A 127200-nucleotide genomic window follows, 5' to 3' on the forward strand; every position below is an offset into this window, starting at 1 on the left:
AAGTAAAGAATTTATGAATATTTAACTCTTAAGTTGCTTCTTCCTCCCTCCCCAGCATGTCATTCAGATTGTATATAAGAAAACTGAGGCTGACAGATGTCAATTTCCTTGCACACAATAACACAAAAATATCTAAGTAGAGAGTAAAAACTATTGGTTTATTGGATCCTGGTTTCTAATTACAGGTTTTCTGATTGAGTTGCTTGTCTTGAAAGAAGAAGATTAAAGGAACTAAATGGTCCTGTAGACATTCTCTTTCCTTTACTAAGATATTGTTAAAATGAGTTGGTTCCCTAAAATATAGTCCACTTCCTGCATTGGAGGTCTGTTTCACTTGAAGGTTCTCGGTGCCTGTAATTCAGATTAGTGTCTTTTAAGTGCTGTAGGGTGAAGTTACCTTCAGAACTCCTGTTTTATGTAGTAATTAAAAATGTGAACATTTTTTTGCTCCTGGGACTTAAAAAAAACCTATTTGTTTTTTACAAAAACATTTAGGCAGAATTAAATTGATGCTGCTCCATTTACTTGTAAGATCATACTTATTTTTAATTTGGAAACATTTAGGTTTATATCCAGGCATAGGCTATGTAATATTAAATGTGCAAAATATTTTTTACTCCTGAATGTGATGTTTTAGAAAAAGAAACTTTCTCTAAACCATTGTTTTCCTTTCAGGTTCTCTAACGGGTACAGTATTTATGTGTGTAATACCTAAACATGAAAGAGGCATTTGTAAGTTTGGCTTGCTGGTTCAGAAGAGGCTTACTTTCCTCAGTAGCAAATAGGCCATGTGGAGGTACTTTACTGGTGGGTGGGGATGGTTTATTTTATTACCATGTGGAGTGCTGTGTGAGGATGAGCACAGGTGAGGCAAAGGGCCAAAACTTCAAATACTCTTCCTTAAATCTAGATGAGAACACACAATGGTAGTTGAATGACAGGTCATTGAATCAAGGTAAGCCTTTTCTTTTGCTCCTCAGTGAGGAAGCATGGAGGATGTAGAAGTCCTTTCTTGGGTTCAAGATCATGATGAAATTGGTCAGAAGTAGGGTGTTAAATAGTTGCTCCTGATTTGTGTAAGAACTTCTGCAGCTCTGACAGTTTAAAGATTTCTGGGAGACTTAATAAGTAATGAAATAACAGAATTGTCTGTCTCCATCTTTCCCTCAGTAAACATTATTTCCCAGCCCTTGCTATGCCTGTGACTTGATGTGGGAGGTACATGAGGCACCTTCCACTGCATGTAGTGTTGATGAGTGAAGGGGAATCTGCTAGTTAGTACCTCAGACTGTGACATGGTACGTTAGACCTACTCTCACCAGTCAGCTCCTCCTGAATTGTTATTAACAAGGAAAAGGATTATGGAGGCAAAAAATAAAAGAGGAATAGAAGAGAAAGGAGGAAGGGTGTTTGATTTCCGTCACTATCTACTTTTAAAACCTTCAGCCTTTGTTTTCCTTTTTGTCAGCAGGCCTCACAGATTTAGAGCATTTGCCCCACTTCAGTCAAAGCTTTGAGCTGTATGCTTGGCACAGCTTGAGGGGAGCTTGACAGCCAGCAGCTGAGGAGTCGGATGTGAGCCCAGCTACTGCAGCTGGGAAGATGGCTCCAGATTCAGCATCTGGGTCATTTCATCTGCCAAACATGCTCCATCTATGGTCTTCCTTGCTGCTGATGTGGCTGGGGAGAAGATGGGAGCACGGCAAACCCTACTAGAGGGAGATGAAAGCAGAATCTTAACTGGACTGGAGGAGGATGCTCTGCATGAGTGGTGTATGGAGTATAAAGTGTAAGAGGTGGCAGTAAGGTTTGATCTGAAGAGGAACTGTGTAGAAGTTGAAAGTCAGCTTTGCTCTAACAAATGAAGTATTTCCTATTAATGGCACTGAGCACAAGAATACTTGTATGTGGGTCAGTAGTAACAGTTGCCTGTTTATTGAGTGCAGATGTCCTAAAGTTCTGAACCTGCATCTGTGTTTGCAAATCATTGATTTTTTCCAGTATATTATTGTAGATTAATTTTCTTAGAAGATAGATACCAACTTGCAATATGGATTTGAATCTGGAATGGAAAATGCAGTTTATTGCTTCCTCCTTCCTTCTTCATGGAGACTTACAGAATATCTCCTTGGTAGGAATTTAGTTGGGAAAACAGGATTGCCAAAGAATTTTAATGTATTTCAGTTGTCTGTTGATGAAATCTAGCCCCTGGAAATGAGTAGCTACCTTGGAGTGAATGGTCCAGCTCTGTCCAGATGGGAGTTTTGTGAACCTATGCTTTGTTTTACACAGCAGGAAGGAAGGGTTGAGTGAGCGACTGCATAAAACAACTTGTTTCTTCTGTCCTACACAAGTTGTATTTTCCCCCCAAGACTTCTGACCAAAGGGTTTTGAAGTGACAATGTAAACGTCCCTCTAAACCCAATTGTTATATAAACGGCAGGCTATTGACAAGGCAGGAGTTAGTACAACATCTAGCATGGGCTCTTCAGAGTCATGAGATCCAGTGCTACAAGCCCAGTGCTCCAGCAGTGAATCAGGCTTCTGAAAAGCATCATAGTGACTTCAAAATGAGATTCAGACTTTTGGTTTTGTTTTGTTAATGCCATATTTGGTGGTTCTTCTCCTAATGTTTGTTCTGTGGTTAAGGCTTTTATCACACTTTCAGGTATTTCTGAAACCTTTGAGGCTTGTCAATCTCTTTTGTAGATCCTCTTACTATAAATTAAAGAAGGTTTATCAGGCTGGAGAAGAAAACAAGAAAAAAACAAGAAACTTTCTAAGTGTAGCAAAATGTGATTGGTAAAATCTGTACTTATTAGAAAGAGAAAGGCATCTGAAAAAGATGTGTTTCCAGATTGCCTCCCCAAAAGAGGAAGAATATCAACCATGAGGACATGAAACGTGCTGTTTCTGCTGATACTGACTTATTTTACTTCATGAAAAATTCTTTTCCTTGCCAAGAGATAGAACTTCTGTGAAAGTACAGATGCTTGCTGTTCTCTAGTGAATTCTTTTTGAAAGCATCCAGTGTGTAGCATCACGGGATACAAAATGTTTTCCATATCTCAGAGTATTGCTCTTCAAGCCTGTGTCCATTTTAATATATATATATATGATGGTTATTGCAAATGTTCAGACTATGAACTTTTAAGTTATTAACACATAATTGCCAAAGATTGGTGCATGTTTGTTATTCTTATATCTAGAGAAAGCCATTTTACAGTACCAAGTGGCTGCTTTTGTAGTTTGTAGTTCCCAACTTTCCCTGAAAATTTACTGCTGACAGTTTTGAAGTTAATTTTTTCAAGAGAGGCAAGAGTCTTCTTGTGCCTGTAGCTACAGTGCTATATTCTTATTTTTCTAACTAGTACCACAGCAGTGACCCATATCTCAGGTTTTTTATTCACTACACTTATGCAACTTCATAAGCAATTATAAAACTGTCCTGAATGATGCCTATTTCCCTGTGCTTTCTGGAAGAGCTGAGACCAGGAGCAAAAGCAGATGCTGTGATTATTTTCAGAGCTAGATCTTTTCATGTTATATCTTCCTTCAGCAGCTTTTCCTATTGTTCACAGCCAAAGGGAAGTGCTTCTGCTGAATTCTGTTAGAGAGGGGTTAAGTAGAGGCGCAACCTGGTAATTTTAAAGATGATTTGTAGAATGACCTGTCTTGAATTTTATGATCTTCTCGAAAGTTCACATGAAAACTGGAATCCCTTTTTATGTACCATTTGCTATCCAGTATACTTTTGCATTTATAAATGCAGTGCTACGCAGAGTCCTAAGTTAAATGTGTATGATCACAGAACAGTATGTAATGAGGTCTGGGGTTGTTACTGATAATATATTAATCAGATTTAGGTTTGTGTGCCCATGGAGCAGATTTACACTTGTTCACTCTTCTATTCCCTTAGAGGTTTTCTATTTGGTTTTCTGTAAATTGCAAATAACTTGCAGCAGTGCATTCTTTGCAGAGAAACCAGCACCATAAAGCTCTAATGCTGGCTGGATGTTTTGGTTGCTTCTGGGGTAGGAATAATACAAAGCACTAAACCTAGTTATTAAAGGAGCTGTTTCTTTTGTCATGTGGTGGCATGAGGCATCAAAATGAGGCATAAGGCCAAGTTTTGTTTCCAGCCTTGGGTCAGATGCTGTAAGTTGGCCAGGGCATAGGAGGATATTTTAGCACAAGGCTTTTTCTTGGCGGGCACTAAGGAACTTGTCGCTTACTTTGGCTGTTTCATGCTGCCAGATAACAGGATTTTTTCCTAGCCTGTTCACTGCTGCTTTGCTTGGTGCATCTCAGTCCTGCCTGGTAACAACTTATTCTATTCTGGTCCTGTTTCTCTGCCAGCAACCACTTCTAGGGTGGTTTTCTGTAAATGGACAAACCCTTACAGTACTCACTAGTTAAAGAATGCAAAATTTTTGTCATTAGTAACCTAAAGCCCCCATTTGGAGTCTTGGCTTCAGGAACAAAAATCTTGTGGATTAACCACTTTCACCAGTGAGAAGCTTTCTGATGAGCCGTGGGAAGAAGCGTATGCTTGGTGGTAGGTCTGCAGTAAACAGCTGGAATTTACATGTGGTGAATTTAGCACCAAATAAAATTCATCTTTTTTTTTTTTTTCTTAATTATCCTTGCATACTCAAATAGATCTATTAAACATTTGTGCAACAGGAATTGATAAAACCACACATTTACAATATGTGGGTTTTGATTACAGACTGAGATTTCCCTGCTCTGGTGGTAGCAGGGCCTGCATACTTAACATAATGGTCTATGATCTGATGAAGGAACCACTCTAATCACTGACTCCTCAGCATGCAGTGATGCCCTGAGCTGGATTGGAGTACTGCAGCCACTGGAAGCCCTCACTTCAATTCTGAATCTTAACTACTTCGCGTTAACTTGAGACACGCTGGTTTGAATCCAGCAAAGCTGGCAAGCGTAAGTAGGTATAAGATACACAGCGTTTATATTTCACAGGCCTTTTTAGCTGTAGGTTTTCCTCTATAAAGAGGTTGTAAAAGGTAAAATGTTTCTGACAACTGCTTGAAGTCCTTATTTCTCTGAAGACTACAAGAGGGCTAGTGGGTTCCTTACAGCTGATGTAGCAATTTGTCTTTGCAATTTAGGCTGAGATTTCTAAAAGCCTTTGTTTCAGTTGGAAGCCTGGTGATGTTTTGCAGGATGTCTAATCAGGTGAGGTATCTCATCTTCCAGTGATTTCTTTTCGGCACTAAAATGCCTCTCAAGTAGTATTAATGGAAGAGTGTGATTTTGGAGGTCCTAGTTTTATTAAATCTTGAACTTCATTTGCCAAAGAGTGGGAAATGTTAGAAGAGAACTGGTGTGGATTTTAATGACAACTTCTCCCACCCCCCATTCAGTTCCTGAGAGCATGCGAAAGCAAGCACCAGTTTTCAGCCTTTCCCTCTTATGTTTGCTGTTTATCTACTTGAACAGAATCAGTTGCAAGACAAAACTTTGCTCATGCTGCTGATTAGTAATTTCAGACAGTAGCAATCAGACTATGCTTCTGTCAGGAAAAAAGTACTGCCTCCTGATTCTTCACACTCCTGCTTCACTTTCGTTTGAGCCAAAGGGTTATCACAACTGTTTGTAGATTGATTTCTGGGTGCTATCATGACATTAGTGTCAAAGAACCAGCAGTGAAAGTTGGGCACCCAAATAATGTGTTATGTGCCTGAAAAACTTGTTTGAGTCGTCTAAGGAATGAGTGTGGGTGAAGTGGGCTACAGGGAAATACTTCATTGAAAGAGCTGATTTGAATGAGGCTGTGGATTCTAAACCCATTCAGGGTGCTTTTAGGAGACCAGCAGTGTCTGTGAAGAGTGAGATCTATGATAAGCATTTTAATAGCTTGCTTTATAGAGTAGGAGACAGAAGATACTTGGTGAAATTAATTTCTTCAGTATTAGATGAGGTTTTTAAAGTGGTAAATTTTTATTTTAAAAAGGAGAGAGAATATGGGAGGGGGAGGGAAAGATGCTGTTAATTTCACATAAGTGGTTTTCCTGATACAATCTTTTTTATTTCTTTAAACAAAAGCATCAATTGGAACTAAGGAAGAAGCCTTTCTTAAAGACTTGGCATTTTATTTTTGGCTAGGACTGAAAGCTATTGTTGCCTAACTTGATGCTAAACTGGCAAATCTATGAACTGAAGCCAGTATTGTTACTTGGATCTAAATTTGTAAGGACATTTGGTTGTCTTAGAATAAAAGATGAGCATATAAGTTTACCTCAAGGGCAGAGTCATCCTCTAAAGATTATTTGCATAGGCTTAGAGCTGAAAATGTTGCTTAGCCTATTGACATGTGACGTTTAAAGTAGCAAGTTGATGGAAGGGAAGAATAATAGCAAATGGTGATGAATATGTCAAATGATCATACAGTAGGCACAATCTTCACCCAAAGGCTGTTTTTTGGCAAAAGGCAGAGCTTTTCTACGATAGCAGCTAACATTACAAGGAGGGAAGTTTCCAATAAGGGCTGTGATTCTTGAAAAATGGCTTTTATTATGTTTTTAGGGAATGAACAGTTTGAGTGTCAGATAAGACTGGGCTTAACTATGGCTAGTATCAGTTTGACTTAGAATGTCATTTTAATTCCTGTTATGCGTAGTGCAAGCCCACAGGCACCTAGCTCAAATTACAACTTATTTATATTGAAATTGGGAATTAAAATCTAAAAAGCAATCTAAATGGATAAATCAGTCTAAACAAAAGCAGTGCCCTTACAGCAGGTTATTCAGATTTAAGTATAGCAGTTTGCTAATGCTTGCTTGCCCACAAAGCTTGCTTTCTTTTAACTAATATTCCATGTATATTTTTGGCTACTGGTAGGGAAAGAGAGACACTTTTTCTGCCTTCTGCAGGGAAGGAAGTTTTTTTGGAGAAGCTGCTGCATCTGCTGAGGACTAGAGAGAGAAGTAACAAAGTTTGGTGTTGTACATGGCAGCTGGAAATCCAGCATGTGTTAGATACCTTTGAATAGAACTGATTTCAAGATAGGAGTTAGCAAGAATCCTTCAACCCCAATTAATGTATACTCTGAAGAACTTTGCAGGCTTTAGGCCATAGTCAAAATCTTCCTTGTAAAGTCTCAATTTTCAAACAGTGATTAAAACCACTCATTCTTAAATTTGTTGAGGGACTTTAGATTAAGGTGTTCTGCTTGTGAGTTGTTTCAGGACATTGTATGAAGAGTTTGAGCTAGCAGGTTTCAATGGGAAACAGTGGCATGTTTGGAAATACTGTTAGTGCCTATCTAATTTAGGATTGAGTGGAGAGGAAGAAGTTGCTGCCGGTGATGTTAGTCGTGACAAAACATTGCACATAAGAGTAAGATGGAAACATATTTCAAGGTAGCATAAACAGCAACTAGATATTAAGAATCTTGTCCATCTTAGGCTTTGAAACTTCATCTCAGTCAAGGGATATAGCCGCTGCCGTTTCTAGTGTGTGTTGTCTCTTCTGTTACCCAGCACTGCACTGTCACAGGCAGGTGCTGAGAACTAACTCTTATATAGCATTTTCTTTGTCAAGATCAGAGTCCATTTTTCTGTGGCTTATTCTCTGTGTCTTAAAAGAAGACACAGAGATGGTCCTACCTCGGCCTAATTGATATCCTGCAGGATTTTTCAGCCACTTAGCTGTAGGAAATTCATCCAAATTCAGACAGTTGCTCTCCAAGCATCTTGACCACCATTAAATTGTGGAGTATCTTATTCTATTTTGCTGGAGATTTTATATTGTTGTAGCTACCTTTCTCAGCAGTGAACAGGACAGACCAGTTCTTGGGTGAATTGCTCTTGTGGTTTGAGGCAGATGGAAATTTTACTCCTAGCTCTGCTGGTTCATGTGTATCCCAGACCAGGTAAGAAAGTGACTATTACCCCAGCCAAGCACATGTTGCTTCTGTGGCTCAGTGAAGTCGTTGCAGGAGGAGTGTGCCACCCAGAGAGAACACATCATTAAAAGCACATGGCCTAAGGGTATGAGTATCTGAAAGGATGGGGACCAGACTTTCAGGCCTTGCTTTGACCTGGCTGAAAGCTGGTGGTTAAGAGGTTCACTTCGCATATTTCTGGCAGACATGTCCCTTTTCCTGGGGCAGCAGATGCTTGTTTGCTTGCTTGCTTTCTAAAGCTGATCTGTGTATGTGTGAGGAGATTCACAGGATAAATTTAATACATTAATCCAGAGGCTCTCTCCCTAGCCTGTTATGTGGAAAAATGAATGTGCTGGAGCACACTGTCTAGTTTCATCTTGGAAGCATCGTTTTGGCTTTATCTCAGAACTTCTGTGTTTACAGCAGACCATTTCCCTATTAGAGCTGCTCTCCTTTTGGCTAACTTCTTAGCCCAGTAGTTTTGTTACTGACCTGAGTTAAGAAATGTGTTCATAGCTGACAGGCTTCTGGCTATTTGTGGAGACACTTCTTTCCCCCCTTCTTTCCTGCTTTGTATTAGGTCCTTATGCTGGAGAAGAGGCTTCCTGGCTTTTAGCCCCCTTGTGAATGCAAGGGAACAAACTGCAGTTGTGTTACTGGAGAGGTTAGTGGGCATTTCTTAGTCTCTGCAGTGTCCTTCATTTTCTGCTGGCTTGCTTTAGCCTAATTAGCCACCATGAAGATCAGTTGGAGCAGGAGGCCATCCGGAAATGGAATGGTTGCTTCAAAGCCTTGTGCACTGTAGCAGTTTCAAAGGAGTGCAGAAAACTGACGCTCCAGATTCTGCTGTCCTACAGCCTGGAGCAAGGATTGGGTCCTTAAGGTCCCACATTTGCTGCAAATTGACCTAACCACTGAGATATCACTTGTGCAACTAATTTACTGCCTTTTCTACTGGGTAGGACGAAGTGGAAGCTACAACAGAAGATAATTCTCTAGAGCTGGTGAGTCCCTATAAGCACAACTAGTGAATCTGTCATCACCTGCGGTGTAAAGAAGCCAAAGTTAGCCTGAAGCATTGTTCTTTTATGTAACAGAGGGGAAATGGCTCTGGTCCAGTTGGTCCAGAAGCCTGAGGAGCCAGACCATCCTGTGATGTTGGCCTGATTAGCTGTAAATAATCCGGGCTCAACTGCCCTGTTCTGTGTCTTTGCCCTTTGCTGTTTTCTCACTGAGGGGAGGGGGAAGGTTTTCTAGCTACAAGGCTAGGAGATCCTGTGTTTATGAATGGGACTACCTGTACTGTGAACTGGTTCTGGTGCATGCAAGGAATGAAGCATGGAGAGAGAGAGTGGGTTTATAAATGCTTGTACAGAAGCGTCTGGATAATTAACTATTAAGTAGGAGCATTTAAATCCTTAAAGACATTTTCTGTGGGAAATACAGGCACACAAGAGATGTGGTTTGATGCTGACTTCTACCTAAATTGCACATCAGGAATTGAGGTGTCATTTTGAGTCTGACCTGGAATAATTTATTCCATATCACAAGGATTTAAACCTAGTCTTCCTGCCAGGATAACACCATCATCACTAGGCCATTTTTACCAGCTCATCCGTTTCCACTGACAAGCTGGTGTGCTACAATTGAGGGCCCAGGTCAATTTGCTCTTTTGGTCCTGCAGGAACAAATGCCAGTTAGCAGTGGGGGGCAGGAGCGGACACCAGCCCGAGTCACAGAGGGTATTCCAGGATAGCATGGTCACTCTTTCAGGTGCTCTCATGGGAGCATCCTAAGCCTTGCATATTACCCTTTCCCACAGTTGCTGTATGTGAAAGGTCTTTGATCTATGAATGAGCCCAACACATGGTGCTTGCTCACTGTATGTTAACAGCAGAGATGTTATTTTTGGCTCTTGAATTCTTTTTCTCCTTGACTATTAGAGCTGAAAGACCTTTCGTCCTTAAGACAGGCAGCTGTTCACTACATAGTGTGTTTGGGACAACGTGCTACAGAATGCCGACACCTCTATTGGGAGCAATTTTTTTTTGCAAAATGGGTAAGTGGCTTTTTAAATTGCCATTAAAAAAATCTAAATAAAGTAGTCGTGTTTAAGTTTTAAAAAGAACTGGTATCTTTGGAACATTTAATTTAGAGAACTCACTGCAGTAATACTTGATTTAGAACAATTACTGCACTAAAGTACTTGCTTTTTTTCCTTTCAAAAACAAAACCAAACCCCAAACTGAAAACCAAACAGGTTTCCAGCAAAGGCTGGGGTAAATGACTGGAATGGAAATGTAGCCAAGTCTTGCAAAACTCCAGTATACAATTGCTGTTCTCTGAGGCCTCTTCTCCTGCCATCTGAGTGCATTCCCTTGTCTGGTCACTTGTTTTGCTTTTTTTTAACAGAATCACTAGTTGCTAGAAATAAATATTGCAAGAACTAATATGCTGGTTACATTCTTACAGCTGGGGTTGTATGCAGTGCATGCTGTTTTGAGAGGAAGCTGTTTTATAACATTTTTAATTATGATGTTTCTTATGCAACAGAGTTTAAGGATCAGGTGTAAACAATCTAATCACAAAGCTTCCCTGTGCTGTAACTCACCTATGTCGTTTCTTGTAGCTCAAGCTTGACTCCACTCTCACACCTAACAAGATTCAGGAGCTAGAATACAAAGTATGCTGATTCAATGTGCAGTTCATAATGTTTATTTTGCAGTGCTGCTCACAAACCATTGGAGGAATTTATCTATGGCTGCACTGGTTTTTTTTTTTAACTCTTTTTAGTAGGGGTCAGGCATCTGTGTCTGGTTTCAGAGCTGTGGAATTCCAGTCCCTGAACAAAACAGGAAAGGTGTCAGAAAGGTTGCTGGTAGCATTTGGGGCTTGAAAGACTCAAAAGCCTGCATTTTCAGTTTTGAAGCGTGCAGAGGAGCTGCTTACTATTGCAGGAATGTCTCACAGGCACCACTGGCAGTGGGGCAGACCATGCCAACTCTGGATCTGACACTGTGAAATGGGGCCCTCTGCAGCCAGTTCCAGTTCCCCGACTGCAAGATAATTTATGCAGCCAACTGTAGGCTCCTACCCCTTGTGTGGGAATGGAGTGCAGCCAGAAAGGAGGGAATCCATATTCCAAATCATCATCTTAGAACCGCTGCTGCGTTCACTAAGGCTTTAGTAGGAAACTGAAGATAGAGGAAGAGATCATCAGCCCTGGTACTTCCCACTTGGACCAAATCTACCTGAGAAGCATAAGGGAGCACTGAGTCTGCCCATTTCTTACTCCTGGTATGAAAATAAGAGACTTCTGCTCTTTTTAGGAAGAAAAAGTCATTTTCCAGGACGACCTTACTTCAGGTGAGCAAACAGCCAAACACACATTGCATTTCCTACAGGGGAACACTGATCCAAAAGTCTTCAGCTTTAGAAGTGACTGTGCCTTCCTGTCCTCACCTCTACCTTTGTGGGATGCCGGTGCAAGCCACTCTCATTTATGTTAAGCCAGGCAATTGACTTCAGTTTTATTACAAAGCTTTTATTAAAAAACAAATGCTCAGCACATTAACTCAAACTGGAATGACAAAAAAAAAAAAAAAAAGGTTGACAGTATTTTTGGCAAAGGCTGTGCCTTACTATTTTAAAAAATGGGTACATCAATGCTCATTTCAACAACTGGCATAAAATCCCACTAACAGGCTAACAAAAACATACAAATACAGAACGATTGAAGTAATAATTCAAGTGCTGGGCTTTTTACAAGGAGAAGGGGAATGGGTGAGAAGGAGAACTCACTGCAGTCAGATTTGCTGGATGTATTGCTTATGTTTACAAAGTAGATGATGCAAGACTAACATGTCTACTGACCAGCGGAGTGTTGTTACATTTATTTAGTTCTATAGGACACTGTATTATATAGACTGAGAAGAGGCCGCTATTTGTTACAAATAGTTTAACAAAAAGCCACCTTTTTTTTTTTTTATACAGTTTTTCCTCTGGCAGAAAAAAAAAACCCAAACAAAAAAGAAAACAAAAAAAAGAAAACCTCCTTTTATTTAAAAAGTATTTCAGATTTCTGACACTTGTTTAAAAGCTCATACCTAGTAAAATATACACCAAAGAAATTACAAACTAAAAGTTAAAATATAAAAGCATTCAAGTTTCTTAAAAAAAGCTAAAACCAAAATTGATCCTGTCGCACCATTAAATAAAAAGAAGGTTGAGTGTGTCATCCTGGTCCAGGCAAAATTCCATTCCTCGATGTGTTGTATGGGGCAGCTGTGGTCTACGTTACTGTTTTGGCTGAAGCAGGCAGACAGCCATGCTACTTTGTTTGCTGACTTGATTTGGACACAGATGAGATGGGGCTTAAGAGTGCAAGGCAGAGGTGGAGCAAAGACAAAAGCTGCTCTGCTGACCCAGGAGCTTATTTTGCTCTATTTATATCAGGGCTGGACCTCGTGATAGTGAAGGATTTTGGCAGTGATTGTCTTTATGATTCAGTGTCTCTAGCAGTGACATCAGGGTGAATGACATCCTAGACAGACTCCTTGGGGGTGGTCTGTGTGGATGAAGGACACACCTAGGGTTTAACAAGCTTCCATCTCCAGAAGGGGTCCTGGTGTCGCCGCCTTTGCTTTGCAAGTTGAGAAAGCATTTCTTTTCCCACCTACAGGGAAGCGGGGAGGGGGAGGAAGAGAGAGATAAAGAATATATGAAGTTTTTCTGTTTAAATCCTTCAAACCGGCTGTAACTCTGTGACACAACTGTATTAGTGGAATGTGCGTCTGCAATGGGAGAGTATTGCTACATGCTCTTGCTTGAAGTCTGAAAGAATATTTGTGTAATTGTAAATAGATATCCACACCAACTAGAAAGCTGGGGTTTAAGCTGTTTAGACATCCAGCATACTGCAGAATAAATTCCCTTTTGTAGTGGAGTTAATTTGTCTACAACATGTGACCCAGATATCTGTTACAAAACTAGACATCCTCAGGCCTTGCAGGCCTTGATACCACAGCGGTTGAGGTCAATTGAACTACTTCAGAGCTTCAGGCTCTGCTCCCTGAGGAAATGCTGTCTTCTGTAAGCAGCTGGTTAGAGGAATGTGGTGGGTGAGGCTTATGTGAGCACTGACCCTAACATGTGTCCCCACAACTGGGGAGGAGTCTTTCTGCTCTTCAGTGGGATAGGGAACATCTCCCAGTTGCGTAACAGCCACGGGTCTCTTACCTAGCAGTAAAGTTCACTAGCATCTTGGAAGGTTTTATGTTCTTACAGCATATGAAAAGGTCAACAGGGCAAGCCTAATAGGTATTGCTCATCCAGAGAGGAACAGTTCTTCATCACTAGGTCTGTGGATTACATCAGCTGACTTGCACAATTGCTAACTCAACCATCACCCCTGCCCTTCTGACCCAGACAACTGGGTTATAACAGGGACTCCACCCAAGGCTGTCTGATGAGTCAGGTGGCTTTCCACGGACAGACACATGCTCTCCAGTAATGGTCTCAGGATTATTGGTATCTCAAGAAATCTACGTTAACCTCTAGGCCTCCGTGTAGTACTCAGCTGCCAAACAAGTAGAAGGTTCAATGAGCAGAGCTTTTGCGAATGACCCAAACTAGCACAAGAATGTAGTCTAGTGGGGAAGGTGAGTGAATTTTCACCAGAAGAAACACAAAATGCTTTGTCGCACAAAGACACGCTGCCAGCACCCCGAATCACACAAGGCAAGACAGAACAAGTTTATGAAGAAATGGTTTAAACCACGAGTCAAACTTCTGTTAGACTAATAGACTGCGTGAGCTTGTAAGAGCCCCAAGCAGAATTAATCAGCAAATACTACAGCAGCAGTATTTAAACCAGCACCATTTATAACTGGGCACCCACCTCCCATCTGCGGCAGCTCCTGTGCAAGAGTGTAACCAGTGTACTGGTTGAGTACAGCTCCTGAATAAGAAGTTACACAGGCTAATCTACTCGAGGACAGAAAGTCTCCAAACTGATTCTGGACCCTTTGATTTTAGTGAGCACAAGCTGAGGCCCCAAAATCTTACTAAATAAGTTGACTCCTCATCAGAGGCCACCCACATGACTATTGTTTTAGTGGAAATCTAAGGACATTGAAGAGGTTTGGCTGCAGATTGAGTGGAAGGAACAAGTACAAATTCATATATATAGCTTTAATTTGAAGGACACTCTTCCCTCCCCCAAATGCCACCATCCCTGATACATAATGAATAATTTTCACCTGCTGCTGGTAGCCACAGAAAAACATTTAAAGCCACTGTGGCCTCTTAAACATCACAGCTGAAAGTCCACTGGCAAACCAGTGGTTTCAACAGAGGTGGTCTGTATTGACTAATTCAGTTCCTATTTCCTCATAAAACCGGCCCAAGTCCCAACTAAAAAAAGCCTTCTGAGCTTCCTGTCTTTTTTTTTTTTTTACTTTCCATAAAGTAGCACAGTGCTCCGTAACACGTGTGGATCAAAGAGCTGTGACGGGCTCTACCTTTCCAAGGAGCACGAAAGAGAGGCCAAGCAAACAGCAGAGGAACACTGGGGAGAGCACCCTGCAGCTTTATATTTATTCTGTGCCTTTTCATCCCAGATTTTCAAAGGTTTGGTCCAGGTTGCTCTTCCTGGGAAGGTTTTCCTCTCAGTCTTACATGAAAACATTCAGCTTCCTGTTGAGGAATGGCCTTGAGGCGCCAGGCCAGTAGTTCACAGCAGTCTGATACAAGCGATGTGATTCAGACCTACTCCCCATTAGCAGCCAGGAATGTCTACTTCACTGAAGGAAATGAAATGCTCTTCTGTTGAGATGGTTCCCTGCCTCCTCCCCCCTTCCCTTACCAGCAAGCTGTCTTTGAAGTCAGGAGGTTAAAACAACGACCGTGGCCTTGCTCTGGCCCTCAGCTTTTCAAGCAGCAGCCATCACTTGTTTCTCAATCCAAAGGCAGCTTTTGCAGCGCTTGCCTCCTTTCCGTAGCCCCTCTTGGTGCTTGATTATGCCTTCTCCAATAGAGCCTGCAGATACTACTGGAATTCTGTGAGGGGACAGGCACAGTGAAGCCCCAAATACTTTTATTTCTAAGTGAGTACTGCAGTACAGCAAATTACACAGTAGCTATACTGAAAACAGCATCTAGAACCCAGCCTTTCCCCAGCTGCACATTAAGGCTGCACACTGGAAATTGCTTCTACTGCTGATAAACCAAATAATACCTAAAAAATACGAATGATGATGGTGTTGCCTTACAGATATAAACCAGGTCAAATCGGGATTCTTTTCAAGAAACCACAGGCATGTGCTAAGGAGACTGAAGACTTCCCACATCTAAGGCTTCACTGGGGGGCTGTAGCTGAAGTCTGGCCAAGCAAGGCATGCCCTAGCAAAGCCCAATCCACAAGTGAAGTCGGCACAATCAAAGACTGCAATTACAGCTCCCTGGCTGTGGTTAGGCTTCAAAGAAAGTGCTGCAAGTCACATTTTACATATGTGAAGTCTTGAGCCTGAGCCACAATAGGAGGCACTGTCTGTGCCATTTGCAGTGTACATCTGACTGCAGGAGGAAAGGGGGGGGGGGGAAGCATACCTCGAGAAACAAATAAAATTCAATAATTCAGTGTAAAAAGAAAAGCTTTAGTACTGAAGTGATAAAACTGTATTTTGGGAATCACTACAGTAAAAAACAACCCTCCTAAGAAGTCTGGGCTCAACGGCTGAGGGCAAGAGCATCAAAGGGGGATAAGAAATCCTCCCCACATTTGGGAAGGAGATGGATTGAAGGGTGGGTCCACAAGGGCCTTGTACTCCTCCTCTAGTCTTTAACTCATCTGCCTTTTTCTAGAACAAGGGAGAGGATTATGCAGCTTCATCCAGGTCATGCTATTTGGAAGAAGTTATGGAAGAAAGTCAAGAGCATCTGGGTTGGTACAGTAGTAAGTACAGAGTAAAAGAGATAGATAATCCTTCACAGGAAGCAAGAGAAAGTAAAAAAAAGGCTACATATAGTAATGGCAGGTTTATGTATTTATTTTTTTTTAAAGTCAGTCTCCAAACCTGTTTTTTAATCCAGATACTTCAAACAAACGGCAAATTCAGGGACCCAGTAGCTGAAACTGTCATTTTCTTTTGAAGTCCATAACGAACATGTTCAACTTACTGCCAGGGTTTATCCAATATTCCAGAAACTTGGGTAGCAAAACCAGGTCATTATTTATCAGGAAAGTTCACACAGTTTGTGAAGCCCCTTTGTATTTTCTTTAGCAGCAGAGCTGGAGAGAGTTTCAGGTGCAAGCAGATAGATGCTGGCACTGCAGTCTGCTCCTCTTCCTGCCCAGCTGTGCCATGGTTTGTGGGGTTAGCCTAAACCAGATCCTTGAAATGTCCTGGGCAAACAAAAACAAACACTCCACAACCTTTGTTGCTTCTAAACAAAAAACTACCTCCCAACAAAACCCCAGTCATTTTAGTAATCCGATTTGCTGCAGGGTCCAGCAAGCTTTTAGAGCACATGGATGAGAGATGTACGGGAAACAGGAAAAAGCCCGAGCTGGATACCAGCAGGCAGCAGAAGAAACCTTTTAAGCTGCCTTTGTTGCCAAAGAAATTAGATGAAATTGTACCCTAACACTGTAACAGATACTGTCATATTGAACCCATGGCAGTAGTAAGTTTTTCTTGGTTTTCTTGGTTTCCCTCCCCTCCCTTGCTACTGTTAGCCTCAGCCCATTGCTAGTAACTGTGAATGGAGACTCAAGTAACACTATCCACTAGTGTTTTAGTAACTACCCCTGAAAATACCTCTCCATTGATACGTGGAGTTTAGAGTCCTAAATTATGACCTCTTAGTTTGGCCTAAGCTTGATGCCTTAAGTGAAGAGCAGGAATGCCCTCTCTTCCATAAGGCACAGACCTCTTCCAGTGCATGTTAGTGTCGGCATGGGAAACGCCCAGATCCCAGATATTTTGGGGCTCCTGCTTTGTGCAGCTGAAGTCAGTGGTGCCAAAGCAGGTGTGGCTCTTATCAAAGGCCCCCAGTGTAGGCAGCATGAAACTAGCAGCTCTATCACTGTGCTACAATCTTTAAAATGATCCCGCTGGGAGACCCAGGACGTGTTTTTCCTGTTGGGGTGGGAGGGGAGAGAGGTTCCATGTTTATAATAAAAAACGAATTACCTCTAGGCAGCCATGTCTAGCAGCTTCTTAAAGAGGAATAATATACTAAAAGTGATCTGCAAGGGTGGAAGAAACAGGCTTGTCCTCTTTTTGTATCCTCACAACATATAATAAATATTCAGAAGGCTATTTTAAAAAATATTTCTTTAATAGACTGAGAGCTGCTTACAAAGATGCATCAGTTTTAGGGGCACTGAAATTGCTAATTCAGTTTTCACCTGCTGCAACAGAAAAGACATGAGGCGGGGTAAAGTAGGAAGTGAAAATTCTTTCAAAAGAAAGAAATAACATAGGTGAAGTTTCCTTTGTAGATCATCTTTTCTGACACAGGTTAGTTAGAATTTATGCTGTACTTTGAAAGGCAATCTCAACATTTAAATCTTCTAATACATGGAATAATTTAAATAGTTGCTTTCATGCAACAAAGGTAATTCAGCTGTAGCCTAAATATCTTCTTGAGCTTCATCAGCTCTTCTACACACAGACATCACAGAGCAACACTACCCATGTAAGATGGCAGTACACGGGATCAGCTACAGAATTCAAACACATCAACTTCACTTTGATGCAATTAAGTCATCTCTACTGGTCTGAAATACATAAGCCTCCTGTTGGGTATCTCAAGAGACACACGTTTGGGAAGAAACTCAACTACTCATCAAAACATGGTCTCACCTAGTGTCAAGGGAAATGCACACACCATAGAACTGATTATTACACAGTATTTTGGCAATAATGTTTTACCTCATGCAATGTCAGGTATCCCCAAGATGATGGATAAGGAGTTCTCAAAATGAACAAGGTTAATTCTGATGCAACTAGTATTAATGAGGAAACTTATCTTACTTTTGCAAGGAGGAAGCAACTTCAGAAATTGTCTCTCTCTGCCCAGTTAAGCTGTCTTAGTTTTCTTACCCCCTGCTCCCGATCTACTGATACCTGTGGCAAGAACACTAATTCAGAGAGAAGGTCACTGGTACCATAGTTGCATGTAACCCTGCTCACACACAATGCCCCAGTGCCAATGGCATATTCTCTGCACAAATGCTTCCTACATTTGCTCCTAGTGCTGGAACTAACAGCAGAAAACTCATGTCCTGAAAGGTCAGACTAAAATCCTAACTGGCCGTCAGCCTCACATGTAATTCCCTAGGCAATGGTGCTTCAGCTGGCTCTGCTATGAGCCTCCTTACTTGTACAACTTTCCACGCTGCACATGTTCAAATCTGTTTATATGGTATAGTCTTAACAAGTGGGTAAAGGATTAAAGATTTGAAACAAGACTTGCGTGGAAGCTCTTAAAGTAGACGATTAAAGAACTGGACTGGTATGAGAAGGTTCACTCTATTAGCGGTGACTTTTGCATCACCAAATTTAGGCTTTTTGGTTCGGTTTTGTTGGTTTTGTCTTCAGGATGGCTGGTTTGCATTCATGTATATCAGAAGACCTCATCAATCCAATCATAATCTCTAAAAGAATCAAACAGAAACAACTCAGTGCTAGAGTTTGCTCAGCTTTGACAGAATTGCATTTAAATACAATTCTGTTGAATTAGAGGACGGATTTCACCAAGCTTAGTCTCCAGAAATAAATGGGAAAGACTTTGCCAGTGGGTGTCATAACAACTTGTTCTCTAGCTGTTCAGGAATGCAGTAGCATTTTCTCATATTGAAGCTTTTCATGTTAAATACACTGAAGAATGAAAATGCAATACAGACCTGAGATGAACGCTAAAAGGCCGAGGTTTTCTTCCAAGTGGGAATGAAGCCACATTTCAAAACCTTACTCTTTCTTTATGAAACAGTTTTTTTCAACAGAATTTTTTCTCATGACCTTAGAAGTCTTAATCTAGTGGTGAGTTTACTAAATCCACTAAAATACACCGTTCTCATCCATAGAAGAATGGTGCACCAGCCGTCAACTCCCTGTCCCCACCCTATCCCACAGGAAGAGTTGGAACAATAGTTGTCCCACTGTTCCTCCATTCTAGCCCAAGCCGCCTACTGCTAAACCCTCAGAAGTGACACTGTATGTTGTTTTTTTTATCACTTGTAGATGTATCTGCATTTGAACTCCATGAGGCATCTCTGACTTTGTGGCATCTTTGACAAAAGAAACAGGTCCTAGACATTCACCTGCTGAATTATCTACTTTTGCCCTTTGTCAGTGCCAGTTTAAAACATGAAATGCTAAAGGCCTGCTTCATAGCTGACTATGCTACACCCCTGCTTTGTAAATACTTAAACATTCTTGTTTCTCTAATCCTGTATTTGTGCTGATTGTCTAGTTGAAAGTGTTCTGCTGTTTTTCCATTTAGAAAACCTATGCTTTGCCCCTTCCTTGACTTACCCTTATCCCTCCTATAGTCTCTGATTGCACCCAAAATAGCTTTTATACCCTTCCTTCCTTCCTTCCTGCACTTCACCAGGGTCCTCCGCCAGGTTGGTAAGGGAAAAGGGAGAACTCGGTCTGCTCTGCCGCATCTCTCCCAGCAGGTGTCAGTGCCCCTCTGTACCTGCCACCCAAACAGTGCTTCACGTTTGCTCTTCTGACGTTTTTCCTGATGTCAGCCTGAAAAAGAGGTCTTCTATCTTTCATCGTGGCAAGATCAATCGGAATTAAGTTGCAGAAGAGGACCTGTCTGAGGGCTATATAACTTTTCTTTGGAAATTTCAATGCCTATCTGAAAAAGGCTGAAGTCAACTGAAGTATTAAATCTGAATGTTTCAATCCAGCAAATTCTCTGCTGTTCCTTCTGTCCGCCTTGACTACGCTGAAGACCACCGTGCATAGGCAAAACAGGGAATACAGAAACATGGGTCACACAGGAAACACAAGTTTTAAAGCAAATCAGGACATGTCTCTGCACCACCAGCACCACAAATTCTCTTTCTTACACACTAAATTCTGCACACATCCTTCAGGGGCTCTGCTTAAAGCTTCTGAGCAGTCAAGCGGTATGTAAAAAGCTGGAGTGTTTGTTTTGTTTTCAACTACTCCAGCAACATCAAGAGCACTGGACAAGCCACGTTAGAAAGCATGTGCCTCAGACAGCAAGGTACCACATCCTCTTTGCATCTCCTTTCTAGGATGCTGGCCAGAAACCCATAGTCAACCATGACCACAGTCATCAGATGGTTCTTTTCCACAGTATTCTGGCTGTAGATTGGTCCACTTGGCAGTCTGCTTTCACAGCTTCACTCCATTTTATTTCTAAGTAATAAGATATTCTAGTCATAAATTGCTTGTAACAACACCATCCAAAAATCACTTCTTCACCGAAATTTGACTCTAGTTTCCGTGTAGGATGTTTGAAATATTCTACAGACAATTCATTGTTTAAAGTTAAACAGTCTTAATCTGATCCTTTTAAGTACTTCTGGTGTAAATCAGTGTTAGTAAAAGTTTTCTCATTTTGAAAGCTTTGCTAATCTAAATGCCAGTTGTCATGGAATTTTGCAAGCCACAAATACACATCTCACAGGTTTTCAATTGTCCATTAAATGTCCATTAAGCTTCTCTATCACCCTTTTTAGCCCTTGAAGATACTCCAAAACACAATGTTAAATTATGTAGCTTGTGAGGACTTCCCAACTGCATCCTATCCTATGTCAGATGATGTGTCTTTTACAGTTACTGTATGTAGCAAGTCATAGGAAGTTAACTATTTCCATGTTGCAGAACAATTACAAGTTTTCATGCTAATGAAAACCCTTCTATTTCCTGCTGATTTAAAAATACTCATGGGATGCTAAAAAAAAATCAGCCTTTTTTCCCTTCCAAAAGTCAAACTGGATAGGAAATAAAATATCTTCACTTCTGACACAGAATTGCTCCCATTTGCAAGACTTCTAGAAGGCTGTGCTTAAAATAATAAGAAAACACCACCCTTCTGAAAGGTGTACAACAGATAATTTCTACATTGTCCTTAATCTTAGATTTTCTCACCTACCCTTCCCTCCAGGCTTCTCCCAAAGTAATTTTTAGCATTATCAGGTCTTACGCAACTCTTGGTTGATTTCAAAGGAGAGAATAAATACAACTTATTTTTGCAACAAATAAGTTACATCAAACATTGTGTTAGGCCATGTCAACTGAAAACAAGATCCTGCCTGGGGACAGTTACCCAACTCTCCAAAAATGGTGACATGCCTTGGAGTATCCCAGGATAATATAGCAAAGAATGGAGCACCAGGTCATGGTATTCCTAAAGCACCCTAATATTAAAATGTTTTACAAACTGGCCATTCGGCCAGCTAGAGGAGATTGTGGAACTCAGATAAATCTTATGGCAGTGAAGCCATAAGAAGTGAAGCTGCTGTGTACAACCCTGGGAAGAGGGGCAACTTAACGCTACCACCTTCACTTCATCACTGGTCAAATGATGGCCAAGCCAAAAAGCAGGTGAGAGGTTCACCTTAAGAATCAGTTATGTGCTGAAGTGTTCATGGACATAAAAAACAACAAAAAAGCCCCACACCCAAAACTTTCACAGTATCTTAAATCATTTCTGTTTGCATGTCTCTTCCGTTACTTTCCTCTGAACATCCCACCACACAACCCTCCCACTATTTCATCCTTCTCACTTACATCACCGTAATTACAGCCCTGGCTGATCTCCTTTGTGCTGATCTCGAGATTCTTTCTTTGGTCTTGCCACCTACTCATTTCTGATTATTCTCAGATAACAGAACGCTTGTCTCCTTCCCAGACCTCCCACCCTCCTTCCCCCTCTTCCTTGCACCATCTGTACAAGTAAGAAAGCTAGTGTTTTCCTGTCTTCAAGAGCTCTTTGCAGCACTCACTGAAAGGCATTCCCAAACTTATCATCTTCATCCAGTAAAGACTACAACAGCTCTGCTGTGGGCCTGGTAAGATATTATGCTTGTGGGCAAAACATTCTTTGGATTAGGCTTGGAAAGGGCAAGAGTCTTAACCTTCAGAAGTTTACTTTGAAGTCTGGCTGGCTGATTCAGGTTCCCTAAATCATTCTGTGCATTTACTTCTAGCTAGAGCAACATCTGTATGTCTCCAGTGGAGAATACTCACTTGGCACATGACATTTAGTGAGGCTGCCTACACGTGCATATATGGAGTCAACAGCACACTTCCCCTTCAGTGGAAGAAGATACCCACTGTTCTCATACTCTGTGTTACAAATCGCACAAGGACAGAGACAGGTATTACCAACAGTTTCCATACTGTTTCAGAGCTTAAGGGAGAGAAAGGAAGGAAGCGAGGGAGGGAGGGGTGTGAAGGTAAAAGGGAAAGAGAAAACCCATGTGCTCAGAACACGCATCCTCTACTACGGAAAATGCAAACAGAAGCTCCATCAAAAGGAGTTCATCCTTAGAATGTAAGGCATCCAAGAAACCAAATATCCCCTGGTTTTCAACTGCCATGTGAACCATAGTTGTATTCTGATCCCAATCAAACACTCGGCATCAATTCAGATGAAATTATGTGTGTTTTGCTTACTGGTACTATGTTGACATCAAAAGGGAAAATACAACAGTCATGGGCCTGGGTAACTAAACTGAAACATCAGTTATAAAACTCAAGGTACTTCTTAAATACCTATGGCAGTCACTGTAACAATACTTTACAGCTACATTTGTTGTGTAGGCTACAAAACCCAAATGCTGCAATCCCCATCTACAATCAGCATGACTCCGGCTTGCCTGAAAACCTTTTGCTTAGCAGGAAGAAAAAAAACAGAGCATGCATTTCACATTTTCATTTCAGCTTTAAAGAAAAAGCAAGGTCTTAAACCCAACCAAGTTTAGACTAACCAGCAAAATGGTGTAACTGCAGAAGATGCTTGAACCAAAGACTGACACTGACACACTGCACAGAACAAACTTAACTTGTCTTCTAGCTGAAAGTCCCAGCAGAGCAGAGGGGCCACAGGAGGCTGCTTTGCTGACCACCCCAAGTGCCAAACGCATCATGTAGCCAGACAAGGCAGAGGGGATAAAAGAGACCAATGCTGTTGGTGACTTTAGTAAAAGTGTTCCTTTTTTTCATGATTCCTGGAATTCTTAGGGGTGTTCCAAGAGCAGTCTGGGTTAATTAGACAGTGTGGAAGCAACTATTCTGTCAAATGAATGTCATTCCTACTAGGGAACATTATCACACCGAGAAGAAGAGAAGGACCAGCCTTCCAGCGCAAACACTATAAAATGAGGTTCACACTGCACTGTGTGCACTCACAAGCAGACTAGACGGTGTCACTGGATGTGTGTAATCACTAATCATTCCACTTTTGGTGCAGACGATATAATGTGATGAGAGAAAACACTCTGGAAATACAACAAGAACAAACCAACCTGCACACATGAAATACCACTGTACAGCTGAGGGCTAAATTCTTGCTGTAACTGAAATACAGTCCCACTTTCTTAGCAGATGTTTCGTTAGTACATAGGTGTACCCAGCCAGCCAGCATCTTGTAGGTGTCAGCACACAAAATGTACTTAAAGCCAGTGTCTAGCCTGCTCTTGCGAACTGTGACAGTCTGCTGGCTGGGAGGGTTTGCACTGTTTGATAAACCCATCCCTGTGCTTCCCAGGCAGACTTGCAGCACGTCAGTGAGGTATGGTCAATTTGACAATATGAAGGTTAAGAAGTGAAATGGTGAACACCTAATAGATAGCCGGTATAAAAACCATCAGTAGTCAAAGTAACAACAGCTTTGGGATATGATACTTCTGCAATTTTTGCTAAATTCATATTATTGCATAAAATTTATAAGAAAGCTTATTTCACAATTCAGTTTTATCATCAGGAAAGCTTTAGAGATGTTCTTACCATGCTTCAGATGTAGGCAGCTGTCATTCTGGGGCCTGTACCTGTAGAAGATTGTTTTCCTTTAACAAATTTCTGTTACAGAGTTTTTGCACATTCCAAATAAGTTTGTTTGCTACAGCATTACGTGGATTTTCTTTTGTGATTTTGGTTTTGTTGTTTGCTTGCTTTTATGGTTCTTATACCAGCCATTTTTCTTGGGGAAAACAGGGTGTTTCTTTGTATACGTTTTACAGGCAAAGAAGAGACCTCACTGATGCTTTTAGCCAGCCTATTAGGCAGCAGAGTACACAGAACTGTAAAATACAATGTTAGAAAAATACAGTGGCTACAAAAAGGTCAGTGTAGAGTTTCCAGTGTCCAATAATCCCACACAGTATTTGAGACATAGTTACGTCTAAGGATGATACAACACTGACTGAGGAGAAAAGCAAAGGTAAAGCAGGACAGTGATGCGCAAGTTCAGCCAAAGATGTTGATGCCATCAGGATGCTGCACAGAAAGGTGTAAGGGAAAGGAGACATGTATTGTGTGCATTTTCAAGAGCTTGCATTCAAAGTGAAGTATCTTAAAACATCCATCAGAAGCAAGTGTTAAGAGAAAAGCATGTAAATATTAGATAGTGCAAGCCTGGTTTCTGAAATATACCTGAGGTGAATGGTAAGTAAGAGCTGGCCATGGCCTACCTGATGCTGATTCCTGTAACTTTTCTCTCTTCCTCTTCTTTTTCTTTCCCTGAAAAATAGGAAATTTTACCATACTGTTACATGCATGTAACTTTCTTTTCTCGCTTCCTCACCTTATAAAATTGAAAAAAAAGCTATCTCCACATTCAGAAAGGGGTGAGGAAGAAAGAATAGTTGTTTTTGAGGTAGCTAAAACCTTTTCTAACCCACTTCCAAGTGTTTCAACGGTAACAAGCTTTGCTCTGAGCATCTATGGAGAAATACATGCGCCATACATGTTTTTATATCCACATGGAATTGCAATTTCCAGCAGTTTTTTCAACCAACGCTGGCAGCCGCAAGCATCTAAAAAGCTTCTCACGCTTAATAATCTGATGACACATGTCGATACCATAATTTATGGCTCTTACAAGCACTCTTCACACATTCAGATATGTACACTGTCATACATGGCAACAGCAGACAGGGTGTTGAAAGTACCTAGGACAACCATGATTGTCCCCGGAGTGCAAACCAGCCAACTAAAACTGCACTGATAATGTCCGTATCTTAACAACAGCCAAGTCGTGTGGGGCTGTGCCAGGAAAACACGGGTGTGCAACAGGCAAAGAGCAGACTGCTGTATAGCAGAGCACCCTTAATGTGACTGAGGTGCAGGACAGAAATGGACGTCTGGCAGCTGTCTTTCTCGGACACCACACTGGCACCAGTGTGCTAGCACAGGCTCATCACGCCAACCCACACACTCAAGCCTTCTCCTGCACCCCCATCTATGGAAAAGGCCAGAGCTCCCAGTTCACAGTGTCTTTCAGGAAACAAAAGGTCAGTTTAGACCCACAGTTTTAAACCTCAGTCATCTTGCATTGCCCTAATTACCACTTTGATATTCCTCCATGTGACTTCTCTTTATTGACCTGTGTTGTCATTCAAAGCTTTGGGTTTGCTTGGTTTTGTTTTATTAAAAAAAAAAAAAAAATAGAAAAAAAGTCTTATCCATTAATTTTTTTCAAAGAAGCCTTCAAGCTGCCAGGAGAGGATCTAACCAGTGAGTTTGGGCAAACCTGGGTGCAGTTGCTGTAAGTGGGACTGCAGCCCACTGTCCATCCTTCTGCTGCCCCCCAGCCAGAGGTTACTGCACTCAGCACAGCTGGCAGCTGCCAACACACATCCCAGTGTAGACCATGGCACACAGCAGCCACGCATGAGAAGGGCTACGGTGGAGGGACACACTGTTCCATTAGCTAGCTCTACAAGGCAACAGGATGGACAGCAGGTGATGTGAGAAACCACCTCAAACCACTGCAGTGCTCACAGAAGAACAGCAAGGGCTGTCCAAGCTAGGGCTCCAGTGAAGCTATGGCAGATGAATTTAAGCAGTCTCTAGTCTGCTCTGACAGTCTGTGCCTACCTGATTCTCAAGCTCCTGTCCTTATTTATCCTGAGGCTGGCAACAAGGCTGAGCAATGCCTTGTGAGCGAGCTCCCAAAGACAGGACCAAGACTAGAAGTTCGAAAGCAGATTTCAAGGGCTTTGGAAACTCACAGTTGTATGCTTTATCACTTAGGCACCAACACTTCTTTACAGAGAAAAGTGCATTAATGCAGATGTTAACATGGAAAATCATGGAAAGAAAACCATGTTTTATTCCCTACAGCAGGCTGCCAAAACATACCGAAAGCTTATCTGAGGTCTATCTATGAGATACCAGAAGCAGAGGAACAGAAGGAAAAGGCTGGGCTGAAAACTAGTTGTCAGCGTTTCCAAATGAGGAAGTTTCTGACAACTCCAACACACAGAGACATCACTACATCATGAAAACACTGTGATTCTCATGACTGTCACACAACTTTGCAGGACTTCTTTGGGCATCAGTAATCGAAACATAATAAAAATCACACAGATACTGTCCACAGTTGAATAGCAGTGCTTCACATTTTCTTGCGATTTCTGAAGTCCTGAATAACCAGGCACAACCAAAACAGAAGAAAGAAAACGAAGTAGCATATATTTTTTAATTGGAGTGTTTTGTGAAATTCAGCCACATAAAAGAGAAGAGTCACCCCTATGCCACTTTCAGCTCTCAAAATACTGCAGTAATATCAGTGCTGAATGAATGCAATTTCATTTTTTGACTGCTCAAGTTAGAAAAACTGAAGCAAAAAAAAAAAAAAGGAAAAAACCCAACAGATGACGTACTTGGAAATGTTTCAGTGATAAACCATGATCTATTATGATTACCACCTCACCACCACTGCAAGAATGATGCGCACTCCTACAGAGGCAGAGGAGGACTGCGAGAGGAAGGTAGTGAAATTCTCCATTGTAACACGTAGGACAGAAATATGTCAGAGCTATACTTCCACACAGGATGTAGGCTGGAAGCACATCAAAGAGAGCATCCGTACGTGCCACCTTACACACTCCTAATGTCTATCAAGGCATTTAAGAAACTGCAGTCCACCGCTTAGGCTGTATGGCAGTAAGCTGTGGCAACACGCCTCAGGTTCTCAGAGTCAACATGACCAAACATCACAGGACATTCTTGAAGGCTGATGTCCAGTAAGCGTGAGCAGACCAGGCTCCAAAGTGGTTTGATTTTCCAGCAAGTACATTCAAGACAGTTGAAATCCCATCCTTTTCAAGGAGTATATCATTAAGGCCCTATTTGTTCCCAGCTGTATTTCAAGACAGCTCTGTTGACGTGGTCTGGTTACTGGAAATAAACCCTACCTGCGTAAGGTCATGACAGCTCATCTACTAGAAAAGATGACTGTATAAAACAGGCAGAAACAAGCTGCTAGGGCTTGCAGTAGTGTCTGTGCTTACAAAACTGGGCATGGATGTCGGCAAGGCCAAGGCATCTGCGTAGTTCCTGTGTCAATGTCTTCTGTGCCAGTTTCTATGATTTCTATTGTCACTGTATTTAGGTACCTCAATTTTTAACATCCACAAGACATGACAGAAGTACTGAAAAACTACTGACCACCTAATACAGATGGAAAACTGACCCAGATATAGCATGTGCACTTCCGACCACAATAAATAATGCCACAGCTGATGGGGGGACAGAAAGGAGCCCAGATCTCAGGCTAGGATCAGTCTCTCAGGATTGTGGCTTCTGAGTTTCATAACTTAACATATGACTATACTGACAACTCATTGTAAGCACAACTGTGTAATTGTGCATTGCAAGCTGTGCAGCATGCTATTAACACTTGTTTGAGATTTAATTACAAAATAACAGTAATTGTAAGAAAACTTTCTAGCTTCACCAAACAGTATAAAAGCAGGATTCAGCACAAATTTATTTATACAGATTTTACGGGCTTTATTTCAGAGATGGACCATTCTGAACTACTTTCAGCTGAAGTTCAGCCTGCATTAACACCCCTGGACTTTTGGTTCTCTTGTAAAACAGAGATGCCTTTTTTGCTCAGGTCTAAGAAAGATTTCTGGATAGCAAGTGATCAAATAGAAAATTACAGAAAATTCATAGACGTACAGTAGAACCTAAGCTTTCAGACGGTGCTGACCATTGTCCTAGAAAAAAAAACCCACAACTTTCCATGTTTATTTTTCCCTTTCAAAAAAACATGACCTTCATAAGAAGCATCTCAACAACAACAGTAAAATCCCAAGTTTCCTGAATGCTTGAAATGCAAACACATGTAAGCCTTATGTTACATGTTTGTTCACCATCCCTACATCCAGAACTTTCTGCAAGTTAAAGAGAAAAAGAAGAAAGAAAAAAGTTATGTAAAGGAGGTTAATTTTTTCAACTTACATAGTTGTCTCTTGCAGACCAGCCTGGATAAAGCTGCATGTGTAGCTGCCTTTCTTTACGAGCTAGTTCATAATATTTCGCTTGTTCTTCACGGGAGAGAGCATGCCACTGCAAATAAAATAAACATAGCAGTAGACTAGGAAATAACTCATACCCAGGCAACAGACGACTTGAGCAAGTGTTTCTGTGACTTTGATTCAGTCCTTCCCTGCTGCAAAAATGAAATTCATTGGGAATTGCAAGCACCCCTGTTTATTAACCAAGTTTCAGGCATTTGTCAGCTCTGCAACTGCCAAGTGCCTTCAGCAAGACAAAATTAATTTATGGAAACAGGGCTCACCAAATAATATGCTCACAGAACCATGCTTTTCCAGAACTACTTAACAAAAAAAAACCCACAAAACCCCAAAAAACCACCCAACCAAAAAACCACCAACATACACACCCCCCTTTGCTCCTGACAAAACAGAAAGGTTTTGTGCTGCTTTTAAAGGGCAGCAAGCTCCCCACCATAGAAGCGTTTGCTGTCTTGTTTTTAAGCAGCAGCTACACATGGGTTTTCAATGCCAATGCAGAGGGCTTTCTAGGCATCAGCAGGCTCCTGTTTCAAAATACACCTCTAAGTATGGAGCTTCAAGGTACTTGCTTTTCGATTTCTTCTTGTTGTAATAGAGGGAAAGAAAATGGCAACTGCAAAAAGTTTGTAAGATACAGAAACCACAGAACTGGAGTTTTCCAAATTACACAAGTTCACCTCTGTAGCCAAGTAGGGATAAATTTCCTGCTATTATGTAACTCAAAAAACACCAAAACCAAAGCCCAAAACCTCCTCACAACCTGCACATTTGAAAAGACAGCAGCTACGTTAGTATTGAATCATTTTGTTCTTGTTGAAATACCTATCATAGACCTGAATCAGAAAGAGGAAAGACCTATTTAGAATGAGGTTCCACTGTGGCAGCATTCAACATGTCGTCTTGTTTGACTTTGACAACACGCATGGGAGGACAGGGGAGAAGAAGATGTTATAAAAAACCCCAAACCAAACCCAACCCAAAAACCAGACAGACGTGAAATCATTAAGACACTCACGCAAGAATAATTTACAGAATTAGGATTTCAAATCAGATCACATTTGTATGATTTAATATGTTGGTTTGTTACACATCAGAAGACGTGAACTAAAGACAAGTCTGTCTTGACTTGGCAAGTTCGATGTGTTACTGGAAGCACAGTGGTTCAGCCTATTTGCAACTCTCAAACTCCACATGTGCATTCCAAAACTGGAAGGCAGCAATATTAAATGCTGTCATAGAGCTCAGCATCATGCAAAGCATCAGCTCTTGAGAACAGAGGTTCCTTCTCTGGAGTGACACAGGGTATAGTAAATAGTGACCAGGATGACTGAACACAAAACATAATTAATCCCCAAGCAATTACAGTGGATAACTTGTGCATTGTTTGTACTATAGTAAAAGTGGAATTTTAGGTACTTTCACAGAGAACAGCACCTTGAAAGGAGTCCAAGCTGCAGAAAAAGCAGGAGCACTGGGGCTTGATTTGTTACCAAAATGGAGATAAACGATCCCTACTCAGACTGGTACAAAAGTTATCCCTTTTTGCATTTCTGGGACAGTCAAGGGCAAAGTGGGCATTACCTCTGCTGCTTTCCCTTGGAAGAAGAACACTGACAGTGCATATGTAGTCTGCAATTGTGGGTTGACCTGCATACCTTTCTTGGAGCACAGAAAGAACAAAACATGCCTACAATGCCACAGAAGCAAACGGTTCTCAGCGAGTCTCTGGGACATGTACTGGGATCATCAGTACTCAGCTGATGACTTTAGAGACATACAAAACTTGATTAGACAAGTCCCTGAGTGACCTGGTGTAACTGGACTTGCTTTGAGCAGCTGATGGACTAAACGACCTCCACAAGTCCTTCCCAACCTACATGACTTTACAATTGAACCACCTTATATTCATTTTTGAGTTCCATGTCCACTGGCATCCAGTGTTGGACTTTGAATGATCCCCTCATGCCCTGATGGACACCAGCCCCAGGGAGGACCCAGAAGGTGATCTGAATACTCCTTCCATGCGTGAATAAGGATATTTCATGTCTGAGGTGCTGACACCATAACATGAGTGGAACAGACACCAATTTGATGATGTTGCTAATGCTGCTTTTATTTTAGTTGCATGTTTTATCTTCTATAGCTAATTTGATAGTTGCACATTAGTTAGCACCTCAAGCAGAAAGTGAGCTATCGCACCCAACTAAAGGGAAACACACACAAATTAGCAGCACACGTGAGTACACACACCCCCTCCTGTACATACCCTTCTGCCAAGAATCTGGTTGATAGCTGCGCTTTCTTTCAGAGTACACTCTGCTACAACGTTCGCTCTCATTTCTTTCATGTACAACATGAAAGCATTCAGAGGTTTCTTAATATGAGGTCTTTTTGGCTCTTGTTCTTTTCTCTGTTCGTGCTGAGGCTTCCTAAAACGTGGTGGGGGAAAGGGAAAGGAGGGGAAAAAAAGCATCCATTTACCTTCAGCCTAGAAAACCCTAGTGGAAAATTACCAACCTGTGGTTACAGGAGCATTTAAGTAGTAAGAATGAGGATTTCAGTGGTCATGTACCATCTACTTTCGTATCTTTTCAGAGAACTGACTTAATTTAACACTCAGGAAGTATGTCAGGTTGTCATTCTCTGGCAAATAACATTTGAGCTGTGAATCCATTCCAAATTCATCGCTTGTCTCAATTCTCTTTTTGAAAGACTACCCATAGTACCCTAAAAGACCACTGCTACAGGCAGGAGGATAGTGCCTCGTCCACTTCTTTTTCCATCTTTTTGCCTCCAAGCACACTAAGCAAGTAGGCTGCTTTTTACTAGTGGAGGCTTTTTCCAGCAGAAATTTGTGAGTTCATACTCAAGCAACATTCACAGGTAGACAGGCCTGCGATTAGATCTGAATCAAGGTGATTGTTGCCAATAGCTAAAAAAGTGCTGAACTGAAATGGAAAATGGCTTCATGTCTCATTACTCTTCCCAAACAGTAGCCCATATCTTCTGCTTTAGTTACAGAAGATTTAAAATTCAAAGAGGTCATGAAAGGCACTTTTTTTTCCCTTATTATATACCTTTGACTCTTCTTCAGATAGAGTTAGTTCTTAAACATTATAGGTTAAGGGCTAGTGCAGAAAGGCAGACTCACACATGCATTAGCTCACTGTCGTTGTGCAGATGTTCTTGTTTTACTTGAGGTGTTACAATAGCTGGGTGAGGGATTCCAGTTGTGTGAGGGCCTGGAGGACCAGGAATCATGTGATGTGAAAACCTAAAAGAGAAAACAAAGGGAGGTCTGTAACCCTGCTGAAGACTGGCATCAAACACGTATGACAGCAGCAGGGTGCCCCAAGAATGCAAATGTTACGGAGCTTGCAATGGGAGATAATTCTTCAAGAGAGCATGAAAAATATTTGGCTAAGATTTGTGCATTGTAGCCCGTTTATTGAAGAAAAACAAGCAAACAAACAGATCAGTCTGATTGTAAAGAAGTTATTTTATTACCTTTCAGGCAAACAGTTTTAGCAATGCAAACATGAGGTTTAATGGATGTACTGTTGCGCTGACTAGCAATAAAAATACGCACTTCTTAACCAAAAGCTGTATTTCCACACCAAGATATAAACATTTTCAAAATATCCACCACCAGCCAAGGCAAAGGAGGGAACTGCCATGCAGAAACAAATAAAATGGAAGAGGAGCCTTTTCAAGAAGTCCCTGGTGGCTCTCTAACGAATCTCCTACTTTTCAAGGTAGTTAAGCCAAAAGGTTTTAACATCACTTCACCTAACTCACTATCCTTGCCTGAAATGCTTAAAATAACAATAAATCTTAAAAATACTGCATCCCCCCCTGCATCTGGGGGGATGGAAGGGAGACAATTTTGTCCTAAATAAAGCTTTGTACAAGAAGGAAAATGGAAAAGAAAACCAAAGTACCACTAACTCAGTCATCTCACCCAACTAATCCAGGTCATCCTCAAGGTTACCTGAGACAGATTTTGAAGGTGCTGAGCATTGCAAGGTCAAGTGCAGCAGAAAACCTGCATGCTTCATTTTGGTGGAAAGTACCATTAACATCAGAAGCAAGCTTGCACTACAAAGATTTGCTGAATGAGTGCAGGTTAAGGAATGGCATCCAGCCTCTCCTTTCCCCATTTCTTAGTCCCTTTGCCCTTTTCCTTCATGTCATCAAAATAAAGCAAACACAAAGCCCAGTAACCAAAGCAAGTCATTTTATCATGGAGAAAGAATTGGTTTTCTTCCCGATCACCCTGATAGGCACATGCTTATCATTCCCCTGTAAAGAAGTGAAGGAACAGAGATAAACCAAAGGAGCCCACACAAACAGAAGCAAGAGAACCCATCGCTTATCAAGTGGCTTGTCTTAAATCCCCGTGCAAGAGGATGTGTCTTCTACAAGTCACACACAAAAAAAACAACAACCCAAGAATGGTACATTGCAACCTTGTGTACACCAAGCACAGGATGTAGAAGCTGTCTTTAGAGTAAAAGCAAAAAGCAGAGGAGAGGAGGTCTGGAGTGTGTTGTGGCCAAGTCTCAGTTAGCATTGCTTGCTTGCACTTAGACACAAAGACACAGTGCCTGATTCACACACCAGTACAAACACACTGTGCTGGCATCCCCTGCCATTAGTGGCTTTGGGCTATGAAACACCCACTTGCGAGCAAGTTTCAACACGGAGCGATACCTAAATGATTCAAGACTAATTACCAACAACTTTGAAATTAGAACTACAGAACGCAGACTAGAGTGACAATCCACCTGGTTGCATACTTGTATGAGCAAAACTCAAGGATGCACGCTGTATGTTATATCTAGAAATGAACTAACGACTCATTTCAGATGAAACAGCTCAATTAATTGTTGACAATTCACTGGTGCTCCTAATTGCAGTACTTCAGAGACTGCCAAGAAAATGCTGAATGAGACCAGTGTGGGATCCAGGCAAACTGTATATACACAAAATAAGTTAAATAAAAAAATGTGCATAAAGTTTTAGCTGACTGAAAAGCAAGCAAAGGCAGACCAAGATGCAAGCAGAAGAGCAACTTGCCCTCTAATGCCAGCAGTTACTCCCCAGTCAGTCATTCACCTCCTACACCTACCTGGACATGGAAGGGTCGACTGAGAGTGAGGATGGATAGGGCTGCCTGAATCCACTCGAGATGGGATATACAGGCTGACCTTGCCTGAGGTCACAGAAGAAAGGAACCCATCAATCATATGATACGGTATTCAATAGTTACTCTAGCGTTACAAGCACTTGATGGGAACTCACTACCAGTCACAAATAAATAGTAATAGGTAAAACTTTCAAGAGTTCTGCTGTATTCAAAGATAACGAGTACTTGAATGCTTTGGACTTTCTCCCTTGCTTTTGAAAGATTGCCAATCCAGGCTGCCACTGGGGAGGAAAGCAAAACAACCAGTCTTCCTCTCCCAAAGCACAAGTGCACACACACCCCCGCATGCACACTCCTCTGTCTCTATCCCTCTCTCACCTAGTTTTAAAAGCACTGGAATTAGATTCGGTTAACTAGCTCTTAGGAAAGAGGTATCTTATTCCAAATAGTTCTACTGTAGATCAGTGCAAGAACACCAGACTGTGAATTACTAAGCTAATAAAACTGTTCAAAAGGTTTTCTAAGCCTTTGAAAACTTGGGACTCTCCCATTTGCATCTGCTATAGTGAAGTACAAGTGGGCAGCTTTTCTAAGAAAGTGGAAGTTTATTTGATTAGCAAAACCAAAACACAAAACCCAACCACAATCACCTAGAAGCCTACAGCAGCACAAGTCCATCTTAACTACTTCAAGAGCAAACTCTGCAATCCATGCTTATGTGAAATTCTTACCTTCTTTATTCTCCCATATATATGGAATATTTTGTCACCAGCCTGTCATTTGGACTCTCTAATTTTTATCATCATCACTGGATTTTGGTTACTTTCAGTTAGCAGTGGTTCAGGTCACAACTACAATTAACACCCTGAAGTAGCATGCTATGATAATGCAAACAAATACCAGTTCAGCCCAAATACCTGAAATAGCCCAGAAAGATCACTGCACACATCAATCCTACTCAATCAGTTACAAATTGACTGGCAGATCAGTTTTCAAAGGGGAAAAAAAGGGATATTGGTTCAGAATACAGGTTTCACATTTGGATTACATTACTGGAAATGAGCAGTGCTTAAAGGGAAGGGGAAAAAAAAAGGTAAAAGAAAATAGTGGAAGTCTCAGCAGTGCCACTGCACAGAAGGCAGCTGGAAGCTGTACAGCATAAGGGACGGTGGCTATGTCCCGCTGAACGTGTCTTATAACATCAGATCTTGTGTCTCCTTTTTCTTTTCCCTCTTCCATCCCCCCAGCCTCTGTATCAAGAAGCCATTCAGAAGAAATGACTGACCACATCTGGAAAATGCCTGCCAGGAACTGCCTGGTGGTGAAGGTGGAGACTGAGTTGAGCAGCAATGAATGGGGAGGACAGGGTGGGGGGGGATATTATTTTAAAAAACAGGGTCAGATACTTCCGTATTTTAGTTTGGTTTCTGATAATAATTTGCTGCAAAAAGGCATGCGGCACTTCCTGAAAGGTTTGCCAGCAATACAGCATTTCATCATCTTCTGCTCTCTACTTTCTGTGCTTGTCGTCACCTGGATCATGTTCCCCTCCCATAAACACATCAAAAAATAACACCACCCCCCCCCCCCGCATCGCTTGGGCACAGACAAGTCACGATACAGATTCAAAAGCACTGAAATTGTTGCAGAGTTTCCTTATTCCCTGCTTCGGCAGCATTGAAGGCAAGTACCTCTCTACCCCAAGCAGACGTGAAGCATCCTGGCAAATCAATTACTCTGAAAATACCATGTGTTTCCTCCTAAAGGAAAATGACACCCTGAGTGGCAGAGAGAGAACCCGAGAGTGCTAGTATTAGCAAGAGCAGCAAAATCTCCCAATGACAGAGGCTTCCCTCCATGTAGAAAGTGTAAAAAGCAGCAACTACAGAAGTTTGTTATCCATTTGGGTGGATTTCCCCCCTCACACACACTTCAAAGTTCTTTCTCACCTCCCCTCCCCTCAGTAATTGCAATTTTGTTTATTAAAAAAATCACATTTAATTCCTTGAGAAGTGTTTTCTGCTATCTTTCCAAATGCCAAGAGCCACAAATCTGAGCCATAAGAAATATATCGACTTCAAAGTGAAATCTACACACTTCAATTTCTGTACGTGTTCAAAACCCAGATTCAATTCATTTCAAAGATCATCATTTTTTGATCTTTTCAACTAAAATAACATAGTAATTTCTTACTGCAGCAACATTCTGATTTTGTAAAGGCTGCAACTGATTCAACAACAGGAAATGGTGTGAACATGAGCCTTTGTCTGAAAAGAAGCTAAAAGATCTTACCAGCCAAGAGGTGGTGTTATCTGTCCAACCCCCCCTGGTGACAAGGGATAGAAGGTAGGGAGATCAGGAGCTGGAGGATGCCTGGACATGCCTGTTAAAGAGCACAGAAGAATGAATGACTTTCCCCTCAGAATACTACATGTGAGCTTCAGTTCACAGCTAACACAGCCAAAGCTGTGATGGAATTAGGGCTCTGGATAAGAACTAACCACCTTCCTGGTTAGTGTTAAAAGCAAAAGGCTACCCGTGTCACCTTTAAAACAATAAATAACTTGCACACAATATTGCAGTTTAAAGTGAAATACTGGAAAAAACAAAGTGGAAGGAGGAAATAAATGTACAGGCCAGTACTGGTGCAAGTTTAGATCTCCTGAAAAGTGCGTTAGGCAATACTGTCCTGCCAATGGTTTCACCAAACCCAGCTGGATCCTGAAGACCTCTTCTAACACAGCATGAAACAAGAAGAAAATAAAGCGTTGTCAAAGAGGCAGCACAGCAGAGCTATCAGATTAGGTAAATTGCTACTTGTACATTTTCACGGGTTCCCTTATGGATTCACAGATTTTGGAAACTTGCTACCACGGAGGATCAGTGGTTAATTAAGAATCATTTTCAGGCCCATAATGGTCACACTTGATATGATTCATTTGGCTTCCAATTGTCACTCCAGCTCCAACTAAGCTCTTCATCAAGTTGACTCCTGTGGGCTCCAAGGTCAATCTGTTTTGCGTTGGTAGTATTTCACGGAAAAATAAGAGTCCCATCAGGAATGATCCATCGGCTCACATTCCCCAGAACACAGAGTCCTACAACTGCAAGAATCACCTCAAGATTAAAGCTAATCCTTGTCCCAAAAGGGTCTGTGGTCTCCATTCTTCACCTAAACCTTGTGCCCCCAGGAGACGTGGAATTACAGTTGCAGAGGCCAGAAAGACATCAGTTTATTTAAATGTGTTTGGGGAAGAGGGGGCTGAAGCAGAAGGAATTGTTAAGTCTACTTCACATGTTCAATCAGCTGCTTTAAAAGGGCATTAAATATTTATGTGGTGACACTCCAAAGGTCCAAGACTGAGTGTGTGCTACCTTGAGACTTGGTTTATAGATTGATGCTACCGATTTATTCCCCACCCCCAGTCTGTATTTAAATCTTCTGAATTTAATTACAAGATTTGAAGAACACCCTTCAGGACTGTGACCAGGAAAGGACGGGAAAAAATACTGGCAGTGTTACTGTCTCAAAATCGCTTAATTCCCAGACCTGGGACCACAACCTGGCTGAGGATCGGATTTCTGTCCAGCTGTCTTCTCAAAGGTGTTAAAAACCAGCTGGTGGCTGACAGGAGAGGGAACACTTTACGTATCCCTGGGTTTTTATGTGAGAGGGAATGCTCTTTCAGAGCAGTTTAAAGAAAACCAAAACACAACAAGAGCAAAGGTGAAAACCAAGCACAGCATCTCATCTCTAGTGACGGTTGATGCTCCTGGGAGTGCTAACATGACCTGGCCCCTGCCAGACCATGTTCTGCACAGGGAGCTGGGCTGTTCCTTCCCCCAAACCCACATTTCTGACCCAAGGAGACAATGTTGCTCTCTCTGCACTAACACACAGTGATTGTTGCTAGAATAAAACTTCTGGTCCCTTATGAGGGGCTACCCCCTACCTAATGCCCAGCAGGAACACATGCAGCTATTGAAAAGCCAATGCTCTCCAGAGCAAGTTCTTGTGCATGAGAGGGTTAAGGAAAACATAAAGGGAAGGGGGAGAAGGGGGAGAAAGAAGAAGGGGGAGAAAGAAGAAGGGGAAAGAAAGAAGTGACCACCTTCAGCAAGGCAGTGGCTGTGTGTCCATTCCAAAGTGCCTGAGGTGCAAGGAGCAGTGCTGCAGGCAGGGGGATTTTGGTGAGAGGAAGGCACCCTGGCATCAGGGCTAGGGCGCCAGGGCAGTGCCTCATTCCAGACCCACAGTGGGAGGTGAGGACAGAAACAATGGCTGGAGGTATTTGGCAGAGGACCCAAGGGAAATAAAAAAATCCTCTCTTTGCAGCAACTGGGGCCACTTCACTGGGGCTGCTCCCACACGCCAGCGGCGAAGAAGCGGGGAGTCTGGAAGGACCACACACATCAAGGAGACAGCCACAGCCACAACCAGAAGTCTCCATCCCACATTATCCATCCCTATCTTCACTAGACACTGAGCAAAGGAATCAAAAGCCCCTTCAGGAACACCAGAGGGACACAAGCTTGGCACCAGAGATACCCCTGACTGGCCCCAGGCAGAGCCCCTTGCCAGGCTTGGAGACCTTCAGGAGTGGGGATGTGAGTGGTGGCATGCACTGGGGCTGGGCAAGGGAGAGGGTGAGAAAGGGCAGAAGAGATGAAAACCATCAGAAAAAACAAACCAAGTGTTCAGTTTGGGCCTGCAGGACAGGAAGGACAAACGTAGGGGTAAAGGCAAAGAATATTGGTGCAGGGGGGCGAACCCATCATGCAGTAGGTGAAAACCCCTTGAGCTCATGAACTGCAGCAGTGGGGTGTGCCCCAGACACTGCAGCCAGCTTGGGCAAGAGGTGGAAATCCCTTTCTCTAATGTGCAGCACCCCTGGGATTTCAAGGAGTGAGCATGAATAGCCATCCTTCTCCTCGGCACTTACTTAAACAAAGGAGGAAGACAAATGAGGACAGGACATCTCCGTTTGCTTCTTCCAACTCTGAAAATTATATTACACATGTATTTACAGGCCAGGCTTTCCAGGCAGAGTAGGTTTTTTTTTCATTCTCCCTCCCTAAAAACCCCCAACAAACTAACCAACAAAAAGCAAAACACACGGACAGCCACAAGGCCATGGTATCTTCTGAATGTAGCCCATGTTATTATCTGCATAGCAAGGCCAAAATAAGAACCAGGGCATTCAGGGAAAGTCAGAACTAAAAAAAGCCTCTTTCCCTCAGTGATGGTGGCTGGAAACCACTCCAGAAAAATGGGACAACTGCGCATGTGGATGTGTGCCCAGGTAAAGCAGAGCTTCATGATCTTGTCAACTAGGTGTCACGCCATGTGGTGGGACATGCAAGTGCTGGAAGAGGCAGGGAGAGACACCCTCCAGGACCAGTCTTGCCACCAACAGACTTCACATCCATGCACAGATGTCCCAACTACAGTAAATGCCTCTGTAAACCCTCTGCTCCTTCTCCTTCCCTCTTGGCTACCAGCTCTCCTGCGTAAGCTTTTCCTCCTCAGGCTCTAACCCAAACCCCAGCTAAGACCCATGCCAACCAGGGTCAGTCAGTCCTCCCCTTGCACCTCCCCAACAACCATCATGTTCCCTTCCAAGCTCCTGCTTCCCAGTGCTAACAAGCACACCCTCCCCAGAAAACCCCTGGGCTCACCAGGGCAAGAGCTCTCAGCACAGGCTGGGCTTGGCACCTTGAAGGCTGCTTCCCCAGGGGCCTGAAGACCAACCTGGAGAGGGGCTGGTCTGACATGCCAAGTTGAGGATCTATGGATCTTTGTTTGGTGGTGAGGCACCGGAATGGGTTGCCCAAAGAAGCTGTAAATGCTCCACCCCTGGAGGTGTTCAAGGCCAGGCTGGACAGAGCCTTGGGTGACATGGTCTAGTGGGAGGTGTCCCTGCCCACAGCAGGGGGGGTTGAACTAGATGACCTTAAGGTCCTTTCCAACCCAAAACAATCTATGATTCTACGACTGACGTTTCTGCGTCTACACGCTGCAAGCCTTGGGCACCACAGAGGATGGTAAGGACTGGCTGCTGCTTGTTGAGATTTTTAAAGATTTTGATGAGTAAAGCAAGCCCGAATTATCACATTCAAGACAGCAAGATTTAAACAGCCAAGTTAAATATCAGCATCATGTCAGAATCACCATCTCTGAAAGCAGGCACACACACCTGGAACACTCCCTCTAAACTGCTACAATAAAAGCTCTATCAATCAGCAGCACGGGGGCACAGACCACTCTGCACCCCCACCACACTGGCATAGGACAGGCTCACCTTGTTTGGAGTTGACGTCAGAGGGGATGTGAGATGGGTGCGACCCTGGGGAAAAGTGCTCATCGCTGTAGGTGATAAGAGGGGTGAGAGGGTGAACCGCATGAGAAGGCTGTACCACTGGCACCTTGTTTGACTGCAAGAGAAGAAGGAAATTAAACTGTGTCAGCGAGGTTGGGCTTTCTGCATTAAAAAAAACATCCAAACAACCAGCAAACACTCCCAAAATGCAATTTTACATATCTGCATTACTGAAAGCAGAGGGAACAGATGGACAGAGATGACACTGGGGCTGCCAGATGGCAACCAGGTTTGCTGCTAGAATCAGCATCCTGGAACCACTGGCACCTGAGGAGGGATGAGGGCACTGAGGAAGTGTGTGGAGATGGGCAGGGGCCGGGAACAGGAGGAAAGGCATTTGGAAGAAAGGGAAATGGGGTGGGGGAAGCATTGGACAGAGAGCCATAGGGCGGGAGGAGCACCACACCGCACACCAAGGGCTGTGAAAGAAGGTTGGCAAAGCCAGCAGCAGTGCTGAAGAAACCCTTTGGTTGTGGGATCAGCCTTAAAAATACCCAAAGGTTTAAAGTGCAGGTTTGCCATATCTTCATCCTTAAGAGCAACATGAGCTTCATCATCTTCACTCCTCCTCTCCACTGCTTTTTGCACGGCCACAGCACGGCACAGCGGGAACAAGCCCCCACCATTGCCAAAGAGTATGATGGGTTTTTTCCCTTACAATTTTACAAACTCTGTTTGAAATCTCTTGGTCTGTTTATCACGTAACTGGAAAAACACCCTTAAAAGCCTGACTTCACACATAAGCAGCTGGCAGAGGCCTTAGGGCGGTCAGTTAGGGAGGAGACGCTCTGAACACCCAGGGACAGCTGGGAGGCCTCTCGCCACATCATGCCAAGGGGCAATCAAAGCACTACAAATGCCCAAGAGGGTCCCAAAATGGGTGCTGTAAAGAGATGTCCATTCAGGCCAATACGCACACTTCCCATCAGCATTTCCTGCATGACAGAGGGATACCACCCAAAATCACACTCTTTGATCAAAGCTGCAAGACAAGAGGACTTGTTTGTCCCCACAAAATGCTGCTGTATTAACACTACTTGAAACACAAGCTGTTCTTCCCATGGTGGAACAAGCCATGGCAATGGTGCCAACGTGTAACAGGAACTCCTCATTTGTACCCCAGCAGTCTAATCTGCCCCTAGCAAAATTAATTATGGCACAAAAAGGTGTTAATTAAAATCTAAAGGGGGGGGGGCAAAAAAAAGTTGTCCTTCAGACAGAAATGCTGATAAAACTCAGCAAGGACAGCCTGTCAAATATAAGGAATTAAGAAAACAAATCAAGAGCCCAATGAAATTCGTTTTCTTCGAGTTCACTACCGAAATCCCAGCATAAACAGATGTAAGGACAATACTCCCAAGTACAAACCTGGGATTTTTCTGGACTTCTGGAATCAGAAGGGTTACTAAATGGACAATTCAATTTATTGTTAAGGCCGGTAGGAGTAGAGGAAAGGGAGCAAATGGGAACCAATGCAGCATTTTCTGCTTGCCTTAGTTTCCAGAGCACCACCTTAAGGAACTTGCATTAGCAGGCAGTATCTTCTTAATGTCTGACCTATCCCTCCAGTCATATAGCTCAGAATCTGGTGCCATGAATTTTTGCTAAATTATGCTATCCTTGCTCTCCTCTTAATTTTACGGTTTTCAACACAGATTTGCTTTCCTGTGGGAAAGAGATAAGAACCTGAGGATTTTAATTTAAGCTTCAGCCTTGTCTTATATTTTGCAAGATGGAGAGAGAAAGCGGCGCTCGTAGGTGTTTTAAAGCCAACAAGCATTAGGTCCATTTTTGTGACCAAATAATAAAAGCAATATGAATTCTCAATAATATCTGTTAGTTGAGTTGTAAAGGGGATAGCTCAGATGGCTGTTCATCTTCCTTGTCTCTATAAATTCAACAAAAAACACATGCCAACAAATTTCATATGATTTACAAATCAGGCCTTAGTCTTTCACTACAAGGCTTGAGGGCCAGCCCACCATTCAGCAATTGCTTTATCAACAATAAACTATATATTAGGAATCAAGATCAAGCAATAGATGTATTTAGGTCACACACAGGCAGCTGCTAATCAGCATTAATTTCTCGGAATTTAGTAATTAACATTCTGTATTATGCTGGATGCAATTGTCATGCACGCCCCTGGTATCAGGGTTACTCGCTTTCAGACATCATCCGTTTGTACTTTGAGCGAGCCAATCCCCATGCCCCCTCGCTCGCCAGCATCCTGGAGATTTTATTTTCTTTTCTAATTCTCGGCACCTTATCCCCTAAGCCCACGGCAGCGGCTTTCAACGGGCGAAGGAACCGTGAGAAGTCAGGAGAAAAGCAAACCGCTTGTCAGCAGGCTTAAAATTAACATATAAACAGGGTGCATCTCCATTAAGAGCATTTGGGGGTCTGCAGAGCCAGAAATGGGGGGAAAATAGTAACAATAAATAATATTAATAATAACAACATCAATAACAACAATCATTATAATAATCTCTCCCCCACTGCCTGTCCCACACTGCTTTGGGAGGACCTATGGAGCTCCGGCAGCTAAATTCTGCTGGCCACCCAGGTCTGCCTCCAAACAGGGGCACAGGCTGAGCCTTTCCTTTCCCTGTGGTCCCACCAAGATGACCACAGGGATTGATGGGGAGAAAACACAAGGCAACATGTGCAGAATGAAACCAGGATGAGAAAGGCCTGGTGACATGTTTTGCAAATGCCCTACAGACTAAATCAGTTCTGTTATGTCACCTGCCCTACACATCAACCCAGGCAGGTTGTCTGGGCCCTCCTCCCAGAGAGGGTTCAGGGCAGGAGACCAAGAGCCTGTATGCAGACCTGGATACCCATCTCGTTGCCCTCCCACCCGGAGGCCAGGGTCAGGAGAGGAGCAGACTGACTCCACACATACCATCTGGTCCCATGGGTGCCTGTACCCTTCACCCTTGGGATATCTGGACTAGGAACAATGCTGAAGCTCCTTCTAGCACCTACTACTCACAACAGGCATTACTGCCCCAAAGGCTTTTCAGTGCTGCTCGACACAGACAAATCCTACCTCTCACTGAGGTACAAGAAAGTGCTGATTAGACTCCTACTGCAGCCCAGTGTCTTTGCCCATAGACTTCCTCCTCCCCCCACAAACATGCCATCCCTACTACGTATTTCCCTAATCCTCTGAAAATGGGGCATACACCTGCAGAAACACTTGAGCAACTGACAGAGACCTGAACCCAGCGATCACCAGTCTGGGTCAGCGTGATCTCCACGCAGGAGGAACTTGGTCCCCCATGCTTCGCTCAGCACCTGCTAACCGAGCCATCAACCACTACCACTCTCCCCGGCACACTGGTGACATTTACATTTAAGATAGGCATGGATTGCCAAGCACCTTTTCTCCTCCACACAACCTTAAAATCTTCTGAGAAACCCAATCGGTCTACATGCCTTCAACAAGACAATTACGTAATTAGCCATTGTCCTACATAAGATTCTTCAATATTTCGGTATAGAAATTATCCCCATCCACTGAAACATAGTATTTTGGTACCTAAGTAACTTCTAGAAACATACAGCCTAGCTCAAGATTTGCAATTTGGAAAAAATAAATAACTAAAAATGAAGACCTGCAGGTTACAAACCTGAAGACTTTCTGTTACACTATAAGGCACCTTGTCATGCACAACTCATAGTCTGTTATGACATTAAATGTTAATGACAAAGGCATCACCTGAGCCAGCTCAAAGGGACAATTGCTCACAAATGACCAAACCTTGGTGGCCTCCTTCTCAGAGGCTGCTGGCCCATGAGGGATCCAGTCCCACTGCACAGCCTATGGCAGCATAGAATCACAGAATGGTTTGAGTTGGAAAGGACCTTAAGATCATCTATTTCCAACCCTCCTGCCATGTGCAGGGACAAATCCTCTAGGAACTAACTTGCTCATGGGACCTCCCTTTAGCCCTCCTTGGGCACTTCTGTTTGGATGTTTGCTCATCAGTTTGGCCTTCACGGTCGGTATCTTTTGTTTGTCCCTAGCATGTGCTCAGATGGAGGTGAGGCAGCACAGGCAGGGAACAGTCCCCAGCAGGGACACCAATAGGGCAACCAGGCAGAGCTGGGCAAATACACATATGATAGAAACAGCAATTATTTGGCCAGTTAATGGTAGGATGCTATATCCCTAATGAAACGATGGTGAGCCAAGGGTAAGAGCTTGCAGGGAAGAGGACCCTGACAGAGCAATCGGCACTTCCAGCAGGCACTTCACCATGCACTGGACACTGCTTTAAAAGTATTGCTGTGTTACAACAGGGCAGAAAAAAACACCCAAGTTGGTACAAGAGCAAATGTTTCCATTGCAAACCACAGTCATGGTCTGCAAATGGTAAAGCTTGAACTGTACTCAGGCATTTGGTGCAGGGCAAGGATAGGGAGAAGAAATCCCCCAGCCATGGCATTGGCATAGCTGCTGCCGTGCGGTTGGGTAACCCCTGAAGTACTCTGCGTGGCAACGCTGTACCTGGATTTACAGAGCTACTCACCGTTTTAAACATGCGCCTCGGCTCTCACCTGAGGAGTACGCTTTGAGACAGTTCAAATTAATCTCTGGTGATTCGATGGCAAACCCCGGCATATTGGATTTGGCCTGAATTCAGGAAATTTTCCCTCATTTTTAAATGTTTCTGAAGAAAAACAAAACTACTACCAGCAAAACACAGAACTCAAACCCTCCTCCAAACACCAGCTAACGCGTCAGAGAAGGCCTGCACCTGTAAGGTATCCTATATGCAACAAGCGTGCAAAAACTATAAAAAGCCTGAGACAGCCATGGCAAAAATGCCTGTAGGTCAGAGCCGGGTGAGGCAGGCGGCTGGGAGCTCCCACTGGAGCTGGGGGACCATTTGTTCCAGCTGCTGCACAGAGAAAGATATTAAATTAACAGCCCTTCAAAGGACACGCATCTACAAAGGGGGCTCGCAGAGAACTGCAAGTGAACCTGTGCTTGAACACAAGACTCAAGCATCCCTGGGTCAACACCCAAAGAGGTGTTGGGTGGGTATTTGTCTTGTTTTTCCTCTTTTCTTTAAACACAAAGCTGCTTCTAGGAAGCCAAAAAAGGCTCCAGCCTGTCTACTTTTCCTCTCCTGTCAACATTGGGTACAGGCACTAGCAGATGGTCTTCTCAATTCAGATTAAAATAAGCCAATCAAAAAACAAAAAGGCAACAACCAAAACTTAAGAATGGAGAAATGCATGCATTCCCTTTTGTTCCTGAAAGAGGGGGTCATTTTGAAATAACATGGCTTCGAGTTTTTTGACAGCAAATGTTAAATTCAGGGGGAAAACACAAAAACACAGAGCTCCTCCAAAAAAACCCCAAACCATCCCACTAATGCTATAGCAGTACCGCAAAACAAAAGGACCAATGAGTTGTTGAAGGATTTGAGGATACCTTGCCCTGAAGGAACAAGAAAAATCCATCCTTATTTTAGCCTATTTAACTTCTAGTTTCTAGAGCCCCGAAGCCATCCTTAGGCAGACAGGTTTTAGCAAACCCAGAAGACAGCAGTTTTAGCTGTCTTCTCAAAATAGTGATAGCATTTTAATTGCTAAACTAACTCTGCATTTACCCCTTTACCCCTTTGCTGACCAGCTGTTGCAATAAAAATGCAAGACCAAGAGGAATGTAGTTTTGGAACAATGTCAAAATCAGGCTCTTGTCCAGGTTCATCATAAGCTTTAGCGCAGAGAGTAGAAGAGAAGGTACCAGTAAGGTGTTGTGGCCAGAACTAGTTACCAATAGATGAAACAAGCTCATCAACACCAGCAATAATTGCAATTATAATTTGCCACCTCCCTGAGAGCTATCATACAATCTCTTTCCATGGGCAACTTTGCAGAGATGCAGCAAGCTTGATATAGAGCGAGCTCAGTTTACCCCTCATCCCCAAACCATTTGTTTAGGGCAAATAGTTTCATGTCCAAAGCCAAGCTCCTTCCAGGCTCCTGATGTCAGAGATCACTTTATGCTTAATTTTTAAGACTTTCTCCAATCCTCAAGACAGTACAGTTGGGAAAATGAAACAGAAGGCATGAGGGTGGTGGATTTGTAACCTCTTAGCCTCACCTGAAGCTAAAAGTAGCAGGAATGGGGAAGCACGCCCATAGGAACACCCTGCTCACAGGAAACAGGGACTTAGGAATATTGTGATTTATGAAAGCCAAATAAAAAAGGCACAGCCTTTTCACCGTTCTTCACAACTCGGAAGTGGGAGGCCACTTATCTCACTGACCTTTTGTGCTTACAGTCAGCAGGGTGACACCCCAGGGAGTAAGGAAGCAAAGTGAAACACTGTGTTCACCCTGATGTGAAGCTTTATGACTTTAAAACTGCTAATACTTGTTCAGAGCAAAGCTAGAATCAAAATCGCACATTTCAGGGGATAAATGGATGGCTTCCCAAAGTCAGAAAAGAATCCTTCTGGTCCCTTTTAATCTTGCATAATGTACTTCAGAGCTTTGCCCCATAATTGAGTTGTATTTAGTGCTGGGAGCCAGGGAATGGGACAGCAAGAAAGTCTGTCATTGAATCCTTTCCCCCTTCCCCAGGACACATTGCATCAGGCAATACAGAGCTGCAGCATCCCAGGAGACCCCCAGGGGACAGAGAGAAGAAGCTGCCAGTGCACCAGCCCATGAAGGAGGTACCCAGGGTCCTTGCTAGCGCTTTCCAGGGTTACATGGGAGCAGAAAAAGTTTATGCCCCTTTTCCAGGTACCCAGACTGCCTTCCTTTTTGGGAAGCCCAGCAGCAGGTGGCTGTGGCTTCGATGTATGGAAAAGGCAGCTTCATGCTGATGGTGCTGTGACATGGTCCACGGCCACGTACATCAGCAGCAAAGAGGGTGTCACGGCTGGACAACACAGGCAGCGTACGAGGATAGGCAAGGACAGTCAGAGCAAACCCTTCTGCCTGAAGCCAGAAGGGTCATGTGCAATAAAAACTTCAGTACAACAGCCAGGAGAGCATTGTAAAGACAAGATTTGATAAAGCCTGGAATAAGCATCTGTCTTAGACAGATTACAATCAGTAAGCGGATTCAGGTTAATTGCAACGTTAGTGAAAAAGCACCATGCTAACGGCTTATCTACATTCCTTTACCAACTTTCTCCCCCCCCATCCCTTCAGTCTTGGAAATTAATATAGCACAACTGTGATGGGGATTTGCTGAAAAGTTGTAATAAGCATTTGAGTTCCCTCAAGACAACTTTAAAAACATGGGTGTTGAACCTGACAGAAACACACTTTATTTCAAGTGTTCATTAAGCACTGCCATTAAGTAAGTGATTAAAGCACACCCAGTATTAAAATAGCTTGATTAGAAATCCCCTGCTATCTCAATTTTCTTCTCTCCCGTGTCTTCTTAATTTGTTTGTTCTTGCCTGCTCAGGAAGGCTGTTGGGAGAGCTGGAGAGCTGGTGAACCACGAGGGGAGCCAGGCAGGTCTTGCAAGGCTCTGATCGGGGGAGGACAAGCCCATTTCTATTTATGTATTGCAAGTTCACATATACACAGATTATACTTAGTTTTGCACAGCCCATTGGTTTTAGATTGGCTGATATGGCGTTAAATCCCCAGCAAAGCCACATGCTCACAGGGAAAGCTTTCCCTGTTAAAATGTTTAATTTCACTCTCCAACCTCGGCAGCAGGTCCTTCCTTATGGCAATTAATTGCCAGCAAACACTCTGCAATTTGCCAGATGATGCTCATTTTAAGCTCTTGTTCCCCCATGGTGGTCTTTTTAACTTTGCTTACCCTGAACAGTTACTCCATCTTTTCCCTGACGTAAATACAGGCACCAAGAAGCCCGCACCCGTCAAGTGTCAACCTGCCACATCAAATCATACACTTGACCCCAGCGGTCACTAAGCACTCCCAAAACCTGGTAAATGGGACCACTGGCACTGGAAATACTCTGGGTGGAGACAGGCCCCACAGGCCACAGCTCCCCATCCTCTACCTTGTGCAGCATCCCTGCTTTTGCCTCGTGCATCCTTGCATGAGACAGAAGCTGGTCCTGTCATCCAAAAAGGCGTTTTCCACCATTGCTTCCTGACCAGCCCACAGTCCTTTTTGTACTTTATTGGTCAAGGGGAACACAGGCACCACAGTGTTTTAACAAGCCCAAACTCGAGCCTCTGAGTCACAGGTCTGGCTTATTAATTGCTTAGACGATAAGGACTGTTGCCCTACCAGTAGAGAAAGCCCATAGGACATCAGAGGAACTGATGCCCACAGCCTGGCCACTTGCCAGGGCAGGATCAACAGGGACGTTAGCGCCAGGGAGCCCCAGGGGTTTTGGATGGGGGGAAAGCTGCTGGAGCCCATTCCAGTGTCACTTCTTATGCCGTCTTCAGCTCTTCCCTGGGGACAAAGCTGCTCTGTTTTTTGTCACCACAGCTGTCTGCTGAGTTAAGACAAAGACACAAGCTTGTTTTGCTTGCCTTAAGGTTATCAGGATCCCTGCTCACAGCAACTTTGGCATCTGCTCTGGAGTACTCAGACCCATGAGCTAACCATGCCTCTCCCAGGCAAAGGGATGCACTCAATAGAATCATTGAATCATAGAATGGTTAGGGTTGGAAAGGACCATAAGATCACCTAGTTCCAACCCCCATGCCATGGGCAGGAGCACCCACTGAAATCAAGCATGAAAACTGCTCAGGCAAGTAAAATGCTGCATAAGCATACAAACTTTGTGTGAAAGCGGGCAGTCTGACAGCAGCCTCTGAATCCCAGCGTTCCTGTTCTGGGCAGACAACATGCGTCACAGGATGGGATGACTTTTCCTCATCGGCCTCCTCACATCCCACAGGATACCAACCCGGGCTTCTAGGGGGAGCTGAGGAAAACACCCGTCCTGCACCCTGGTGACAGGAAGATGCCTTTCGGCATTGTACACATAGTGGATCAAAAGTGCTTGAAATAGGACATCTCTTAAATATATTTACACAATGTCTATGTTACAGCCTGTTCAGCATCACATGCCATAACAAAGACCATCAGACCAAAGACTGAGAGATGGGTCACCTTCTCTTTGAGCATCAAGTTTTAAGTTGTACTGAATAGAAATATTCTTGGTTAAGAAAATGTGAGAGCATGATATGCATTGAGAAGACATCTTAGCTGTGTTCCATAGAAGGACAAAGGCTCAGATGCCTTTGCAAACACCTGACATACCTTTATGTGCCTAAAACCTGTTCACCATGCCCCATTTGTAACTTAGAGGTTGACCAGGCAGCAACTGCTTAATTCTAGCAAAACACAGATCAAGCTGCGCTGGTCACACGACTCAGTGTGACTGCCGTTTTTGGAAGTGCTCCTGCTTTGTCTGCCTTCTGAAAAATGGCACGGAGCCCCCACTGCTGGGATTTCAACCACTTCAGGGGAATTTCATGGCAGAAGTGCAGCAGACCTGCGCCCAGCTTGAAGCCCAACACTGACAGCTGGAGCTGTGTGTGAAGTGTTAAGGGTGGTGGAGGCAGGCAGATTCAGGTGGGATTGACGCAGGGATCACTCAGCATATGACGGGGTATGAAGGAAGAACCAGAGGGGCCACCTTCTCCAAATTTGAGGCTCCCAGGCTCCACTGACCCTGCATACACACTGGAAAATGTTTTCAAGAGACTTCCATGAGTCCAGCTAAACCATATTAACAGATTTATCCAATAACATGCAAATTCAGGCTTTAATGAAAGTCTTATGTCCCTGCTCTAAGTGATTTGGACTTTTCTGCTAATGGCATCTGCTAATGACTGAAGATTTAATGCATCAAGTCTTAGCATACATCAGTGCAAACAATATAATCATTTAGCAGAGGCAAAAAGTCATCTCATTAGACATCCATCATTGGATGTGGGCAAGATGGTCCAAAGGCTTAAAATAAAATATTCATTTTTAAACTAAAAAAAAAAAAAAAATGCCCCTAAAAACATACAAATGATTAGGTCAAAAGTAGCAGTCTGCCAAAGCTTCGCTAGGATTGAAAATGCAAACGGCAACGTTTATCTGGAGGTAAAACGCATTTGCAAGTACTTAATTTCTTCAGCACTGTTCCACAGAAGGCAAACCCAATTTTAACAGGAATTAAAGCAATAAGGCCCTCCAGAAACAGAACATCTCTTAGACAGGTTATTTGAACCATCAGTAGAAGGTCACAACAGGAATTATTTCTACCACACTGTGTAAGATGAATTCAGTACAAACAGAAGTGTTGTATGCTACTAACTTCACTTTATACATCAGCCTCATGGGTGTTCGGCATGTCGGTAAGACACAAAAACATGCTCTAAAATTACATTTACGTGTAGCTAAAAAAATAAAACTCAGAGCACACAGTTAAGGAAGAGCAAAGAATGGCTTGAGCAAAGCAATGGCTCAAAGGAGCAAGGCTGCAAACACTTTTTTGGGCCCAAACCATTGATGCCAACTGCTTCATTTGGCCTCTTGGTGTAAACAGGACCAATTAAGCCATGGCAAAATGCTGCTGGATGCTGAGCTGCTAACACATAATCCAAATGCTTCTTTAGTATTTTGTATTTTCTGTATTGTTTTAGTCTCATTTGCCAAAGAAGATAGAAAAAAGGGACTGATGCCTTCCAGCCATGGGCTGCTGATGGGAGATGAGTTAGGTCAGGGGACTACTGTAATAATAATGTAATAATCATGCAAGCTGCCAGACTATTCACAAGAAAAGCAGAAAAAGGAAGGGAAAAGGTGTTCCCAGAAAAGATGGAGCACCCCACCTTTGTGCCTGCTGTCTCCCAGGGCAGCTTACAAAACATTTCCTCACCTCCTCCCAAAAAAGCATACAGGGCAGCCTCATGGCAAGCCCTGCCTCCAGACAAAGAGAGAAGCCAATGAAGGACCCCTCAAGGGATGCTCCTGCATCAGCTCTGAGGCTAGATGAGCCTCCAAGGGCCGTTCATCCCTGTCTCAAAATGCACCCTACTGGCCCAGGAGTCCCTAGGACCCAAAATGTGTGTTTCTCAGTGTCAATGGCATTGGCTGTCCTCCAGCTTTGCTCTAGGCCCATTCACCGCTCATCCTCACCCCTGCCCCACCACCCTGTACTCACCCCTGGGAAGCTGCCTGGACCTCCCTGGCTGCACTTGGCTCATTTGACTGCGCAGCACCCTCGGGCTCCTCAAAACCAGGAACTTCCTTCAGTTTTCAGGCCTTACCCATGCAGGTGCACAGCCGTAGATTCACAGAATGGTTTGAGTTGGAAAGGACCTTAAGATCATCTAGTTCCAACCCCTTGACATGGACATCCTGGGCACTGACCTGAAGGCTTTCAGGTGGCTGCGGTGGCCCTAGCTTGGGCAGCCCATGAGATGGGGTAGTCATGGAGAAACATGGGGCTCACCTGCTCCCCCTTCCCACCCCACTCAGTTTGGTCTGTTACTACTAAGCTCTTTCCCTTAATTGGCCACAGGGCTTAAAACAAAGTTGCTGGTATGCACAACACACGTGATGCCTTTTAAATCCCGTGGAGGACATTTCTGCCTGCTGCTACTCACTTTTTAATTTATTTATTTTTTAATTCAAGAGCTGCCCTTTAAAATTTAAAAATCACTTTTAAAAGGAAAAAAACATACCCAGCCCAGAGGCTGGTGCAGCAGGCACCCACATCCCCATAAAAACCCTGGGCTGTGCTTTATAACATGGGCAGAAGTCTAAACATCATAAAAAAAAGAGAGCCTAAATTGCCAGATTGCCTGAGCCTCCAGTAAATCACCCTTCCAGATGGGCTCAAGGCTGCACACAGAGCCCCACTAGTAGCAACAGGTTGCCCCACAATTACATTTCAATCCTACTAAACTCAACAAACATTATATGAGAATTATGCTCAATTTCATTAGAGGCACTTCTGAAGTTTACCGTTGCCTCGTCATTACCAAGAGTTTGATTTTTCATGCAATTAGCTCTCCCCTGTGCAATTAACCCCCCCCATCAAAGTGTGGTGGAAGAAGAGGTGGACAATTTCTTACCATAACTGCATCCCTCCTCAGTACTTTTCACTGCAATGAAGACCACTCTCGGGAGAAATAACAGCTGCTGTTGAACTCCACAAAACACCACTAAACAATTTATCAGGCAAAAAATGAGCTCATGCCAGGAGAGCCTGGGGAAGCATCCAGCCCTTCTCCTGCCTCCAACAGGGTGGATGGTTGAGAGTGTCAGAAATGCCCAAATGCAATGCTAACCCCTTTGTTTTTTTGGGGTGGACGCATGAGGGATCTACATGAGACCTGCTCGCTGTACAGATGCTGACGCAGGGCAGTGAAAACTGGAACTGCTCCAATGCCCAGCATGGGCTCACACCGGGCCTGGCAACCTCAGCCAGCAATGCACCCACCCAGCAACCCCTCCAGCTGCCCCCACCAGCCAGGAACATGGTCAAGGTCTGCAACCCATACTAACGAAAATGATTTATCTGTTTATCTCCCTGGTCCCTCCATTCTCTCTCTTTCCCCTGCTCCAGGCACACTCCTTCCCCATCCCAAGCATGGTATTTCAGAGGTCAGGACCAGACCCTTCCCTCTCCCCTGTAGAAGGAGCAGTCTTTTTAGCTCGATGCTCTGGGATCTGAGGATCATCTGGAGGTTGGGCAGCAGACACATGTGCTCCTTCTGCATGCCTTCTGGATGCTATACACAGGCACATGTTCAGTTTGTTCAAGAGGTCCATTTCAGACCTTTAAACAAGAAATCAAATGTTGTTTTCTAAAAAAATAAATAAATACTAACTTTCGCCTTTCATGCAGTAAGTGCCCTTGCTGTGTAATATCACCTGCTGATGGAGATAAAGCCTGTCTAGGTCTTTCTTACTCCTATCCTATACCTGGAATAAGGATACCTTAACCTCATGTAAAAATAAAAATTACCTGAAATTTCAGGCTGTTAACATGCTTCCACCATCTCACAGGTGCTGGGTCACAGCCAAGATGCTATCCCCCTTGAAACACCAGCAGAAGTCCCCCCTGCCTTTCATATAGTTTCAGTGCCTGTGCCTGAAGACAAAAGGGGCAAAACCACCACGCCAAACAGCCAGGCTTAGGACAGTGAGCCCCCAGCTACATCCAGAGAGACAGGCCTGTGAGCCACAGGGTGAACCTCAACTTCAGGGGTGCAATCTCTCATGCCACCGAACAAGCACAGATGCAAAAATATGTCATCGAATGTGCGGAAGTAGGGACGGGATTTGCTCTTCTCAAACACAGAATCATAGAACAGTTAAGGTTGGAAAGGGCCTTAAGATCATCTAGTTCTGCTTACCCTCCTCAAACCTCCCTCTCCACACACAAGCTGCTCATGGGGGATAAGCAGCTCAAACTAAGTAACTAAATGCCAGTCTACCAAACAGTGGGAAAACAACATCATTTCACTGGAAGATACTGTGAGTAATTTCTCATATGCCCAGTATTTTAGAACTCACCATTGCACCAAACTAGGAGCTGAGAACCTGAGGAAAGCAGACCTTTCGGTGTAGCACAGAGATGGAGCAGAGCTTTTCTCAGCACAGAGCCCTCGCGCACCAAGTCAGAGGAAGGAAATGCTGCCTCCCCCACAGATTCTTCTTTTTTTTTCATTTTTATTTTTTAAAAAATCTCCTTTCCTCCTCAGAAAACCCAGACCAGGTGTTATGTGCTCTAACACCAAGCTAAGGCCAGGCTGCCTAATCTGTAGGTTCACTCGCTAGCAAGATAAAGGATTTCAGCGTGGTGCAGCAGCCTGGGCTGTGGGCTGGAGGAGGGCTGCCGGCAGCCGAGTGTCACTCCTGGAGGAATGCCTGACCTTTCCTGGTGCTTTGATCATGCTGGCTCGCAGTGTGAGATAACCAGCCCTTTGCAGAATCCGGAGGTAATAAAAAAAGCAGCTTGGAGGCCTCGTGTTTTTGCAGGGAAATACTTACCTGTGTTCCCAGAACACTGCCCAGTACCCACCACCACCCTCCCCAGATACCAACCACTTTGAAGCTGAACCTATCGCTGTCAACTAGGGGAATCACGTAAAAGCATTCATGTGAGAGTTTTCAGCCCTTGTTACGTTTCTCTTTATTGAGAATTGTACTGCTTTTACAGAAGATACATGTACAAGAGACTCAAAAAAGAGCAGAGCAACAGAAGTAAGGCCTCCAATTAGTACATGATTAAGCTGTAAGTAGGATAATAGGAGGAGAAATTTTGTATCTTACATAAACAAGATAGCAAAAGAGATAGATAAAAGCATAGAAGGGGAATAAAGCTTTATTCCCTGTTCCCCTGTGAACACTGAACCCATACAGAAAGGAGTGGATTTGCTGAGGGTTTTGTGTTTGTTTGTAATTATTTTAAAGGGGGGGTCGTGTGTGTCTTTCTCAGGACAGTTCGTGATGGGCAATTTAAACAAGCCAGTGTAGTACCAGGTTAATAAACCGTGAAACACCTGGGTTGAATGTGCTGAATCTGTAAGTCATAATTAGATCAGTCTTGAATACTTCCTTTAATGAGTCTATGCAAGCACCACATCCACCCAGCCTGATTTTGGTCACCTACCTAGAGAAGTTCACAGATCCCAAAACTAGGGTTATTGTTTGTTTTGCTGTGTTTGGGCAACTGTAGTACAGTCTCCACAGTTGGAGCTACTATTCCTTGGTGCTTTCTGCAGGTTGTACATGAGGTATGGGGCTCACTTTGCAGCACTCCTCCACTGCAAGCAGGCTGATGCCAAACCGAGCAGACCTGGATAAGTTACCCCTCTGGGGGGAAAAAAGTTGTGCTCAGCTATGCTGTCTTCCTCACGGGGTTAACTATGTAGATTTCAGATGCAAATTTTACTTTAGGGCAGGCTTTATGGTATTACGAGTCTCTTTTTCAGCCTTCTGAAATTTCATATGTATACATGCTAGAGCTCTCTCATCTCTGTTAATTGGGTTTTGTGGAATTTCGAGGCCCGGGGGCCAAGGGGGGAGGGCAGCTGATTAAAGTGCACTGTGCAGAAGTGGATGCAAAAGTGTTGTACAGTAACAGGAGGGAAACTGAATTCCTCTGAGCTACCTGCCTTCACGTGTGCACCCTGCCTGTCACTGTGGGGGAACCCTGTCTTTTGCCCTGGCCTTCCCTAGGGTGTGAGGATAGCTCCTGCCCCCTCTGATGGGCATCATGGAGGGGATGCTCACCTCCTCTTCTCTGGTTGTGCAAATTGATTTTAGAGATTTCAAGGCCAGTCTGCAGCTACATTTGCTTATTGCATGGTGCCTGTGTCCTTGTGGCAGAACCAAACAGGGCCGTTTCCCCACAGCCCTAACCCCAAAGCAGTGGCAACAGCGAGCAGGGGGAACGCACACTCTGACAACACTTCAGGACCATTAAGAAAGAATAAAAGGATGTTTAATCTCCTTTTATTTCATTTCATAACACATCATGTACATGTGTATCGGAATTTGTGAGGCTGCGATGCCTGAATTGATGAGGCAGGATTTGTGCATGTGCATGTGTGTGTGTTTGTTCCCACAATGACGGCACAGAAAATACCCATTCCTGCATTTGGCTGAGCTGTGTCTATCCACACACAAGGATCCAGTCCAGGAGCCTGCTTGCTGGAGCTAAATACAGATATTCACACACCCATTATAAATGCAGTCTAGCTTCATTTTTAACCCACAGGAGGGTGTGGAGGGAGAAGACATCAAAGCACGGACACAGGCTACCCTGGCATTCTGGGTGTGCAATTTTATCTTCCCCTCATTTCCCTCCTCTCCAAACCAGCTGCTACAACTATCATGATGCTTGCCCTCCAGCCAGTATGCTGGAAAACCGGCTTCCAAGGCAGTCATTAATCTCTCCCCATTACCCAGCTGGCACAGGATTTTGCTTAGATTGAAGGAGTGTCAGCTCCGTGCCCTCCAAAACACCAGTGGCAGCTCCTGAAGCCACGCATGCCAGGCAGCCACTGGCCCTGCTGCCTATGCCAGGCACAGCCTGGCGCTGCTCGTGATGCTGCAGCAGGAGGACCACTACATGTGCGACACACAAGTGAAACTCAAACACAGACGCTGAAGAGCACTGGAAGAGGGTGAATTATGTAAAAACTGCCTGTCAGCAGTGACGGGGAAAAGAAGCCCTATGCATCTTCCAGGGAAGGTGGCTCAGATCAGGGCTAAGTTTAGAGGCTGACTCCTTGCATAGCAATAGTTGCAGAGAGTAGGCCCTACATATGTAAGTTATGCAAGTGATGAAAATGCATTTATCCTTCAGCAAGAAAAGGCAGCTCAGCAATGTTACACTTTTCATTCAGCCATCAGGTTTCAACCCATCTGAGGTAACAGGACTGGAAATACACAGATAGGTACGTGGTATGATGAGCACAAGCAAAGGCTGCTCCAGTAAAGCTGAGCTGAAATGACAATGACACAGGTTTAGAGAGTAATGACATGCTCTGCTGGGAGTTTGTTAGGGAGATAAAGTAACAAGAAGTGTTTTGTGCCATTACCACCTGAAAAGCAGCCATTTTATCATCCCCCACTGTCCTAGCAGCACCATGAGCCTGTGTTCGACCATCTACATTGGGACAAAACCAACTTTTTCAGAGAATACTTTTTTGTGTGTTGATGGGGTTATTCATACAAACCTGTCATATCCTCTCAGTAATACCAATCATTCACTAGAGAACAGCAGCGCCCACTGAGAGCCCTATGTATACATACATAATGCCACATTTTATCTGTCAGTAGGACTGTAGGTTTCCCCAAGAAGAAGAAACACACAGACAAGTTTTTGATCTTCCTTAAAGTACCTCTTATCTCAGCTTTTGTTTGTTTTCTGTTTTTCGGGTATGGGGTAGCATCTGATGTGAATGCCACCCACTGCAAACTATCTAGTCAATGAAATAATCATCATAAAACACGGCTGGAACAAAAATGGCAGCACCTTCCTCTCCCCTGTTTCCCCCAGGCATAGGCCACATGCAGGACCCACTGCCAGCATGCACAGCTACAAGTATAATTTGCAGATCCCAAACTCAGAGGCGCTAAGTGCGGGTCTCTTATTATCTTGCAGCCAGTCACTCGTTAGGGAATTGCGGAGTCCTTCCCGATGGCTACCAGAAAGAGCAGCTCTTTCCATGCAGCCACAGAGCAGCCAGTGATGGTGTACTCCCCCAGGTGCTGGTGGGTGCAAACTCCAGCTTGGCCCAAGGGAAGCTGCCACCTGAGCTACAACTGAGTGAGCATCGACAGCAACAGCTCAGAACAGTTTGGTCCCATGTAACAAGCCTTAACCACAGCACACCGAGCCTTCCCCTGCTGCCCAAGTCTTCACCTTCTGGCCCGCTCATTGCTGCCTAGAGGGAGTGCCAGTCCACAGCTAGGTGCACAACAGGGTACCAAATCCTAACTTGAATGGGGGAAGTGGTCTGAAAGGGATTTATGTGAGGTTGAAGGTTACATCAACCTTTGCCCATGCTTACAGCTTAATACCTCTTAACTCCACAGCATGCTGGCCAATCACAGCCACACCTGAGCAGGGATGAGAGGTCTCCAAGTGACTTCGCTCCTAACCACCTTTTGGAGGGGAAAGAAAGGACACAAAGCCCAGCGGCCAGGCAGAAGGAGCTCTTAATTAGCAGGAAGCAGCAATCAGCTGCTATGCCGCCTGTTTTGCAGCAGCCGGCCAGGCGAGAGCATTGGCGCATGGGGCCACGTGAGCTCTCCATGTCTAGCACATCCTTCCTCACCAGGAAAGGACACAAACACCCAGGAAACCCAGCTGCGGGGTCTGCTGCCGAAATCCTGCAGGGCTGCTGCTGAAAAGTGCACTTAAAAATAGAGCCTGCGCTGATGCTATATTTAGCAGGAGGGTGCACACTTGCACACTTTCTGAACGGCTGTCGTCCCCTCCAGCAGCAGGGGCAAGGCCCTCAGAACAGTCCTGCATGCTAGCCCCACTGGCTGTGCCAGATCCCCGCATGAGTGTGCCTTGGGACAGCCACATTTTCTTATGGAAAGGTGAAAGCAGGCTGTAGGAGATCATTTGCAAGCCTGCTAAGTAGTGGTCCCTGCTCCAGAGTAGCCGAGTGGGAGGCAGGAGCTCAGCCCTTCTTGGGAGCTGCACCGCTCCCCTGTCCCATGAGTGGATGCTTCCTTCCCTGGACCTGGGTTTTTCTACCTGTGTAAGTGCAACAATGATCACTGGGTTCTTTATAAAGCACTTATGGACATGTTGCTTTATCCAGGAGCTGATAAAGCCAGGCATGGCTGTAGGAAGTAATACAGTAAGTGCTACTGAAAAACTGAACTACTGAAAACACAAAACCTCACGCTTAGCTTGTCAAGAGAAGCACCTGTCCAAACCCCTGACTAGCCACCTCCCAAGTAAAGAGCAAAACAAACTTCCACTGGCCAGATGCTTAGACTATGGGGGCAGACCTGGAACCAACGTGGCACAGGCACCGGGCTCTGCACCGGCAAGCCCAAAAGGGCAGGTTTGCACTTCCCACATTTTGTGCGGGGCTTCCTCTCCCTCAGAGGAAAGGCAAGGGGATGTGTAGCATAAGGAGAGGATGCTACTTGGTCCCTGCAGATGCTGCATGGAACAAAGTGGCACTTTACCCTGTTGACTTGCAGAGCTCCATGGTGTGGCAAGGCAAAGTGGGGGGCGTCCCCCCTCTGGCGCCCAGGAGGAGCCACTGAAAGCCGAGCTTCTAATCAAGACCATGGCTTCAATTAATTGAGTCCAATTCACCTGTGACATGAAGAGCCCCAATCCCATCAACAATAATGGAACTGCATCGGCTTACACCAGTAATGACTTCAAATCAGCAGCAGAATAAAGCTAATTCAATACTTCTTCAGGTCCAGCTGATGAGGCTGCTGTGGGAGAGCAGGAGGACAGCCTTCCGCCAGCTGCCCTCACACCTCTGCTGGAAGAGAGAGCAACACAAACAGCCAGGGCGTTGGGCTGGTTAGAAAAGCAGGAAATGTAAAAAATAAAACTAAGTTTCCAACAACAAGGCTAAGATTTACTTTTAACATTGAATCACTCTTGCAGGTGACCCTGTGCAAGCGCTCCCCATGATTACCGGCCAGGGCCAGGAGAAGTAAAGCCCTGCCACACAGCCGCAGGTTTCCAACCCACCGTGTGCTGCTGAGCCACTCTGCTGAGCCAGACCCACCTATCTGGGGCACTGGAGGCAGGAGCCCCATGCTCTGGGTAGCGCCCGCAGGAGCGTGGGAAGGAGCCCGTGGGAGACGGCTACACGCTGGCAGCCGGGGGGAAGAAAGCGGAGCGGCATGAAAGTTGCCCGACACAAGCAGACATGCAAATAAGCAGCTGCACCAGCAACCTCCTAATTGCCATGATGGCAGCCTCCTAATTGCAACGACGCCCGCCTCTCTCCCAGTGCAGGGGCTGGGGGGAAGCCAAGAGGAGCTGTAAGGAGCGAAACCCTCCCATTGGAGCAGAGGATGTGCCGCCGGGGCTGGTGCTGCCCCAGGATGGCCCGAGTGCCCCGGGGGGTGGGAATGGCACAACTTGGCCCCTAGCCGCCCCACACAGGCTGCTGCCTTGCGCACACAAATTTGTCTCTGCCTTCAGCCAAAAAAAACTAAGCCGCCACTCTTCTGAAGAGATGCGCATTATTCTAGAGCAGTCAAGTTATGACTGGTCTGATTTCCATAATACACGCTCTGCAAACATCTGCCTGTTATTTAAGGCTCAGTTCCACCGGGACAGAAGTTGAACAGGGCAGACCTTTGAGCGGCCCATCCACAGGGGGCTCCTTGCTGCTGGAGTGACCTCAGGGCAGAAACATGCCCAACAGGAGGTCAGGGTGGTCACTCCTTGCTCCTGCAGCTGCAACCGGCTTCACATTTCTGAGCCTTTCCCCATGTGCCGGTGATGCTCCCACGCCCATCACAGGCCGGGCTTTGCCCACCTCTCTACCACAAGTACCTGCTTACACCAATAAGCAGCTCTCAGAGACTGTGCCACCCACAGGATACCCACAGCCTGGGTATCTGGGCTACGTATCAGGGACATCTTACAAATCATTTGGTACATTCAGGTTGTCAAATCCTGTATCACGGGCATCTGACAAATCATTTGGCACATTCAGGTTGTCTGCCCTTTTTGTAAGCCAGCTGTTGAAACCCAAGTGTCCCAATTAGACAAAGTTAAATGCTGCTCTCAATAACAAGCATTGCTGGCAAGAAAGTTATCCTGGCGTTATTGGACTGCTCCCTCCCTACTAAGAGACCGCAAATTGGTGTTTACTTTAGAGGCCAAGTAGGCCAGCTTTGAGAATTCGCATCCACCCCACCATCCTGCAAGCTCCAGCTTCCCAAGGGATCCCCCGAGGCCACAGGATGGGTGCACCAGCCCCTCACCACACATGCCATGCCCTTGCTCTGCATTTAGCCCTTGCTTCATCCCAGCCTGACACAGCGCTTGGCTACTGGTTCAATTCCCTGCATGCTGTACTGAGAGGGCTGAAACAGCAGAGTCTGTGCTGCAGTGAGTTGACACAGGCTAAATCAATTAGCTTCTATTGCTAGGATGATCAGCTAGGCCAGATCAAAAAAGACAAAGGAAGAAAAGCCCCATGCTGAGAGGAACCAGGCCTAGTCAACACATTTATCTCCAATACTTTAAGCAACTTATTTGAAATGGGAAAGAGAGATGGCTGATGCTTCCCAAAGCTAGTAGGTGAAGGCTTGCTTTCCGAGGGCAGGAGGGGCAGAGCGGCCGGGCAGAGCACTGCAGCTCCCATTCACCTCTGATTCAAATCAATACATTTTGCAGCTTGATCTTAGCATGCTTCAGGAAGTACAGAAAACATCTCAGCATACCACATGTCTTGCATGCACCTCTTCTCTGGGCAGGATTTATTATTTTGAAGTAATCTTTGCTCTGAATTAGATGTCCCAAGGACTACTGGTCTTCTTCCCACTGACTTTTGCAAAACCACACCAGCCATCGGCATCTGTGTCCAGTTGTACAGACTGTGTACAGAAAAGATCTGGACGTGTTGGAAAGGGTCCAGAGGAGGGTCACAAAAATGGTCAGAGGGATGGAACACCTCTCCTATGAGGAAAGGCTGAAAGAGTTGGGGTTGTTTAGTCTGGAGAAGACTCTGGGGAGACCTTATTGCAGTCCTTCCATTCTTCAAACAGGCCAATAAGATGGGGAGTGACTTTTTAGCAGGGCCTGTTGTGACAGAATGAGGGATAATGGTTTTAAACTAAAAGAGGTGAGATTCAGGCTGGACATGAGGAAAAAATTCCTTACATGGGTAGTAACACACTGGCACAGGTTGCCCAGAGAGGTCATGGATGCATCATCCCTGGGGACATTCAAGGCCAAGCCAGATGTGGTTCTGGGCAACCTGATCAAGTTAATATGTCCCTGCTCATTGCAGGGAAGCTGGACTAGATGACCCTTGAAGGTCCCTTCCAACCCAAACCGTTCTATGATTCTATGATCAGTAAGCAGCACATCCCTCACCCAATGCTTTGAGTACCACGTCTGGGACCTGGTTTGGCCTCTGCAAAACATAAGATGTTTCTTTCAAGAGACTGACAACTACTGCTGACAAGACTCCACCTGCAGCTGGACTGGAGAAAACTAAAACTGTTAAAGGATGAAAGTGGCGCTGCATCAGTCAGCTGTATCTGGGTAGCCTCCAGCTCCAGCTCAGCTCCTCGTGCAGCCGCTCCTTACGAGAGGTATCCTGCCATGCTGCTCTTCACTTCAAAGAAGACAACCATAAGGAGAACTATTAAAGCAATTAAAAAAATATTATCTTTAAGATGCAATCTACACAGAGATGAATGGGAATAATTATCAAGCTGCAGATTTTTATGTTTTTGTGTGGGGTTTTTTTAAGGCGATAACTGGCTGAGCAGTTCTTCTGAGTAGAGGAAGGACTGTGTTACCTACTGGAACTTCTGCCTGACTGAGAGAACTGGAGACACCACTTTTTCACGCGGTGGCCCACATCTTCCATACCATATCTCATAGTAACATCTATACTCACTCACCCTTTTCCCATTCAGTTCATAAACCTATAAACACCTCTGTAGCAGCTCATGCAGCTGTTTACACAGAAAAGTGTCATTTCTGGTTTTTTTCAAAGCAGTGAAAGCAGCAATTTAGCAGCCTGAACTGAGAAAGCCAGCCCCAGGTTACCAGGCAGCTGTCTAAAATCATATCCTCAAATTCCCAGTGAAAAGCAAGACCTAACACCAATACTTTTGCCTTACTTGCATCTGCATATCTTGAATCCTTTATTCTTCCTCTTCTGCTCAGTTGTCCCACCTATGAAATTAATATTATAATGCACTGCAGATGGCAAACAGGCCCTTGAAACATCAGCTATTGGGCTGAAGTTGTGCATCAACTAGGCTTTCCCAAATCCTTTGAATATTAGTGCATTCCAGGTATTTTTGCACACAACATATAATCTTTGTCTATAAATCACTTGTGGTTGGATAAATTTGTTTTCTGCTGTTGAGTAGCTACTACCTGAAGCATTACCTGCTCCTGTCTGCCCCTCATGTGCCTATGGGCAGGTACCAGCATCAGCCATCCTGAGACAGGGATGCCAACAGATGCCTTGAGCTCCTCCCGATGGGACTTGAATGTGCACGCTGGCCCGTATTATAAACACCTTTAAAGATGCAACAGAAACAGCTCAAAGCCAACAGACCTCTTTCCAAAGAATCCTTTTTTTTTGGTTTCACTATACCCTGAGATGTCAGTCATGGAGAGGCACACAGAGGGGTTTTAGCTTTCATATCACAATTTTGGGGCATGGTGCTCTCTTCTTTACAGTTAAGGCTTAAGCCATGTACTTGACTCAATCAAGACAGTTAACTGGCATTAAAAATTTCATGAATCAGCTGCAAAAAAAGAGTGGAAAAAAATCTAATTAAAAAAAATCTATTAAAAAATTCCTTTGCAATTCAAATTTACTGGGAGGCAGAGGGAGGGGAGAAAATATCCCCAGAAGGAAACGGTTTTACTCTTTTGGAGATTACACATCTTTCACCAAATGCTTAAAAAGAAACCTCACTTCATATTTGTAATAATAAGGGATTATCAGAGTCCTTAATTTGCTGTTGAAGTTTGCAGTGAAGTTCCATACCTTGAGTGAGGTGCAGCCTAATCCCTGTGTGTGATTACACTTAGGAGTGAGAGGGAGGTATGTGAAAGGTGGGGAGAAGCAACTTTTATTGAAGACAGCGCTTCAGGCAGCCCCAGAGCAGAGTGGATCCAGTTTGAAAAGAATTGGCAACCCTAAAAGTTTTTGATAAGACAAGAATTCATTGATGTTGGCTCACACTAGGCCCACTTCAACTCTGCACTTGTCCTCTGCATTTCCTTGGCATATCTGTTCCTTTACTCTATCTGCTTTAGCATAACTTTATTTTTCTCTTTTATCTTTAGCTAACTGCACCCAGGGACTGGAGGGATTGATTTTTTGTTTTGACTTATTGTTTGAAGATCTGTAACTCAAAGCAGCTTCTTGCGCCTCTGATGTCTAAGCCTGAGCAGTATAAAAGGTAAAGCTCATCCTGTGTACCAAACTGAGCGGGGATACCATTTTATAATCAGTCATCTGTGTTTTATTTTGCCTTTTTGGGAGGAAAACTATTTTAAGACTTTATAGGCAATAATACTTTAAATAAATATTCTCATGGCAGATACTACACATGCCAGTTCTCTTTTTAAAGACAGTCAGCTATTGCTTACTACTCAGGGGAAGAAAAAAAAGGTTCCTAATTAAAGGAGGCCATTATACATCAGAAGATATTTTGAGCATCACGTCACGCTACCGACAGCCTGCTGCAGCCAAAATGTTACCATGCAAATCTAAAAATGTTCTTGCTCAGAGATGCACTACCACAAGGCTAGCCTAAATCCCCGCTGGGAGGGGAAGACAGGAGACACGAGATGCACTCCTCAGTGTAGTTTGTAAACAGACATCTCTCACTGCCGTGTTAATATCACCCTGTCCTGAGACATAGAGGGGTAGAGAAGGATATTTGTTTGCTTTCTCCGCCTTCTGAGCGGCAAACTCAGGAGATATCTCCTTTTCCTAGGCCATTCTCCCCTCCACCTCCTAAAAAAAATGCCACTAGGCTGTTTTAAAGAAGCTTCCCTGCAGGATGCAGCACCCAGGTTTCTCACCGCACATATATGTTTCTGTATGGTAGAAAGCTGATAGCCATGGCACACACCGACTTTGTTTACGATCGCCCATCTCCGCTATTCCCTGAAGTTGCCCAGCTTGCTGAAATATGGTTACATATGCAAACATTATCTCCCAATTGTAACCTCATTTTCTGCTCTGCTGGACAGCGTGACCAGCATTTGTCATCTCGCCGCCCCCGCCCGCCACATCATTCATGTGTCTATAATTGTCATCAAGATGTGGCATGTCAGCAGGACTCCTGCGTCCGCTGCTCCCCATCTCCACGCAGTCACTCAGGTAACAAACCCATAATCTCGCCCTGTTTTCATGATGGTTGAATTACACATAATTGTTTCTGCACAGTGATTGATTTCTGCCTGAATAGAGACCTCTGCCTTTTTTCAATGCGAGCGAGTGGCAGCCAAGTCTCTCCATCTAGGAGGAGGCAGCAGCCTTTGAAGAGATCAAAGCCAAGGCCGCGAGCAGTTGTGCGCCCTGGGAATATGGAAAGCCTTTATGCTCTCAACCCCATTTCCAACATCATGTTGGATTGCAGCTGCATTACATTCTGCCAGCATTCTTAATGCTTTTAGTATTGACTCTGACATCACCGATAGCTGTTTTAAAGTAACAAAAGCTGAAGGATGACTTATTTTCACAACTCTGTAATTGGAACATGCAAAGTTAGGGGAAGGGAGCATTTGTTTTTAATCTGAGATACAAAAGAAAGCACAGAAAATTATATAAGTTCCCAGAAATTAAAAACACGTTTTTCATATGGAAAGAACAGAGGGGGCATTTTTATAGCCTAGACCACACAAAATGAACTGATTATGCACATGCTTTTTCAAGCCTAAAGGCTGAAGTAAAAATACGATTGAGCAAGCGAGTCAAATTGGGAAAAAATATTGTGACTCACGGTAGGTTTAGTGACTTTTAGCACCTGATGCAAGGCAAAATAGTGCAGATGCCCAGGCTATTGCCTCCCCTCTGCAGCTCCTTGTAGCAAACTGACAGCCGTTCACTTACCCTAAACCAAACATACGACAAAGGAACACTAAATCCCCATTAGTTATCTACAAAGATAAATAATGCTCTAAAAATGTAAAATACAAAAAAGCTTCCTCTAAGACTCCCTTCTCCTTCAGTTATACAAACAACTCTTAGGCTGCCTTAAAACTACTCTTACCACAATATTGTTTTCAGGGGCATCAAATGCTCCCACGCTCCTCCTCTCTCCTCATCTGGCTTCGCTAGTGAAAAAAAAAGTAAATCTCTATCAAGAAAGACAGTCCTGAGCTTTGATTAAAAGTAATGCCTTGAAAAAATACTTCCAGGGAACTTTTAAAACTTATCAGTGGAAAGGAAGGGGATAAGGAGGTTGCAAAAAGGCGGGAGCCCGTGAGAGTGCAGTAGCAGAACCACTCCGTGCCCGTACGCTGACCAGTCTGAGCACCACTGCTACTTCAACAAGTATTTTTATTCATGCTAAAACCACTGAATAGGAGCTTTTAAGAGCAGTAATTTTGAAATATGGCAGCTGCCACTACAGCACAGGGAGTGGTGAGAAAGGAAAAATGTGCAAATAAAGCATAAGCTGTAAAGAATTAAACATTATGAGCACCCATGTATTAGCAATAAAAATAATTTCCTCTTAGCAGTATCATTTTTCTTCTGCTGTTTTAACATTCCTTTTTCCCTGTAGTCATTAAAAATCCAACTTAAAGACAACAGCAAAGGGATCTGCCTTCCTTCCCTATGGACCCAGAGCTTATGCCCCTGTCATTTCAAGGCTGGGAAAATGTCTCATTTTTACTTTGACTGTTCCTAAACACACACTAACCACACTGAGGCTGAAACTAGAGCCAAACACAGCAAGCTCTTCACCAAGAGCTTTTGTAAAAACTTATAGTTTTTTCAGTAGCATTAAGACTTCTGTGTTAATCCAAGATTTGGTGTTTCTCCCTCCTCCTCCCCCCTGCTCTTCTGCCATTCCCAGCAAATTTACTGCTTCTTCTGCACAGCCTTCTTTCTTAAATCAGGACTAATTCTTTGTGGCTCTGCTGTCCACTCTGATAACCAGAGGGATGCTCAAAAAGCAGCACTGAGGAAAGCAGCAAGATACAGAGAGCTGGAGCAATCACTGTAAACAGAGGTATTGGCTGCCATGTTGGCAGGGCAGCTAATTCGACTTCTGCCTATCCCACAAGGAGTCTCAAGTATCTGGAAATGAATGCCAGCCTCCAGAGACTGAGCAAGCAACATGCGTAGCATTGCAAAGGTCTCCAAAACACTCGCCAGCAGAGAAGTTACTTTTATATGATGCTGCAACCCTGCCTTTCAGTATCAAGCCATTACTGTGATGAAAAAGTATGTTTTACTGTAATTACTGCTTATTTTCCCTTCCAGGGACTCTTACGTTCATTTGCAGAGGATTCACTTGCTACTTGATACTTTTGCTTGAAAGCTTGCGACTTTTTTGCAGCTATTCACTGAAATTTAAGAGACACCATTTAGTCCAAAAGAGGCACGTGAAGGCTGTCAGCCAGGCTTTTATCCTGTGCAGCCCACCATATAGACTACATGGGCAGCTCTCCATGCCCAAGCAGAGGCACAACTTCACACAGCAATGTTTTGGTGACCATGACAGGGAGAGCTGGGGGACCTGACAATGAATCTTGCCAGTTCCTTAAATCCTGATCCCTTCAAAGTGACGACCTGCATGTCTGCAGCAAACTGAGTTTTAGGTTTGGCGGTGCTGCTGGAGAAGGTACAGCTGCCAGATGTGGCCACCATGTATAGGCTGCAGCTACAGAGCTGTGAAGAAAAGAGAAAACACCACGGATGACCCAGGAAACTCCAGGGAGGTGATGCACAAATAGAAAGCTGAGAGCTGTGCTCCAGTGAGCACAGCCTGGGCACACATTAATGTGGCAGGTATTTCAGGAGGCCCAGGAAGAAGTTGAAAGCCTCCAGCTTCAAACCAATCGGCACCTCATTGCAAACTGCCCACCAGAGGCTACTGAGGCACAGGGCACGGACATGACAAAGGCTCAGTGGACGCCCACCATGGGTGGAGAGGAAGACAGATGCTATTGCTACCACGATGCTGTCCCTGAGAAGCAGCTGAGCAAGGTCCTCCCAGCCCTGGTAAACAACAAAAGTCCTACCACTCTAGTGACATGGGGAGGCCACTGATAAGCCCTGGTCGGCTGTCCCCAGCCCATCTTGTGCAAGAGCAACAAAGAAACAGCAGCTTCTTGGGAGACAGAGCACACCATGCCTGTTATCTGTGTTTGCATTCAATTTTGAGGGATGGACGGAGACAAAAGTAGGGGGTGCAAATAATGATGCTCAGAACAAGCAGCCTGTTCCCTCTGCGGGGAAAGAGCAAACAGAAAACAGCAGGAGATAGGGGTGCTGCTGCGATGGCAGGGAGGCAAAATGAGGAAAGACAAGTCTGCTTTTTGACAAAAAGTTTTAAAGTTATTTTTCTTAAGCCCCTCCTCGCTTTTATTTGGAAACTTCAGTAGGATTGTTTGGTCGTTAACTGAAGGGCTGGGTATGAAACATCGACAGCCAACTTTCTTATCTGCACTGGTTTTAATCCTCTCATTCCCTCTCTCCATGCCCATCCCAGTTTTTACTTTCTCAGACTTCGTTTGTTTTCATGAAAAAACACAACAAAACAAAAACAACCCAAGAAGCAGATCTTTATAAGCAAGCTGTCTTTCAGGGAGGTTCCTGAAGCGAACACCTTCCTCTAAGTCTCTGAGCAAATTTTGCTTTTTTGGGTCCTCGTTTGCAGAAGCTTGCTCCCAGACTGTGTCTGCTTTTGGCAGCAGGGTGGGGGGGAGGCAGAAGACATGACCCCCCTCCTCCATGCCAGCATGGGCGCCAGGGATACCTCCTGGGAATCTGCTGGCAGGCACTGGCGCGCTGCAATTTCCACGGGTCACGTCCTCACCCTAGACTCTACGTTGGGCAATTATACACAGAATTTACCTATTTCATGCTTAATTGCACAGGCACAAACTTTTGCTCCACCCCCGAAACAGCTATAACCTACCAGCAGCACTTGCATTACTATAGGCATCACTCCCAGTCCAGGCTTAACCCCCTAGGCTCAAATCTCAGCCAGCCTCTTAACCAGCCATCCCCCTCCCTGGAGAGCACACTGAGCCCAGCAGGGGAGAGGGGATGCAGATCAGGCATGAAAGGCCAACATCAGCCCACGGCCGACTTGCAGAGCTACAGGCTTCTGGGCTGTGGAACGTTGCCTCCAGAAGGGAAATGCAAGACCCACTCATAGACTCTTCTGCTGACTCAACCTGAGAAAATGCTTTGTCCAGTATATGTTGGCCAGTAAGATTTATTTAATGGAGGAGGGCATTTTTTGTACAGTGTGCATGACTGCAGTGAGCATTAACTGAATGTATTTACTTGCAGTCCCGGAGACAGAGCTGGAAGACAAGCTCCACAAAACTCCTGTCTGAAATGTCCCTCTACCTAAACGTCTGCCTGTGCCCAGGACACAGGGGTTTCTGAACCAGCTTTGCCTAAACCACATTTCCCAACTGGGTATTTATTGTTCTGCCCCATTAGCCTGTAATATTCTCATTTACACACATATCCCTGCAAAGAAAGAGAACTTAAAAGTTTCAAAGAAAGAGGGAAAGCTTTCTGCACAAGTTGTTTTGGGAGGGCCCTTGAATTAAAAAGTTTCAAGCAAAACAGCATTTTGAGCAGCTCTCCTGGAGTCTCTTAATATTTCCTTATTACAAAGTATGAAGTCATCTTTTACAGGTCACCCAAATAAGAAGCTTAGTAGTTGCCAGTTAAAAAAAAAACAACCAAGCGTGTTTGCAATAGTGCTGTCAAACTGTCTGGGGAAAGCCTCATAAATCAGCATTTTTTTTGGCGGTTCTCCTATTCCGAGTTTTCCCTCTGAAGATTTAAATCTAAACCAGGATCTCTGCACTATTATCTTAGAAATATCCCCAAAATAACTGAAAAAGGGAAAAAAGTCTCAACAAAACCAGGAAAATCCTCATACGTAAGAGCTAAGCTTTTTAAAGTTTTATTTCTTTTTTCTCCTTTAAACCCGGCACAGCTTCGTTTCCTCCCTATACCAGGGGTATTTAAGACATAAGGTGTGAGAGAGAAGGTTTTGAGTAACAAATTTTCCAAATCCAACATGCTCAGCTCAAACTTATTTTTTAAGCTGAACTTCAGTTGTGTGCAGGAGGAAATCAGGCAGTGAAGAGCAGACGCAAACACAACCCAGCCTGCTCGTGTCAGAAGGCAGCGAGACAAAAAGCTTTAGGGGCATTCTTCAGGGTAAATTATTTTAATTGCCTGTGTTTTTCAAAATGCATTTTAGTACGTTCGATATACGGCTTATTTCCTCAATATTCTCAAAAGCTCTCACAGCGCCAGCTCCGTGAGCTCACTTTTCCTCTCTGTGTGGATCCCCAGGAGCCTGGAGGGGATGCTGCATGCTGCAGCCTGCCCCACCACCCCAGGCTCTCACACCTGACCGTCACCCACCTGCTCACTCCTGCCGTGCTCACAAAATACCTCCTCAAGAGGCTGAACCCGCATGTGTGTTTGCATATAGGAGGACCTGTACGTGAACTGTGGGACCATCTTTATTCTTCGCAGGGGCTAATTCATGTGCAGGTGTTGACGGGAGAAATCAGAGTTTCCCTCAATTTGGAGGGGTCTCTGCACTGTGTCAGGCCTGGCTATTCTCCTGCTTCACCTCAACTTTTCTGTTGACAACAGAAGAAAGAAGCGTTTCTTTAGTTTAAGAAACAGAAATGCTGCCAACCAGGTCATGAGGAGTGCCACACAGTGAAGCAAGCTACCACAAACCCCAAATTGAGGAGAGGGCATGGATGTGAGAAGGAAGTCACATCATAAAAATGAATCTGGGAAGCCGCTTGGTGGGAAGACGTGCTGTGGTGCCGGTTTTGTGGCACGGCTGTGTGGGATGTAACACGGGTCAGTGGTGGGAACCTTGCTCACCATGGGGGTACACGGGAGTTGCACGAAACTGCAATGAAAGCAGTATGGGACTGGGTGTAGGGGATAGAGCGCAACCAAAAACACAATTACCACTTGTAACTGCAGCTTCCTAAACCTGATACAGCACCAGTCAAACTTCAGAAACTAGAGACCCTAAACAGACACTGGATTGTGGTATTTTAACAAAACAAACACATTTGCATCGCTGGACACAATTTATCAGCATTTTAGCACATCGGCAGGGAAAAGGCCTTCTCCCCAAGTGCCGACTGCATTTGACAAGTGTTGACACCTTTAATCGTCACCTCCATATTGTACTTTTTTCATGCTACACAAAGCTTGCCAATGCAAGATTTGGGAGGGATAAAGAAAGATCAAGGCAGAAAGATATGCCAAGACTGTGGAGAGAAACAGACGGTCACAAAGATAAATCTCTGAGGCAGTTCTGAAATACAGAAAGAGGCAGAAAATTGATGAAATAGAGCCTTACAGCATAGCTAGGAGACCAGTTACTGAGACTGCCTCTGAGCAGCCAGTGTCACTAGGACCCTGACCCAGAAATACAGGTCCTACAGGGATAGCTTTTTAGAGCTCATCATCCTCCACCTGTGAGCCAACAAAATCCTCATGTTCCCTTTCCCTGTTTTTTGACAAATGTTTCCTGGTTTTGTACATGACGAATCAGACCATCTCCAGACTACCTTTCTTTGGATAACACCTGCACCCCCATCCAGAACTCTGCTCAAACCAGGTAAGGGGGAAGCTGAGCTACCATTGGTATCAGTATCACGCCTTTCAACTCTGTGAAACCTCACGCCCCATACTGACACCACAGGGTTTGTTGTAGCTCCCGTGAGTCACGGTTGCAGGCTTCTTAGAGCAGGGCCATCAAGCATGTGCAGTGCCTGGCACTATGCTGGATGCGCAGCAGCAGCCTGCTTCAACCTACTTTAAACCTTCCCTGCTCAGAAGGCAAGAGAAGGAAAAAACAGGGGTCTACAAACAAATTTCTTCTGTTCTTTGTGGAAGCAGCCTTAACTTGAGCTTCCTTCACCGACTGCACACGCATACAGCCCTGCTCATTCGAAGTGCCAGCACATTCAGAAGGTACTTTGTGGCAAACACGTGCATGCAATCACAGGCTCCCAAGGGACGTCTCCCTGTGCACTGGCCTGGGTGAAGCAGACCTGCCTGCTGACTTGTGCGGCGCTGTTTGAAGTGCAGGGCTAGAGCACTGAAAGCGCTTGGTTAGGCAGATGCTTTTGGGAATTAGCTGCTCTCCAGCTTGCCTAATAAGTCCTAACCAAAGTGATTCTCTGGTTTATGTGTTACAGCTGGTGACGACAGTACATAGTTTTTAAGTTAAACTGCCCATTTTATAAATATTCAATCAAAGCCTCGAAGCTTTACACTTGCAATTTTTGCTGACTAAGCTCATCTTATTGATTTTATGCCTCAACCTTACCTATACCCCCAGCCACCTAAAGCAAACAAACAAATGTCGAGTCGACCTTTCAGCTCTATAAAAATGTTCTTCTAGGGGAGAGATTTGGTATCTTTGAAGATCACAAAGATATTAGGTCCTTCATCTCAACCTGGAGCATCAGTAAGCAGTACCACTGCCAGAAGCCAGGGGTAGGCATGCCACTTCTCCTCTGGCAGTTCAGATCACTTTTCTTCCCCTTTGGGAGAACAGGCAATCCCTGGCTGATTAGCACAGTTGGCGTACATGTTAACTCCCTACTGCACTTTTAGCTGAATCCCAAAGATTCAATGAATATATTTTTATTTAAGTGCTCAATCACTTTCTTGCTGAGAGGACAGATTCCTTTGAAGTGGGAAACCCAAACTAAATAAACATATCCACAAGATCCAAGTCTCAAAATAGAAGCCGTTGGGTTGCTAGATTAAGTTATTCTGAATGCAATTTTCTTAAGTGAATCTAATACTTATGAAGGGCCGGAGTGATAGAGACACTAATCCCCAACTGCCTGGGCAGCAGCAGCACACCAAGCAGCTGCCCTGCCTTTTCCCTGGCGTCCTGCAAGAAGGGACCAAACCCAACAGCCAGATGAGAACAGTCTTCAGCCAAAACCAGCTTAGATATAAATGCTTGATAGCCGGGGTGGGGGTGGTTTGGGTTAAATGGGAGTGATTTACATACAACTGGAGCAGCACTGCAAGAGGACAACCTGACTCCTCCAAGATGAGGACATGCGTCCATCCATGTTGAGAGCAGCACAGGACATCACAGCAGTCCATTTGATGCAGACTTCAGGCTGTAAAATATTCTGTGTCTGTATTAAAGCAGACTCTTGCTCATCTGCCTTCTCCTGCCAGACACAGTATTTTACTACTAGCAAACAAAGCACATGCCTCTCTCTAATAGGACTTCAGAAATATTACAGCAGCAGTAAATGCTTTTGTGTGGGTTATTTCCTTCCCATATCAGGAGGAGTTTTCCCTAACTATAAACAGAAGTTAAGTACTCGGGAGGAGCCAGGCCTGGGGTACCCAGGCTTTACAATGCCTGCAGCAATGCAGCACTGCCAGTATCTGGAAAAAGTCTTTTCCTCTTTTGATGCCTGAACCTGTGAAGCTTTAGGCTTTCTTCTTGAGCCATATCCTCGCTGGCACTTGCAGTCAGTAACAAGCTATTCTTATTAACATTTTTTCTGGGCTGTGATTAAGCTGGAGAAGAGGTGGCACAGCACCAAAACAAGAGGAATGAAATTTTGCTTTTAAAACCACCTTAACATGTAAGCAGCAGCTCTGCCATTTACAGTTTATATTGAATTACCTCCTAGATATATAGAAAAAAGGAGATTTAGGACATAAACATACACACATATTGACATACAAAAGCACCAACACATCCTGATATGCAAAAGCTCCAACTTTGACAATTTGTAATGGGTGGGGGGGTTGATTATGCCTCCACTGGAGCCACACACACACAATTGCTGCATGTGTGTGGCTTCAGGATAACCTTCCCCACAGGCCCATTCACAATTTGGTTGATTTGCTAATTGTTTCACCCTGACAAGGAGAAGACAGCAAGAGCAGAAAGGCTGTTTTCTTCACCAGTACATCCCCAAAGACCACATGGACATTGGTAAGACTCTGCCTGGATGGTGCCATCTTATCAAAAGCAACCAGATCAAGCTTCAGACAAAGGCCAACTTATAGGCCCCATTTTCCAAATGGAGAATTAATTTCACTAAGGGGGAGAAAGAAGGCACCACCAAAACTTGGTCCGCGACCATTCATGGCTTGGGTTTGTGTTTCACAGAGACCTGGCTTGTACATTAGGCTGATCAGCTGTGACGCTTGAGCCAGAGCAGCTGACAGACGCATTTGCAGCAGTGAAGGTCCCTTCTGTTAGCACTACGCAGATTCCTCTTCTCCCCTGGTGCGACTCACTGAGCCCTCCAGCAAATAGGGCTGAAATTCCTCCCCATGCAAACCCAAATAAACTCTAACAAGTTCTGCTTCCATAGAGTCAGGAAGCTTTGTGCTCCTCTGCACCTGATTTGAAAGATTTAGGAACTAATCAGCATGGTTTAACTTCACAGAGAAGACGTGCTGTGCAGGGTGAAGTAGAAGAGCTTCAGTGCTGGCTGAGCAGCTTCGGCTTGTCGAGACCCTCGGCTGCCTGTATAACCCATTTCCTCAGGCACAGGTCTGGGGTTGCAGGGGGAAGAAAGAGACATGCAACAGGACCACAGCTGCCTACAGCCCTTCCTTGGAGCATCCTGCTCCGATGCCAACTTGGGAATTAGCGCAAAGCCTTCTGATGTGTGATTCGGCAGCAGGAGCTGAGCTCCAACATCTGTGCTACTAAGCCCACTTCATATTTGGCCAGGGAGCTTTCAGCTGACCACAGCTCCCAGCAATCACCTACAACTGCACAGTCATCAAAAGCGAACTCTCAGGAAAAGACAATATTATGAATAATCAGGTTCATGTCCTTCTGCAGCTCCCCTTGGGGTCCCAAAAATTCCCCACAAGCAAGTGAACCAGTCTGCTTTCAGAGGGACCGCAAGATACAGCAAGGGAAACAAAACCCTCTTACTGAGGCTCTGTAGCTACTCATTCCTGCTATTTCTACCCTCACCCCTCCTCCTATCCATATTATCTGCACAGTTTCTCCTGGGACTCTTCAAGACAGGAGCTATCTCCATACCCCTCCCCATGCAGAAGCACAGAAGGAATATCCAAAACTAGGGGGTCCTGCTGCTTATAAACATTGTTCCTTGCGTTCAAACTCTCTGAGCAGAATTCTCCATCATTTTCAAATGGATATGCTGTGGTTTGCAAGTGGCTGTAAGGTGTTTATAGATTGTATCCTCCAACCCACTTAACACTTCCAGCTGCTACAAAGAGACAGTTTAGCCGCAAAGAAACCCAGACCCCAACACCACAGAACAACAGACAAAAGGGAGGCTGCAGAAATCCTCTATCTATCTACCCGCAGGAAGTTTAATTCGTTGTGGAAGAGGGAGGAACAAAGACAAAATTATTTTCTGGATGAATTTAAGACACAGAGAAATGATTCTTCTTCAGTCACCTCCTTTGTACCCAGGTTCCCACCACACAGACAAGAAAGGTTTGCTACCCCAAAGGTAGTCTTGTGAACAAAAAAATCAGAAAACCCACACACGTTAGAAAACAAGCAGCTGCCTCTGTGTCCCATCTTCAGTACTCCCACAGTGCTGAGCAACCACCAAAAGATATCTCAAGCACACTGGATGCACATCTACCAGGTGTTGCTGTGGTTTCAGTACCATCACGTGCCACTTCTTCTGCAGCCACCCAAACCAACTGCTTTGCTTTCCTACCTACCCAGCTATCTGATAAGAATACAAACTGTGGTGCAAGGCTTGTACCTGAACTTGTAATTAACACTCTCTTGCTCCTACAAATACAACTTGTAAAATGCAAATTGGTTGCCAGTAAAATGATTTTTTTTTTTTTAAAGAGAAAGAAAGAAAAAAATAAAAATAAAAAAAAAAAAGGAGGAGGAGAATAGGGAAGATGAGACCACTCTAATAACAGCAGATTTTGGAAGATTTGAAATCCTCCTCATACACCCTTTCCCCTCCAAAAGCTGCACTGAAATTACATTTCAGTTTCCTGCTTTTACAGCTTATTAGACATATTGTGGCTGACTACAGACTTCTATTTTTAATTTTACAAAGCAACAATGCAAAGTGTTTGCCTTTTTTCTAATAAAAGATCTCTTTCTTCCTACATATGCTGATGAAAGTAAATTTTTTCCCATTCCAAGACAGTTTTGCTCTCTCTGCCATGGCATAGCGATCCAAGGCTGCCTCCGTCATAGATGGTCCCTGCCTTGGTCCCCCAAGGATGCATCCCCTGGGCAGTTTGCAAGCAGCAGGGTCTTTCCAAGGTGAAAAAAGGATTCAGCGCCCCAGGGCGGCTTTTTAATCCTGCCTAACACCTCCAGGCAACAGATGCATCAACAAGAAGCGGCTTTGTCATGTAAATGGCAGGGCACAGGTACACACAGCAGGGCTGCTCCATGCACAAATGGCCGGGGGCTGCCACCCCAGGGGACACATCCACCTCCAGCGCTTGCTGATCTCGGCTGCTCCTTGCCCCGGACATATCCTCCATGAGAGGACAGCAACAGCAAACCTGCGGAGCAGTGGTGGGGACCTCACGAAGGTGAACAGGCAGAACCATGCGGCACTGGAGCGATGGTTGGCCACGAGTGAGCGTGTCATCTTCTGGATGCAGCGTTTTGATCTCGCACGCATTAAGACCCAGCTGTCAGCTAGGAGACTAACGAAGATTATAGTTCAATTAAACAAAAAAATTATTTAATAACTCAAGCGTGTAGCCTTGTGGTTAAACTGAATGAACTCCAGGCTTATGTCAACATTGCAGCCCTGCAACAGCACTATTCTACCAAAATAGTGGTGCTGCTCGAACATGCAAGAGCAACACTGAACTAAATTAGCCCCTCAGATGTTCGGCAGGCAGCTTCACAATTAGAAAGCAGATGTGTTTTCCCCCTCCTCCCCTCCAACGTACACATGTAGGACAGTTCCTCAAGTACCTGAGCTGACAGCCTCCCGCAAGAAGCCAATATTGTGGGGTGTTGATGCCAAACCAGTGCAGAGCAGCAGCCCCACGGCATGCATACGCAGAGAAAATCCTCAGTGAAGAATTAAACTGGATTTTGTTGTTCAAAGCCTTGCACCAGTACTAGGGACTTTCTTAGGAAGGTAACGTGGGAAAGAGGGGTAAAAGAAGGTCTGAAGTTTCCCAGGCTTCTAAGGGGAAGGTTTGAGCCCTCAGCTTCAGTGCCCTCTCTTGAAGCTGCATGCTTTTCCCCACAGTACATCCAAACTGAAGTTTTCTGTACAGCAGCATTTACAATGACAAATACCAACAGACCGTGGTCATCATGCTTCACCCTAAATGGCTGTAGGCCTCTGAACTGTAATTTAAACTCAACCCACCCTGTCCCCCCCGTCCCCCGTCCCCCCCCCCCCAGGTACGAACAGCAACATACTGCATGAGGTTTTGCAAACCTTTCAAACACAAATGGTAACATATAAAGAGGACAGATCCGTGTGCTTCCCAGTGCCAAACTGCCCTGTCGTTCCAAATCCAAACATCCACTAATTTAACACACTTTGCTACTGTCAATTACCAATACAGATTAGGCCCCCTCTTTTTTGCTTTTGAAAAAGTCACAACCTGAAGAAAAATCAAGAACGCTGGATGAGCAAAATAATGCCAGTTGTTTGACAGAGACCGACAAGTGAAAATTTAAGAGCAAGTAACATAGAACACAGCTTTACCACAGGGAAGTAACAGCATACAACTTCCCATATCACAGCACATACAACTGCAGCGGGATTTTTCAGCAGGATGCCTGCAGCAGATTTGTTTCCTGCTCCTCTCTGGTTCTACTAATATAATTTCCACAGCTTGTTTTAACATTGCCTCCCCATCGCTCTATATGTATACCAAGAGGATTACAAAAATAACTGAGAATTGACTACTCAAAATTAAAACTACATTAAAACCCATTGAAGGTGCATCTACACCAATGGAAGCAGAGGGACCAGCCTGGAAGAATCAGTGCCTGCCATAATGTAAGGGAAAGCTGTAACTACTTCAGCACAGTTTATATTAATTCCTAAATGAGTGTTTCACAATTTGTGGCTGAAGATACAGAGAGTGTTTCAAAGCAATGCTGCCAGATACATAAAGCCCTCATGCAGAGCAACTGATGGCAGAAATAAATATCAATCAACAAAGAGCAATGCCACATCTGAAGGGAAAAAAAAAAAAAATCCAATCTTTTCATCTTATTGACAAGCAACTTCAGCAGTTCTGCTTCCAGCCCTCAATTTTCCCCAACAAACGAAGAGTTAAAGCCAGAAAATTCACATTTGTCCCAGTCACTACAAAGATGGCATTTACATCATTCCGCCATACACTATCCTACAGTTGTAAACCAGGGCTCCCCCCTCAAAGCCCCCAGCCCTGTTCAAAGGATGTCAGACACCACAGACGTTAATCTCAGCTTTTCCACTGCAATCATGACCAACACATCTAAGAGCTCTCAAACTCCAGGGGACGGAGGCTCTGAGGAGCAGAAGTGCAACCTTCACCATAACTGAAGCTACTCAAAAAAAACCCGGCATGAACACACACTGAAAGCTGAACAGGAGGAAACCCAGCTCGCCAAAACCGGTCTTTGGAAGAGATAACTCACTGTTCTGGGAATGGGTGGCGACAGAGATCCATTAGGCATGTATGGGTCGTTATTCATATTTGGCATCATGATATACCCAGAATAACCAGAGTATGATGGTCCCTTGCTGTATAAGCCACTGTCTGGATGCTTTCCTATGGAAGAGCAAACAATGATTACATTATTGCCCACATATGCATTTCTTGTAAGTTAGAGCACTTAAACAGGTATTGTGCATTCATAAAAATATTTTGCATGCAAATGTTTCTTTACTCATGGAAATTGCCTTTGACAGAGAGGGAAATGCAGAGATTTGTAATAACATTTTTTAAGAAGAGTTAATTCTTAAAGAAGCAAGTACTCTCAGTGAGGAGTTTATGCTTAAAATACGGAACAGCCTCAGAGTAACCGATTTATTTTGTAAGTCCCTGTTCAAATCCAGGCAGAAACATCAGCAATGACATTACATTTCTCAAGTAGCAGTTTCCCCCCATTTTATACAACCCTCTAAGATTTGTGGATTCAAAAGTATTGCCAGTATCGGTTTCCAGCATCACTGTTAGAAAAGGGAGGAACAGGGCAGTGATAACTAGATATAATCATTTCCTTCTCTTGCTGAGCCACTGCGTGCAGCAAACAATTCATTCTGGCCATGCTCACAGGCAACAATTAGAGGGCAGAGGCTGGCTTGGAAGGAGACCCTAACAATTTTGGGAGGTGGGGGTGGGCTGTTGAACACACATGGCATTACAGACAAGAGAGAAACCAAGTGAGGGCAGCTGTTTTGTAGGAAAATAAAGAATTTGAGTCCAGGTCCCGAAAAGAGGAGTGAACAGGTCTCCCACCTACATGACTGGTGACAGTGTTACTACTTGAAAGTGAGGTTTTAAGAGGATGCAAGGCTGAAAAGGAAATTATACCAAGCTGACCTCCTCCTCCTCACTGCAAAGATGCTGCGAACATGGGCATTACTGTTTTTAGGCTGTTTACAAACCAATTCAGATTATGGTTGCCACAGAGTCCCAGAAAGCACCAAGACTGAACTGTGCCTGTCTTTATATGGAATTTATGATCTGGTTTAGTTCATGATGATAAGCATTTCATTTTAAACATAATCTCCCATCTTTCACAGCACATGTTCTTTGTGCGTGTGTCCAGCTTCCTAAGTGATATACAGCGAACTCTGTCATTTCCTCTGTCCTCCTCAATCAAAATTAACCAGCTGGTATGTTAAAAAAAGCAAGAGGTCTGCTCATGCTTAGATTTGAAAGAGGAAATTTAAGTCACAGACTTTGGCTATGGAGAAAAAGCACTGAGTTTCTGAACACACAAAACTCAGCTGCACTGTATGAGTGAAGAGATAGATGTGTTTAAGCTGATATCCTAAAAATAGTTATTTCTTCAGCAAAGATCCATTTGGCCTACTTATCAGTTTCTAAACAACTGAAATACCATTTGGTCACTCAAGATAAACGTCCTGCACATTGATTTCCTTTTTAAATGTGCTTTGAAAGCACCCTGGCATCCCTCTCCCTCAAAGGGTACTAAATTTATGTTTCCCAAAAGAAACCCTGCTCCAGTTTGTGGACCATGTGGAGGCTTCACAGGGGGACTAGGAGGGACAATATTGCAAGACAGGACCATGCACTTCTCACCTTCCTCGGGGTGCTCTCTGCCTTTATCATGGTAGGAATCTGGCGCTTGATTCTGCCTGGAAACCTGACCGAAGGGAATCCACCATAAGAAAAGAGTGAGAAAAAGGAGAAAAGTCATTGTATGGATGCCCATCTATCTGCCACAGCGCTACAGCTTCTTGTAGAAGGAGAAAAAAAGAACAAGAGATAAGCATCTTTCTTTTCCGTCTTAAGTCGCCTGGAAGACAACTATACCAGAAACGTTTGTGTAAACGATCGTTTTATGGCAACGACAATAACTACGGAGCTTTGCAATGCGTTTCTAGCAGAAGCGCCCCTACATTTAACGAAAGAGGCTTATTTCTGGAAAGCATTTGTAGCTTTGGTGGCCAAAACACTATTGGTAAAAAGATACAAAAAATAATAATGAAAATCAGGTTGCCCTCATTACCAAATCTCTAGGGAAGAAAAAAAAAGAAGGAAAAAATAGCAAAAAAATAAACACGCACACAAAAAATTTAAAATCCTCGCAGGTTCCCCGCTCGCCCTAAAGTTGTTTTAGCGTCGGGTATTTCTTCCCAAACAGTTTTATGCAAATCCTTCAAAGAGTTTACGGCTACTGCTCCGACCCCGCGTATTTTACCGAGGAAATTTCATGGCTGCTTGAGGTTTCATACCACGGCACGTCGGGGGACTCGCGGGAACTTTCTCGTCCCGGGCCAAAGCGCGGAGGGGGCCGCCCCCACCTCCAGCCCAGCGGAGGAGTGCGGAGCCCGCTCCGCTTCCCCTTGGTAAAGGGAGTTCAGTCGGGATGAGGTTTTTCATTTAGGGGAAATTCGGAAAACAGGGGTTTCCCTGACGCCCCACCGAACCTCCCTCCCTCCCGGCGGCAGCGCCCGGACCCCAACAGTATCCCGTGCCCCCTTTGGCCGCTCCGAGCTGCCCCGCGGAGACTCCGCGGCCGCGCACCTCGTGCCCGTTGGCGCCGGGGGCGATCTCGGACTCATTGACGAGGGACGACTTGATGTCGGCCAGGTCGCCCTCCTCCTCCGGGTGGCTGATCTCAGCGAAGATCTTCTCCTTCTGGGGATCCCCCTCGTCCTTGAAGGGGATCATCTCGTCGGTGGCGCAGAGCTCCGGGTCCCCCCCACCGCCCCCTGCCCCCGGCAGCTGCGGCATCCTCACGGCAGCGCGGCGTCTGCTGCGGCCGCCGGCCCGCCGCGGGAAGGGGAGCGGGAGGAGCAGCGGGGGGAGGAGGAGGAGGAGGGAGGAGGAGAAGGAGGAGAGAGGAGAAGAAGGAGGAGAGAAGAAGGAAAAATCCCGTGAAGTCCTCGGGGTTGCTCTCGGCAGCTGGAGACCCCCGCCCGCCTGCGCGCCCCCTCGGGGCCGAGGTACCCCTACTACCGCACGGCCCCGGCCCCGCGGGGAGCCTGACCCCACCGCGCCGCACGGCCGGAATAGGTCGAAATGCTCCCGTTTGTATCCTGCCCGCCCCCAGGGACAGCGCCAGGACCCGCCTCCCAGGAGCCCAGTCCCCCCACTCATCCCCACCCCCGGGACCCGGGCTCACCCTGGGAGTGAGGGTACGTGGAGGGGAGCGCAGCCCTCCCGAGTTTCGCCTCTGAGTGAAGTTGCCGCCACCCGGGCGGGTTCGAGTTAAAATGGCTGGGGGGGACGGGCAGGGGGAGGGGGCGCCCCGGGGGACGGCGCTGCCCTCGGCGCGTACCCAGCGGGCCTTTGTCCACAGCTTCGCCCGCGGCAGCGGGCACGGCTGGGCTCGGCGGCACCGCGGGGAGCGGGGGCGAGGAAGCGGTCCCGGGAGGAAGGGAGGGCAACAATGAGGGAGGGATGGAGGGGGTGGCCGAGGATCCCCCTGCTTCCCTCCACGCCCCCGGGCAGGGAAAAAAGTTGCCGCCGCGGCGCCTCCGCGCCGCCGGCAGCCTCCGTGCTCAGGGCCCGGCGAGGAGATGGTACCGCTGCCGGTGCCGGCGGGCACGGCGCCCTACGGGGGGGCAGCGGTAGGGCGCGGGGCGGTGGCGGCGCAACTTCAGCATCGCTCACGCCCTCCCTCCGCCGTCGGGGAGGAGCGGGGACGGCGAGGATGAAAGGAGCCGCCGCCGTGACTGACAGCGCGCCCGGGGCGGGGGGGCCGGGCGGCGGAGAGTGGAGGGCGCCGGCGGCTCTTTGGGGAGCGGGTGTGGGACAGCCCGCGGGCAAACTGTGGTCGGGCTGCGCCGAGAAGCCTCCGTGTGTTTCTGTGTGTCTACATGTACTTGTGTGTGTGTGTGCCGAGCCGGCCACTGCCGCTCCCATCCCTCCCTCCCAGCCAGGAGCCCGCCGAGGCAGGCGGAGGCACTCGCTGTATCCCGCGGCAGACCTGCTTTTTTAGGGCTGCTTTGTTGAGACTTCCCCTTTGGAAGGGGTAAAAAGGGGGCCTGCTGTGGTCGCATGGAGCTGCTCAGGTGTGGGGAGCAGGGGCAGCGTGCGAGGATTTGCCCGAGCGCTTCCCGTGCCCGCTTGGGACGAAGGGCAGAATTAATACATCCCTACGGAGCCCAGCAAGTTCCCGGCAGAAAGGTGTACAGACCCCGAGCGGCAGCGAGGAAACGGCCCGGTATCAGACCAGTACATGGAGCCAGAGCAGTCACTGAGATTCACCCCTCCGCTCCGTCCCGCTCCTTCAGCAACCGCGCTGCCCCTTTAGCTGCCGGGCGGCACGGTATCATCCCGGTGCAGAGCACAAGTGCATTTAAATAAGATAAACAAAAAATAAAAAAGAAAAAAAAACGTTCAAACAAAAGCAGGCGCTGCGTTTGGGAAACTTCGGGATCCGCAACTTCTTTTATACTGCGAACACGATGCGCTCACATTCTGCAGGAAACAACTTCCCATGATTTTGGCATCGGAAAAGTGCGCTTCGTGCTGTGCACATGCCCCGCGAGGTTCCTGAACCTTTAAGCGTCGGAAGACGGAGCATCAGGAACATGTGGATGCTCGATCCGTTTCCAGCAGCTGCTGGGCTAGGGCGGGCGAACGGGGAGAACGCCCCCTCCCACCCCACTCCTGCCTCGGCACCAACCTCCACGGACGAGCAGTCACTATCCGGCTGAGAAACAAGACCCGCAAGACCCAGGGAAAGGGGAGAAGGGGGATGGACTCCTCATGTCGAAGAAGTGCGTAAAATAAATAATCGAGAAAGAAAGAAACTGGAAATGTAAACCCTGGGAAGGGGTTTAATCGTGCGGCACTCCGGGGTGCAGGGGAACCCTCTCTGCCCCGAAGTTGGCTGGAGAGAGGCGATCGGGAAGCGGTTGTTTGGTAAACGCAAGTCGGGGATGTGTGTGCGATAAGATGCCGCCGCATCCCTCCCGCCCCTTTCCTCTTTCCCGACTCTCGGCGGGCACCGGACAACCGGGCCAGTCCCAGGTGCCCCGGGCTGCTCCCTTCGGTCTCCCGTACTTCCCCAACCTGGGCGAGAGCCCGAGCGTGTCAGCTTCCCCTTCTCCCGGCGGGGCGGCCACGCCCGAGAGGGGCAGGAGTCCCCGCCGGAGGGGTCGGCATTGCGGCAGTCCCTCTGTTTCGTTACCGGGTCCCTCTGGAAAAGCAGCCTCCCCCCGCCCCTCCGCCATCCCGATGTCCCCCCCCCCTTCATGTGGGCTGGAGTTTTTCCAGAATCAGGTTTTGGTGGAAGGATTTTGAGGGCAGAAAAGGACGGGGAAAGGGGGGGGAGAGGGGGGGGGGGAGGTTGGGGGAGAGAGGAAGGGAGAAAGGGAGGGGGAGCGGACGGCGACGGGGCGGTGGGGGAGAAGGTGGAGATAGTAATGATTTATGACAAGAGGATAAACTCAGGAAACCTCAACTCCAATGCCAGATTTCACTGGAGACGACGCAAAGCTGTCTCTTAACTCGCAGTTCGTGGGGCTGAGGAGGGGGGCACGGCCGAGGAACGGGAGGAAAGGCCCCGGGTAAAGGCCCCGGGTAGTGGTGCCCACCCCACCCCGCGCCTAGCAGGATCGCGCTGCCTTCCCCGCTCCGCCAGGAGAGTTCCCACCGCCGTGCCCGCTGCCGTCCGGCTCCCGGCTGCACCCCCGTTCAGTACTTAAGCGGGGGTTATGTTGGGGGTTTAGATGCAGGTTTTTTCTTTCATTTTAGCGTGGTTTTGTATTTTCCTGTATTTTGTTTGGCTCATTTTGCACATTATTGCATTTTAGGTGTTTTGCTTTTTTTTTCCTCCCCCCCCCCCCCTTTTTTTAATCGTTTGAGCAGGTTTTGTGTTTTAGAGTCCGGTATTTTGGGGGGTTTGGGGGTTGGTTGTTTTGTTCTTGCGGGGCGGGAGCTTGGCGCACTCCCCGACGGCCAGCCCATCTCCGGGGCCGGGGGGCGAGCAGGGACAGGAGGGAAACCGGACGCTGTCCCCGGGGGTGGGGGGGGGAGGAGCAGCACCCCCGACCAGCGCAGCTGGACAACCCCCGGGGAGTCTCGGGGGAAATGACCGAGGAGAGCGAGGAACTGGGGTACCGGGTACCCCCCCGAGGGGGGTGCAATAAGCCGGGGGGGTAGGGACACCCTGGCGTGTGGAGCGCCGTCCGCCGCCGGCGGCCCCACTATAGGGACGGGAAGGGGGGGCGGGGCGGCGGCGCCTTTGATGTCCTGTCGGCGGCCCCTTTCATCCCTCCCCGGCCCCCCCTCCGGGCCCTTTGTGTGACTAAATTTGGCAGGAGGCTGGAGGCGCGCCAGGGCGCCCACGTGTGCGCCGAGCTCCCAGCTGAGCGGGCGAGGGATCTCTTCCGGGTAAGGAGACAGCGGGGGAGATCAAAGAGTTTGGGGAGCTGGAGCCGAAATGTGCAGTGGAAATAAAATAATAATACAAAAAAAAAAAAAAAGAAAAGAAAATCCTCCGGGCGGGCCGCGTGCCAGCCCGGAGGCACGGCGGAGCGGGGGGAGCGCTGCGCACATGGTGGGGAGGGACCGACCGGCGGGAAGGAGCTGGTTTTCTCCGGGAAGGGAAAAAATAGAATAAAAATAAAATATATTCTTGCAGTGGGGGAGGGGCCGCAGTTATTTTCTGCGGAAAAATAAAAGAAGACTTGACCAAAATCCCGAATCCTTTTGTTTAAAACCACCGGGCTGTGGAGCCAGCAGTGCCGCCCGACGGCGCGTCCCTGCGACCGGCCCGGTCGGGGCTGCGCGGCCCCTGGATAAACTCTCTTCTACCGATCGACACAGGAGCAGACAGCGGCCAAAAGCCCGTTTACACACGCCCAGTGGCCAGTGCCAGTTTGGAGGGAGCCTTTCTAAGCAAACTCTCCGCGGGTTTTCCTTCCCCGGGAGGAAATGTCGCGGGTGGCCCCCGAAGGGTGAGCGCGCTGGGGGCGGGCGCCCTTTGCGGCAGCCCCCGCTGTGCCCTGTGGCTTCCCGGCGGGAAGGCGTGCACCCCGCTGCTGAGGGGCTGTGAGGAGCATGGGGGAGAGAACTGGGGTGCGGGAGGGGAGCCCCGGAGGGGCCCACCAGCGCCCTGCGTGCCCTGCCTGCCCCGGGGCTGTGGGGATGGCCACCAACCTCTGTGCTTCCGCTGCTCTCTCAGGACTGCAAAGCACAAACAAGGACGCGGGATTTCAAAATCTCCCAAACCAAGCTTTTACAGTGCCTTTTCAAGGCAATGGGACTGCACTGTGTTCCCTGGGTCTGTGTTTGGCACCCTATTTGGATAACACACCTGATCGATGTGCAAATCTAATATATAGGCTGAACTCCCGAATTTCTTCTGAAGCAGATAAATTCCCCTCCATCAGGATGTGGGGTGAGCAGGCCCTGAGCAGGGATGCGACATTACCCCTGGGCTCTTCAGCCTTATCACTGTGGCCTCCTGCACATGTTGCTGCTGTTGCTGCACAGCACAGCTGGGAAGCCAGCCCTGGTCTGCCTTGGGATCCATGAATGTGTTTAAAAAACAGGGACCTGTGCCTTGCCTCTAAAACAAGGATAATATTTCTAAGCCTCCTTTTCACTCTGAGAAAAATGAGATGTTGCATGTAAGAGGTTCACCACTAGTTTAATGAATGCCTTAAGAAAGGCTGTAAATAACAGATCTGGATGGTTTTGGAGCAAGACCCAAAGCACCCTCACTGTTGTGTTGTATCAGGCAGATTGTCCCTTTAATAGTGCAGTCACTTTTCAGTGCTTTTGCAAATGCAGGTTCCAGATAGCTGGTGTGTCATTGGGTTTGGGTTCGGGTTTGGGTTCAGGTTTGGGTTGCAGACACTGGCCTACAGCCCCATAGCTTCTTATCATCATGGGTCGCCCTCTGTAGTCTCTAGATGCTGCTGGGGCTGTGGGGTTCTGAGTGATGAAACAGAGATGCCAGTCCCCGGGTGGGGGGGGGGGGGTGGGGTGGCTTAAGTAGGGGTGGTGTGGAGAGGATTCCTCACCATGTTCATCATCATTTCCCTCGCGGTGCCTAAAAGGGCTTCCATGGTTGGATGAAGCCAAGAAGATGCTGCTGAGTGAAAGGAACTGCTCCATATTTGCCACAGATTTGAGCTTTGAATGGAGGAAAAAAAAACAAAAAGGGAATGATGTGTACTGGTTTTGGAAACTCAGTTATTATAAGTCCTTATGAAATGCAGACTCATTTTTTAGAATTATAACAAAGTTCATCCTGGCTGTGTTTGTAGCAGCTATATCAAAGAGCATCTGCCCTTCTCGTTTAAAGCTACTTTGAAAGAGATCACATGTAATAGGTATTAGGATATTAAGAGTTTATATGTGCTTTTTGCTTTTTAATTTACACATCCAGCTTTCCAGTTCTGGGATGCCATTAATGTCCTTAGCTCAGAATTACTCTGTTTAAACAGCTAGGTTTTCTTAGCCCTTGCAGCAACACGGGCTTTATGAGATTTGAGTGGGTAAATCTCACCAGCACCTCTTTACTATAAGAGCTTTTGTTTAGAGGAAGGCATTGGTGGCTCAGATCTCACAAATATGTTAAATTATCTTACTTTGAGATTAAAATAGTTAGCAGTTCAGGGGCTGCTTTCTTCATTCTTTAAGCAGAGGATAAAATAGAGGGGAAGTGATATGGTTTATTCAAATAAATGATGGCGTGACGTAGCTTGCGAACTAACCCTTACAGGAGCAGTGCCATTGCAGGATTATTTCTGGTGACTCATCAGACCAGATAATCCACAGTGTGTGCATAAAAGGGGAGGCAGGACTCAAAGTCGGAACCAAACTCAGAAGGCTGCTCATGGGAAAATGCAAAATGTGAGGTTAATGTTGTATTAAAGGTGAGACCTGAAAAGACCACAGCAACGTGCTGCACCCCAGCAGGGATTTTTAGGCTGAGATTTTTGAAAGGGCTGAAGAGATGTTCAAAGGGTGTTGAGTGCTACATCCCCAAGGGAGCCTTTGAAAATCCAGACTCTAGTAGTTTTGTTGGTCACTATATTTAAGAGAGATTCTGGCTGAAGAAGTGTGTTTTAATTGCAGAGTAGCAGTTTTGGCCATTTACGTCAACATTTCCTACTTTCTTGGAGGGGGAAGTTCTGCTCCTGAATAAATAAATGTTATACATGTCTCAGAACAGATGAGATTTTCTTCATCCCTGAGAACCAGGATGCCGCACCTGGGCCACAGTGTCCATGGGCAGGTTTTCAAAGGCCCCTCCAACTGAGTCCTGCTTCTGCTCCTCTGTATTTGCATTCAGAAGTGCTGCTGTGTGTCTCCCACTGCAACTTCTTGGGTGCATGAGGGAAAGGATTTTGCCAGGGGTTTTGTGCATACATTGTTGGATGCCTTATGTTGAATATGTTTATTTCTATTGGTACTTGCTTGTACGTTGCAAATTAGCATCTGTAGCCCCAGCAGTATGAGAGGTGTTTTGTGGGGAAGTCATCCTTTTACGAAAGCCCTTCTCATGGCTATAGCTAAGCCTGTTGTGGAATTCAGCATAAAGCAATTGATAATATTCTGCTAAATATATAACAAACATGCAGAGCTGACTGCACCAGCGATTCCTCCTAGCTTTTAAAACGGTGGCCATTCCCTTTCTGTGCTCCCAACAAAATCAAAGCATCTTGTAATCCCCTGCTTGTTTTTAAGCAACAGTAGTCCTCTGTGCCCTGACAAATATTGCCAGCAGAAGCCTGGTAGCTCCAGACAAGGTCCTTTGAAAGAGGTGGGAGGAGAGGGAGGCTCCGCGGGCAGCTTTCCAGTGGCAGCTGTGCACTAGCGGCATGGGAGTGTGGGAGGTTTGTCCCTGGTTAGTAAGACAGTTCAGCAATGCAGTGAATGTGTGCTCCCAGAGCATGACTCCTATTTACTCTTTTTGAATTCCCTGACCTCTGTCTGTCCAAGTCTGTCTCCATATGCAGCTGGACGGGGAGGGGGAACCACAGCCGGGCTGTGTCAGGGATCTTACTCTACTCAGGGCAACGTGCGGCTGTCCCCAGGGGTAAGCGATTGGAGCAAGTAACGAGGTGGTGAATTTTCCTTCTTGCTGAGGAAGTTATTTGGGGGTGGGTCTGATTTTGAAGCACCATCTTTCGCTTCCCAGGAAAGTGACTGCCATTAATTTGCCTGACAGAGGTATTAAACAGTAACAGCTGAATGCCAGTCAAAGTAGTGTTTGCTAGGGAAGTGCCAGAAGAAGACCATTAGGTGTTTGAAGGAGTCCGGGGCATTGTTTGTAGCCTCATCATCTTCAGCATCGCCACTTCAGGATTTTGGATCTGGTAATGGTCCAGAAGTACACATCTTCACGGTGGTTAGGGGGCAGAGAGGCACAGCATATGGGGACAGCAGTTAGGGCTCTCCTTTTGACAAAAAGCACCACCAGTCTAAGTTGCAGCTGGCCACTTCACCTTCTGCTCTCTTCTCCTTTGCATCAGTCTCATGGGCTACTGTGTCCATGTCCTGTGAAAACGTACAGTTTTGGCTTGCAATTCAGAATTTCAGAATTCTCTTTGAGGCTAAGGGTAGAAAAGGGATGTAAGCAAAAGTCCTACAGGCATGGCAGGTTTGCCAAAGGAGAGTGACCACCATACACAAGGAGGTTTGGGTCAAATTCTGCAGACCCTGACTCATAATTATGCTGGAGCAGGGACCTAGAGATGAGACCCTGAACTGAAAAAGAGAGGGATGACATTAAGGACAGTGTGGGCTACAGGAGAAAAGTGTAAGTGAATGGTTGCACTTACTGTCACAGAATTCCCTGTGCGGTGCTGGCCTGAGTCTGTCAGACCACTTGTGGTCACTGCTGAGTTCAGCCAGACCAGTAGGTTCTCAATCCCCTGGGAATAAGCCCTGGAGGATGGTTTCTGCTTGGCTGGAGAAGGGTAATGAGAGATAGGGACTTGTTGAGACTGGCCAGGAGACTTGCAGAGGGTTGAAGCCAGACAGGGTTCAGATCATGGCTTTTGTTGCTCATCTGCCAGGTCAGGCCATTACACCATGATTGATCAGCCATCTGGCTTGTGCATCTTCACAGAAAGCTGTACTTTCTCTCCTGTTCCTGCCTTACTGCCTCTTCTGTGTTCTGCTGGCCAGAAGGAAGGAGTAGCATTTTGCATATCTGGGTGAACCTTCATCAGTAGAGCTGACCATCCTTGACCATGTAGCAAGGCTTTTCAACAAAACAAGAGACTCCAGCTAATAATGCTCTTTTGACTAAAAGAGTTTAATAACTTTTACTAATTTCAGTACCTTTTTAAACAATGTGTAATTAAAGTATGAAACTCCTTGCTGTATGATGTTATGGAGGCCCAGATGATGAATGGATTCGGAAAAGGATTAGGCAAACACATTTTGGCTATGAAATATGACTGGTTGGATACATCCTTTGGCTTAAAAAGTCCTTGAACCTTCAATTGCAGGCAGTTCTTTGGGACACAGGGAAGGTAATGAAGCAGAGGAGGGTAAAGTGGAAAGCTGAAAACTGCAGAAACTGACCAAATGTGTGCTGTGATGGAAAAGTCAGATGTCTGTAATTAAACCTAATGTAAAATGAGATTTAATATATCAATCAAGAGGATCACCTTTTCTTCCCCTTCAGAATTTGAATTTGCAGTGTGCCATCAGTCAGTGGCCTCAAATTATAACCAAGATTAATACCAGCTGATGTGTGCATGTTGCTACTATGTTAATAATGAAATAAAACTTTTCCTGTTTTATTTGTCTGTCCCTCAAGGAACTCAGTCTTTCAGATCTCTCTCACAGCCAAGACTACTTTTCATAACATTTATATATGTTTGCTGCCCATGAAGCGTCTAAATAGTGTTTCATTTAAAAAAAATGCTTTATACAAGAAAGATCAGAGTGTTGCATGGTATTTATATTTGTTTAAAGAGGGTACCATTAGCGTGCAGATGGGCTGTGGCTCAATATTATATATCAACAAAAGGCCATCCGTGAAGCACTCACCATGATAAAAATAATATTAGACAACTAGAAAAATCATCTGTGAATGGGATTTAATTGAATTTGTGAGATATTATTTCAACTTTCAGTAGATCTTTCTGTTTTCCCTTGAATGCAAGCAAACACCTTGTTGTGTTGAGCTCTCTTCTCTTCCTCTTACACACCCTGCATTTAGGCCTGATACAGGCATAGGATTCACCAGATTATTTTGCATTAGTAAAGTGCTATCTTTAGCGAGAGCAATTAAACCAGAGGGGCTGCAGGCCAAAGCACTAGAGCTGTATAAGTATAGCAGAAGCCGTAGATTAAGCTGTATATTAATTACTCAGTTCCCTACTTGGAGCTATGAATAGTGAATTCTTTAATTTTATGTTGCATTTTTAAGGTAGTTTCTGGTTCACTAAAGCCCGACACATCAGGAGGTTTTGTACATAGATACTGTAATGGTGGTGCTTTAGGAATTACTATGGATGTTTTGAAAAACAGACGCAGACTCCAGAGGTGGGTCCAGAGGAAGGGTGAAAAGCAGCTTTTGGGGGTGTTCAGGTCCATTGCTTTACGCAAGCTCTTGCACAGGGTTGTAATGAGCTGCTTTTACCTCATCTGCACCCCACCCTGTGCTGGTGGATTTGATGCTGTGGTTCTGGAGGAAGACCTAACTCAGGCAGGAAGATCTCTCCACCTGCTCTCTGCGCAGCCTCTTGCACATGGGATGCTCTCTGCATCTGCAGGTCTTTCCCCAGAGGAGCTTCTGCTTTGGAGGAAGACCCTATCTTTGAACTTATTTGAATTATCCTCATCTGGGGAAATTCATTATTCTTCAGCTCCTTCTCACCTCTCAGAAGCTCCCTCCTGTCCCCTCAGTCACACCTTTGCCTCCCTTGTTGTTGCTGCCCATCCTCCCTCTGCACTCCCTACAGCTGGGTAAGCCTGCAGCATCCCCTGGGAGCTGCTGCTAATTTCAAGCGTGGCCCAGGTGCAGATGCCTTGTACCCAACTCTAAAGCAGGGCAGGGGGTCCTATTGATGTTACTTTGTTCAGTTGATCTAGATCTTATAAAACACATGTGCTTTCAAAAGTCCTGAGACTGACCTGGGAAACAGATAGCACCTTGCAAGCCTTTTCAAAGGGAGCTCTCCTTGTCTGCTGTGTAATTTAGGTCCCTGCATTAACTATAACCTGGTGTGGAGCAATGCCTGCAACTGTCATGCTTGGGCCAGCATCTGCATGTCAGTTCAGCAGGGCTCTGTGTAAATGGAAGAGCCCCCACTTGAAATGTGAGAATCCTCAGGCCAGGCTAAGGACCTCTGCCTACTGTGGCTATCGTCTGCCCACAGGCAAGAGATCCTTTGCACCTTGTTCCTGTTGAAAGCACAGATACACGTTTATTATATGGTAGAAGAGGAAATAGCAGCAGCAACAATTTTCACTCTGATTCTGAAATCCATCCCTATGATAATGGAGGGATCAACATAACATAATTTAGTAAGCCATGCAATAGTTAACATTTCACTTCTCTGACACTTTGTTCTGCCAGGAGCCTAAATGTCAGCCATCACTTGGGTGACATGAATAAAGCATGGCTTGAGATTGACCCAAGTGCTCAGCTTCCTTCAAGATCCCTGTGTAGCTGGAGGATCCTGGAGAGAAACATGGGCCAGGAAAAAAATGCCCGTGCCCTGATAGGATTGTTGGAAGTGGTTTTGTGGGAAGATGAGCAAGGCTGATTGAGGACAGAGACCACACAGCACAGTGGCTTGGTAGAGATGCAGGAGAGGAGCCTGGCTGGTGGGCAGGCAACAGGGAAGCTACACACCATCTGGGCAATGGGAAAGTGAGGAGGCAGAAGCTTTCCTGCAGGTGGGAATGCTCAGGTGCAACTGGTGGCTAAACCAAGTGGTGCTGAAGAAGATGGATGAAAGATGCAGAAGAAATCCTTGAAAATTACTCCGTGGCCATCCCAGGGCTGGAAGTGCTAGCTAGGTGTTCAGCTCTGAAAGCAAAGCTTGTTAGAGGCTTACAGCAGCCTTTGGTCTGACCACAAGACGTGACAGCCTTCGCAGTTACCCTCCAGGGAGTCTTTCCCTCTGTGCTGGATGTATCAGCAGCGCAGGCCCTTTTGCCTGTGAAGTTATGTGCAACAGATGGATGGTCTGAAAATTGCCCCAAGGTAACTTACTGTCTCAGTTTTAATTTTATGAGATTCAGACATGAGGCCAACAAAGAAAAAGAAAATAGCATTGACCAAAGCCTAGAAGTATTTAGTGACAATTGTTCCTTGATAAAGGGGAGAAAACACGAACTCCTCATGGAGTCAAGGAAGCAGTTGCCAGAGCCACCATAGTGCTGCTGAACTTAGGGTGCTGTAGGAAGTCTTTTGAAGGAGACTGGTTGCTCATTCCTAATCTCTCAGTCTCCAGCACAAAGGACAATGAAAGAGTTTTCAGGCACATACTTTCAGCAGTCTTGGTAGCAGTTGCTTAAAATTAATCTTTGCTTGTGGTTTCAGAGACTTGCCTCTTGGAGCAGGCCCATGCTATCCTCTATATTTGTACTGTGAGGAATACCAGAGGACTCCAATCCCACTTAGAGTCTGATTAACACCTGTATGTGCATATATGTGTATGTGTGTGTATAGCATTTCTGTCCAGGCTGAGCAGCTCGGCATGAACATCTCTGCAGCCAAGGCAGTGACCAAGGCAGTGGCCAAGGCAGGGGCCAAGGCAGGCAGACTGAGGAGGATCTGGGATACTCCTCCTTGTGTTGGGTCAGCAGCACAGCTCCTTGCCTTGCTGCAAAAGAAACCTTGCTCTCCCCTTTTCTTTGCTCAGATGAAGCATACTAGGCATGCCTTTTTCTTGGCAGTTGTAATACTGCAGGTCCTTAACAGTCACAAATACTAGATAAATGTGTTATTTCAATTTGTAAGTGCTGCATAGGTCTTTGAGTAACTCATGTGGAGGGCGGTGGCAGCCCGGTGAGAGCCTGTCAGAGCAGCAGCACTTCAACCATACATCACAATGCAGTGTGTGGTACGACTTTGATTCTGAGGTTCGAAAATGTCTTTATTTCAGGTAGATGGCCAAGCTGGGAAGCTGTGAGGGATTTTTCTAAGGGGAATATTTCAGCCCTCTCCCTGGAAAGGTGGGAGGCTGGTGAACCAGGGCAGCCTCCCTGGTTACGTCCTTGCCCTCCCTGAGTTCAGTTCATGTAGCTGTGGGGCAATATATGTACTCTTAGCTGGGCTAGTTTGTTGGCTATACTTTTCCTTACCAATGGCAGGTTTTCTTCTGTGCAAGTTACTGTATATGAAAACAAGCTGTTGTGCTGGGCTCTACCATTAACTGTACATACTTAACCCAGGAAGGTTTCTGTAAACAGCCCACCATCCACTTAGTAATGGTGAGTAGGTCTGCGCATTAAGTCACATTGATGTAACAGGAAGGCTTTATCAGCAGGAATTTTTGGGAATACTGATTTATTTGATTTGGATAAAAACTATAAGGACAGCTCTCGAAGTTTGTAGGGCTTTAAATGCCTAAACCAAACAAAACTGTTAGAAGAACACAAACCCGCTCACTCAATTCTGCGAGCCCAGATCCTCCCTCAGAAACCCACCTCTGCTGGCTGCAGCCTACATAGATATTATATGCAGTGTGAGGAGCCTTTGCTGATGCTGTCCTGGGAAAGGCAGGGAAGGCTCTCCATAAAGCCGAAGGAGCCTTACAGCAAAAGCTGTACCCTGGAGCCCTTTGTCCTTCAAACTTCATGGCATCTGGCGCAAGCACCTCTGCCAGCTGTGATGGTTATAGAGCAGTGCATGCAGAAAAACTGCAGGCCATTAGGAAGACACCTGACAGTAAGTTGTCATGTATCAGGGATACTCAGTAATAGTTGCACCTGCGTGTTATTTAGTAAATAACCTGCATGCTGTTTAGTAAACTCAGTTTTGGGGTGGTGTTGGCCTTTTCCCTGACGCACAGGAGGATGTGTCCCACTTCTCTGCTGCTACCAAATTCTGAAATTGTTTGACATAAGAGTCAACAAAACATCCCATCCCATCATGTTTATGTGCCTTTTTGTGTGTTTTAATCTAAAAATACCTTTTTCAGCAAGATTCTGGAGCGAGATTTACTTTCAGCTTCTTTAATGCAATTTGGAGCCAGAAAGGAACAAAAAAGCCTCCAGAACCCAACTGAAACGGCGCCGCTGAACAAAGGGCTCTTGTTTGTAAGCTTCCATTTTAAAGTGTTGGTGCATATTCTACTGGAACAGTTTTTCATCTTTCACTTACGCAGTCCATTTTTTTAAATACTAACCTATTCAAGAGTCAAGTACTTCTTAGAGCCTTTTTGAACATCTTTTCAGTACTGCTTCTCTGTTTCCCAGAAGGCTGAACTTACTTCTCCCCCATGTATTGATCCTCTTAGATAACGTCTCCAACAGGAAAAATAAGAGAGTGTTTCAGTTTTCAGAAAAGCAGAGTTAAGAGACTGAGCTGAATCTGTCCTACAGTCTGTCAGCCACAGAGCCTTCACCACTTAATGATCCTCACCTCATGTTTCTGCCATTTGCAGCACAAGAACAGGACTTTGATTCAGAAAAAAAACCAGGAACAACAACAAAAAAATCTCACTCTGTTGCTCACCCCCCCCCCCCCCCCCCCAGTTTTCCTTTGAATCTAGACATGGTCTAGCCAGGAGAAATTTTTTTCTCTGCACTTCTACCTTAATAATTCCATCTACATCGCTTTGCCTTTCTCTGCCGCCAAAGCTAAGTGTTTGCTGAATTAAATAAACCATGCCATGTTGAAAGAGCTTGTGAATGCTGCTATTGTCACCAGAACCCTTTTGCTGATCTGACCCCAAATCCTAATGCCACCTCTGCACTTACTGGTGCAGTAGCAAGCGAACAAGAATCAATCACTGATGAGACTAAGAGAACCTCCGAAAAGTCATTGTATAAGATGGTTTTGTCACCATGCAGCAAAACTTCATGTATGTTTTATGTAGTTTGGAATCAGTACTGTCTGTTAGGAAAGGTGTGTTAAATTAGTAAGTGCTTCATAAATTAGCAACACATTGAAGAAAAGCTTTTTGTCCTATAGCTGAAATAAAAATAGTTGATTATTTCAGTTGCAAAGTAGGTATTAATACTGGATTTAATGAATTTCTAGCGTTTGCATAATGCAATAGGTTATGATGCAAAGAAATGGATCATTCCTATCTGCATTGTGCAGAGGAACTATAGGGCTAATGCAATATAAAGTCTCCAAGATGAAAAATTAGAGCCGTTTTTGACAAGATAGTTTCTTAAGACCTTAATAGGAGAAGTCTGAATTTTCAAAACAAAACCCTAACAATTAAAGTCCCCCATTTTTGCATGTCTTAAATGCCTATGTGCTGTTATGTATTCCAGAACCAAATACTACTGTAAAGTTCACACAAAATACTGCATCTGTTTTTTTTGTGTGAGGTCTAGGAACAAATGCATCTACCTGAGGCTCCAGTCAGTGTCAAACTACTCAAAAAGAACACGCTGCCTCAAATCCTCAGATCAAGTCAGAAGTTATTTCCTCTGGCACCCATTGTTTTTTCTCATTTTGGGTATGCTGAACAGAAGCAGCAGGAGAAAAGATGCTTTAGGGATTTATGGCAAGGAGCTGATGGCTAAGACCAGTATAGGAGTTCCAGAAGTGGTATTGGCTTAAGGGTTTCAGTTTCTCTTTTAACATTTGTATGAGACAGCACAATAGCCTTTTTAGGTAATGTTTTCCTTTTTGCTTTGTTTTTCTTCCTGACAATATAACACACAAAACCTCAGTGTGGTTCTATAGAGAGCTGCTGCATGACCTTGTGTTTCACCAATGTGCCTCTTAACCTGAGAACTATGGTCTCAGGCTTGTGGTTTGGGTGAGTCATGAGCAACCCATCACTTGGCAATAGGAGAAAAGCAGGTTTTGTTGACTTTTCCCAGTTTGGCCCTTGTTAAAGGAATACTTTCCACTGAATTACCTGTGGTCTAATGGAAGCACTCTATCTGTGACGCTGACCTTTGCTTCTTAGGCAGGGTCCCCTGCCTTTATTGATGCTTTAGTGTCAAAGGTTGGAAGATGCGTAGTTTCTCCAAAAATAGGCTTTTTCTACATGAGCTGTCTGGCTTATAGAAATTAGAGGAGTTATATTCTTCCTGCTTAAGGTATGAGGAGAGAAGTGTTATGGTTTGCAATGCTTTTAGGATTGTAAGCAGAAGCTCTGGGCCATCAGGGCTTACTCTGTTCAGGTTCTGCCGTCTAGGAGTATTGCAGGAGAGCTTTGATGGCAACACAAGAGCATGGCAGTGGAAAATCACTTCCTTCCTTGGCCAGGGAAGAGAGAGACCTATGGCTTTTGTAAAATCTCTTGTTCAAACAATGATGCCAGACTTGCTGCAGCAGTGACCGTCAGAGTCCAGGTTACCATTCGATCGTCAGCATGCAAGCAGAGGCTGTTACCAACCAAACCGATAATTCACATCCACTGGAATTCAGATTGCAGCTCCGAAATGACTCTTTAAAAGCTCTGGAATAATTATTTCACCTGGAGTTGGAATTTTTTCTCCGGGCTCAACTTACAGTTTATAAATATGTGAGATAGGAGATTGGTAATTCAGTTTATAGTTTGTATGAACCCTGAAGCTTATGTCAACGCTGTTATCTATTATAGAAATGCAAACATGCTCTTTGATGTGTTATTCTCAGTGACTTGGGAGGATAAAGATGGAATACTCTATGGGCATTTGTTGAAGAAATTAACAAATTGTAAGTCTACTAGAACCTAATAACATTTTCATTTATTTTTTCCCTCTTTTGCAATATCCTTGATTACAGTAACTTAAAAACAAGAGAAATATTGCATCTGTCTAGGTTTCTGGAGTAGAAGAGATCAAACTGGATTCCCTGATATGCTGAAACACCTTTTTTGAGTATGCTAAATGCTTATTATATTATAGTGCAAGGGAAATTTGGTGCCACATATCTGACTTATTCTGTTGGGCAGATTTTCTTGCTATAGGAGCACCTCCTGCTGGCTCTGCAGTGCGCTGCCCTTGGACTGCTCCTGTTTTCCAGACTAGGGAATAAAAAAAGAAGCCAAACAAGCTTTCTTGAGATAAAGCATGGGAGGGCATAGGATCAGCTCTGCTGCTGTGAATGGTGACAGGGATGTCTCTGGTGGCTGGCACCACCCAATCTGTTATGGAGGCATATTTCTATAGCCCCTAATGGAGTATTGGTACTCCACTAACTCACTTCAAGGGGTTGTAACACACTTGGTGACCCAGCTGAAGTCCACAGAATAACTGTCAGTAAAGGTCAACAATAGGAAGGTGAGGAATAGCAAGATGACATTGTGCTTGTCCTCGGCAGCATCAGCTAGTCCATGAAAAATCATTTTTTTTCCATCAAAAATGCCATTTTTATTTAAAAAAGAAATGGACGTCTAGTGGGTTTGTGACCATTTCAATGAATCTTATTTGAAAATGCAAAAGCAAGATATATGTCCTTTTTGATTACTGCCACAACAAGGAGCTTCAGTGTTTTGCTTCCAAGCAATTTTTTCTTGAAGATTTTTTTTTTATTTTTTTAGGAAGCAGTTAAAAAATCATTTTTAAAAATAAACCAACTCAAACTACAAATGCTATGTTAAAGGAGAGCTAAACAGAAGAAGCTATATCCAGACCAGAGTGATTTTTCCCTTGGAAAAATAGAACAATTGAAAATACTTGCTGTCATTCAGATGCACAAGAAAAATAAGTTCAGAATTTCAACCTTTCCCCCAGGATGAGAGCACTGCCAGCTCTGACATGTTCCCTTTGGTGATCAAAGCTCTTGGGATGGATAGAGATGACATAAAGAAAACGTGGTTTGTTCGTTTAAATGCAGTGGGTGGGGAGAATGAGAGAGCAGATTGTTGTAGGGAGTAGGACTCAAACAGAAAATGAGCTGTAAAGATCTGTTCATCAACACCTATTACTAGTAGTATGCATTAATACTGTAGCAGCATTTAAAGGCTCCTGTTATTTATTGTTATTCCAACCGTATATAAAGAGGCCGTTGAGACAAGCACAAGAAGACACAGACCTTGCCTCTATAGCAATTAAGCTTTTGTTTTTTCAAAGGGATGACCCGTGATTTATTACACAAACATTTTCTTCCTTATTGTCCTGTTTTAATATTTTGACACACCCTAATGAAAGCACAGCATGCCACTACAATGCCATGCTGTACTCTGTTGTCATGTATTTTATGGCTGTGTGTATCCTCTGGCGTGTTTCTGCAGTCTCCTCCCTTGGTTAATTGTCACCTGTGGCTGGATGGCTTCTCCTAGGGAGGATGCCACAAAGGTGATGGATGGGGTTCAGATGACACCCACCGCAAACATGCAGGTCAGCCCAGACAAATGCTTAGCCAGGACAGTGCCATAGTCCTATACCCTGTATGGCACACATTTTTCAGAAAGAAAAAGCAGGAAATAATTTAGGAATACTGTAGGAAATGGTTTAAAACTTCTTGGGAGGTATTTTGGTAAATCTTGCTGCTCGTAAAGCCAGACTCCTTTTATCTCAGAGGGACTGAAAGGTAGAAGAAAATTATGACTAATACATTTTTAAGAATTAGAAGAAACTACCTAACCCTGTATATTTGGAATACCAGAACATTACCATTTAAGTCTGTGATTTTCAAAAGAGCTTATGGGAGTGTGGTATGCACACCTACTCTTAGCCCCATTGAAATGCATATTAATTTGTTATCAACTTTCATGTGAGGGATCAAAACTCTTCAGCTCTCACTGAATTTCCCTGGGAGTTTGGTGACTGTTAACAAAAATCCTGGCTCAAACATCCTAGCTGTCACTCTCCTCTCAGGGTAATGGGGTGCCTTTTGCAAAAATCCCAGGCTGAACAGCCTGATAACTCCTAGCTTTTAGGGTGGAAGCCAGCACTGTGCATCCTACCTAAAAGCCAGCAGGAATCTCTCTTCCAGTGCAGAGGTGTTTGTCATTTTGGCCTTAGCTACATCCCTTAAGCCGGATGGAGCATGACCTGCCTGAAGCTTGTGAGATGTTTCCTTTATTTGCGGATCAAGGACAATCTACATCTGGGCAAGAGAAAGCAATGTTTGATATGGCTGTAGCAATTCTTTTCCATTAAGTAGTTACTCTTTGAAAGGTACCCAGAAATTTGCACTGACAAGAAGCAGGTCTTGTGAGCTTGACCAAGGGGTGAAGATGGCTGGGGCAGTCACAAACATATATTGCCATATATTCGTAGCCAATTTCTGTGCTACTGTCACACAGATGCCTTGCTTTTATAGAGATGAAATGTAACCTGTGTGTTGTTTCATGTGAAATTACTGCAATGAGGCCTGCACAATGGCTTTGTGAGTCAGCACAGAACATAATCAGCTGCGGTCAGCGGGATGCTGCTGCAGGGGCAGAAGTAGTCACTTGTGCAAATCTAATGATGAGACTATTGTGTGTGTGTGTGGTGTGCTTGCATGTCTGTATGTGGGAGTGCACACCCTGCCACATGCACACATGCATGCAGACAGGCAGCAGCTATGAGAACGACTGCTCATGGAAGAAACAAATCTGCTTTACACTAACAGCTCCTGATCTGTGCTTTATTTAGAAGAAATAATGTTTATATATCAAACAAATAAACTGGCCCTGCTTGCCAATGCTCTCAGAGCAATGGTAATTACATAGATTTTTGGTCAGTCCTGTCATATTTACTCAACTAAGTTGATTAACCTATGTAATGAGTACAGGACTCTGACCAATACTGACCCCACATCAAAGGCTGGTATTGCTGCTGTGTGCTGACCTGAATTTTAATTGTTCACTAGGTTTTGTAATTAAACCACAAATGTGCTAAAGAAGAGATTAAGCATTTTAGCTGGCAGCATATGCATTTCCCTAGGTGTGCCAATTGTGTACACTGTAAAACATCCAATGCCTGCCTCAATACACAAGTATCTAATGACATGCCACAGATATCTAAAGCCTCCTCTTCTTTATTTTCTTTTTTGCTTGATATCTTAAAATGGGCATCAAATGTAATTTATATGTTAGAACTTATCTATATACATTATTGTGTATCACCAAGGCTCTTGCATGAAGGTATACAAATCAATCAACAATGAATAAATTAGGACTTCAAGTGCCTGTGAAGTTCCTACAGGCTTACACACTTGGTCCTCAGAGTTCAAAAAAGCTACTGCAGACAGATGTGTTTTTCTTCTTCCGGATCACTGGTATGGTACATCTGTTGCTTCAGCCAGTGGCTATGCCAGACTCCAGAGAAAACATGTTGCTCCTTAACAAAAGACAACTATCAGAAATAAATGAGAACATTTGGAAAGCTACCCCTGCCTCATTTCTGTTTGAAAGACACTTCTCTTTTGGAAGCTTTTGCAAACATAAAAGAGAGGAACTACTCTGCCTCTCTCCACAAGATTCCTCCCTCTCTCATTTTGCTGGAGAAAAACACGTGTTTCAACATCTGAGTTTCCAGTGTGTGCTGCCTTCTACCTCATGCGTCTGCTCCTTTGGAGAGAAGTCCAGTGTCTCGGTTGGCACAGCTCCCTGCTTTGCTTCTGACCACACAGAGGAGGCGGAACTAGAACAAAGTGGGTTAATCCAGAGCTGGGTGGGTTGTGCTGGAAGGGAACAACTGGGAAGAAGGTCCATCTTTCATTCATAACATTTTGTTTGAAACATATGGGAGGAATTAGGAGCTACATTTTCATCTTGATGAGCTGGGACTTCGAAGCAGTTCTTGAGATTTATGCAAGGCCATCAATTTGGTCTGAGACTGTTCTTCTTTGGTGTGCTTGTACTTCTTCCATCTTCCTGTGATTTAGTCCTCCTGTGATCTACTAGTGATGGTTACTGACTCTGTGGATTTGACTGTGGGCAGAGAGCTTGGCTGGAGGAAAAGCAAAATCCAGACTTCTTCCCTACAGGAAGACTGTCATTCATAAAGACTATTGAGGGCAAGATGAGAAAATGTGGCAGGCTTTGGGTAGCAATCTCTGAGATATAGGCTATTTGTTTCACGCCTTTGGTAGCCAGAGTTCCTCTAACATGGCCGGTTTGCAGTTGTCTGTTGATACTTTTGAAAAAATTACTTTTGTCCCTGGCTGTGTAAGTTACTGAGATGGTGAGACAGTCCTAGTCTTATTTGTTTTGAATTAAAAATCCACCCTGTAGACTAAAGAGAACCCACCTGGCACTGAACAGTGTCCCGTAGACACTGGTCTTAATGTAACCTTCGCAATGTGTTCTCCCAGGACAACCTCTGCTTTGTTTTTCTTTCCTGTGTGCTGCCCAGGAATCCCAAAGGCATCTCTGGGGAGACTTTTCAATGGGAGAATTGTTTATTCAGCCACGTAGTTCGGTTCACCAACTGGATGTGTTTTTTCCTTTGTATAGTGCTCCAGTATGCCTTGATCCACTCTGAGAGCCTCAGAAGCCAAATGAGCATTGCTTGGGTGTGAACTTCTCTGCCTGTTTCCCAGATTGCTTTCAGGCACAGAACTTTGCAACATAATTTGGTTGTTCCTGCCATGAGAGTAATTTCTGCATGCTGGAGTTTTTAAGAATGCTGATTTATGTCATACTAGCATCAGCGTGCTGACATTGTTCCACCATTTTGCATTACTTATTCATCCATTTAAGCATGTGACCTGCATTGAAAAAATCAGAGATATTAAATGCTAACTGCTGGACTCTATGAGGAATGATGCTTTTGTTATCAGGCCTGAATACACACAGGAACCTTACTTCCTTGTTCAGAAGCACCCTTGCCTGTACAGAGAAAACCATACCTGAAGTCTGGCCGTCTTGAATGTATTGGCAAGGGCCGAGTGTTAAGTAAAATACCTGCTGGCTAAAGAAAATAATGTAACACTGCCCAAAGTACTGATATGGCCTATTATTTAAGAGTTCCTGCATGCACTTGTAAGAGCAGGTTTTAGATTGTAAGCCCTCCAAATTTTCTTCCTATGTCTTAGGACAAAAGCCCCTATAAGTGCATAGCAAAGCTTCCAGACAAAATACATAAATGTGCTAAAACCCAAAAAGTATTTGCTTGCCAGAAATCTCAAACTCTATGAAATAGGTTTTGACTCTAAAATTGAGACAATAGTATTCAAATAAAATTAAATGGGGTAACCCAAGATTGAAATTGTAATACCAGAATTAACAGGGAAAAAAAGTAATAAACAAATAACTAAAACATAATTTTGAGGTAAATATGTTAATGTAAAATAAGTTTGCATACTCATTTGAAAGATGTAATTTCAAGAGAGAATAACCAGTTTAAAATTAATATAATTTATTAACAATTAAAAATTATAACACAAGCGGAGGGAGGTTGGAGGTGAAGTATTGGGTTTCCTTTGATAGGTAGAGTAATTATGAAGTATGCTTTTGAAGTTCAAGAAGAGAGCCTTAGGACACAACATTTTTTAAAGTAAAAATTGGCTTGCACTCTGTTCAAGTGATTTATTTTGCACTAAGAAATGGGTGTGAGACATGATGTGATTTAAAATGTCATCCCTTCATGGAACTGCTTGAGGGTGACATCATTTTTTTTTTTCTTTTTTCTCTTTTTATTTATATATTTGGCTGCTTGTTTTCTGAAGTTTTCTATCTTAGGGAATCTACTGAAATTTTACAGAAATTAAAAGAAACCCAAATCAGAAATACTTTCACCCTCCCCCAAATAAAACTTTCCCCTGAAGTTGAGGAAGCTAAAAGCTAGGGTCTGGAGGGAGCCACTGGGAAGAAATACATATTTCAGTTGCATCTGTGTCATCCATGCTGCTTACCTGGTGGCTGACTTTGAGGAGTACCATTTGTACATGCCACCAAATAAACACATGTAGAAGTGTTGCTTGTCTTCAAAATCAGCACATGTCCCACACATCCCTGAACAGGGAGGACTACTCTTCACATGCTGTCTTGCAGGAACACTTCTTCTAGAAGCTGGGAATGACATTACAGTTTTTCTTATGAGCAACACATTATGCGTTTACTCTGTGGATGAAGCGCTTTACTCTGTGGATGAAGCACTCTATAGACAGATAGGAACGGCCTCACCCTTGCGGGCCTTTGTTGTCATGAAAGACTTCAGCCATCTTGATATCTGTTGGAGGGATGGTACAGCTTGGCACAAGCAATCCAGGAGGTTCCTCGATTGTGTGGAAGACAACTTCTTTCTGCAAGGAACAGAGGAGCCGACAAGGAGAGGTGCCCTGCTTGACCTCGTGCTCACCAACAGGGAAGGGCTCGTTGGAAATGTGATGCTCCAGGGCAACCTTGGATGCAGCCATCATGAGAGGGTCGAATTTGAGATCCTCAGGACAGTGAGAAGAGTGTGCAGCAAGCTCACTGCCCTGGACTTCAAGAGAGCAGACTTTGGCCTCTTCAGGAACCTGCTTCGGAAGGTTCCACGGGATACAGCCCTAGAGGGCAGGGGGACCCAAGACTGTTGGTTGATATTCAAGGATCACCTGCTGCAAGCTCAGGAGTTTTGCATCCCAACCAGAAGGAAGTGCAGCAGGAGGGCCAGGAGACCTCCTTGGATGGATAAGGAGCTCCTGAGAAAAATTCAAATGAAAAAAGAGGCTTATAAAAAGTAGAAGCAAGGACAGGCGGCCTGGGAAGAGTACAGGGATGTTGTCCGGGAAGCTAGGGACCAGGTTAGGAAAGCTAAGGCCCAGTTAGAATTAAACTTGTCTAGGGATGTGAAAGATAACAGGAAGGGATTCTACAGGTACACAGCAAATAAAAAAGACAGAATAGGGACAATGTGGGCCCTCTCTGAAAGCTATTGAGAGAACTGGCTACCTTGGATTTGGAGAAGGCTGAGGTTCTTAATGACTTCTTTGCCTCAGTCTTCACTGCCAAAGGCTCTGACCGCACCACCCAAGTCTTGGAAGGCAGACACAGGGACTGTGAGAATGAAGACCTTGGGCCCACTGTAAGAGAAGATCTTGTTCGAGACCATCTTAAGAACCTGAATGTACACAAGTCCATGGGACCTGATGAAATCCATCTGTGAGTCCTGAAGGAGCTGGCAAATGAAGTTGTGAAGCCACTGGCCATCATATTTAAAAACTCATGGCAGTCAGGTGAAGTTCCCGATGACTGGAAAAAGGGAAATGTAACCCCCATTTTCAAGAAGGGGAAAATGGATGACCTGGGGAATTACAGACCAGTCAGTCTCACCTCTGTGCCTGGCAAAATCTTGGAGCAGATTCTCCTGGAAGGCATGCTAAGGCACATGAAAATCAACAAGGTGCTTGGTGACAGCCAGCATGGCTTCACTAAGGGGAAATCCTGCCTGACCAATTTGGTGGCCTTCTATGATGGGGCTACGGAACTGATGGACAGGGGTAGAGCAGTTGATGTCATCTACCTGGACTTGTGCAAAGCGTTCGACACTGTCCCACATGACATCCTTGTCTCTAAATTGAAGAGACATCAATTTGATGGATGGACCACTCGGTGGATAAAGAACTGGCTGGATGGCTGCACACAAAGAGTTGTGGTCAATGGCTCAATGTCCAGCTGGAGACCAGTAACGAGTGGTGTCCCTCAGGGATCGGTGTTGGGTCTGGTCTTGTTTAATATCATTGTCAGTGACATGGACAGTAGGATTGAGCAAGTTTGCAGATGACACCAAGGTGGGTGGTTCAGTTGATACGCTGGAGGGAAGGAATGCCATCCAGAGGGACCTTGGCACGCTTGTGAGGTGGGCTGATGCCAACCTTATGAAGGCACAGCTACAGGTTGGGCAGGGAAGAGATTCAGAGCACCCCTGCCGAGAAGGACTTGGGGGTGTTGGTTGATGAGAAATTGAACATGAGCTGGCTTCAGTGTGCACTCGCAGCCCAGTAAGCCAACCGTATCCTGGGCTGCATCAAAAGGAGCATGACCAGCAGGTTGAAGGAGGTGATCCTGCCCCTCTACTCTGCTCTTGTGAGACCTCACCTGGAGTATTGTGTGCAGTTCTGGTGTTCTCAACATAAAAAGGGCATGGAACTGTTGAAACAAGTCCAGAGAAGGGCCACGAGGATGATCATGGGACTGGAGCACCTCCTGTATGAAGACAGGCTGAGAAAGTTGGGGCTGTTCGGCCTGGAGAAGAGAAGGCTGCGTGGAGACCTCATAGCAGCCTTCCAGTATCTGAAGGGGGGCTATAGAGATGCTGGACAGTCCCCTCTTCATTAGGGACTGTAGTGACAGAACAAGGGGTAATGGGTTAAAACTTAAACAGGGGAAGTTTAGATTGGATATAAGGAGGAAGTCCTTTGCTGTTAGGGAGGCACACTGGAATGGGTTGCCTACAGAAGTTGTGAATGCTCCATCCCTGGCGGTGTTCAAGGCCAGGTTGGACATGGTTTAGTGTGAGATGTCCCTGGCCATGGCAGGGGGGGTTGGAACTAGATGATCTTAAGCTGCTTTCCAACTCTAACTATTCTGTGATTCTATGATTCTATGTGATATATGTAGTAGCTAGTTAACATGATGAGTTTTGTGATCTGTTTGCTTGCAATGGGCTTTACTGGCTTTTGTGGCAATAGGCCCAGAAGACAGCAGTGATGCTATGGCCAAAATACACACTTGCTTACCTTTGCAGAGTCATGTCTTCTAAAGATTTCAGTTAACCTCAGTGGCATTTTCATATGCGTAGTGATTTTTATCATGAATCTCACAACTTTTGTTGGAAGGCCTAGCTGTTGGAGGGAAGAGATTTCTGTGAGATCTCATAGATTCAATTTCAGGGTGAATCTCATGATGTTTTATGTACTGCTAGCTGCATAGGTCTTGTGGCACAAGCATCTGGACACACAGTAGCTCGACTGGGCAGCTGTACCTTAGATCCACCTGTGGTTGCTACATATGAAAATTCTAGCCAAATTATATTAAAAAAAAAAAAAAGAAAAATGAAAGAAAACCACAAACTCCTCAAGTTTCTTGCAGATGTGCTTTGGAAAGCCGTAAGAAGTGATTGTTCTTCTCTCTGAGCTCCACCAGCAACAGAAAACAAGGGGAATCTATTTCACCATCAGCATGAATAAATTATAACCAAATACACATGGGGCACATATCTGTCACGTAAGAGAAGCCACTTTTTTTCCTTGTCACTCTTGAAATAAAATTGCCATCTAATCTAAAATACGTCAGTCTTGCGGAAAGTCTGTAAATTCTCTTTATACAAGGATCTGTAGCAAATTTTTTAGCCCAACTTGTTATAAAAACACAGAAGTTAAAAATAACTGTAGAGTCAGGGAGCGGAATCCAGCTCTAAATGGGTGGCCCAGTTTGCTCTCACATTCAAGTATTATAAACAGAAATCAACCCTTTTGTTTTTAGGCTGCTGCTGATAGCTTTTTCTCTTGCCATGGGGAAATGTTGACACTCCCCTATCATCTGACAACTCTCAACTATTTTTGTTTGCAAGAGGTGTGTGTCAACGAAATACCAGTATCATTTTGATGGCAAGCAGCACATCACTGTGAAGGTGTTTTTGTTGCAGGAGAGAGAGTAGCATTTTTTGTTGCAGAAGATTGGAAAGATTTCTGCCGGAGCTTTTCAAGGAGCTCACTACACTTTTATTCAGGGCCTTCCACAGGACTTACTGTTGCTCTGGCCAGTGGACAGAATTGCTGCTGGGAGATGGATTAACTCCTGGTCCCACTTTGACAGGCATGAGGGCTGCATGAATTACACAGCCTAGTGTTTTGGGTGGAGCAGTTCTGGAAGATTCATCCCAGCTGTGTCTCACACCAGGTGGCAAAACAAACTGTAAAGGGCTGAGGGGTTGCAGACTCTGATTTTTTGTGTTGTGCTATGGATGGGGGCTGCAGTTTTTAATTGCTGCTCTCCTTGTTGTGCGAAGTTGAGGCTTTGAAGGACGAGGGGTAAGAGGTATCTAAGTTGGTGTAAGTCTGCTATGACTGGAAGCATTTAGATATAAGGAAGAAGTTATTTACTATGAGGGTGGTGAGGCACTGGAAGGGGTTGCCCAAGGAAGTTGTGAACATCCCTGGCAGTGTTCAAGGCCGGGTTGGACAGAGCCTTGGGCAGCATGGTCTAGTGCAAGGCATCACTGCTCATGGCAGGGCGGTTGGAACTATGCGATCTTAAGGTCCTTTCCAACCCTAAATGTTCTATGATTCTAAATGCTTGGTCAAAGGACTGAGGCAAGCTCATCACATTTTCTGACTTGTGCTAATCCTCAGCCTTTCTAGAGCCTGTGCTGTTTTACTTTGCAGGCCTTGTGTATGTGTATTTAATATGGCACAGGGACATCTATATATCTGTGAAATTCGAGCATAATATTTATTGATCTCAAAGGGTTTTTCTTGAGATAATTTTTTCTTTTGTTTTTAACTGTTTAACTGTAAGCCTTTAGAGATTGGGTTCTTGTCTTTCGTGTCTGTTTGGTGGCAGGCAGAGATGTTGTTGGAGACAGACTGTAGAAAGTGCTTTAAAATCACTGTATGTGAGGGCTAAAGAATGAAAAGGCATTCTTTTTTTTTAGTCATTTAAAATGTTGTCAGTCCAAGGAAAGCTGTGGTCATGTTCTCCATTACTAACTCATGTTTTAATGTGTGCCCTTATGAGATCAACAATATATGCTGTTTTCCTAAAGCTGATACTCCTTATAATTTACACTCCTCTGATGCAATCTGAGGGGTAAAGCCAGAGTATGTATCTGTTGCCCAAGATACATTTGATGCTATTGTACCCTATGGTGTTCTACTGCTGAATGAGCTCTTTCATAGATGCTTGGAAAGCTGTTGTGAAGCTGGGAAACACACGGCTAATCCATAAAAACTTATATATGTAAATCAGTGTGCAAATGACACCTACTAACTGGAAATTGCTACAGGTAAGAGATCTGGCAGCTGAATCACAAAGTGTTATTCATAGGAAATACTTACACCAACTTAATAGCCTAGAAATGGTTTTACCCCTCAAACAACCTTCAGAAGTATCAACTAATTTGAAAGAGTGGCTGCTGTTAAAATAATAATGAATCTAGTCTTGTCCTTTTTTTTTCCTTGGTATCCTCAAGGCTTTCTGTGGTGCCACCTCACATGAGGTTGGGGAGCCTCTATGTTGGCATTGCTGTTACCCTTCACTTGTGAGTCCCCTGCTTTGGTGGGGCTGGGTACCCACACCACCTGTGTGGTCAGTAACTACATTTCCCTGGTGTTGAGGGTGCTGCTCTGTTTTCCCTGCTGTGAGGGTTTAAAAGAACTTTCTTACTACTCATAAACTGGTGAGACTGCTGTGTGTGGCTGAGGGCTTGCAATAGGAGAGCCTTAAATACTGTTACTATACCTGATGCTGTAACAATGTCAGCTGCTTAGCAAAAAATATCCCGGAAAGATCTCTAGTCATTCCCCAGGGGGGCGTGGGCCTATTAAAGTGAATGACTAAGAACCTGCTATGTTGCTGGCATAAGCCATTTACATATATAGCTAATGAGAATTTATTTGTTTTAATTTCAGTGAAGCTTCTGCTGCCTCACAAGCTTGGTGTCTTGCTTTGCAGTTCAGGGACCTCTGGCCTTGCAGTGCAAAGGAGTTTCTTCTTTCTGTTCAAGCTAAAAGGATGCTCTAGAAATTAGGGTGGTGATCCAGAACATGGCAGGTTTATGTTCACTACTTTGCTCCCTCACTGACTGCCAGTGTGATACAGGCTTAGCCTTCCTGTACCTCATCTCATCTGTTGAAAAATAGACATAGTGAGATCACACCTTCTTAGGCTAAAAACTCCATTATAACTTTTTGACTTCATTATTTGTTGAAGGATACTGTCGAATCTTAAAGAAGAAAATAACCCATATTGTAACTGTCAAAAGTAGGACAACTCCATGTATGCGCAGCCCAGCTGCTGAGCTGTTGGCTCAGCTTCTCTCTAAGAGAACTGCAAAGCCACATGGTGTCTCTGGGTACTGGATTTTGTACTTGGACCTCTGTATTAAAACTCATACAGAGTGACAGCTCCCTATTGGATATACATCTGAAGAGCCGCAAGAGTGCAAGTCATTCCAGCAAGGGTCTGGTATAAATTACGCTCAGTAAATTGGCTCCAGATAAGTCTATTTTGGACTGTGGAACATGAACTTCTGTGGTGTACTAAAGCCTCCTGTTTCTTGCCCTGTATCCTTGCAGGGAGCTACCATTGCAGTCATAGAAATACAGATCTAGAGGCTGGCAGGATTTGGATGGCAAAATCTTGCTAGATCACATTTTGCACAAAGACAGCTATTAGCCTCCTGGGCATATGATTTAACAACTGGGAGACATGCAGTGGGGTCTAAGAGCTGTATCAGATGCTTCATTTAGGTGTAGCAAGTTGTCTTGAAGTGGCAGCATGCATCTTGATTTTGATATATGCAGCCTGAGATTATGGAAGAGGTAGATACGATATAGTTGTTTAAACCTCAAAACACGTTTTAAATAATTGATTTCCATGCATCTAAAGTAAAGATCAGTTATTCGAAACACATTTATATTTGCAAAAAACCTCAGTATGACAAAATAAATACTTGTAAATAATTTAAAACATATTTGGAAAACACATTTGGAGGCTTTTAATGTTGCAAAATATGTCTCTAACAGTGGTAAACCCTCAATAAAGATGATTTAATAATTCTTTGTATATTTAATACATAAGTGTGCTGTTTGTTGAAAAAATACTTAGAAGTTTGGCAATGGGGGGATGAGTTCATAAAGCCAGCTTCTAAGTTTAGACCTGTTTTGTGAAAGGCATGCACGGAAGTATATGAGAAGAAACTGGTCTTTATATTAAGAATCCCTAATTATTGATTCAGTGCAGGTGTAAAGCAGTGCTTCTTAATCTGATAAAGCTGTGTCGGGGAGGTTCAGTCTTGACAATAAGTATTTCTTTGCAGAGGGTGGTCAGAAACTGCAACAGGTTTCCTAGAGATGTGGGTGATACCCCAAGCCTGTTGGTGTTTAAGGACCTTTTGGACAATGCTTGTAATAATGTGCTTGAGCTTTTGGTCAGCTCTGATGTGGTCAGGCAGTTGGATGATTCTTGTCCCTTCCAGCTGGACTGTTCTAGATCAGGTGAGCAATGTTTGGTGAGGCTTTCCAGGCCATTAAGACCAAGAAGTGCAAAGTAAATTTTAAAATGGATGGAGGCATCTAAAGGAGAATTTTTCTAAACTGAGGTTTTGATTGGTCACTCTATAACCCAGTAATGTTCTGCACCTCTGCAGAAAGCTGAGGTATACTTTCGGGGCTATATCAGTGTGTAAAAGGTAGAAAGAAATACTGCTAAGCTTGGTTATCCATTGGAGGAAGGACTGGGACACCTCTTAGGAGAAGAAATGAATGCGGAGCTTCTCCAGCTCTACCCTTCCCAGAAGTTGGGCAGCTACCCAAGTCCCTATGACTACTTCTGTTCTCTACCCTGGCAGCAGTGTATGCCGTGATCCCGCTGTCAGGGAGTTTTAGTTCCATACCTGTATTTTACCTCCTGATGCAAACAATGGGTGAGTTGTAGCTCTTGCTTTATGAAAAGAGGCAGGCTGGCTGCCCTTCCTTGGGCAGAGTTTCTGCTGATTTCACTGGGTGCTTCCTTGGAACAAGGACAGCAGAGCATGCACCAAAAGACTACTTAGAGACTAAACATTTGGTGTCACTTCAGTCTCACTTGTAATGTGATTAAGCTGCCTGCCTGTAAAATGCTCCCTTCCTGTAGTAAAACAGCTGTTACTCAAAATCCAGTTCTGATATTGAGGTTCCCTTCCTATAGTGAGATCAATCACGATGAAGGTAAATATAGATGGGCATAGTAGTTTTGCAAGATAGATTTTGAGCTGGTTTTGATTGTATGCCTGTTATATACTATCATAATACAGTTGGCTTCCTTGAAAATAGTTGCTGGTTGCAGTGATTTGAAGGCTTTGTCTACATGAAGTATGTTTAACTGAATTAAGGTGTGAATGCAAATCACATTACCTTTTCTTAGGCACTGGAATGGGTTCCCCACAGAAGTTGTGAATGCCCCATCACTGGAGGTGTTCAAGGCCAGGTTGGATGGAGTCTTGGGTGACATGGTTTAGTGCAAGGTATCCTTGCCCATGGCATGAGGGTTGGAACTAGATGATCTTAAGGTCCTTTCCAACCCTAACTATTCTATGATTCTATGATTCTTCAAGTCTCTATGGGAGTAGTCTTGCACTGAGTACCTTCAGAGTTTGGACTAATCCACATCAAAAGTTAATTAGCATCTTAATCTGTTCTGTGCAACTTTCTCCATGGTCAGCAGGCTAAATCAATATTGGTCCCAATACCTGTAAGCTCACAAATTGCCTGCCTCTCTTTATTCATTCCCATCATATAGCAGTGTGATTATATATTCAGTGTTTCTGAAATATTCTCAGCTTGGAATTCCCCAGTTAGAAGTCAAATGCTTCATGTTGTGCTTGCTCTCTGTCTCAGTGTGATGAAGGTGCCTGAATACATGTGAACCTCCTTGGTCTCTACAGTGAAAAAGTTGAGGTTAGCATCATCTTCCATACTATCAAATACTATTTTGCGTGCTTTTATGGAAAGGGTAATGCAACACAGAATGCTGTACATGGGTTCTTCCAGCTCTGAATTAGTCTCTTTTATCTGTCTCTGACCACAACAGATGTTGGCAGCGTTTCTATTCCATATCCTTAAGTCAGACAGAGAATATAAGTTCTGCTTAGAGAAGCTGTAAGCGAAAAAATTAACCCTTTCAGGAGGCTTTTCCCTATGTTTTTGGTTTTTATTTTTTTAGCTCTTAATATAAAGGAAAAAAGTCAAATGTCCAAAATGACAATCTTTGAGGCATTCCCCGGTATAAGTTTCATAGGAGTGGACATTGATATCTGCACTTCCAGTCAACTTCCTTCTTACTGGGGACACAGGTTAAAAAGATCATTGTGAATACTTCTAATATGCAGTTAGCAAAGGAATTTGCATGGAATGGCAGCAGTGCTGTAAATGGCTTGTGAGTATAAGCTTCAGCATAGACTCCATAGATAGTACTGGCCATCTTCGGAAAAATCGTCCCTCTTGCCCTTAAACTGTTCATTTTATTGCACTGACCATGGCATGGAACATTATTTTGAATATTTGAAGAGAAGCAGCCTATTTTTCCCTATAGGTATAATTAACAAGAACTTCACATATCTAGATTCTTTTCAGGATAACCTTGGACTGTTTGTTTTCATCTTCAAACTCGGGCAAAAGCAAGCAAGAAAAGCAAAGCCATGACTATAATTGTGCAGATATTTTATTCCTATGTTTTACTTAAAAGCTTATCTGAAAGTCATAATAAAGAAAACACTAAATATATCTATGCTGCAATATTTGACAAGTGCCCATTATATCTCCCGTAGCCCTTGCAGTCTCTTCACTGCTGTTGTCTTTTAAGATGAGCAGCTATTGGAAAGATCCTGGCAATGGCAGAACCAAGCCAGCATTCTTACCATTCTCCTGCTGCACTCGTACCTCTAACAGAGCCCTGTACAGCCTGATGTGTAGCTAGTTAGATGCCTTCAAGGGTGGGGGCTGTAAGGATCTAATTTTACTGACTGACATGGACTGCAGAAGCATACAGAGCTTGCTCATATCCTTTGTGGAGTTGGAAGCGGAGCAACCTTTTTTCTTTTTTCCCTTTTTTTTCCTACCACACAGAGACGCCATCACATGTGTTCAGAGGCTGATGAGCTGAGAAGGTCTGGGAGCCACATGTGACCAGAAGAACAAGCATCAGCGTAGAGTAGAGTTTCAGTGGGAGATGACTTTTGGGAAAGTTCCCACAGAAATGCCATTGTAGCATTTCTGTCCTTCTTGGGCCTGATTCAATTTATTCTGAGGCTACTTTACATCTCCCTAGCACCACAAAAATACCTTAAAGCATGCATGAAACACACTTGCAATCTCATCAGGGCACTCTGGCATTGCAGGGAATGTGCCCAAGGGCTGCTTGTGTCAAGGTAGATCTGTCCTAATGCTTTTATTCATACAGTAGCTTCTGCTGAGTCAGTGCTTGCCTGACAGCCAGGAAAAGGAAGGGCTTGTTTTCATTAGGGGACATCAATGCTATCTGGTGGCTGCAGAGCGCTGGGGCACAGAGTGTGCTGGGGGTGGGGGTCACAGAAGGCTTTCTGGAATGTCAAAGCAGGAGCGCATTAGTGTGATGAGCAATGCCGTTGGAAAGATACTTTCAATAATATAACACAGTGGTTTATCCTTAAGGCTTAATCTCTCAAGTGTAAAAAGTAGGGGTTGATCCCTCCTCTCCTGTGAGAATGGAAGCAAAAGGCCTTGGCATGTCTGCACAAGCAGGCAACTCTCCATCCGGTTTGCTTGTGAAAGTATGGGCATCACCTTCTCTGAGGGGAGACCCGCATGTCCCCTAGCCTGAGTCAGCCTCCAAAGTAGTTGTCTTTTCAGAGAAGGGAGCTACAAAATAGGTTGGAGGAAAAGATTGTATTTTCCCCAAGTTATAGGCTTTTGATATCTCAGTTTATTCAGCTTATAATGGACTTTTTTGGGTACACAGGGTATAGGGAGAGACAGGTGGTGGTGGGGCAGCCGTGGGGCAGGTGGGAAGGGGGAGTCTTGCTTTCAGAATCTATTAGTCTTGGTCATCATGTTTGGTGCAGAAGATAAGGCTGTGGAAGCCAGTGTGTTCCTGTTGCTGGAAATGTAAACCTACAGCAGCAGCCTGCTGGTTTTAGGCAGAAGGAGGCAAGATAAGTGAGGGCACCCCTCAGTCCTCCTTCCTAAAGCTAAGAAGATGTAGTGAAGTTTAGAGCTGAGAGGCCCTATCTCTAAAGGAACTGTCCTGACCTCTGGCTTAGGATATATATCTGATCCTACAGATATCTCAGCTGATATTGAAGAATTTTATATAAGGCTTATAATTTGGGCAAAGCTGCAAGCAAAGCATTTAAGAGGCTCCGGTCTCTGCTTCTGAATTTCTTCCTGATTTATATCAGACTGTGCAGTAGACACCAGCACCACCTTCCTGGGTTCCAGTCTCCTATATTGCCAGGGTACTATTAAGGGCCTCTAGCCAGCATGCTGCTGTGTGCATGATGAGGATCCATCCTTTCTCAGCCAAAGAAAGGAAGAGATTTGAGACTAGGGGAGTGATCTACCTGCCTTTAAGTAAGTGGGACTTGCAGTGACCTTCTGCAGTTCTGTGCATCTGGCCCTTTATTTGATTTTCCTCTAAGCACCCACAAATGAAATGTTTCATACTGAAGGCATGTTTTGTGCCCAGTGAAATGGCTTGCTTTCACTGATGTGAGAAAAGAAATGAGAACTTCAGAAGGGCTGCAGTCAGGACCCTCCCCTGTCCTCCCTATTTTGTTGCCAACCTGAAAAATCAGTTATTACTGTAGTCCAACTTCAGGCATAATGTCAACATGTAGGGGACAAATCATGAAATGTCTTGCTGTATGGGGGTTTTGGAGCTTCTAACTGAAAGGCTTTTCTTGGGAATTGATATCATATGCTTAGTGTGTGATTTAAACAGCAACATATCCTGCAATTGCTCTAAGATAATATTAACTTATTTTAAAGCATGCCAGGCCGGTTGGTAAATGTTGTCTAATAACTGATACTCAGAAGGCTGCTTAGTTGCTTGTGGTAATGTGGTCTTCCTCTTTGCAAGATTATTGGTCTTTTAAGTGGTATCCAACAACTTTCCTCAAAAGAGTGGAATACTAGATTCAGCCAAGAAATGCTTTGAAATGATACTTAACCTAAGGCTGCCAGTGTTATGGAACATGAAGGGATAATATTTTTCCTCTTCAAGTTCACATGCATGTGATTAATTGCAGTATTTATCCATAGCTAAGTACTGTATAAAGCTCTATCTATTAATCTTTGTTGCAGTTCAGCAAGTGAAATATTTTTAGATGTTACAAATGGTCTCTGCTCAGTGTTAATTTCTCTATTTCATTAATACGTACTTCTGCATATATATAAAATTATAATATACTGGAATTCTAATATTTTTTTTAATGCTAGATAAATATCTATTGATATTGATATCATTGAGGAATTCATGGGAATTTATATTCCATTGAGGCATATGGAAAAAAAATTGAAGATGAGCCAAATGGCACAACTGAGAGCAATACTGGTGACTTCCCATAGTCTAATCTATGCATTTGTGGGATAGTTTTCCTAAGAGGATTCCTAAAAACATCCTAAGTAATTTCTTCCTTCATAGGGGTATCAGAGGCCCTTGCCCCCTGCTTTGTTTACGCTGCAGTGTGGGTCAGACATGCTAGACTTGGCTCTTAAGAAAATGGGTTGACTTCTGGAAGTGCTGGACCCACAGCTTAGGATACTTTAAAAAGGTCTAAGAATAACACTTAAAGATAGCCAATTTATTCCTTTACACCTTTCCTACTTGGAAGGTTCTTTCTTGTCTCTGTGTTAATGCATTCCTATCAGTTGCTCAGTTCAGTGTAAGCCAGGAGTTGGCACAATTCCTCCAAGTACACTTTTTATTATCTTTGTATGAATGAGAGCCATTCCATTTTTGTGAAGTAGGCTATTGCGTCTGGTGAACATGGTACTGTGGGTGCTCTGCCCCACTGGCTGTGAGGGAGTGTGCACGAATGGTCAGAGGTCTGTTAACCTGAAAAAAAAATAAGGCTGGCCTATTGTCCAGCAGCTAGAGACTGAGACTTGAAAAATGCCCATCCAAATCAGGTTAAGTTCCTTGAGCACTAGTAAATTGCTGGAAGAATATTAGGCTCAAGCCACTGGGTACTTGGTTTATTTTGGGCCTAAAGAGTTCTGTTAACACTGGTGCATGTTCACGTGAGTCATCAAGTCATATTGCAACCACAGATTGTATTACTTCAGCTAAAAAGGCTGTGGGTAAAATACACAAGCTCAGATTTTCTTTTCTCTAGCTTTGTTCTGCTGCCTCTTTCCTGAAACAATTTACATATGAAATAGTCCAAAGGTTAAACTGTTACTAACCCCTGATGGCAACTAACAGTTTCATGAACCGGCTACTAGGATCCTTAAAGAAAATACCTGCACTTGTTTAGCCGGAGCAGGTTTTTTTTGTTTTCATCATGATCCTCATGGCACTTTGAGTAGTGTTTCAGTTTGGGCTATTAATTTCTTGCTCTTTTGCATAGTGTTCCTTTCTTGATGCATGTTTTCATTCTGGAATATGACTAAAAAAGGAATATGTTTTTACTTCAGTCAATGACCATTCTTGCAGGCAAATGTAGCTTTTTCTGATATTTGACTCTCAAGGAGTGTTCAGCGGCACAGTCTAGAGCATTCCTGAGTACTGTCCAGCTTTGGCTTAATTTGGCCACCTGAATCTGTGGACTGAAATTCTACTTGACCATGGCCATCTTCTTTCCTTTTATCTCATATCTTGAATGTCACCTCCATCTTCTTGGAGAAAACAGGGTTGGAGAAGAATAGCAGCTCCCCTCTCCTATTTCACTGCCATCTGATGTTCTAGCTACAGATGGTGGCTGACTAATGGTGAACATCCTGTTCCCTTCTGCTGCAGGAAGTCCATATAGAAGAGATAAGAGCAGAGATGCAATGGGAGCAGGCTGGGCTTCCCACTGGGGCTGTCTGCCTCCTCACTCTTGAAGCTTCAAGTGTCAGCACTGTGTTGAGCTCCCAGAAACTGGACATGGCACAAGAGATTGCCATGTCGCTCCTGATGCTTCTTGGGTACTTATAATGGTGATACACCTGACTGACACTTTTTCTTTTGTTCTTTTAACTAAGCACTTCCAGTTTTTTGAGGTTGGCCACTTTAGTCCATGGTTTGAGTTTTTTATGGCTTTACTTGGAGAAAAATATACCCCTGGTGGCTATATCTCTGCTCAAATGTGACTCTTCTACTGAGCAAGTGTTAATAAAAATGAAATAGATCTTCAGAGCAACACAATCCTCCAGTTTGACGAAATCCCTGCAGATTTCAACTCCTGGTACTCCTGTGTCTTGCTTGAGTGGATGGAGTAGAGCACTCTGAATCATTAAGTTCAGTTGCAGCAAACCCACCAGCTTTTGCCTGAGAAGATACTACCGCCTGAGCTGTACAGAAAGCCTGAGCTTGAGGCAGGAAAGCTCTAAACTCTCCAAATCCCCAGTTTAATATAGTCCTGCAGTTTTTATAAGAACTCTGAGCAGAACCTGAATTTTCCTGGGCTGAATGTGCTGAACTACTCTTCACTCTTCCTACTTCTGGAAACTTGTGTCTGTCCAGTTTCAGAAATACTTATCCTCAAAAGTGATAGAGCCTTAATACATAGGTCACTTCAGAAAAGGTATACAAAGATAATCTTCACCCCAACATGAGGGAGTTACTAGTTAATGCCATTCAATGAATAGGAAAATATACTAAATTTGGAGGATGTAAGGTATTTCTCTGTCTTAATGCTCCATGAATTCCAGTGTTTGGCATAGTAACCTTCATATGATAAATTACACTCATAGCTTATTTTTACTTGCTTCACTTCTGCCATTACATCAATAAACTCCTCATAACTTGAAATCTTCAGAAAACAATTTGGGTGTCCAGCTAAGAAATTTTCTTCTTTCTCCTACCTGCCTTTCTAAGTACTAAAAATGCCTGATGTAAAAAAAAAAAAAAAAAGATATTTAGAGATAAACTGAAACTACATCTAGGAAGCTATATGTTGCAAAAATGTAGATCTAAAAATAGGGTATTTCTACTATTAGTGATAGATATTCCAGGCCTCCCAAATGATTACACGAGAACTCCTTAGGGCTAGAAAGGAGCAAGATGATGGATGTTAAAGTAGTGCCTATTTTAGGCATTTTTTGAAAATTAGTGGCTATTTTTTTTTCCAATCTGGGAGCTACACAGCAGGATTAATGGTAACTAATGCAGTGTAGGTTTAGACAAAAAGTATTCCCAGCAAGTAATTTTAAATCTTATCAACATTATCTGATATTGTAAGTAAATGGGAATACATGATGATATGACCTGATTTGTTGGCGTGAGTATGGGATACTAACTTTAAAGTAGCATATAATTTAAAATGTAAAAGTTTTCCAGTGGCCATCCTAAAGTATTCCATATGTACTACATTTCACAATGTTTTTCACTGTGCATTTTACATGTGCTGTCTCTTTGGCAAAGTTTATCAACAGTTAGATATTTTACGAGAATCTGGCTGTATATACATTACTGTTGGTGATCCTTCCATTATTAGTTTTACTCAAGTTCACAGGGGAAGCATTGTTTCTATGCCTTGGGAAAAAGTTGTAAATCTTATAATAGAGTTACTTTATAAAACAGCTGCAAATAGTTTTTCTCCAACCCTCTTTTTTTTTTCTCCTGCTTTTTGACACTTTCTGCAAAGATTTTCAACTTTTGAAAATGGAAATGTCATAATCCTATAATATCCAGAAGCTCAGAAGTTAAGTTTGGAAATCTTAACTTCAGTTAAGCCCTTTCCTTTCCTGACAAAGATGTGAAAATAGAGGAAAAACAATTAAAGAAATATCCTAGGCAAAAATTTGCAAATCAAGATTGTTGAGAAAAGAATGCCACTTCTCATTTAGGAAATACATCTATTAAAACAAACAAGCAGTGGACTAATTATAGTTGTGGGGCAGCTATTCTGTCAGTGTTGCAAAAATGAGGATAATGGTCCACACTCAGGGGAGAGAAGGGAGCAGAGACAGAAGGTGCTCAGTTGTGAGTCAGGCGAATAATGATACTTCAGCATGTCTAATTGTCTAATGCTGCAGTGTGTATAAACTAGGGCATGCTGTATATTTTACAAATTAAAAGCAGCTCAAGGCTGTCTTCTTTTTGTATGAGCTCTGCTCTGCTGCAGAGGAATTGGCTTTGGGAGTTGTTTCCTGTGTTGCTCACTGCTTGGCTCTAGCAATATGGAAGTGGAAATGTCATTCAGTCAGTTTTGAAAGATGCAGTTGCATCAGCACTATGTTACTGTGAAAGACTTTTCCTATAATTTTGTCTTTGAATGATCTCCAACAGTCCCTCTGCTTTGCCTTCAGAGATTTAAGTTGGCAAGTGCTCAGTGTTGCTTTGAGTAGTGTCTTTGGATGTGAACTGAAGGTCTTCCTTGTGACCTTCCAAGTTGGCGTGCAGAGCGCTGTGCATGGGATACACTAAGGGGAAATAGAGTGGTGAGGCTTTGCATCATCTGGCTGCAGGCATCGGAAGTGCTTTGATTAGGAGCTTAATCTCCCTGTAGTGAGTGCAGAGACGGGCTCCTCGGAGGAGGGACTCGGAATACATAGACAGAAACCTACCTCTTTCAAAGTTTTTTGAGTTTTGGCATTGCAGTATCTGTAACATCCCTCCTGAAAATACTAAGACCTGGAAAACCTCCTTTTAGTGAAACTCCTGAAAGATATGGGACCTTTGAGAACTAATGGAAACTAATGAAGTTTATATATAAGTAATATATATATATTTATATATACCAAAAAAAAAGTCAAATAGCAAAAAAAAAAAGGTATCTTGGTAACTTCTGTTTTCCTTATGCCACAGCATGCTGCCTTCCAAGCTCACCAAGCTATATTACAAATGGAAGGTGGCCAGCTCTGTTCCTTGGTTGCCTTTGTGGATACTTACCCCTAGTAAGCATCACCGTCTGCCTCTTTCTCCACACAACCTTTGAACCTATCTTTTAATTTGAATTCAGTTCCAGGATTTTGGTAATGTTTAACTATCTTGTTAAAGATCTTAATTTAATCCGTATATTGTCTTTCAGTAGTAGTAAAAGCTGGCTAATAAGGAAGAAGTTAAACTGGACTAATTTTTCTGTGGTGGGAAGGGCTCGAGGCTTGCATCCCATCAGTGTTTTCCTAGACTGGGTCATTTAGAGTCCAGCTCCGTTTCAGGCTTTTCCTAGCACAGGGTGCTGTCAGCTGCTCATGTGGAATGCTAGTGAGTCTCCTGCATCTAGAGGACTGAAAGCATTTTGGCTCCAGCCTTAGCAAATGTTACTGATTGGTTTTTTTTCTTTTTTTTCTTTAGTAGATTAAACCTGTGCAAATATTAAGGTAACAGGATACTTGATGTGAAAGGAAATGAGTCAGTACAGGATCCACCTATGGCATACAAATAAAAGAAGCAAGCAGGTGGTTCTTTTCTGGCAGCATCTTTTTAATTGGTGCTGAAGCATAGGAACAGTGTTTTCACAGAGGCAGTATGTGAAACGGTTGATATGTTTTCTCATCTTAGGTGAGGATGAGAAAATACCAGGTAAGGAATTTCATCTCTCAATACTGAAAGCCAAGTTCTGGTTTTAGTTAAACCTAAAAAATTAAGCTGCTCTCCATGTATCACTGTAAAAAAGTCTACCTTGAAGAGATAGGAACAGGCTTTATAGAGAGATTTACAAAATCTTTATGCTTGGACAAGGATTAAACCCCTGCCTCTTTTCCCCCTGCAACAGAGCAGGGTTTATCTGTAACATTTATCTTTATGGTGTCAGGCTCTTTTCGGTGCTGTTTGGAACTGGGGAGTGAATGGGGAAAATGCTGAAACATGTGAGAGGGCCTGAACCCAAAGGGTTTCCTGATTCAGGCTGAAGGCTCACCAGATGGAGGTTATTAAGCAATCAAATTGGAGAGTGTTTATCAGAGGTAACCAGACTTCTGAACTGCTTTAAGTTACACTGTCAGGAGTTAAAGGTCACAGGTCAGATCCTTCGTCAGGTTTCCCTGCAATAAGCTTTCGAAGGTGAGAGCCAGCACTTTGCAAACTGCCAACATAAACATCTCCTTTCATATAATGCTGGCAAATGTCTGCATATGCAGATATATGCATATGTCTCTAATTACCCACACTTCTTTCAGGCTCAGAGTAAAAAGAAAGCCACAAAACCATATCTTTAAACACTCCGATATAAAAACATGGATCTCGGCATACCCAAACTCTGTAGAGTTTGAAAACCTTATCCCAATTTGGATTTTGTCTATAACACACATCTCTACTGTAGCCACAAGATCAGTATGCTCATGCCTTTTAGTAGTTATGCAAGAAAATACCCAGAGACAGATTTGTGTAATTAAAATCCTGATTACTGAGGGAATCAGCATGTGATGAGGCAAGAAATGGTGGCTAATATCTGATGGTATCTTGCAAAAAAAGAGAGCCCTAAAGCTTGAATTTGTTTAATGCTTATTTGGCTTTCCATATATGAATGATATTGATCATCTTTTGACAAGCACCACTGATGATAATGGGTAAAAGCAGGAGTGTTATTTGTTTTGCTTTGCATTGCCAAGCATGACATTTAAAACATGCCTCTCTTTAAAGGAATTAGTTTTAAACCTTTTAAGGAGTGTTTTCAGAGTCAAGCTTCTCAGGCTTCATCTTCCCACTTCTGCAAGACTAGGTGCTTACAGCAGCTGACCAGCTGTGATCAGCATCACCACCTGCTAGCAGGCATCTTCTCTAGTACTGCTGAAGGACTCCTCTGTAGCCACCACTGGCTTTGGTATACGTCTGTAAAAAGGGTTATACAGTGTGTTTAATTTCTGGAACGAGGGACTGGATTTTATGACCTAAAAATCCCTCTGAAAGCTAGATAGGCTTGTATATTGTTAGCCTTTCTTGTGAATTGGAAACTTGGTGAAGGAAAAGACCAAAATTACTTTATTCCCTCTGAAATTTCAGTGCTTCTGAAAATCACATCCATAGAGAGCTCTTGTTAGATCCTGACAAAGAATCCTTGCTTTTAATTAAATTCTAAGTATTTCTTGGTAGTGATTAGAGTTGTTTTAATTATTTCTGTAAGTATGATACCACTGGCTCACGCTGGAGCTTTTCAAAATGGATCTCTCCTACCTCGAAGGACAAATAGTATGCTCTGATGAGTGAACTCATGTGATTTGGTGATACTTTAGTTAACAGATTAGTGTTTCTATGATTGTAAAGATTCAGCTGTCAACTTTCATTTACTTTTAAACCTCACTTTTCTTTTTATCCTGGGGCATTATGGAAGTTGTTTCTTGTAAAATTGGAGTGATCCAAACAAAGAAAAGAAAATTAAAGAATGCCCACAGTTCCCACAAGAGGTGTGGAAAACATGGAGATTATTCAAGTTTTATTGGGGAAAAAAGAGCAAGAAAAAAATTGAAGAAGATAAACAATTCTAACATGTAGATCAAGAGGGCATCCCAGCTTGCAGAGAATATTGTGTAGACTGAAGATAGCATTCTGGTGCCTGTGTGGTGGCTATTACTTGCTGGAGCTCCCTGGTGAGCCATTCCCTGTCCTGCTTATCTACTCCCTGTTGCCCCAGACTTAGAACTGTGCAAAGCCCCTCCTGTCACACAAGCAAGGGGACCTGCTCCTGTTCTTTGATCAAAATGACAGCATTGCTCACATGAGGAACACATGTGGTACCATACAATGGAGCATGTGCATCTGTATTAGGTTGCCTGATCTGAGTTGCATGACAGTCCTTTCTGTTTCTGACTGGGGAATGATTGAGGTGGGATTCAGTGAATACCTGTAAGTGAGCAGTATGCATCTGGCCACATGATGAGGAAGGTGTGCTGATGTATACCCCACAAATGTGACTATTAGAGGCAGTATGTATTGATAAATTATCCACCTTGAATGTAGCCTAGTCACTAAATTTAGCATTCATGCTAATGGGTGTTAACATTTTAATCTCTTCTATCCTCAGAAAAAAAAAAGTGAATTAGTGAACGCAAGATAAAAACATCTTTCTTTGACTCATACTGTTTTGTGAAAAAAAGGCTTCAAAGAGCATCATTCTGTTTAGGTTTTCATAGATGGAACTATTACTAATTCATCCAACTCTTTCTAGTTCACAAGGAGAAGACAGAGAAGCGAAAAGACCTCATTCCAGCAGGATAGCTGGGAATACAAGCAAGTATCACAAGTCCCAGGTGAGAATGCTGTTCTCCAGACATACAGCAGCTAGAAATGTTATCTCCAAAGCCATCCCTTGCCTGCTTGAGAATATCTCACCAGGGGCTGAAGGGCTAGTTCAGATGGAAACAAGAGGTTACTTGCATTGGCTAGTGAATTAGGCACTGTAACTAGACAACTTCTGCTCAAAACCACTTCCAAATGAAAAGAAAGATTTTGAAGAGCTCTCTAAAGCTGGTTACAGGTAATGCAAATGCTACAAGGTGCCATGAAATACATTAGGTGGAGCAGGTAGGGAAGTGGGATTTCTTCTTTAGCTAAAAGGCTTAGCTCTTGTGGAAGTGTCCTATTTCACTTTGCATTAGCTACTGTAGTGTCCTGATCCACTGGGTACTGATCCAATGCTGTTTAAGGGCTGGTCCACCATATTAATTCCTGTAATTCTTTTTTCAGTATCTGAAATTACTTTGTAATTGGGTGACAATTGCCATAATAACTCAGACTGTTCACACTCTGAAACATGGAATGTCTGTTTTCCTCCTGATACTTTCCCACTTCCCAAGTGCTCTTTTCAAGTGTTTCTCAGAGATCCTCTAATTGTCTACATGTCATAATTCCCCAAACACATTAAAATAAATGTCATTCCACCCTGCAGTATTTCCATATGTAACCTTGCCTGTAAAATAAATGAACAGAAATCAAATACTACTACCCTTATTCAACATTTCTGCTTCTTTTTAGACAACTTCAGAAAGGCTTTTATTATGTTAGCAATTTTAATTATTTATATAGACTTTATCTCCAAATCTGTGCTTTACCTCTTCTGGGTAAGTGCAGAAACCATTCATTCTTCCAATCCTCCTCCAGCTCATATCAACTTGTTTTTCCTTTTCTCCTTTTGATTTTTTTTTTTTTCATAGCCTTTTGTTTTCTTTTTTTTTCTTGCAAACCTTAACTGGCTCTGCCTCCTCATTTAGTTTCTTCCTCCTCCTCCATTTCCAATACAGATTATTCTTTGTCCTTGGAGCTTTGAGCAGTCCCACGTGAATACCTATCAGTTACTTCTGCTGCTTTGCTGACATGAGTGTTGCAGTATGCAGAATGGAAGAGTCAGCAATGCTTGGACCTTGATTATGAGAAGACCCTCCCTCTGCTACTTAAAACCTCCCTTGCAAACACTGGAGGGGAGGGGAAACACATGGTGGAGCTGATATATTAATACACATACAATAGCACCAATTGCCTGCAGGAGTAAAAAACCCTGAACACCTAACTTGAGAACAAAATTAATTTTAAAATGTAGGTCATATGCTAATGCAGCTCCCAGCGTAACCTGTGTAGCACCACCAAGCACAACATAGGAGTGAACTGTGCCTTCCTGGTTTTCTTTGCTCTTTTTGCTGTTTTCTGTTTGTATGCAGCTAAATCAGCTGTCAGAACCATTGACCACATTAAAGAGAGGATTCCTTCATCTAACGATCAATAACAATGTTTTGCATTATTCTCATGGTGGGGACGGTGGATACTCCTCCTTCATTGCTGATGTGGAACGGAAAGGAAGGATTTCTTCTATGATCATGTTGCTTGGTGGGCAGGCTGTGTCATGGGGGATGCTTGCTGAGCTACCTATTTTGTGCTCCACAGCAGTTGTGCCCAGATGCTCTGGCTAGGGGGGCTGGAGAGCTCAGACCTACCAGCAGAAGTAGTTGTGCTTTGTGGCTGCACCTGCATGCTGTGAGCAGACTTAGTGCGTTCACACAGAAAGATTTGATTTGCACGCACTTGGTAGACCCAGTGCTTTACTGAAACATTAGGCATCCCTTCTCCTGCGTGACCTTCACTGTTTGTCCATGTATGAAGTCTCTGACTGTTGGATGACTGCTCAGCTCTGAAGGGATGGTTTCTTTACTGCTATTGAAGCTGTGTGTTTACCACGTGGTTTAGACATTTGCAAAGTTCAGGACATTAAATGGAGACTGTGACAGATTTAGAGCTGCACAGTAAGAACTTATAAATACCATATGCTGACTTGGGTTATTGGGCTGTTTACTGCATAATTATATTGCTTAATACAGGGGAATGGAGAGAAAGATGCAAGATAAGGTACTTGTCAAAAGTTTGAGTACTAGAGGGCAATACCAAAGCAAGAAAGAGGCAAAACTTGTCAAGAAAAACCAAGCCAACAAATGCAGAAGTGGCATTTGGGAAAAAAAACCACCAAAACAAACCCAAACCAAATCAAAAACCAAATACCAGAAGTGTCTTAAGAAAAGGGGATGGTTGGCTTTTGAACCCCTAGAGCACCTATCTGGTGAAAGGCTGAATATGGGTGTCTGAGGAAACTGAGCTCACCTGTGTTAGTGCCAGGAGGAAGCAAGCATGTAGACCTATACCAAACATATGTGCTCTTGCCTGCAGAGCCTGGTGACCTGTGTAGTGTGTGTTAAAATGGGAATTCAGTGATGCTAATTAGTATTGTAGGAGTTTATTTTTTGTCTCTTTTGGTTGTTAAAAAAAGTCATTGTAAAAAGACTTGAGTTTTCTTTTAAGATCATTTAAAACATTTTCCTTCACTTTTTGTATCAAAAGGCTCAAGAAATTACAAGTCAAGTAAGACATTGTTTCAGGCCAGTAAATTTCTTTTTTCCTGCCTCAGCTTTTCAACTCAGTAGAAAATTAAAGGGATTTGTGCAGGCCAAAGTATCATTTGGATCTTCCAGCAAACTGTAAGAGAATCAGTCCATACAGCTGTTTATAGTTGGTCCTGTACTTTAAAAACTCCCTCCTCAAAAAGCTTACCACTGAAAATCCCCAAAGGCTTTAGGACTGTCCAGTCACTGCCATGTTGCAGTCTGATTCTGATGGAAGAGCTGGGAACTGAATCTAGTAAATAAGAGTAAAGTCTTTATCGAGCACTTCCACCCAGTATGACAAGTACATCAGCATATAATACATGTTCTTTATGTTGGCAGCACTGGGCTGCAAGCCACTTGGCTACCTGATATTCCAGCAGCTTTAGAGATGTGGCTCCTGCTGGGCATAGAACAGTTGAATTTCTTGGCAGACCGGTACAGCCCACCTTGATCTCCACGTGCTTGGATCTGGAGTGGTTTGGTATTACTGCTAGAATGTTCTAGCTGGCAAAGCAGGCACAGTTAAGCTAGCACGGGCATTGTAGCAGAAATCATGAAATTGCAGCAGAATCACAGAATACTGCCAGAGAAGATATAAGAAGGCTCCTTGGAGAAAAAGAGAAAAATAGGTAGAGGTGTAGTATTATATCATACGTAGTTACAACACAGGTTGCCGTTAGAGAAAGGACTCATTAAATCTTGTGTACCAAGGACACAGTCATTTTGTTGGGTTGCTTCTAGCAAAGATGAGCATGTGGCTCCTGGCACAAAGCATGTGAGGAGAACATAAGAATTCCACTATTTCCTTTTCGCTCCTGCAAAAAAATAATTGCTGCACTCATTTATTTGCGAAAGCTGGCTGCCTGGATAGGGTGGTACCATGAGGTGTTGAGAAAAGGCTTAGATGTTGTGCACTTGAATGGTCATTTTACTGAACGAACAACTGCCCATTTAAATGTCTGCTTAATTATAGTGGTGCCAATGTGTCCCATGCTTATAACAGTTGTGTCAGCATTTTTACAATAAACCTTCGTTACCTAAATTTTATATCTGCCTGTAAAATGTTGCTCTAGGCAGGTATGTGATGTATAAGATAGAGGTAGAAAAAATATAAAAATGTCCATTACAAATTAAATTATAAGTGGGCATCATGATTTTGAAGAAAATATTGTAGCTTGGGCTTATCTAGCAAACTTGCAGTAAAGGTATGCCTGCTGTGGGGAAGAGCTTTCTTGTCCTGGAAAGGGTCGCAGCTGGCTGTAGTACTGCATACTTCAGTCTGCTAGCCCTCAGTTGAACTGGTGATTACCACATCTGCTGTGATAGAGCCCTCTGACAAAGTCATTTCATGTCTCCAGTAAACTTCCATACCCTCAACTCTTGCATGAAATGGCATGGCACATTTTCCATCCCCTTTAGCTTCTTTTGTCTTTCACCTCTCTGCTTTTATCTTTTGTTTTTGGGTTTGGTTTTCTTTTTCAAAGTAAGCAAAACAACACTTCTTATGATGTCTCC

At 44.2% G+C, this 127200-nt stretch overlaps 1 protein-coding gene and 1 long non-coding RNA gene across 6 annotated transcripts; one reads left to right on the forward strand and one right to left on the reverse strand.

The window, feature by feature from the left end:
- The first annotated feature begins 7723 nt into the window (after window positions 1-7723).
- On the forward strand, window positions 7724-16460 carry LOC133282404 (uncharacterized). The gene is made up of 3 exons (XR_009747642.1): window positions 7724-9983; window positions 15788-16001; window positions 16042-16460. It is a non-coding gene; the product is annotated as an uncharacterized LOC133282404 (long non-coding RNA).
- On the reverse strand, window positions 11956-81789 carry LEF1 (lymphoid enhancer binding factor 1). 5 transcript variants are annotated; one of them, XM_061478393.1, is made up of 12 exons: window positions 81615-81789; window positions 80610-80838; window positions 79662-79725; window positions 78028-78161; window positions 39924-40056; window positions 35914-36004; window positions 33604-33687; window positions 31624-31746; window positions 30739-30901; window positions 28396-28503; window positions 24612-24660; window positions 11956-12599 (listed from the first exon to the last, which is right to left on the reverse strand). In XM_061478393.1, exons 1-12 carry the CDS (start codon window positions 81692-81694, stop codon window positions 12520-12522), a joined length of 1338 nt encoding a protein of 445 aa, XP_061334377.1. In that variant the 5' UTR covers window positions 81695-81789; the 3' UTR covers window positions 11956-12519. The 5 variants fall into 5 exon arrangements, with proteins under 5 accessions (XP_061334377.1, XP_061334361.1, XP_061334370.1 ...); XM_061478377.1 differs by lacking the exon at window positions 81615-81789 and adding an exon at window positions 23929-23969 and having other exon boundaries at window positions 80610-81189; XM_061478386.1 differs by lacking the exons at window positions 33604-33687; window positions 81615-81789 and adding an exon at window positions 23929-23969 and having other exon boundaries at window positions 80610-81188.
- Between the last annotated feature and the right edge of the window lie 45411 nt (window positions 81790-127200).

Source organism: Pezoporus flaviventris, unplaced genomic scaffold (genome assembly GCF_033815535.1).
Source record: "Pezoporus flaviventris isolate CSIRO_AGI_PZ_B2104156 unplaced genomic scaffold, CSIRO_AGI_Pfla_v1 ptg000002l, whole genome shotgun sequence".
NCBI classification, from domain to species: domain Eukaryota; kingdom Metazoa; phylum Chordata; class Aves; order Psittaciformes; family Psittacidae; genus Pezoporus; species Pezoporus flaviventris.

Coding starts and splice junctions, on each gene's coding strand:
- LEF1 (XM_061478370.1), bottom strand. CDS start 81,185: ATGAGTGGGGGGACTGGGCTCCTGGGAGGCGGGTCCTGGCGCTGTCCC. Junction 79,726..80,609: donor CCGGCGCCAACGGGCACGAG/GTGCGCGGCCGC, acceptor CCCTTCGGTCAG/GTTTCCAGGCAGAATCAAGC. Junction 33,688..35,913: donor ATAACACCACCTCTTGGCTG/GTAAGATCTTTT, acceptor CTGTGACCTCAG/GCAAGGTCAGCCTGTATATC.